This window comes from Cyprinodon tularosa, unplaced genomic scaffold (assembly GCF_016077235.1).
Source record: "Cyprinodon tularosa strain WSP-4 unplaced genomic scaffold, ASM1607723v1 ctg953, whole genome shotgun sequence".
Taxonomy (NCBI): Eukaryota; Metazoa; Chordata; class Actinopteri; order Cyprinodontiformes; family Cyprinodontidae; genus Cyprinodon; species Cyprinodon tularosa.
In genome coordinates, this window is record NW_024039733.1 from 186,180 (window position 1) to 302,135 (window position 115,956).

At 49.2% G+C, this 115,956-nt stretch overlaps 3 protein-coding genes across 4 annotated transcripts in view; all 3 read left to right on the forward strand.

Moving 5' to 3' along the window:
* The window catches only part of adnpb (activity-dependent neuroprotector homeobox b), a 14,910-nt gene extending 4,979 nt beyond the window's left edge, over positions 1-9,931 (forward strand). For both annotated transcript variants that reach the window (XM_038275329.1, XM_038275330.1), the window contains exons 2-4: positions 2,526-2,642; positions 6,383-6,475; positions 6,551-9,931. In XM_038275329.1, coding sequence (XP_038131257.1) covers positions 2,535-2,642; positions 6,383-6,475; positions 6,551-9,442 — 3,093 coding nt within the window. In that variant the 5' untranslated portion in view covers positions 2,526-2,534 and the 3' untranslated portion in view covers positions 9,443-9,931. The remainder of the gene's footprint in view (positions 1-2,525; positions 2,643-6,382; positions 6,476-6,550) is intronic.
* A 10,687-nt stretch (positions 9,932-20,618) lies between these two features.
* pard6b (par-6 partitioning defective 6 homolog beta (C. elegans)) lies at positions 20,619-40,492 on the forward strand. The gene is made up of 3 exons (XM_038275338.1): positions 20,619-20,732; positions 23,698-23,920; positions 39,234-40,492. The coding sequence occupies exons 1-3, from the start codon at positions 20,670-20,672 to the stop codon at positions 40,139-40,141; spliced, it is 1,194 nt and encodes a 397-aa protein (XP_038131266.1). The 5' UTR covers positions 20,619-20,669; the 3' UTR covers positions 40,142-40,492.
* A 14,232-nt stretch (positions 40,493-54,724) lies between these two features.
* Positions 54,725-111,087, forward strand: arfgef2 (ADP-ribosylation factor guanine nucleotide-exchange factor 2 (brefeldin A-inhibited)). The gene is made up of 39 exons (XM_038275328.1): positions 54,725-55,014; positions 61,375-61,405; positions 66,483-66,606; positions 67,169-67,315; positions 67,761-67,940; positions 71,005-71,266; positions 71,350-71,469; positions 71,548-71,675; positions 72,230-72,363; positions 79,494-79,728; positions 79,818-79,917; positions 80,918-81,057; positions 81,135-81,243; positions 81,320-81,506; positions 82,155-82,266; positions 82,344-82,549; positions 82,630-82,714; positions 87,689-87,860; positions 87,940-88,091; positions 88,185-88,313; positions 88,383-88,541; positions 88,615-88,762; positions 88,834-88,930; positions 89,003-89,043; positions 89,123-89,292; positions 90,631-90,782; positions 90,868-91,040; positions 91,636-91,796; positions 91,867-91,997; positions 95,860-95,989; positions 96,059-96,194; positions 96,680-96,818; positions 96,908-96,965; positions 97,046-97,154; positions 97,231-97,370; positions 102,453-102,630; positions 104,411-104,549; positions 108,293-108,410; positions 109,889-111,087. The coding sequence occupies exons 1-39, from the start codon at positions 54,876-54,878 to the stop codon at positions 110,084-110,086; spliced, it is 5,469 nt and encodes a 1,822-aa protein (XP_038131256.1). The 5' UTR covers positions 54,725-54,875; the 3' UTR covers positions 110,087-111,087.
* Positions 111,088-115,956: the final 4,869 nt, after the last annotated feature.

Below are 115,956 nucleotides of genomic sequence, written 5' to 3' on the forward strand. Positions count from 1 at the left end.
TCTCCAAAGTCTCCAGTAGCAGAAAAAAGTGTCTAGATTTGGCGCTAGGAGCTTTTTAGAAATCAAAGTGCTAGAGGGGTCTGAAAAGTGGCTAAATATAGCGACTAAAGCGCTAAGTTGGCAACACTGCTCTTTGCATGGTTTGTTTTCAAATGGTTTGCTGCTGTCTGTTTGGACCTTTCTGAACATGTGCAGCAAATGGACTGATCCAATATGGTGGACACTGAAGGGGGGGGGCTGAGACACCTAGTATTACTTAACGGTAAATACCCCCCCCCGGCCTTTTAGAATTAATGGCGTTCAGGTCGGATGAATGCGACTGGCTGCTCAGACGTGGGTCACATTAGAAAAGATCACATATGGTCTCTTCATGCTGCTTGGTGAACATAGTCTAACATAATCAAAACTTGCAGGATCAAGTTTTATTTAAATAAACGGTATAATATATAATCTTTAATTAAGGGCTTAACTGATCATTCAGTTGCTTGATGTGAAACCTGCTCTGAAGTTTCCCCACATGGTGTTAAAATCAGTTTTTACTGTTTCATAGGGCTGCAACAACGAATCGATAAAAATCGACTTTTAAAAGCGTTGGCAACGAATTTAATCATCGATTAGTTGTGTCGCGCGATTAATGCGTCATCCGCCGCCGCCGTCATCCGGGGGAAGAAAAAAAAATATGGCGGAGCGAGTCAGCGCCGCAGTTGCAGTGTTTCCAACTCAGCGACTTTTCAGACCCCTCCAGCGACTATTTTTCAAAAAAGCGACTAGCGACAAATCTGGCGACTTTTTACGGTGTCACTGGCGGCTTTTGCCTGCCGTGGGGCGCCTCCCCCATCCCAACGCCTTTCTCCCTCTCCCACAGGAATCCCTCTCAGCGCGGCAGTCAGAGCCGCAGGATTTTAATGAGGAGTTTCCCCTCAGCGTCCAGACTGCAAATGAAGCGCGCATGCGCCGGGATTGACGGCGCAAATTGATCACAATAATTTGGCTTTGTAAAGCGAAAAAAGTCGTAACATGCAACTTTTGTAAAAACAAATGAACATGGCGTGGAAGCACCACTGTTATGATGCAGCACCTGAAAAGAAAACACGTTGGAGCCTTCAGTGGCAGTGAAGAGAGCTGATCAGCAGGGTGAGCGGCCATGTTTGTTTGGTTTTAAAGTGGGGAAACGTAACGTTAGTTTCTCAGGTAGCTCATCTGATGCTTTCCTTACCGTGTTAGTAGGTTACAGACAGTGATAAGGTTGGCTACTTATTTTACTTTTAATTTCATTTGAATTAGCTTAAGCAGCGTTTATATTTACTTTATAAATAAATTAACTTGCAAATTATGAGGGCAAGGCTTTTAAAGTTTAAATCTTCTGGCAAAGATAAAGTAAAGAAGATCCTGCAATTTATGGAAGTAAAGCAGAATAAAATCCAGCAAGATCAGTAATATGTCAATTAATTATCTGCCACATTCCCATGTAAATATCTGTCTTTGGAGGATGTGTTTTTTAGCACCCCTAGTTCTCTCATTTTTATTCCAAATACAATTTATAATTTGAATCACAGGGCTATTTTTATCTCTATGGTTCAGTATTTTCTCAAGTAGCAACTTTAACTGCTATACTTTCCTGTCTTAAAAGGCAGAACTCTTCTAGTCTAAAAAAACCTCATTTGTTGAAATGGGGGGGCCTATTGTTTGAACCCCTTAGGGGCTTTAAAAACAAAAATGTCTTTTTTTGCACTTTATGAAACAAAGTAGCCTATATTTAGTGGATGTTCAGCTACATTTCTCATGTAAGTTTGCGTAGTTTTAACACAAACATTTATTTTTCATATTGCACCAGTACAGTTAATGAGCAACCTGTACTGGTGTGCTTGTTTGTTCTGTCTAAAATGTTTATTTTGGAATAAAGAGGTTAATATAAAAAAAATTTTTGTCCGATTCATCGATTAATCGAAAAAATAATCGGCCGATTCATCGATTTTTAAAATAATCGTTAGTTGCAGCCCTAGTGTTTCACAGGTTTGACTGAATGTTTTCAAGTAGAATCAGAACATTAAATGTTGTTTATGGTCTTAAACTGGCGCTGATGACAGACGGGTCCAAATGAGAGTCGGCTGCATCCTGACTGACTGACCACATCTGTCCACTGCTGGTTTTTAGCATCACTGAGGTTGGAAGGCCTTTTTCCATCACCTTAATCAGTAGAATCAGCCGTTCTCCTCTTGAATTTCTTCTTATTAGAGCTCAGCTTTATCGGACTTTTCCAGATGACCTATGACCTCTGCATCAGACCAGCTGGATTGGGTTTGAGGTTAGACTGGGAGCCATGGGCCCTAATCTGTGTCTGGGTTCAGTCTTTGTCTCTGGTTCTCTGTAATTATTCCAGATTCTCCTCGCTGTAAATGTGGAATCGTGCCGCTAAATGTTGCACATCAGTTTAACCAAAGCAAATGTGTTTTTTCCATCCGCCTGTGCAGACTGATCCGTCCACCTGGTAACGGCCTGATGTTTGGCTCTCTCTCTGTGTCCAGGTGGGCAGAATGTTCCAGCTCCCTGTCAACAACCTCACCAGCCTACGGAAAGCCAGGAAAAATGTCAAGAAGGTCCTGGGAGATATCGGCCTGGAGTTCTGCAAAGATCACCTACAGGTGGGCGCTCAGCACGCTGCCCTCCCATCAGGACTCTGTTCTCCTGATGCTTCACCAGCCCAGTGAAAAAGATGCTCTCTGCATTCAATGATTCTTCAGCCAAACTAAACCGGAAGGATTTTTATTTTCTTGAAAAAACGTCACATTGAAGCCAGAATGTGACTCTAAACCAGACAGCAGGTCAACTCAGCTGTTCTGCCCCTTTACTCAGACACCACTAAATAAAACCCCACAGCCGGGGTTAGGAGATGCATCACATCCATGTGTCATTCAAGCCTAGCTGCCCTGGAAAGTCCTGATCTGTTGACAGATCAGCTGCTTCAGTGGGAACGACGATGGTCCCACTGATCCTATCGGATCAGAACCGATGCAATCCCTCCCAATGGTGAAACATGGAGGCCGCAGCATCATGCTGTGGGAATTTAAAACCTCAGCGGGGCAGAGTTCATCCTCCAGATAAATGTCCAGAGCTGTGACAGAACGATTCAGTTCAGAGAGAGATTATGCTGCAGGACCTAAAACCCACCGTCTGCATCTGGACCTGGGCTCAGTCCTGGTCCTGGTTCTGGTTCTGGTTCTGAACGGGGAGCAGCTGTGAACTCTGTACAGGTGCTGGTCATAAAATTAGAATATCATGAAAAAGTAGATTGATTTCAGTAATTCCATTTAAAAAGTGAAACTTGTATATTATATTCATACATTACATACAAACTCATATATTTCAGATGTTTATTTTGTTTAATTTTGATGATTACAAATGACAACAAATGAAAATCTCAAATTCATCATATCAGAAAATTAGAATATTACTGAAGACCAATAAAAACAAAGGATTTATAGAAATGTTGGCCAACTGAAAAGTATGAACATGAAAAGTATGAGCATGTACAGCACTCAGTATTTAGTTGGGCCTCCTTTGGCCTGTATTACTGCAGCAATGCGGCGTGGCATGGAGTCGATCAGTCTGTGGCACTGCTCAGGTGTTATGATAGCCCAGGTTGCTCTAATAGTGGCTTTTAGCTCTTCTGAATTGTTGGGTCTGGTGTATTGCATCTTCTTCTTCACAATACCCCATAGATTTTCTATGGGGTTAAGGTCAGGAGAGTTTGCTGGCCAATTAAGAACAGGGATACCATGGTCCTTCAACCAGGTACTGGTAGCTTTGGCACTGTGTGCAGGTGCCAAGTCCTGTTGGAAAATGAAATCTGCATCTCCAAAAAGTTGGTCAGCTGCAGGAAGCATGAAGTGCTCTAAAACTTCCTGGTATGTGGCTGCGTTGACCCTGGACCTCAGAAAACACAATGGACCAACACCAGCAGATGACATGGCACCCCAAACCATCACTGACTGTGGAAACTTTACACTGGACTTCAAGCAACGTGGATGAAGTGCCTCTCTTCTTTTCCTCCAGACTCTGGGACCTTGATTTCCAAAGGAAATGCAAAATTTACTTTCATCAGAGAACATGACTTTGGACCACTCACCAGCAGTCCAGTCCTGTTTCTCTTTAGCCCAGGCAAGACGCTTCTGACGCTGTCTGTGGTTCAAGAGTGGCTTGACACAAGGAATGCGACAGCAGAAACCCATGTCTTTCATACGTCTGTGTGTGGTGGTTCTTGAAGCACTCACTCCAGCTGCAGTCCACTCTTTGTGAATCTCCCCCACATTTTTGAAGGGGTTTTGTTTCACAATCCTCTCCAGGGTGCGGTTATCTCTCTTGCTTGTACACTTTTTTCGACCACATCTTTTCCTTCCCTTCGCCTCTCTATTAATGTGCTTGGACACTGAGCTCTGTGAACAGCCAGCCTCTTTAGCGATGACCTTTTGTGTCTTGCCCTCCTTGTGCAAGGTGTCGATGGTCGTCTTTTGGACAACTGTCAAGTCAGCAGTCTTCCCCATGATTGTGTAGCCTATAGAACTAGACTGAAAGACCATTTAAAGGCTTTTGCAGGTGGTTTGAGTTAATTAGCTGATTAGAGTGTGGCACCAGGGGCCATCAATTTTGAACCTTTTCACAATATTCTAATTTTCTGATATGATGAATTTGAGATTTTCATTTGTTGTCATTTGTAATCATCAAAATTAAACAAAATAAACATCTGAAATATATGAGTTTGTATGTAATGTATGAATATAATATACAAGTTTCACTTTTTAAATGGAATTACTGAAATCAATCTACTTTTTCATGATATTCTAATTTTATGACCAGCACCTGTAAATGTCAGAGTCCTGCCTTACAAAAAATCTAAATAAGTAATTATTTCCTTCAAATAAGTGAATTTTTTCTTGAATTGAGGAGGAACTTTTCCAATGAAACAAGAAAATTTACATTTAAAATAAAACCATAATTGTCTTATTTCTTATATCATCTAGTATCTGATTTTAAATGTAAATATATTCAATCTGTTGGCAAATCATCTTATTAATCATATTCAGGGTTGATAAACAGACTTTTTTACTTATTTCGTCATGGTTTTTGCAGCGTGTCGGGTCTGATCCGTCAGCCCTCGGTCCGGTTCTCCTGACAGTCAGCGGTCAGGAGCTGAACCATCGTTCAGATCTGCTAAACGCTGCTTCCATCGAACCCGTTCTGATTCCTCTACTGTTAACGGCTGGTTATCGTCCCGCAGCAGTGCGTCCCGGTTAGCTTATCGCAGGTATGATGCAGATATTTTTGATTTCTGCCCAATATTGAAGCGGGTCTGAGCTGTATTATTCCACGCCAGAGGGCCAATCAGGAACTAGCTAGGATAGAGGGCGTCCATGTCGGTTTGATAAACTTGTTCGCCGTCTACAACCCCTCATCCAACGGCGGATGACACACAGTTCACGGTCAGCGTTCCCCAAAGACCAGTCGTGGCGCTGCGTGTTTTGGCTTCGGGTTCCAACCAACAGACCGTCGCTCAGAGCTACAAACTAGCGTCCTGCACTGCGTCTGGGATAGAGTCCGAGGTGAGCCAGGCGCTGTGGGCGGAGCTACAGCCAGAGCTTCTGCCATTAGGGACCAAACAGGAAATGCGCATAGAGTAGAGCGGATGGAGAACTGACCAATCAGAGGCCTCCTTTCTCCTCCCTGCAACGCTATCTGCAGCACTGTGTGTGATAACCTACCATTTTGGGAGTGTGGGGGCATGTCTGCGTTAACGCAGCAGACGAGCTGGTCTCTGAGCATAAACCAGGCTTTAGATCTGACCTTCAGCCGCTCCATCGCCTCTTAAGGCTGATTTATACTCAGAAACCAGGTTGTCTGCTTGTGTGTCACAGTCAATGCCCCGCCCACGAGGCCTCTGATTGGTCAGATCTACATCCGCTGTTCTCTATCCGTATTTCCTGTTTGGTTTCTTACCGGCTTGTTCTGTTTGTCTGACCTCCATTGTGGAAAACGACTGAAGATGGAGCAGCTAGCAGAGCGAGGTGCAAACGTTGGGACCCTTTTTCCACCTGGATCCCCGCTCTGTTTGGCCCTCATGTCCCTCCGTTGTCCCACAAACTTGCCCCCACTTCCTCACCGCCTCGGCCGTATCTAGACCCACAGCTAGTTCCTGATTGGCCCTCTGGCATTGTGGCGTGGAATAACATAGCGCAGACCACGCTTCAATACTGGACATAAATCAAACTTACCTGCGTCACGCTGCTGGGGGGGGGGTAACCAGGCCTTAAGAGGAGCATCATATCTGATCTGATTGACTGCTTAATGATTCAGTGTGTAATGGTACCCATGTCTCTCCTCTCATCAGGACTATAAAGACTTCAACCCTCCTGAGGTCTACATCAAGCACACCACCTGGGAGGATGTGTGCATGTGGGAGCCGTCCCACACCAAGGGCCAGGTAGGCATGGAGGCACGGAGGCATGAAGGCTCCTGCAGGTTCTGACCCACTAATGCTGTTTTCTTCTGTCTCCAGGACTACCGATCCAAACCTTTCTGCTGCTCTGGCTGCTTGTTCTCCTCCAAATATTTCTCTGCATATAAGAGCCACTTCCGTAACGTCCACAGCGAGGACTTTGAGAACAACATCCTGCTCAACTGCCCCTACTGCACCTTCAACGGCAACAAAAAGACTCTGGAAATGCACATCAAACTCTTCCACATGCCCAGCAACAGCGTGCGGCAGGGGAGCGGCGTGGCGGCGGCGGCCCCTGGGGTCACCACAAAGGACGGGCTGCTGAAGAGGACGGGGGACAACGTTGAACAGGCGGTGTACTACTGCAAGAAGTGCACCTACCGGGACCCTCTGTACAACGTGGTGCGGAAGCACATCTACAGGGAACACTTCCAGCAGGTGGCCCATCCGTACATCGTCAGGCCGGCGGAGAAAGCCAACAGCCACAACGGCGCCGCGGCCGACGGCGGCGGCGCACACGCCGCCAGCAGCGGCCAGATCCACTGCAAGAAGTGTTTGTTTGTTCCCCGGACCTACGAGGCGCTGGTGCAGCACGTCATTGAGGACCACGAGCGCATCGGCTACCAGGTCACCGCCATGATCGGCCACACCAGCGTCATCGTCCCTCGACCCAAACCCATCATCATGTTCCCCCCCAAAGCTCAGGGAGACAAAACCATCATCGGCATGGGCCCCAAAGGAGCCGTGATGGCCAACCCCAGGTCTCCTGCTTCTCAGCAGCTGAGCCGAGCCGCCGCCGCCGCTGCCGCCGCAGCCAAGGCCGGCTTTAACTCCCACCATTTCCTGAGCGGATTAAAGCCCGACCCGCTGGGTCTGAAGGCTGCGAGCGTCCAGCCCTTCTCTCTGGGTAACCATCAGGCCCGGCCCGCCTTGCCGGGGAACGCCCAGGTCTCTGTGCCGCAGCATTCGCACGCAGCCAAGCAGCTGGTCTCCACCGGCCTGCGCAGCCCGCTGGGGGTCGGAGGCTCGTCCTCGCTCAGATCCAACCCCCTGGGTTCCCGGGTGCAGGCGGCCGCCACCACCGTAGCGTCTGTGACGGCCAAGAAAGGCGGCTCCTCTGTTCTCGGCACATCCTACACCCAGAAGTGGAAGATCTGCACCATCTGCAACGAGCTGTTCCCCGAGAACGTCTACAGCTCTCACTTTGAGAAGGAGCACAAGGCGGAGAAGGTTCCTGCCGTGGCCAACTACATCATGAAGATCCACAACTTCACCAGCAAGTGTCTGTACTGCAACCGCTACCTTCCCAGCGACACGCTCCTCAACCACATGCTGATCCACGGCCTGTCCTGCCCCCACTGCAGGGCCACCTTCAACGACGTGGAGAAGATGGTCGCCCACATGCGCCTCTCGCACCCGGAAGAAAAGGTGGGCCCGCGCACAGACTCCCCCCTGACCTTTGACCTCACCCTGCAACAGGGAAACCCCAAAAACGTGCAGCTGATTGTCACTACGTACAACATGAGGGACGCGCCGGAAGAGTCGGTGGCGTTCCACGCCCAGAACAGCTCCTCGTCCGTCGCCGCCACGCTTTCTGCCTCTCTGTTGGCAGGAAAGAGGCAGACGCCTCAGCCGGCGCCCAGAGCGCCGTCAGGGTTCGCCGACGGCCCCCCCATCAAGAGCTCCTCTCCAGCCTCGGTGCCCTACAAGAGGGACGTGGGGAAGACGCTGTGTCCTCTCTGCTTCTCCATCCTCAAGGGCCCCATCTCAGACTCGCTGGCCCACCATCTGAGGGAGCGGCACCAGGTGATCCAGACCGTCCACCCCGTGGAGAAGAAGCTGACCTATAAGTGCATTCACTGCCTGGGGGTGTACACCAGCAACATGACGGCCTCCACCATCACGCTCCACCTGGTGCACTGCCGTGGCGTGGGCAAGTCTCAGAACGGCCAGGACAGCCGCGCCGCCCATCCGCCCAGACCCACCCCGCCTCAGAGCGCCGCCCTCAAACGGCCCGCCTTCGACAGCGCAGACACCAGTGCGCCGAAGCGACGGAGGCCCGGGCCGCCCGGAGAACGGGCCCACCCTCGCGACATGAACGGCCCCTCGGATGCAGATGAAGGTCCAGATGAAGCCGTGGTTCTGGCTCTGGATCCTAAAGGGCAGGAAACCAAGCCCCACGACTCCAGGAAGGCCTTCCTGACCCAGTATTTCAACCGGGTGCCGTACCCCAGCCAGCGGGAGCTGGACAAGCTGGCATCCAGTCTGTGGCTGTGGAAGTCGGACGTCTCCGCCCACTTCCTGTCCACCAGCAGGAGGTGTGAGGAGGAGTGTGAGAGCCAGCGTCCCAGCGTCCTCCTGGGCTTCAGCATGGACCAGCTCAGCCAGCTCAGCCACCAGCTGGACCTCGAGCAGGCGGGGGCCTGCCAGGGAGGGGGCGGCGAGCGCCGCACCTCCAGGACACGCAAGGGCAGATCGGAGGAGGCGCTACGGAGGCGCAGGGCGCTGCTGGGGGGTCTGCCGACGGACATGGAGGATCGCAGCGAGACAATCAGCAGCAGCTCGGCTCTGAAGACGCCTCCGGAGGCCATCGCCATCGACTCTGAGAGCGACGAAGAGGAGCGGCAGAAGGACGATGAAGGGCCGCTGGAGGGGGCCCGTATCTATGGCAACCAGCAGCTTCCTGTCACAGCGGAGCGACAGGAGTCCAGGACAGATGTCAGGATGGTTTCAGATCTGGATGACATGTCTGATGATGATGATGACGAGGACGACGATGATGATGATGACGACGATGATGATGATGATGATGAGAGGGCGCATGTAGAGAATGGCTTCAGCGCCAATGAGAGCTCAGGGAGGGACCGTCTACCCATCATCATCCCCAAGTTCGTCCCTTCGTCAGCGAGGAGCCAGAGAGACGGAGCCCAGCTGGGCCAGCAGCAGTCCTGACCCCGGGGGCCCCTCCCACTGCAGACCAGCTCAACCAAAAGCCATCCAGTGATGCTAGAGACAGAACCCCCCAGGAGAACCCCTCTGGGTTATGGACCTGCTGTGGCGGCGGCGTTGCCGCTGAGCTCATGTAAATCTGTACAGTCTTCTGAACAGGCAGCGTCCGGCGGAGCCCCCTGCTCCCCCCCTCTAGGTGTTGCTCTGTGGATCTCGGTTCTCATTGTTTGAAGCCTCTTAGTTTTTTGTCCAATTTATAGAAATAATCAGAAGGTTTTCTGTCTAAACTGGATCAAACCGGTTTGTTTCTCTTGGTATAAAGGCTCCTCTCCTCCATCTCTGCTTCTCTGACTGAACTGCTCGTTTTCTCTAACCCGGATGTTTGTGTTCACCGTGTTCTCTGGACTCTTTCTGTTTTTATTCCATTCTATTTTTCACCCAAGCATTTATTAAAAATAAAGTGCTGTCAATGTGATTTTCACAGAGCCAGAATGTTGCCTCGTCTCCTTCATTTCCTGAACATGGTGGTTTATTTACAGGAGAAGTTCAGTCAGCAGGAATAATCAATGGGTCATTGTTTATAACTAAAACTAATATGTTTAATGAATTTAATGATAATCAGTAAAAAAATTAAAATAGTTTTCATTGTGATCACTGAGTCTGGGAGTCTTTGCCCAAATATAGTAGCCCCTCCCTCCTGCCATCTTCCAGCAGTGACGTCACGGTGCGGTAAGCCTAGCGCCATTCTCCCCGCTTTCCAAGCTAAATCAATGGGAACTACTAGACACATCTGCAATCAACAACAATTATTGAAGATTTCCAGAGGACTTCACCATTGAAATTCACCAGAGCTATAGTGAAACTGACAATGCCCACGTGCATGGCAGCTGGATGCTGGAATACATCGGGTAAAAGTGAAACAAAGAGTTATTCCACCTTTCTGATTCCTGATCCTCCACGGACGGGTTGGTCGTTGGATCGCCAACTTGAAGAGGGAGGATTTGCCATCGAACTTCTGGCCAGAGAAAAAACCCGTAATATGTAGCCAACATTTGGAAGAAGAATGTTTTCAAGATGACTTGGATAATAGCGCGTTGTGACAAACACCAGATACAGCACTGGGACTTGATCAACAGCCGATACCGCACCGTGACAATGTCACTAACCAGTAGGTGGCAGTAGTGTTCTTTGACAAACATGGATGCCCCCAGTAAAGCACATTCACATGAAAATTACTCTGAATTAAAAACACTGATCATTTATTGAACAGGATGGAATCATTTCAGATTTAAAGAACTTTTAGAAGTTTGGATTCTGAATATGAGCGACTTTTCCTTTAAAATATTCCCAGACATCTAAGAAAAAAAAGAAAAGTTGAAGGTTTCCTCAGCAGCAGGTTGTAGGTAAAATAAAACCGATGTTTGCGTCTTGGTGACAGATTCTCTCAGGCGTCATCCTGAGGAAACTGGAATCCTATTTATGAAAAATAAACATCCTCTACTTCTGTGGGATGGAGAAGCTAAAATGGAGGGAGAGGATCTCGCTCCAAAGCCTGCCTGGCTGAGTGTTGCTATGGAGGGGGAGGCCTCTGCAGTGCTGTGTGTAACAGCCTTTCACAGGGAAGAGGGGAGGAAAGTGGGAGTCAGAACACAGGCGAGGCTCAGATGGGGGATGGGGGGTGAGACAGCGCCCCCTGGATGTGAAGATGAAGGAGGGATGAGGAAGCTTCATGTGGGGGGTTGGGACTAGAGAAAGATGGAGGATTAGTTCATTCAGGCTGACGGGTCTCTGTCAGCTCAGATCCAGACTTTGACTAGGCCCCTCCAGCCAAATGGCGGCAAAATCCCCTCCAACTTCCAGCCACTGGCCTTCTGGGCGTTCTTATTATTTAAAAGAATAGTACACCCAAAACATGATTAGCCTTCATTTTCTACTCACCCCCATGCTGAACAACACTCTGGAGTACTTTTTTGATATCTCAAATGCATCTGGAGATCTGGGAGGCTTCTTGCTGTCTGCTGACATTCAAATAATGGAGGTCTATGGCGCCCGAGACAGAAAGGTCCACAAAAGTCAATAAAAACGTGTCAATATTCCTCCATACTGCTCGTCCAATGTAATCCAAGTGTCCTGAGTGGGTAGCGCCCATAATTTACTCGAAACGAAGTCATTTAGAACGTTTTAGAGCCTAAACAGTAGTGTATAGGATTTCCTAATAGCGCCCCCATGCGCGCTCACGATTCTACGGAAGCCGGCAGACCAAACCAGCGCATTCAGCTCGGCAAAGAACTCATGCTCTTCCTCAACACTGAAGTCCTCAGACATTTTTCTTTCGTTGTTTCTTTCTTTGCACAGGTAAACAGCACATTTCTTCTTCTACGCTTGCATTATTGGAAGAGCAGACGCTGAATGCGCACTTCCTTCCGGTTTGGTCTGCCGGCTTCCGTAGAATCGTGAGCGCGCATGGGGGCGCTATTAGGAAATCCTATACACTACTGTTTAGGCTCTAAAACGTTCTAAATGACTTCGTTTTGAGTAAATTCTGGACGCTACCCACTCAGGACACTTGGAATACATTGGACGAGCAGTATGGAGGAATATTGACAGGTTTTTTGTGGACTTTTATGGACCTTTCTGTCTCGGGCGCCATAGACCTCCATTATTTGAATGTCAGCAGACAGCAAGAAGCCTCTCAGATCTCCAGATGCATTTGAGATATCAAAAAAGTACTCCAGAGTGTTTTTCAGCATGGGGGTGAGCAGAAAATGAAGGCTAATCATGTTTTGGGTGTACTATTCCTTTAACTCTGACTCCAGCCTCTCACTGAATTACAGGGTCTGACCAGCAGATGGCGCTTCTCTTTAGATCTTAATGTCCAAATCATGACAAAAAGAACATTTTAGTACAAAGATTGATGTTTCAAAAGGAATAGTAGGCGACCGGCCAAGGTCCCATCGAGGAAAGTGGGGAAATGTTGAATGGCTGCTACAGCATGTGACGTTCCTGACCAGGAGTCACTGTTAATAGATTGTCCCACCTGAGCTTTGGATCTCTACAGCTCCTACAGAGTCATTTTTATGCTAATGCTCACCTTGCAGATTTAGGCTGACGTCTGTAAGTTTATACTGGTTCCAGTTTTCAGGTAATGGGATGAACGGCGATCCGTGACCTTTCTGTGACCCTCGGTCCTAATCATCCTTTTTTCCATCATTGGGTTCCGAATGTTTCCAGAAAGCATCAGAATCAAGCAAACGAACAGAAACCCAAACATTTTAATCCTTTTCTTCCACAAACCGGTTAATTCCAGAACAGAGAGACTGATTGATGATCTGATTTATAAACATCTATGTTACCTGAAAACCATGAACTTCTTTAATAGATAACTCTACAGAAAAACACAGTTTCTATTATCGTCCTCATCATGTCTCTGTAGGGACGATGAAGACACACAGAGACATTAAATACATAGACGCCACAGCGGACGCTCTAGGTAGTGATGTCACTTAAAAGACCAAAACAAATTTTAAAATATAAATATATACGACACACATTAACTGATTAAAGAGAAAATGTAAACAATTATGTAACAATAGAGTAAATAATGATAAAAAAAACACAGCCTTTAGTTAAACGCAACATAAATTTACTATTAACTGGGATTTGACAAAAAAAAGTCTTGACAATAAAAAATGACAATAAATAAAAAATTAACATATAATTAATTAAAAAAACAAAATAAAAAACTCATGTAAATCACAGTACAACAAATGTTCTACAGATCATAATACTCATCAAAAAGCAATCCTTTCAAATATTAAATAATTATATACTATATAAATTTATAATATTTGTAAAACCCAATCTTATAAAATAATATAAAACTTTGTGTTTATCATATTAATATTTAATTGCAAAATATATAACTGCATAAATCTCATTCAGTTTGACTTCAGTTTAAATAATTTTTAATCTGAATAAATATGTGTGATCTAACTGAAAGTCATTTTAAAATTAGTTTTGATATTTTAAGGGGTTGTGACGTATCAGAGATTATTGTGATATATTCATGTGATTAAAATCAGATCTAAGGAGCCTCCTGTTCATTCTGACAGCAGCTGTCTGACCTGTGGTCTGATCCAAGATGGCCGCCCTCTAGGCACGGAATTAACGACGGAAAGCGTGAAGGATCAAACATTAGCAGATAGATAGATAGATAGATAGATAGATAGATAGATAGATAGATAGATAGATAGATAGATAGATAGATAGATAGATAGATAGATAGATAGATAGATAGATAGATAGATAGATAGATAGATAGATAGATAGATAGATAGATAGATAGATAGATAGATAGATAGATAGATAGATAGATAGATAGATAGATAGATTTTTCCACTTTGAAAAGGTTTGCATTTAAACTTACCAGCAACTAAGACAGAAGGTAAATATTTAACCAAATATAGTCTAATTATTTCTGTTATATATGGATTTATCCTGTGTTTTCTTTTTAAAGATATAGAATGGTGCAGAGGTAAACCCACTCTTATTTTTTTATCTAATCTGCTCTCTGTATCATGATAAATAATACATTAAAGGGACGGTAAATAAATGTATTTAAATGAGCACTGGAACTATAAGAGGAACTGACACTGAGCATTTAAAATATTAACTTCACTAAACAAGCTGGACATCTGGGCTGTAGTTACTCTGTGTCGCACATTTCATTATTTTATCTATGGATGAAACAATTAATCATATTAATCGATTATTTAAATAATTGTTAACTAATTTATTAATCGTTAACTGGAGTACAGGGCCACTAAAATGTGCCTTTAGCCGACAGAGCGACTCACTTAGAGCAGGAATTATACCAAGATTGGAAAAAATATGTAAACATTTTGCATTTAAGATTAAGAAAAGGTTTTGTCTTTCATTATTCTCCATCCAGATCAATATTTCTGTTTCACCTGGTTTCATTCCTGATCGCCATTATGATTAGAGCCCATATATATAAATAACAGAATATTGGGAAAGGCTACAGATTTTTATTTTCATTTTTCTGCAAATAAATTTGGAATATTACGAGAATAAAGTCTTAATATTATGGGAATAAAGGTGAAAAATACAGAGAATGAAGCCATTATACCGACCAGCATATGATTTTAGACAGACTTAGTTGTCATTTTGTTTACAGAAGTATAAAACAAAGAGACATTTCGTTAAGAACGGCTCTCTAGACAATTTATCTCTTTTTTAAAGCGCAACCTTGAAAATAGTGAAAAGAATACATAATATTTAAGGTTCTAACATTTCAGATTTTTTGTTTTTATTTTATAAAATATAATAAGTATAACAAAATACAATACAATAACCCATTCTACCAAACATTCATCAGTGTGATGGCGGTGGGGAAGAAGCTGCTGCAGAACCTGCTGGTCCTGCATTGATGCTGGGAAGCCTCTTCCCAGAGGGCAGCATGGTGGGGGGGTGAGGGGTCATTGATGATGTCACGGGACGCGCAGCGCTGGGATGAAATGTCTTTAATGGAGGGAAGAGGAGCCCCCATGATCCTCTCTGCTGTTCTCACCTTCTTCCAGTCTGAGGCGCTGCAGCCTCCACACCACACAGTGAGACAGCTGCTCAGAACGCTCTCTATGGTGCTTCTGGAGAAGGTGGGGAGGATGGGGGGGGGGGGGGGCAGGTGGGCTCTCCTCATCCTCCGCAGGAAGTCCAAGCGCTTCTGTTCCCTTTGGACCAGTGAGGTGGTGTTTCCAGTCCAGGTGACTGACAATGACTGATTGTTTGCAGCATAACACATTTTTACCCAACTGGGGGTTCGCGTAGCCCTGGGAGTCCGTCAGTGCATTGGAAGGGGTTCATGAAAAGATTTTATTTCTTAGGCTGTAAAATAAAATGGGGATCGGTTTTGATTTGTGAGGACTCCATAGAAAATGAATCAAGCTTTTATCAACCAAAAAGTAAACAGTATGTTTGAGGTAGAAAACCAGACTGGATGCAGAGAACAGCCTGGGATCAGCTGTTTTCACTCTGAGCTATCGCAGCTCATCTAAGCAGCTCAAAACAACTAAATAAGTCAGTCTGACTATGATTATTGCTCTGAATTTTGTTCCAAATTCATCAAGTTTAAATGTGATTATAGGAGAGTTAGTCAGAGGAGCTCCAGGTTTAGAAACACAGGTTTTTGATATGATTTTATTTTGTATTTTTTTCAATTGCTTCAGACTTATAGGCAACATATTTATGTTTTTTTCTTCAATTAAAGACTGAAACATTTTGGCTTCACATGAGAGAAAGCCACCTAGTAAGGAAGGCCTCAAGTTCTCAACTTTAAATCAGCAATGACCAATTTTCATCAATATCTGTGGTGAATAAAGCTGCTTCCTAACCTGCACCTTTCCTTTTTGACCAGCAGAGTGCAGCAGAGAGGCCTTTTAACTGATGAGCCTTATTTTAATCTTTAATTAGATGATATCTTCACCTTCATGTAAAGATCTGTCTTTTATGTTAATGACCTAATATATATATTTGGGAGAATGAGATAAAAAAGACTGAATTAGAAATCTACATTTGTTAAAAACAGAACTCTTGGTTTTCTTAATGTCATTTTGTTTTATACAAGTGTAAAACAAAAAGACATTTTGTTAAGAACAGCTCTTTAGACAATTTATCTCGTTTTTAATGCTCAACCTTGAAAATAGTGGAAAAAAATACATAAAAACAGTAATATTAACATATGACTATATATTTACAGTTCTAACATTTCAGGGGGGGGGGGGTTGGTTTTTAATGAAATATAATAAATACAATAAAAGAACCCATTTTACATAACATTAAGCAGTCTAATGGCAGTGGGGAAGAAACTAAGGGCGTAGGTTTGATGTGAACGTCGGTACGGACAATATTGGTCTTCAGTTTCATTGGTCCTTTGCAGAAATATTCCTGCTCTGTTTTCTGCTTAATCTGAGCATCAGGACATATTTAGTTTAAAGACAACAGCAGCATTTCTGCTACATTAATACTGATCTTATTAGCACTACACTCACTAGATGCTGTTTATCAACGTTTAAAGCATCACTGGCTCTGATCAATGTGGAATTAGGACTTTATTCCACTTTGAAAAGGTTTGCATTTAAACTTACCAGCAACTAAGACAGAAGATAAATATTTAACCCCTGGAGCCCCATGAAGGAGACCAGAGGATAAGTACATGATAAAAAAGGACCCAGAAATAAAAACCTCCCAAAAATACACCAAAACTAAAATGGATAACTTATGACATTAAATTTATGCCAACAATAAAATTGATAAAAGCTATTTATTTTGGATGCACCCAGAAATAACTGCTTGGTGCCTTCTAGAGAAGATGGAAGGATTGAGAATTTCTAAGCACTGCCTCACAATTACCAACTAAGTAACTGTGAGTTTATCCATTATCTTCAGATTAGAGACTACTACCACATAGAAATGAAGGTAGAGCCCTCTGGAGATGGACTAAAGCGGTTGATCTAAAAGTGCTAATGCTAGTATAGTCTCTTCATTCTACAAAGCCTTAGTATATTAGGATAAACAAATGACCCAACAGGTGAGAACATAATGAGAAAAAGAATTGGACATCATAATTAGTGACAGGGACTGGTTACAGTCATCAGTGTAAAACTACAAACTCCCGGACATGGTAGGAGTTCTAAGGTTGGAAAAACCTCATCCGTTTCTAAACACACCAAATATTCAAAACAAGCAGTTAAAGTTGCCACAAGCACGTTGGAGAGGATGAAGCCGACCATTCATAGATATTCTGGAAATGTCCTAAACTTCTACAATACTGGAATATTGTTCATTATGTCTTATGTCAAGTTTGGTTTATAGAATACCAATAAAACCTGAACTATAATAATCATGTAACCTCAGTGACGACACAATTCATAAAGAATTATGAATATCTGACTAAGATAAGTTTGCTAGCAGCTAAAAGGTGTTTCAGGAGGAATTGGATGAAGATCAAGTTGCCAACGAAGGATCAATGGAAACCTACCATGGAAGACAAAGCAGTAATGGAAAGGCTAATGTATAGAATAAGACTATAGAAAGCACTCATGGACCAAAAATAAAAAAACAAATACCTTACTTACAAGAAAGAAAATTGTGTCTCCCAGACACATCTTTTTTTTCCATTTTGTCTTTTATTTTCTCATTCTATATTCTATGTCATTCATATCCTTCAAAAGACTAATAAAATATCAGTGACAAAAAAACAACAATCCTAATAAAGAGTTTTTATTTATACCTGCTGTGATAGACTGACTGAGAATCCACAGCATCATTTACACACCGTTTATTTCCTAAACTTAAAACTATAAATAATCAGATTGGTTCTATATTAATATATCACTGTATCACTGAACAATACTGCAGAGGAAACCATCTAATTTATTCCCCTTCACAAATGAATGATTTTTAAAGAGTTTACTAGTTACCTGCATACTACCTAAAACGTAAACCCCTTGTAAAAGAAGAGCTTTAAAAATATATTTGTAAAGGTTCTCAGTTCTCCAGGTTATAGTCATTCCGAAAAAATTAAAAACAATCCACTGGACTTGGTTTCCAAGTTTGAAGAAGAAAGTTTGAAGAAACTCTTCAAACTTGGAAAACAAGTCCAGTGGATTGTTTTTAATTTTTTCAGAACTTTAAAAATAAAAAATGGCTCGCTGGTTTAATGCAGAGCTTTGCACTTTGAAGCAAAATGCCAGGAAACTGGAAAGAAAATGGCGTTCTACATGGCTACGGGAATCATACTTCGTCTGGAAAAATAGTTGATGGCTGTATGAAATTACAAGAATAAGAATAATAGATTTATTTTAAAAACATCTGCCAAACTTACCCAGAGCCATAGCTCTGTTGAACCATCCATACCACTTGCTCTTAGTAGTGATATCTTTAGGGGATTCTTTATAAATATGATTGTTTCCATTAAAATAATCTATCTCTGTTACAGGGATATGTACCAAGGCTTTTAAGGTTGCTGTAATTAAACCTCTGCTTAAGAAACCGTCTCTTGACCCAGATGACTTGGTCAATTATAGACCTATATCCAATCTTCCTTTCTTATCCAAAATTCTTGAGAAAGTAGTTGCCAAACAAGTTTGCGATCACTTCCACCATAATGAACTTTTTGAAGAGTTTCAGTCTGGCTTTAGAGCTCATCATAGCACTGAAACAGCTCTGGTGAAAGTCACTAATGATATTCTCATGGCCTCAGATAATGGACTTGTATCTGTGCTCGTCCTGTTGGATCTCAGTGCTGCATTTGATACAGTTGATCAGAATATTCTTTTAGAAAGACTTGAATATTTTGTTGGAATTAAAGGGACAGCACAAGACTGGTTTAAATCTGATCTATCTGATCTCATTTTGTTCACGTTAATTACAAATGTTCCTCATGCTATATATATGCTCTGTAACGTTAGAATTATTTACATTGATATACAGTATATATATATTTTCTCTATATATATATACTCTAAAAAAAAAACTGTTTTCTCACCCCTGGTGGGGTGGTATGTGTCATCCTCAAGCTGGGGTCCTCTACCAGAGGCCTGGGAGTTTGAGGGTTCTGCGCAGTATCTTAGCTGTTCCTAGGACTGCGCTCTTCTGGACAGAGACCTCTGATGTTTTACCTGGAATCTGCTGTAGCCACTCTCCCAGTTTGGGGGTCACAGCTCCCAGTGCTCCAATTACCACTGGCACCACTGCTGCTCTTACTTTCCACATCTTTTCTAGCTCCTCCTTCAGTCCTTGGTATTTCTCAAGCTTCTCATGTTCTTTCTTCTTGATGTTGCTGTCGCTTGGGATTGCCACATCTATCACTACTGCCTTCTTCTGCTGTTTGTCCATCAACACGATGTCTGGTTGGTTAGCCATCACCTGTTTGTCAGTCTGGATCTTAAAGTCCCATAGGATCTTAGCTCGATCATTCTCAACTACCTTAGGAGGTGTCTTCCATTTTGACCTTGGGACTTCCAGCCCATACTCATGGCAGATGTTCCTGTACACTATGACAGCTACCTGGTTGTGGCGTTCCATGTATGCACTTCCTGCCTGCATTTTACACCCCGCTGTTATGTGCTGTATTGTTTCAGAGGCATCTTTGCACAGTCTGCATCGGCAAACTTGGTACTGATGAAAAAAAAAGTATATATATATATATATTTAGATTAGATTAGATTAGATGAGCTTTATTGATCTCACAGTGGAGAAATTTACTCGTCACATATTGGCATAGAAGTTAAAAAAGGTTTGGGAAAAAGGGGGTGCTTAAAAATAAGCTATATATAAGTTTATCCGGTATATACGATATCAAAAATAAATAGGATTAAGGTGAAATTTTTGTAAAATTATATTTTATTTTAATATTTTATATTATATATATTATTATTTTTAAAATTTTATATATATTATATTTATATATTATTTATATATATTTAATAAAATATAGGTTTTTTGGAATTTCATTCTTGCATCAGTGGCCAAAATTGGGTTTTAAAAGGGTAGGTTTTAAAATTTTCCTTTTTGATAAAGTTTCTGTTAGAGGGGCCCTAGGTTACCCTGATCTATCTTATAATTTTCTGCTGTTTATAGGTTTTTAGACTGCTGGAGGACATCCCGGACCCTTTTTCATCTTTTTCTTAATATTACAAATTTTAAATTCTCGAAAAAAAAGAAAAAACATTCCCCCGGGCCCTCATACCCCTTCTTTCCTGCAGTGGGGGAAAAAAAAAAAAAAAAAAATGAAAAATTTATAAATATTTTTTACCTCAACCTTTTAAAATTTAAAAAAAAAATGTTTGGAATATGAATGGGATTTGTTTGGGCTTTTATTTTTAAAGGGCCCCCTCCCTCCAAACACTGGGGGGGGTGGGGGGGAAAGGGGGGGGAGGGGGGGGGGGGGGGGAAGGGGTCCAGGTTTCGGAAAGGTTAGCTCCGAAGAGGGAATCCAGGGGCTGTTGCTCGGAAAAACCGCTGAGAATGGGGCCTTGGGTCGGTTCCTCAGCTGAGCCCAAACGGTGGCCAAAAAGCAATCCGGTTTTGAACCAGAACCAAACAGAGCCCAGGTTGGCGGGAAAGGGTGCGGTTCCCGGGAGCCCCCCTTTGTTTTTTTGGGGCAGGAAACGGTGGGGGAGGGCGGACTGTGAGGCTTTGGCGGTGAAACATGAACAGGAGCCAGCGGGTAGCGAGCAGCCGAACTCTGAGCTCCGTGGAGGTGAAGAGCAAGGTGAGCGTCCCGCTGATAGCCGCCGCTAAGTAGCTCCAGCCTGGAGCTAACAGCCCGCAGACATTTTCAGGGAAGTGTTGAAGTTTTGTGCTGGGGGGGGGAGGGGGGGGTCAAATCCCCGTTCCAAAGTGCTTGCCTTGCTGCTCCCCCAAACCTGGGCCGCTGCTGCCCCGGGTGGAGGGGGGAAAAGGGGGTCTGCCGGCAGCAGCGGAGCCTTAAACGGGGAGGTGGGGGATGGATTCAGAAAGGATGGAGGATCCCGCCCCGAAAAAAAAGTTTTACCGATAAAGCTTTTCCCCCTTTGGGGGTAACAGTTTATTTAAAAGGGTGCAGGAAAAAAAGATTAATGGTTTTTAATCCACAGCTTTTTTTCTGCTTAAGGGAGGGGCGGGGTTAGGAAAAAATTGGGGGCCCCTAGGCCCCAAAACAGGCAGGGGGCCCCCTTTAAAGGGGAACATAAAAAAATTTTAAAACCCGGGGTCCCAGGAAAAAACCCCCGATCGCCCCGGGGCAAGTAGTTTTTATTTTTTGGGGGGTTTCAAATTTATCAATCCCAAATGCTTTTAAAATTTACGACATTTTAAAGAAAAGAACCCCCGAAACGTTGTGGGGCCCATTTTTGTTGTTTTGTTAAAAATTCCGTGTAATTTGAAAAAACCGGGTGATTTTTTTGCCAGATGGCGTGATTTTTGTTCGGGGAAATTTGGGGCGAATAGGGCACATTTTTTCGAAATTGGGAAAGGCCCAAACAAAAAAAACCCCCAAAAAAGGCAAAAAAGTAGGGGTAACACCCCCCACCCATTTTAAACCCCACCCCGATAACCCCCAGATTAAAAAAGAAACGGTCAGGGGAAATAGGAAAAAATTTGCATAAAACTTTTCGCCTGCGCTTTTAAATGTAAATATGGATATTATTCGGCGTCTTCTGTACAGTGTTTAGGTTCCAAAACATAAAAAAAAAGTTCATTATTTTTTTTCCTTTTAGGACTTTTTAGGGTGCATTTAAATGTTTAAAAGCTAAAACTTGTTTTGATTGGTGACCCGGGTTTTTTTATTTTTATTTTGTTTTTTTGAAATCGTTAAAAGTCAGGAAAATTTTGAAATGATGTCAGGAAGGGGAAACTGAATTAAAAAAAAATGATGATTCTTTAGAAAAATACATTATTTAATTTGTTTTTTTATTAAACATACCCGGGGCTCTAAAAAAAAAGTTATTCAAATTTGTGCCATTTACTTTTTGTCTGGTGATTTTTCTTAAGGTTTTTTAATGTCAAGTTTTGTTTTTGATTTTTAAAAATTTTTAATTTATATTTTTCCAAGGCAGAAACAGGTTTTAAAACAAAAAATTTAGTTTTTAAAAGCATTTTTAAAAACGGTTTAAAGTAGGTTGAGGGTTTATTTTTTTGGGCGCAAAGCAGATACACCCCAGGAACCTGGAAAACCTTTTAAAAAATACTTTAATTACAAAAAAACAGGGGTTTTTTTTTATAAAATTTCAAAAATGAAAAATTTTAGCAACTATATTTATCAAACATTATACTGGGCAAGTAAAAATAGTTTCTGGGCAAATGAAATGTGAAAGTCACTTGCCTGAAGGCAAGTGGTAAAAATCCTTAACATCACCCCCTCTGTCACCAATTAAAAATCAATCCAAATAAAGAAAATCATCAACCAGTAAAGGTCCGGAGACATTTTTAATTATAATCCGTTACATTAAAAAGAATTTAATACTGAAATAAAATGAGGTTTTTATGCATCCATCTTATACAGTCACTTTTTAAATAAAAAAAAGAAAAATAAATAAAAGTAGAAAATTTTTCAATCTTAAAATATAAATTTTTTTTAAGTAGAGAACAACAATAGTTCAGTTTGGTTTATAGATAGTTTCCTGATTCCCATATTTTCTCAAACAGCTGAACTGATCGTTTGTTATTTTCTTTCTTTTTTCTGTCTTAATGAGAGCTAGAGGTGGAACGGTTCACAAACTCCACGGTTCGGCTCGGTTCACGGTTTTCGGTTCGGTATATGATGATTGTTAGGAAGATCTATTATGTCTTGTATAGTACAAAATGTGTTGCACAATGCTTGCACACTGTTGCACTTTTATCCCCAGCTTTCTTTCCGCCGTCATCGTAGGTCACTCTAAATGCAAAGTGGTCCCATACAGCAGACCCATAAAGTGCTGCTGGCGCGTCTTCCAACTCCTGTTCTTTCCCACTCGCCATACCCACACAATTCTCCAACACTGCTCTTTGCATGGTTTGTTTTCAAATGGTTTGCTGCTGTCTGTTTGGACCTTTCTGAACATGTGCAGCAAATGGACTGATCCAATATGGTGGACACTGAAGGGGGGGGGCTGAGACACACTTAATATTATCAGCGTTCTGATGGCATTTTAGCCAAAGGATTTTTATCAAAAACATAATTAATGTGCAGAAATAAGGAATAGTTGGATGAACCATACATGGAAAAGGAATTTATGGGGCCCCCAGGAACTTGTGTCCCCAGGAACTTGGGGCCCTAGGCAGCTGCCAAGTTCTGGATGATATGTTGAACTGTAAAGTTCCTTGAATTGAATTGGATGTGGGGGCGGGGTAAAAACCAGTAGGTTTTACTGGGATCCCAGTTTGCTGCAGACTGAGTGGTAAAAACGGACCAGGATGACGTGCGACTACTTTTCCTTTTCTCCTCTGACCTGTCTCCCATGTGTGGCCAATTTGGCAGCCAGTTGCAGCTCATCTTTTGTGTTTCCTTGGCAACAGTAACCACAACAATGGGGCTGCTTGTCAACATCAGCAGGCTGTCTGTTCAGATCGGACCATGGACCCGGCCTCCTGAGGGACTGTTTTGCTTTCTGCACAGCAATAGCTGACCCTGGCATTAAATGATGAATAAATCAGAAAATGTCCCTCAGTCCTCTAACCTCAGCTGTCCCCCCTCCCCCACCCTGTTTTCCTCCCTCCAGTTTGGCGCAGAGTTCCGTCGGTTTTCTCTGGACCGGTCCAAGCCGGGCCGCTTCGATGAGTTCTACGGCCTCCTGCAGCACGTGCATCGCATCCCCAACGTGGAGCTGCTGGTGGCCTACGCCGACGTACACGGCGACCTGCTGCCCATCAACAACGATGACAACTACCTGAGGGCGGTGAAAAGCGCCAGCCCTCTGCTCAGGCTCTTCCTGCAGAGGAAAGGTGAGGACAGCTCCTTGGAGAAGCGCTGCTGGACCTTAGACCAGTTCACTCCAGTCTGGGGGGAGGAAGCAGCTCTGCACCCGCCCCCCCGTTACTGCAGTCATTCATTAATAAAAGGATTATTTAGAGATGCCTTGGAGGGCCTCTTGGCCATCACACTAATGTTCAGGCTGCCAGGCAGGCTGTGGCGTCTCTGAGAGCAGTGATGATTGGACGGTGAAATATTCTACTTACTGCACCTGAAGCTGATGGGGGGGGGGGGGGGGGGGGTGTTGGGCTGTCCCTATGGAGGGTAAGCCACTTGTTGGGGGGGTGGGGATTAGTGAGGTGACGGCGTAGCGCTGCCCCCCCGCTGGGTTCACTGCTGCTCACCAACGCGCTGCAACCTGCTAACGGCACGCAGCTGAAACAAAGGAAGGACCAGATGATTCCTGAGCTTTAGGAAGCCTTTAGGAAGCCTTTAGGAAGCCTTTAGGAAGCCTGTAGGAAGCCTTTAGGAAGCCTGTAGGAAGCCTTTAGGAAGCTTTTAGGAAGCCTGTAGGAAGCTTTTAGGAAGCCTGTAGGAAGCCTGTAGGAAGCCTTTAGGAAGCCTGTAGGAAGCCTGTAGGAAGCCTTTAGGAAGCCTGTAGGAAGCCTTTAGGAAGCCTTTAGGAAGCCTTTAGGAAGCCTGTAGGAAGCCTTTAGGAAGCCTGTAGGAAGCCTTTAGGAAGCTTTTAGGAAGCCTGTAGGAAGCCTGTAGGAAGCTTTTAGGAAGCCTGTAGGAAGCCTGTAGGAAGCTTTTAGGAAGCCTTTAGGAAGCCTTTAGGAAGCCTGTAGGAAGCCTTTAGGAAGCCTGTAGGAAGCCTTTAGGAAGCTTTTAGGAAGCCTGTAGGAAGCCTGTAGGAAGCCTGTAGGAAGCCTTTAGGAAGCCTGTAGGAAGCCTTTAGGAAGCCTGTAGGAAGCCTTTAGGAAGCCTGTAGGAAGCCTTTAGGAAGCCTGTAGGAAGCCTTTAGGAAGCCTGTAGGAAGCCTTTAGGAAGCCTGTAGGAAGCCTTTAGGAAGCTTTTAGGAAGCCTTTAGGAAGCCTGTAGGAAGCCTTTAGGAAGCCTGTAGGAAGCCTTTAGGAAGCCTGTAGGAAGCCTTTAGGAAGCTTTTAGGAAGCCTGTAGGAAGCCTGTAGGAAGCCTGTAGGAAGCCTTTAGGAAGCCTGTAGGAAGCCTTTAGGAAGCCTTTAGGAAGCCTGTAGGAAGCCTGTAGGAAGCCGGTAGGAAGCCTTTAGGAAGCCTGTAGGAAGCCTTTAGGAAGCTTTTAGGAAGCCTGTAGGAAGCCTTTAGGAAGCTTGTAGGAAGCCTGTAGGAAGCTTTTAGGAAGCCTGTAGGAAGCCTGTAGGAAGCTTTTAGGAAGCCTTTAGGAAGCCTGTAGGAAGCCTTTAGGAAGCCTGTAGGAAGCCTTTAGGAAGCCTTTAGGAAGCTTTTAGGAAGCCTGTAGGAAGCCTGTAGGAAGCCTTTAGGAAGCCTGTAGGAAGCCTTTAGGAAGCCTTTAGGAAGCCTGTAGGAAGCCTTTAGGAAGCCTTTAGGAAGCCTGTAGGAAGCCTTTAGGAAGCCTGTAGGAAGCCTTTAGGAAGCCTTTAGGAAGCCTTTAGGAAGCCTGTAGGAAGCCTTTAGGAAGCCTTTAGGAAGCCTGTAGGAAGCCTTTAGGAAGCCTGTAGGAAGCCTTTAGGAAGCCTGTAGGAAGCCTTTAGGAAGCCTGTAGGAAGCCTTTAGGAAGCTTTTAGGAAGCCTGTAGGAAGCCTGTAGGAAGCCTGTAGGAAGCCTGTAGGAAGCCTGTAGGAAGCCTTTAGGAAGCCTGTAGGAAGCCTTTAGGAAGCCTGTAGGAAGCCTGTAGGAAGCCTGTAGGAAGCCTGTAGGAAGCCTGTAGGAAGCCTTTAGGAAGCCTTTAGGAAGCCTGTAGGAAGGCTGTAGGAAGCCTGTAGGAAGCCTGTAGGAAGCCTGTAGGAAGCCTGTAGGAAGCCTTTAGGAAGCCTGTAGGAAGCCTTTAGGAAGCCTTTAGGAAGCCTGTAGGAAGCCTTTAGGAAGCCTGTAGGAAGCCTTTAGGAAGCTTTTAGGAAGCCTTTAGGAAACCTGTAGGAAGCCTTTAGGAAGCCTGTAGGAAGCCTTTAGGAAGCCTATAGGAAGCCTTTAGGAAGCTTTTAGGAAGCCTGTAGGAAGCCTTTAGGAAGCCTGTAGGAAGCCTGTAGGAAGCCTTTAGGAAGCCTGTAGGAAGCCTTTAGGAAGCTTTTAGGAAGCCTGTAGGAAGCCTTTAGGAAGCTTTTAGGAAGCCTGTAGGAAGCTTTTAGGAAGCCTGCAGGAAGCCTGTAGGAAGCTTTTAGGAAGCCTGTAGGAAGCCTTTAGGAAGCCTGTAGGAAGCCTTTAGGAAGCCTTTAGGAAGCTTTTAGGAAGCCTGTAGGAAGCCTTTAGGAAGCCTGTAGGAAGCCTGTAGGAAGCCTTTAGGAAGCCTTTAGGAAGCCTGTAGGAAGCCTTTAGGAAGCCTGTAGGAAGCCTTTAGGAAGCCTGTAGGAAGCCTTTAGGAAGCCTTTAGGAAGCCTGTAGGAAGCCTTTAGGAAGCCTGTAGGAAGCCTTTAGGAAGCCTTTAGGAAGCCTGTAGGAAGCCTTTAGGAAGCCTGTAGGAAGCCTTTAGGAAGCCTGTAGGAAGCCTTTAGGAAGCCTGTAGGAAGCCTTTAGGAAGCTTTTAGGAAGCCTGTAGGAAGCCTGTAGGAAGCCTGTAGGAAGCCTTTAGGAAGCCTGTAGGAAGCCTGTAGGAAGCCTGTAGGAAGCCTGTAGGAAGCCTTTAGGAAGCCTTTAGGAAGCCTGTAGGAAGGCTGTAGGAAGCCTGTAGGAAGCCTGTAGGAAGCCTGTAGGAAGCCTGTAGGAAGCCTTTAGGAAGCCTTTAGGAAGCCTGTAGGAAGCCTGTAGGAAGCCTTTAGGAAGCCTGTAGGAAGCCTGTAGGAAGCCTTTAGGAAGCCTGTAGTAAGCCTTTAGGAAGCCTTTAGGAAGCCTGTAGGAAGCCTGTAGGAAGCCTTTAGGAAGCCTGTAGGAAGCCTGTAGGAAGCCTTTAGGAAGCCTGTAGGAAGCCTGTAGGAAGCCTGTAGGAAGCCTTTAGGAAGCCTTTAGGAAGCCTGTAGGAAGCCTCACATGATGGTTCTGATTCTTTCTCTGCTTTATAACTGAACCTTCTGGCATCTTCAATCCTTTCTCACTGGAAGGCATTAATCTGAACCCAGGAAACATGAACAACTTCTGAAATATCTGCTCTCTACCATAAATCAAAGTTTAGATCAGGGGTTCTTTCCTTTGGTCCTCAGAGGCCACCGTCCTCCATGTTTGAAGAGTTTCCCTGCATCTTCAGCATCTGATGGCGGCAGTCAGGAGAAGAGACTCTGGAACAGGAAGGACTGAATTTCCTAACATCCTAGAATCAGCCGATCAATCAGGGAAGCTCCAAACCTGCAGGGAGGGGTGGAGATGATTATGATGAAGGGAGGAGGAGGAGGGAAGGAAGGAGGGGGGAGGAAGAAGGAGGAGGAGGGAAGGAAGGAGAGAAGGAAGGAAGGAGGAGGAGGAGGGAAGGAAGGAAGGAGGAGGCAGCCATCTAATGAGAAGGGGGGATGGCATGTGGGAGGAAGATTTTATACTGTTAAGACTGAGATTAGTGATGGGGGGGGGTTATTGAGAGAGGAATGTGTGGGGGGGTGCTAGATGAGTGAGTGTGTGTGTGTGTGTGTGTGGGGGGGGGGGGGGGGTATGGTGGTATCTATAGGACAGCAGGTCAAACTGGACCCTGAGCTTTAGAACACGACTCGTTCTGTTGACGGACAGATGGACAGGGAGCGGGACGCAGCAGCGTCCTCTGTCCTCTGTGGACAGGCTGGAGCTGAGGGAGGGGAGGGGCCAGGACAGATAGAGAGCATCCAGAACAACAGCTAATGGCTAGCTAGCATGCCTTCCCTCTTTGTGGCAGAGAATGTATTTTAAGCCCATTACTGCCCCCTAGAGGCGGCGTGGAGAAAGCAGGCTTCCCCCTCCTGTTAAATCTGTTAATGTTGGAAATCAGTGATTATTGATCCGCCCTGCTAATGACCTATAAAGTTCTGATCACATCAAACCAGAAGGGATCAGCTGACAGACGCCTTCGTTGATGAGTGACGCGTTTCAGTGACGCCATCCGCTGTCAGACCTCCAGCCACTCAGCTTTTATCTCCTCTGAGCTTCATTTCTTCGGCTGTTTGTCAGGTTGACAGATTTATGTGAGTTTTTATTAATCCCATATCTGGTGCCCTGTGGGCTTGGCGCGGCATTGATACTGATGGGCTAATGTAGGCATGGCCGTCTGTTCCAGCACGTTCCGTCTGACGGGCCGCTCTCTGGAGCCGGCAGGCTGCAACAGGCTGCAGCACAAACACTGCAAACCGTCCGGTTACCTAAAGGCATCAGATATGCAGATGAAGCGCTCTCTAAACCCCAGACTGGCCTGGCTCCTTGTTCCACATCACTGACGGATCTTTAACAGCCTCAAAACTAAAAGCTCAAGTCTATAAAAACATCAGCTGCAGCCTCATTCATTAGGTTTAACCAGGCTGGTCTGAGAGGAACCTTCTGTGTCTGAACCGCTTCCCCATCAGAGAACCGCTGCCGGGTAGATCCTCTAAAGGGGATACCATCAGGCTTTTACTTTGAAAGGAGCTTCCATAATAATCTATAACCATGCTGTGTTCTTATCAGGTGTTTTATGAAGGCAACAGTTTCTTCCATTAAAGGATCATTAACAGAAGAAAAGTTCAGAATCTCTCAGAATGTAAAGGAATGTTCGCGTTGATCCGAAAACAATATCTATAATATTTTAAAAACTTGATCAAAGTCTAAATAAATGGGGACGTTCCCAGAGGGGAGAGAGTCTGATCAGTTTAGAGTCGGGAACGCGGCCGGCCTTGACGTCGGGAACGCGGCCGGCCTTGGACGTCGGGAACGCGGCCCACCTTGAAGTCGGACGTCGGGACCGCGGCCGGCCTTGACGTCGGGACCGCGGCCGGCCTTGACGTCGGGAACGCGGCCGGCCTTGACGTCGGGAACGCGGCCGGCCTTGACGTCGGGAACGCAGCCGGCCTTGAAGTTTGACGTCGGGAACGCGGCCGCCCTTGACGTCGGGAACGCGGCCGGCCTTGACGTCGGGAACGCAGCCGGCCTTGAAGTTGGACGTCGGGAACGCGGCCGGCCTTGACGTCGGGAACGCAGCCGGCCTTGAAGTTGGACGTCGGGAACGCAGCCGGCCTTGAAGTTGGACGTCAGGAACGCGGCCGGCCTTGACGTCGGGAACGCGGCCGGCCTTGACGTCGGGAACGCAGCCGGCCTTGACGTCGGGAACGCAGCCGGCCTTGACGTCAGGAACGCGGCCGGCCTTGACGTCGGGAACGCGGCCGGCCTTGACGTCGGGAACGCAGCCGGCCTTGAAGTTGGACGTCGGGAACGCAGCCGGCCTTGAAGTTGGACGTCAGGAACGCGGCCGGCCTTGACGTCGGGAACGCGGCCGGCCTTGACGTCGGGAACGCGGCCGGCCTTGACGTCGGGAACGCGGCCGGCCTTGACGTCGGGAACGCGGCCGGCCTTGACGTCGGGAACGCGGCCGGCCTTGACGTCGGGAACGCGGCCGGCCTTGACGTCGGGAACGCGGCCGGCCTTGACGTCGGGAACGCAGCCGGCCTTGACGTCGGGAACGCAGCCGGCCTTGACGTCGGGAACGCAGCCGGCCTTGACGTCGGGAACGCAGCCGGCCTTGAAGTTGGACGTCGGGAACGCGGCCGGCCTTGAAGTTGGACGTCGGGAACGCGGCCGGCCTTGACGTCGGGAACGCGGCCGGCCTTGACGTCGGGAACGCGGCCGGCCTTGACGTCGGGAACGCAGCCGGCCTTGAAGTTGGACGTCAGGAACGCAGCCGGCCTTGAAGTTGGAAGTCAGGAACGCAGCCGGCCTTGAAGTTGGACGTCAGGAACGCAGCCGGCCTTGACGTCGGGAACGCAGCCGGCCTTGAAGTTGGACGTCGGGAACGCAGCCGGCCTTGAAGTTGGACGTCGGGAACGCGGCCGGCCTTGACGTCGGGAACGCGGCCGGCCTTGACGTCGGGAACGCGGCCGGCCTTGACGTCGGGAACGCGGCCGGCCTTGAAGTCGGACGTCGGGAACGCGGCCGGCCTTGACGTCGGGAACGCGGCCGGCCTTGAAGTTGGACGTCGGGAACGCGGCCGGCCTTGACGTCGGGAACGCGGCCGGCCTTGACGTCGGGAACGCGGCCGGCCTTGACGTCGGGAACGCAGCCGGCCTTGACGTCGGGAACGCAGCCGGCCTTGAAGTTGGACGTCGGGAACGCGGCCGGCCTTGACGTCGGGAACGCGGCCGGCCTTGACGTCGGGAACGCGGCCGGCCTTGACGTCGGGAACGCAGCCGGCCTTGAAGTTGGACGTCGGGAACGCGGCCGGCCTTGTCGTCGGGAACGCGGCCGGCCTTGACGTCGGGAACGCGGCCGGCCTTGACGTCGGGAACGCAGCCGGCCTTGAAGTTGGACGTCGGGAACGCGGCCGGCCTTGACGTCGGGAACGCGGCCGGCCTTGACGTCGGGAACGCGGCCGGCCTTGACGTCGGGAACGCAGCCGGCCTTGAAGTTGGACGTCGGGAACGCGGCCGGCCTTGACGTCGGGAACGCGGCCGGCCTTGACGTCGGGAACGCGGCCGGCCTTGACGTCGGGAACGCAGCCGGCCTTGAAGTTGGACGTCGGGAACGCGGCCGGCCTTGACGTCGGGAACGCAGCCGGCCTTGAAGTTGGACGTCGGGAACGCAGCCGGCCTTGAAGTTGGACGTCAGGAACGCGGCCGGCCTTGACGTCGGGAACGCGGCCGGCCTTGACGTCGGGAACGCAGCCGGCCTTGACGTCGGGAACGCAGCCGGCCTTGAAGTTGGACGTCGGGAACGCAGCCGGCCTTGAAGTTGGACGTCGGGAACGCGGCCGGCCTTGACGTCGGGAACGCAGCCGGCCTTGAAGTTGGACGTCAGGAACGCAGCCGGCCTTGACGTCGGGAACGCAGCCGGCCTTAAAGTTGGACGTCGGGAACGCAGCCGGCCTTGAAGTTGGACGTCGGGAACGCGGCCGGCCTTGACGTCGGGAACGCGGCCGGCCTTGACGTCGGGAACGCGGCCGGCCTTGACGTCGGGAACGCAGCCGGCCTTGAAGTTGGACGTCGGGAACGCAGCCGGCCTTGAAGTTGGACGTCGGGAACGCGGCCGGCCTTGACGTCGGGAACGCGGCCGGCCTTGACGTCGGGAACGCAGCCGGCCTTGACGTCGGGAACGCAGCCGGCCTTGAAGTTGGACGTCGGGAACGCAGCCGGCCTTGAAGTTGGACGTCGGGAACGCGGCCGGCCTTGACGTCGGGAACGCGGCCGGCCTTGACGTCGGGAACGCGGCCGGCCTTGACGTCGGGAACGCAGCCGGCCTTGAAGTTGGACGTCAGGAACGCAGCCGGCCTTGAAGTTGGACGTCAGGAACGCAGCCGGCCTTGAAGTTGGACGTCGGGAACGCAGCCGGCCTTGAAGTTGGACGTCGGGAACGCGGCCGGCCTTGACGTCGGGAACGCGGCCGGCCTTGACATCGGGAACGCGGCCGGCCTTGACGTCGGGAACGCAGCCGGCCTTGAAGTTGGACGTCGGGAACGCGGCCGGCCTTGACGTCGGGAACGCGGCCGGCCTTGACGTCGGGAACGCGGCCGGCCTTGACGTCGGGAACGCAGCCGGCCTTGAAGTTGGACGTCGGGAACGCGGCCGGCCTTGACGTCGGGAACGCGGCCGGCCTTGACGTCGGGAACGCGGCCGGCCTTGACGTCGGGAACGCAGCCGGCCTTGAAGTTGGACGTCGGGAACGCGGCCGGCCTTGACGTCGGGAACGCGGCCGGCCTTGACGTCGGGAACGCGGCCGGCCTTGACGTCGGGAACGCGGCCGGCCTTGAAGTTGGACGTCGGGAACGCGGCCGGCCTTGACGTCGGGAACGCAGCCGGCCTTGAAGTTGGACGTCGGGAACGCGGCCGGCCTTGACGTCGGGAACGCGGCCGGCCTTGACGTCGGGAACGCGGCCGGCCTTGACGTCGGGAACGCAGCCGGCCTTGAAGTTGGACGTCGGGAACGCAGCCGGCCTTGAAGTTGGACGTCGGGAACGCGGCCGGCCTTGACGTCGGGAACGCGGCCGGCCTTGACGTCGGGAACGCAGCCGGCCTTGACGTCGGGAACGCAGCCGGCCTTGAAGTTGGACGTCGGGAACGCAGCCGGCCTTGAAGTTGGACGTCGGGAACGCGGCCGGCCTTGACGTCGGGAACGCGGCCGGCCTTGACGTCGGGAACGCGGCCGGCCTTGACGTCGGGAACGCAGCCGGCCTTGAAGTTGGACGTCAGGAACGCAGCCGGCCTTGAAGTTGGACGTCAGGAACGCAGCCGGCCTTGAAGTTGGACGTCGGGAACGCAGCCGGCCTTGAAGTTGGACGTCGGGAACGCGGCCGGCCTTGACGTCGGGAACGCGGCCGGCCTTGACATCGGGAACGCGGCCGGCCTTGACGTCGGGAACGCAGCCGGCCTTGAAGTTGGACGTCGGGAACGCGGCCGGCCTTGACGTCGGGAACGCGGCCGGCCTTGACGTCGGGAACGCGGCCGGCCTTGACGTCGGGAACGCAGCCGGCCTTGAAGTTGGACGTCGGGAACGCGGCCGGCCTTGACGTCGGGAACGCGGCCGGCCTTGACGTCGGGAACGCGGCCGGCCTTGACGTCGGGAACGCAGCCGGCCTTGAAGTTGGACGTCGGGAACGCGGCCGGCCTTGACGTCGGGAACGCGGCCGGCCTTGACGTCGGGAACGCGGCCGGCCTTGACGTCGGGAACGCGGCCGGCCTTGAAGTTGGACGTCGGGAACGCGGCCGGCCTTGACGTCGGGAACGCAGCTGGCCTTGAAGTTGGACGTCGGGAACGCGGCCGGCCTTGACGTCGGGAACGCGGCCGGCCTTGACGTCGGGAACGCGGCCGGCCTTGAAGTTGGACGTCGGGAACGCGGCCGGCCTTGACGTTGGCTTTTCCTTCAGGTTTCCTTTTTCTCTTCTCTGCTACCTGCTGTTCCAGGGCTCTCTTCCTCATCCTCTTCCTCATCCTCCTCTCTCAGTTCTGGTTCTGAATGAATTTAAACATGAGGAAGGACGATGTTGATGATGATGATGAGGCTGGGCGTGTGGCGCCCAGAAGCAGGATAATCAGTCCTAATGACAGGAAGTGTTTAATAATTAATCTGGTCTCATTCTTCACATGAGCCCAGTTAGCCATCCATCCTGACTCGTCTGCAGAACCTTTTCTCTGCCTCAGGCAGTATAAGCCCCGCCCCTTCTCAGCCTGGTCTTATCAGTGGTGGGTGGAACCAGCCGCTGTACTTCTGGAATTTACCCTTTGAAAGGTTTTTTATTGAATCTGTGGAGCTCCAGCTCTGCTTCCTCCTCCTGTTTTTCTCCCCCCCCACCCCCCCCCCCCCCCCCCACCCCCACCCCCCCGTATCAGCTGGTGTCAGGAACACCTCGGCACCAGCTGTGTAGCAAACATCCCAGACTGTCATCAACAAACAGGACTGTTTCCAGAAGCCCTGGGTCTGAGCTGAGCCCTCTCAGGTTTCAGCCGTTCTCCTGATTTTTGTTCAGACTCTGATCTTCCTGTTGGAGCACGATCTCTCTGGCTTCCTGGGAAGTCCTGCTCCGTTCTCCTGGATGGTTCTCTTTAATCAGGTTGTTTTTCAGGGCCGGCTCTTCTGCCACGGTCACCCAGTGTTCCTATTGGTCTGGTTTGACTGGAGCAGGTTCCCCTACAGACCCTTAACCAGGAGGACCACCCACTGATTCCCTCTCTAAAGGCTCAGAACATGAATAATTATTCATCCTTCCATCTGAGCTCCTCCAGCGGCGTTGGTTGTTGCTCTAACTGGGTCCATTCGGACCTCGGTTGCAGACGGCGGCTGTGGAATGAAGTTTTTTGGGGATTTGTGGAGAAGTTGAGGGGGATGAACCGCGAGACGATTGATTGTCTGATGAAGTTCGACCGTAACGGGCGGCGTGCGACTTTAGAGGACATGCTGCAGCAGGCAGATGTATTTATAGCTAAAATATTAACAAAGACGCTACAGTTGTGATAAAGGCGCCTGGGATGTGGCTACTTCCTGGTGTTGATGAAAGGCGGCAGCAGTGTCAGGTTTCCAGCAGGGAGGGGGGGGAATAATGGATCCTTGGTGTTATTGCTGGAGATGATTATGCTGCAGAGAAAGCTCCTTATCTTTTAGGATGGTCATGGTTCTGATACTGAATCCCAGCAGGGAGGCGGAGCCTCCAGACGCGGCTGTAATGAGAGAACCCAGAGAGCGAACGCCTGAACGCATCGCCGCAGCAGGAAGTGCATTCAGACTCACTGTTCATGTTTTAAAGCTGTGAAGTTTATGATGTCAGGCTGCATGTTGCTGGTTTCTGCTTTGGGAACCGTTTACTTCCTGATTTAGAACCAGAAGTCTCTGTTACTGGAAGAACATTGTTCCAGAACCGGAATCAGATTTTCTGTCACAACAATCAGCTTCGCTTCATGATTAAAGTTACAAAAACTGGCTGAGTGTTCGGATGAAAAGGTGGAAGGAGTTAAAGTCAAACAGATCAATCTGCACCTGTATGGATGCAGGAGTTTGCCCTGCAACCCAAGAGTTGTCGGTTATATTCCCCATCCGGCTCAATCTCGTTGTCCTTCAGCAAGACGCCTCGCTCGTATTTCCTACCGATGGTTGTCGGAGGGCCCGGTGGCCCCCGTGTGCAACAGTTTGCTTCTGTCAGTGAGTTCGGTTTATTTCTATAGCTCCAATTCACATCATGTCAACTCAGGTCACTTTATAGAAATAAATCAACCAGATCATCCAGTCAGATTGATTCAAAGTTTTCTATCTAAGGAAAACCAGCTGATTGCATCGACTCATTGACTCTTCAGCAATCCCTCACACTAAGCATGCTTGTAGCGACAGTGGAGAGGAAAAACTCCCTTAGAACAGGAAGAAACCTCCAGCAGAATCAGGCTCAGTGTGAGCGGGACTTTACGATGCCTCACTCTCAATGCTTTTCTGCTAGCATAGCAGCAAGATGGCGCCCGTAACGGAGCGATGTTTTAATGACTGTTTCTGATGAGAGTCAGGTTGATGTTAACATCTTAAGGAATCACAGCTTTGGTGTCGATTCTTCCTAAATTGATGTATTTGCTCCACGCTTCACAGACTACAGGATTACAGAAACCTGAGCGCGGTGCTCAGGGTGTCTGCGATTGGTTGTCTGCGTCCCGTCAGGCTGGTCTGAGCAGTCTATCCTGTGACCATAAATACCTCCATCAAATTCAGGACCACCTCCCATGTCACTGATAGGAAGAGGCTGTGTTCTACTTCCTGTTGTGGTGCGGTGTAAAGCCTGGTTTATGCTCAGAAACCTGGTCGTCTGCGTGTGTCGCAGAGGAGGCCTCTGATTGGTCAGTTCTCCATCCGCTCTACTCTATGCGTATTTCCTGTTTGGTCCCTAATGGCAGAAGCTCTGGCTGTAGCTCCGCCCACAGCGCCTGGCTCACCTCGGACTCTATCCCAGACGCCGTGCAGGACGCTAGTTTGTAGCTCTGAGCGACGGTCTGTTGGTTGGAACCCGAAGCCAAAACCTGCAGCGCCGCGGCCGGTCTTTGGGGAACGGGGGAACTGTGTGTCGTCCGGCGTTGGATCAATCCTAGCTAGTTCCTGATTGTCCTTCCTGCGTTGTGCAGACCTCGCTTCAAGCACTCGCCCAGGCAGCAGCTTCGTCATCCAGGCATCAAGCTTAACCAGCAGCTCAGTGGTTCCCAGCAGAGATTTGTTGTTTCTGCCTTTTAGCGGAGAATCACACTGGGGAGGGAATAACAAACACTCCTTCTGGGGGAATTTCCTAATTAATCAACATTCATCCACTGAAACCCACTGGATCCAGTTCAGCTCCTTTTATTTCCACTCCATTGACTAATAATAAAATCTGTTCAGCAGCTTAACGTTCAAATCCGTCGGAGAAGTGAAAATGTCATAAAGGCACGTTAGGAATCCAAACACCTTTCAGAAACCCCCCCCTTCAGGATAAGATAAGCCTGCAGAGAGCCAGCATTCCTGCTCCATCACTAATCCAGCCTCTCCGCTCCGTTCATCTGTTCAAACATCTGAAGCTTCTCATGCAGGAACTACAGACGGATGCTGGAAGGAGAAGTTCTGGCGGGTTGTTGAAAGTTTGGACATTTCTGGAACCATAGAGGAAGAGGAACGGACCTGTTCCCCTCATAGTTCTGCTCTGACTGTGCAGATTAATGATTGGCCAGACGGAGCATAGCTGCACCCGCAGCGCCGCAGGCAACCTTTGGAGTGTTTACTGAGTGACTAAAGCAATCTGGCTGATGCCCCACCCTCAGAGCGGCCTGGGGGGACGGACGCTGAAGGTCGCCTGGTCTGTGGCGGACAGCAGCATCATCATCATCATCAGCATGATGCAGATTCCCTCCTTCTGCTTCCATCACGCTGAACATTTAATGATTATATGATCCATTGCTCCCCCCCCTCTGTGAGGTCTAGAAGAACAAGATCTACATCCATCCACTCTGTACATCTGATTTCTAACACCAGTTAGATGAGCCTTGAATGATTAATTACCTGCTGGAAGTTAAGTTAAAAAGTGAAGTTAATAAGTTAATAAACCTCGTTAACAGTTAGATTTAGGTTTATAAACTAAAACAGTCAGTGCTGGTATTAATGCCTCTAAGGTTAGGTCTTCTTTCACTCTCAGCCAGGGGCGCTTCCAGAATTGTGTCATGGGGGGGCCAGATGGGGCCACTAAACATCTTGGGGTGGCCCCTGAAACTGAAGCCATAATTTCAGGGTTTGTGTTGAACCTGCTGGTAGAAACCAGAGTTCAGTAAAAACCTCCTCAGATGTCGGTTTATTGGGATTCCATCGCTGGCTGAGCAGAACGGGAGGAAATGCTGAACTGATGCTGCTACTATTTACACTGGCAAGTGGGGGGGCTGTGGGGGGCCAGGGCATTAGGCAGGTTGGCCACCCCCCAGCATGTTTTTCATTAATTTTTTTCTTATATTTCTTAATATATTCGTTTCTTGTTATTATATTGACATTAAATTTTTGCCTTGAAAATCTCCATATTTTTAATGTTCCAAAGGTAATAATGTCTGATCCTGGATTCCAGTAACACTATTGGCTGGAAATGTACAAAGTTTTTCACTGGGGGGCCTCTAATGTTAGAGTAGAATCTCTGCTGTCGGCTCCTGCAGGTCTGACCTCTCATCCCTGGAGCTCGCTGCACAGCAAAACATCTCAATCTAATGAAGTGTTTTTTTTTTCTTAAAATACTGATTTTCTGCTTGAATCGAAGAGGAAAGTCAGACAGTTTTCATCTAAAATAATAATATAAACCACAGCAGTCTCTCATTTCGAGTGCATATTATCTAATTATATGAACTCGGCCTCCTTCCTGATGGAAGGTCCAGATCCCTCTGGCTCTGGGTGGGATGGATGGAATGACATGCAGCCATGGCGAGCTGGAGCGGCGGCTTCAATGATGAGGCATCTTTACATCCCGGCGTCAGAGGAGCCGCTGGTGGGTTCAGGCTCCGCACGGATATCAGAGACATGAAGGAACTGGAGCGCCGCCTCATGGGAACTGAAACGTGAGCCGGCCGCTGCTCCTCAGAACAATCCATCCTTTGTTTAGGTTTAGGGACGGAACGGCGAGAGGCTCGGCCCGATCCCGTCAGAACCTGAGCCCATACCTCCCACCCTGCAGGAGAGGGAGGCGGCCTAAAAACCAGCCTCAGGGAGGCTTTATTTAGAAGAAGGGTTTGCTATAAATGGAAAAGTCTTTGATAGAAAACAGTAAAAATAGGTGAAGCACAGCAGGAGGTCTGAGCCGTTAGCTGATGGTTGCCTAGCAACAGAACTCCCAGATTACTCTAAAAAGTCACTAAGAATGAACTCTGATAGTAACTGTAGTTTTAATTACAACCAAAGATTCAATTATGAAAAAATAAGGTTGCAATTAGGGCTGAAACAATTAATCAATTAGTTAACTATTAAAATAATCCTCAACTAATTCAGAAATCAGTTCATCTTAAAGTATAAAGATAGAAAAATGTGCCTTTAGCTGACAGAGCGACTCACTTAGCGCAGCAATTATACCAAAATTATTAAAAGATATGTCAACATTTTGCATTTTAGGTAAAAACAAACTTTTCTCCAGTCAGTCTGCTCTATAATCCACAACAAAGATTTAGTTTCACCTGGTTTATTTTCATAAAAAGGAACCTTTTTCTATCCGATTATTAATCAATTAATTGCATAAATAATTGATAGATTAAATAATCGCTGGTTGCAGCACTAGTTAGGATCTAATTCTGTAGATGTGATCATGCTTCCTGTTCATAATGAAGAAAAATAAGATTTTTGTTAACAAAGAAGTCCAATTTCTAATAAATAGAATATGTCAGTAGTTTCTGTTATTAGTGTGGAAACGTGTTCATACCTTAGCAACAGGACGACTTCATTAAAGATGGTTTTTTACCGCGTCAAACGGCGGCGACTCGGCCGTAGAAAGAGGCAGCAGATCCTCCATGAAATCGTCCTCCTGCATCATCACCTTGCCAGTAGCAGGTGGTTCATCCTGCAGGTGTTCCAGTAGACGTTCCCTCGGCCTCCATCACATACGCTGCATCTTCTGTTCAGATGTTTGATTCTTCTTGTTTCTAAAGATGAATTTAGTGCTTGGTTCATGAACCAACATGGCTTCCTCTCCCTACACCTGTCCTTCCTCCGCCTGCATCCATTAACCCTTCCCTGACTCCTCAGCAAGGCTTGGTCTGCATCAGTAGATCCTGGGAGGTGTCTTCACTGAGCAGTTAAACGGTGGGTTGTTTGAGTTTCCGATCAGGCTGATGGTCCTGCGTTAGGCTCGAACCTGCGGACCTTTGTTTGCTGATGACTTTAATCAGAGTTGGAACAGGAAGTTCATGATCCGTCAGTGAATAATGGAGCAGATCAACCTGAAGGCCTCATGAGGCGGTAGAACTTTAGGTAAACATGGCTGGTTGGTGGCTTAGTGAGACCTGAAGCTCCATCCAGGAACCCCTTCCACCTGGATCTGTCGCCGCCATTTGTCCTGCTCCTCTCGTCTTCTTCTCTTTCTAACTTCCTGTCTCTTGTGTTTTGCAGAGGAAGCCGATTACTCCACGTTTGGGACAGACTCTCTGACCAGGAAGAAGAACACGGTACTTTCAGCGGTCCTTCTGCGGCCCGACCCAAACAAAAAGAAGCCTCCGGTCATCATCAGCCTCCCAAAAGACTTCCGGCCCGTATCGTCCATCATCGACGTGGACATCCTGCCGGAGACGCACAGGCGCGTCCGCCTGTATAAGCATGGCCAGGAGAAGCCACTGGGCTTCTACATCCGGGACGGGTCCAGCGTGCGGGTCACCCCTCAGGGTCTGGAGAAGGTCCCGGGGATTTTCATCTCCCGCCTGGTGCCGGGCGGGCTGGCAGAGAGCACCGGCCTGCTGGCCGTTAACGACGAGGTTCTGGAGGTCAACGGCATCGAGGTGGCGGGCAAGTCTCTGGACCAGGTGACGGACATGATGATCGCCAACAGCCACAACCTCATCATCACCGTGAAGCCCGCCAATCAGCGCAACAACATCGTCCGAGGAGGCGTCGCCTCGGGGAGTTCGGGCCGCTCCTCGGACAGCGGCGCCAGCTACCACGGCTACTCTGCCCACGCCGCCGCCGCCTCCGGACCGACGCACATCATCCAGAACTTCCCCGTCGGGGAGCTGGAGAGCGACGAGGATGACGAGGACCTGGTGATCGAGGTGGGGGGGGAGGCAGAGGGCGTCGGACGCTCCGCCTCTGACCACAGCGTGCCCTCTCTGCCGCGCTACGAACCTCACCTCAACCTGCGCTCCGCCGGCAGCTCCGGCTCCGCCTTCTCCGCTAACGCCAACGGCTCGCTGCGCGGCAGCAGTGGCTCGCTAAATAACGCCAACACCAGCTCCGCCACTCCGTCCCCCGACAGGGCGAAGGAGAGGCGGAGCCTGGAGGAGGAAGGGACTGTCATCACACTGTAGGCCGCGCGTCCCTCACTGACCACTGGAGGGCGGCAGAGCAGCCGGTAAACAGCAGGCTGCTGCGGCGCCATAGTGGTGAATTGAACTTTAATCACTGCGTCCTGATTGGATCTAGTTCAGGGAACTGCTTCCTGTGAGCGGCCGGGATTCCCTGAATCTCAGATTATTTCCTGAAACATTTAGCTGCACCTCTGGAAAAGATGAAGCTGAGTCCTTTTTCCTGCTAACATGTCAGAACGTTGACCTGTCTCCATGTTCTGGCCCCGTACTGCCGGGAGATTTAGCTTCAAATCTAATCACATTTTGTTTTTCTACCCTTAAAGTTCAGAATGAAAATGAAAATGATGTGGGGGGGGGGCGTTAAAAAAGAAATGTTCCTGACCCAGCTCCCATGTCAGAGGATGAAGAGAGCACATCCAGTTAGTCACAGTCAGAGAAACAGGACTACACTGGAAAACAGGCCAAGCTCCAACATCTAGAAACAAAGGTCCTGTCCTTTTCATGACTCAGATCAAACATCTGTAAATCAGAAACCATCAATTAGTTCACTGCTGTCATTTTCCACTTAATCTATAGAAATATAAATAACCTTACATGCTAAATTCCAGCTGGGTCAAATAACTGGAAATGGGTCAGAGGCATAAGTTATTGAACGCCCCTCCTATTTCACTTTAAAAAAGCTTTAACTTCAACCCCCCCTCTGGGAGGTGAGCTTTCAAAATGCTGTTAAATAGTGGTGTCTCACAGAAAGAGGATTTATTGGTGCAGATCTAAAAACAAACATGAAGAACCGACGTCCCTCTGAGCTACGGAGTTCAGGGGAAGAAAATCTGGATTTTACACAAATCTTCAGAATGTTGATCAAATCACTGAACGGCCCAGCCCTGGCTTCCAGCATGGTGGAGGATCTGTGGTGCTGTGGGCCTGACATGGCATTCGATTAGAAAGGAGAAAGTTTGATCCAAACAGAAACGGATCAGAAAGCTGCATTTATCTCAGCTTTGTGCTCCTTTCCTGCTCTTTCCCAGAGGTGCCAGTTTTTACACCTGAAGTCTTTCCTTCCTTCGACTTGATTCAGTTCTAGCAGCTCTGCTGTCAGCGTAGGTAAATACAGGTGAGCGGGATGACGTGAGCGTCCGTGTCCCACCTGAGGCTGAGTCACGTCCAAACAGCAGCTGAGCTAAACTGATTCTCTTCCCTGTTTGTTAAAGGCGAGGCCTTTCTGTGGCGCTCAGGCTGCTTCTGCTTAAAGGAAAAGTCCAGCAAGGAAAAATCAATGATCAATATTTATACCTGAGACTAATACGTTCACAGTGATTTAATGAATTTAGCTTTAATCAGTAAAAAAATATAAATAATTTCCATTGCAATCACTGAGTCTGGGAGCGGCCATTTTTGCCCAAATATAGTAGCCCCTCCCTCCTGCCATCTTCCAGCAGTGACGTCACGGTGCGGTAAGCCTAGCGCCATTCTCCCCGCTTTCCAAGCTAAATCAATGGGAACTACTAGACACATCTGCAATCAACAACAATTATTGAAGATTTCCAGAGGACTTCACCATTGAAATTCACCAGAGCTATAGTGAAACTGACAATGCCCACGTGCATGGCAGCTGGATGCTGGAATACATCGGGGAAAAGTGGAAAAAAGAGTTATTCCACCTTTCTGATTCCTGATCCTCCACGGACGGGTTGGTCGTTGGATCGCCAACTTGAAGAGGGAGGATTTGCCATCGAACTTCTGGCCAGAGAAAAAACCCGTAATATGTAGCCAACATTTGGAAGAAGAATGTTTTCAAGATGACTTGGATAATAGCGCGTTGTGACAAACACCAGATACAGCACTGGGACTTGATCAACAGCCGATACCGCACCGTGACAATGTCACTAACCAGTAGGTGGCAGTAGTGTTCTTTGACAAACATGGATGCCTCCAGTAAAGCACATTCACATGAAAATTACTCTGAATTAAAAACATTTATTGAACAGGATGGAATCATTTCAGATTTAAAGAACTTTCAGAAGTTTGGATTCTGAATATGAGCGACTTTTCCTTTAAAGCTGGAAGGAAATAACCCAAGAATTGGGTCCAACCACCAGGGGGCGCCTTTTAGACCCCGCCTGTGTTTTTACGCTTTATCTCATAAACTTCCAGCTTTTTATCGCTTGCGACTTTTAAAAGTCAGTAATCTGGACGTGAATTCTCTTTTAGGCTGAAGCGTCTGTGATCAGCTGGAACGTTAGCTTAGAGCTAAAAGAAATGAGATCCAAACCGGTTTAGACTGATTATGCAGTCCATCAGTGAAGGAGCAGCAGATTTAATCTTTTCCTGTTGCAAAACTAAACAGATTCATGTGGCTGATGAGCCTCAGACTGTAAAAATAAAAATGTTTTCAAGCCAAAGAATGAAAGTGAGACAGTTTAGCTTCAGAGAGCTAAAGATGTGGATCAGTTAAATCCACTGAAGAGGCCTTAAGGAACCTGCTGGAACATCTGGACGTCTGCTGGGGCTCCATGGAGCTCATCGTCACATGTTGTCATTGTAACTGGAAGCTTCTCCAGAACCGTCTGCATGGAGAGGATCTGTGGCTGAGCACTGCTAAAGATGAAGAGCAGCCGCCATGATGTGTGTAGAGCGTCATGGTCAGCATCTGCGTGGCGAGGATCCGCCTCCAACGGCGTTCCTGAGAATCCTAACCTGACGTTTCAGAAGAAACTCCTGGTTTCTGTTCGGTTCTGTTAGTGTTTGGCCAAGGTCACCTGTTTGGTTTCCCTCCTTCTCTTTGAGAAGAAATGGCGCCCTCTGCTGGATCCAGGCGGTTTGATTATTTTAAACGTCACTGTATTTAGAATAAAATCATTTTAATTCCGGTGGAATCAATCAGAATCATCTTTTAGGGAACAAATCATGTGAAGGGAACCTCCAGATTATGGGATTAGTGCATTAATCTGATCTCCAGACTGACTCTAAGGTTGTTAGAGGAGGAGCCAAACGGCCCCTTACAGCAAATCCATTGATGACTGCAATATTTCTCTGCATTGTAAAAAACCCGACCTATGACTGATTAAAGCCGATGTTCCTGCAGCACAGGGACGAAAGCAGATGTTCACAGGGTACTCTGGAGGTTTGGACCCTGAGGGTCCAGGTGAGGCTGGTTTTGGTTTTCATGGAAATCTTTAGTAATTATTGCTAATTTTGTAGCCTTATATCTGAACTTCAGCACAGGACACTGGGATTGTAACCACACCAACTGTTTTATTTATTCTGTAATCTTTCAACTTTGTTTTTTTTTTTTCTTTGTACCCATTTTAAAATATATATATATATATATATATATATATATATTTGGTCGTAAATCTCAAGGTACGTTAGAGTTTTCTCTACAGCAAATTTCAGTGGATTTCGCTTCTCTGGTTGAAGAATGGGTGGAAATCTGCATCGAATTAACACTACTTCTGATTTCTCATACTGTGAATTATTATTTTTGGGTGACGGTTGTATTAGCAGCCACATCAAAGGCAGATGTTTCGCTTTCAGTCTGTTTTTAAATGATTTTCTTTTTTTTTAGCCAGATATAGATTTATAATGAAGAATGTCAGTATTTTCATATCGATGCTTAATGATGTACATTTTTATCATCTGAAGGAAAATGTTTAAACTGGAGATTTAAGAAAAGGTAGATGTTGACCTGTAACTGCTGACCGGCCGAAGCTGGACTGGACACCATAAACTAATATGTAGCAATATTCACTGGTTTGGTCTTTTTTTTAATCATGTGAAGGTTGTTCTGGATTGTTCTACCCACTGATCTCTATTTATTCACTGGATTGCTGATTGGCTGAAAAAGTGAAGCCATATTGGTACTCCCCTCTCCCACAGAGACGCGCAGTGAAAATGCCTCCCTGATCAGCATTTGGCTGCAGAAACCAGCAGTTTTCTGTCTGCAGGGAGACGTTCCACAGGTCATTTCCCAGTCAGTGGATGAACTAAGCAATAAATCCATCTACAGGTCCTTCTCAAAGTATTAGCATATTGTGAGAAAGTTGATTATTTTCCATAATGTAATGATAAAACTTGAACATTCATATATTTTAGATTCATTGCACACTAACTGAAATATTTCAGGTCTTTTATTGTCTTCATAGGGATGATTTTAGCAGACAGCTCATGAAAACCCAACATTCCTATCTTACCAAATTAACATATAATGATAAAGGTCTCTAAACGAGCTGCTATGCACCTAATCATCTGAATCAACAAATTAAGTCTAAACATCTGAAAAAGATTCCTGAGGCCTTTAAAACTCCCAGCCTGGTTCATCACTCAGACCCCAATCATGGGTCAGACTGCCGACCTGCCTGCTGTCCAGAACGCCATCATTGACACCCTCAGCCAGAGGCTCAGACACAGAAAGACATTTCTGAACCAATAGGCTGTTCCCAGAGTGCTGCTGCATCAAGGCGCCTCAGTGGGAAGGAAAAAGTGGCAGAAAACGCTGCACAACCAGAAGAGGTGACCGGACCCTGAGGAAGATTGTGGAGAAGGGCCGATTCCAGACCTTGGGGGACCTGTGGAAGCAGTGGAGTCTGGAGTAGAAACATCCAGAGCCACTTTGCACAGGCGTGTGCAGGAAATCCAATCCAATCCACTTTATTTATATAGCACAGTTTAAATAAACACAAGGTTTCCAAAGTGCTGCACAAAAAGATAAAATAACTAAAATGGACTGAAATGGGCTACAGGTGCCGCATTCCCCAGGTCAAGCCACCTTTGAACCAGAAACAGCGGCAGAGACGCCTGACCCGGGCTACAGAGAAGCAGCACTGGACTGTTGCTCAGTTTTGCACGTCATTTGGAAATCAAGGTGCCAGAGTCTGGAGGACCCAACACTTTGGATGAGCTAAATGCCGCTATGGAAGCATCCTGGGCCTCCATAACACCTCAGCAGAGCCACAGGCTGATGGCCTCCATGCCACGCCACATTGAAGCAGTCATTTCTGCTAAAGGATTCCCCACCACGTGGGTGTTGACCACGTGGGAAACATGGTCAACACCCACGTAGGAAACGACAGTGACACCTGGAGGGGCGTGATCGGGAGTGGTGTCTCATTATTGGACTTCTGTGCAATATTCTGGGCATAAGGATGTCCATCAGTGCACTTGGCACCAGGACACCCTAGGCCGAAGGTCGATGATCGACTTTGTAGTCGTATCTTCTGATCTTCGGCCGCATGTCTTGGACACTCGGGTGAAGAGAGGGGCGCAGCTGTCCACCGACCACCACCTGGTGGTGAGGCCCAAACGAGTAGTGAGGGTCTGCTGGGAACGTCTGGTGGAACCCTCGATCAGGGACGTGTTCAACTCCCACCTCCGGGAGAGCTTCTCTCAGGTCCCGAGGGAGGTTGGAGACATGGAGTCCGAATGGGCTGTGTTCTCTGCCTCTATTGTCGATGCGGCTGCCCGTAGCTGTGGCCGTAAGGTTTGCGGTGCCTGTCGTGATGGCAATCCCCGAACCCGGTGGTGGACACCGATAGTAAAGGATGCTGTCAAGTTGAAGAAGGAGTCCTATCGAGCTTGGCTGGCTTGTGGGACTCCTGAAGCAGCAAGCAGGTACCGTGAGGCCAAGCGTGTCGCGGCCCGGGCGGTTGCAGAGGCAAAATCTCGGGCCTGGGAGGAGTTCGGAGAGGCCATGGAAAAAGACTATCAGTCAGCCTCAAAGCGATTCTGGCAAACCGTCCGGCGCCTCCGGAGGGGAAACTTCGCTAACACTGTTTTCAGTGGGAGTGGGGAGCTGCTGACCTTGAAGCAGGCTATTGTCGGGCGGTGGAAGGAATACTTTGAGGATCTTCTCAACCCCACAGACACGCCTTCCACGGGGGAAGAAGAGACGGGGTGCTTGGGGCTGGATTCGTTCATCACCTAGGCTGAAGACACCGAGGTGGTCAAAAAACTCCATGGTGGCAAGGCTTCGGGGTTGGACCAATGGACCAGCTCTACACCCTCTGCAGGGTGCTTGAGGGTTCATGGGAGTTTACCCAACCAGTCCACATGTGTTTTGTGGACTTGGAGAAGGCATTCGACCGTGTCCCTTGTGCCGCCCTGTGGGGGGTGCTCCAGGAGTATGGAGTCGGGGGCCCTTTATTAGGGGCCATCAGTTCTCTGTACAAGCGGAGCAGGAGTCTGGTTGGCATTGCCGGCATTAAGTCGGACCTGTTCCCAGTGCATGTTGGACTCTGACAGGGCTGCCCTCTGTCACTGGTCCTGTTCATAACTTTTATGGACAGGATTTCTAGGTGCAGCCAAGGACCAGAGGGGGTCTGGTTCGGGGACCAGCGGATCTCGTCCCTGCTTTATGTGGATGACGTAGTTCTGCTGGCTCCCTCCTGCAGCGTGCGCTGGGGCGGTTTGCAGCTGAGTGTGAAGCGGCCGAGATGAGAATCAGCTCCTCTAAGTCCGAGGCCATGGTTCTCGGCCGGAAAAAGGTGGCTTGTCCCCTTCAGGTTGGAGGAGAGTCCCTGCCTCAAGTGGAGGAGTTCAAGTATCTTGGGGTCCTGTTCACGAGTGAAGGAAGAATGGAGCGGGAGATCGATAGACGGATCGGTGCGGCTGCTGCAATAATGCGGACGCTGCACCGGTCTGTCGTGGTGAAGAGAGAGCTGAGCGAAAATGCAAAGTTCTCAATTTACCGGTCGGTCTACGTTCCTACTAGGGCTGGGCGATAATTCAATAACGATATATATCGATCGATAGACGTGTGGCGCAATAGAAAAAAAGAGGGTCGATAAAAGTTCGATAAAAAAGAAACGCAGTTTTCCTTCCTTCTCATTGTAGCCTAGCATGTAGGTTTATGCTAGTCACTGCTTCCTCCCAACCAATCACAATCGCGGACCCAGGCACGCCGTCACCAAGCGCCGCCCTCTCAAACCACAACACAGAGCGCATGAAGATGTCGCAGCAAGGAGAGGCGGAGGAAATTGTTTCAAAGAAGGGTTTTGTAGTTTGGCAGTCTGGCAGTATTTCGGTCATGGCAAGTCGGACAAAAAACAAACCACAGTCATCTGGAAAATGTGTCGGGAACCAGTGAAAACCAGTCTGATAACACAACCAACTTTTTTTTATCATCTCCGCCGCTCACAGCCGCAGGAGTACGAGCTGTGGAGGCCCCGGCGCGGCTCTCCTCCGAGGAATCTACGGGAAAATATATAATTTATTTATTTGTTATATTTATTTTGGTCCCTTTTTGGTCACTTTAGTTTATTCTTTGTCAGTATTTAATAACATAACTCAGGTCTCTTAAGTTATTTTTCTTTAAAACAATTCTGTTATGGTTAAAAAGTTGGTTAAATAAAGATTTAATTCGAAGTCTGTGTTTGTGTTTTTTTATTAAAAATAAATAATTTAGCAATATCATAAAAAGTCCAGGCAGAGCTGCACATAAAATATGGTTTCAAATCTTTTCAATAATTATCGATATCGATCAATAAGCATTTTTTTTTATTGATAAGCTTTTTTTTCTAGATCCCCCGGCCCTAGTTCCTACCCTCACCTATGGTCATGAAATCTGGATCATGACAGAAAGAACGAGATCCCGCATACAAGCTGCTGAAATGAGCTTCCTCCACAGGGTGGCTGGGCTCCCCCTTAGAGATAGGGTGAGGAGCTCGGTCATTCGGGAGAGGCTCAGTGTAGAGCCGGTTCTCCTCCACATCGAGAGGAGTCAGTTGAAGTGGCTCGGACATCTTCTTCGGATGCCCCCTGGACGCCTCCCTCGGGAGGTGTTCCAGGCACGTCCCACCGGGACGAGGCCCAGGGGACGACCCAGGACACGCTGGAGAGACTATGTCTCTCGGCTGGCCTGGGAGCACCTAGGGCTTCCCCCAACGGAGCTGGAGGAGGTGTCAGTGGAGAGGGAAGTCTGGGAGTCTCTGCTTAGTCTGCTGCCCCCGTGACCCAGTTCCGGATAAATCAGGAGACGACGAGTACGAGTACGATTCCCCACCAAGTATTGAGTGCTTAACTGTCCTGACCTGAAATATTTCAGTTAGTGTGCAATGAATCTAAAATCTATGAATGTTCAAGTTTTATCATCACATTATGGAAAATAATGAACTTCATCACAATATGCTAATATTTTGAGAAGGACCTGTATGTAGCGTAACATCAGTCTGACTCTCTCTGACCGACTCCAAGACATCGACTGGGTTAGCCATCGACATTGTGTCTAAGGAAGAAAATAGAAAGTGAATCAGTGTGAAATGTCAATGTAGGAATTCTTTAAGAGGATGATTCTTTCATTTTTTGTAGAGTTTGTTGTATTTCTCATTGAAAAAAAAAAATATATATATATATACAGTGGTTTGCAAAATTTGGGAAACCTTGTTAATTTCCATGATTTTCCTTCATAAATTGTTGGTTCTTAGGATAAAAACAATCAGTTAAATATATCTTATAGGAGACAAACACAGTGATATTTGAGAGGTGAAACGAAGTTTATACCATTTACAGGAAGGGTGCAATAACTGTTTAAACAAAATTAGGCATGTGCATAAATTTGGGCACTGTTGTCATTTCACTGATTTAAAAATCTCTAGAACCAATTTCTGGAAATCAAAATTAGTTTGGGAAGCTCGGTGACCCTTGACCTACATACACAGGTGAACCCAATTATGAGAGAGTATTTAAGGGGGGGCAATTGTAAGTTTCCCTCCTCTGTGAATCTTCTCTGAAGAGTAGCGACATGGGAGTCTCAAAACAACTGTCACATGATTGTTCATCATCATGAATTAGGGGAAGGATACCGAAAGCTGTCTAAGAGAAATCAGTTGTCTGTTTCGACAGTTAGGAACATAGTCAGGAAATGGAAGACCACGGGCGCAGTTCAAGTTAAGGCTCGAAGTGGCAGACCAAGGAAAATCACGGATAAACAGAAGCGAAGAATGGTTAGAACAGTCAAAGTCAACCCAAAGGCCAGCACCAAAGACATACAACATGATCTTGCTGCAGATGGAGTCATTGTGAATCGTACAACTATTGCGCGCACTTTCCACAAGGAGATGCTGCACGCAAGAGTGATGCGGAGGAAGCCTTTTCTCCGCCCACATCACAAACAAAGCCGCTTGAGGTATGCTAAAGCACATTTGGACAAGCCGGCTTCCTTTTGGAATAAGGTGCTGTGGACTGATGAAACTAAAATTGAGTTATTCGGACATAACAAGGGGCGTCATGCATGGAGGAAAAACAACACAGCATTCCTAGAAAAACACCTGCTGCCTACAGTAACATTTGGTGGTGGTTCCATCCTGCTGTGGGCCTGTGGCCAGTGCAGGGACTGGGAATCTTGTTAAAGTTGAGGGACGCATGGATTCCACCAAATGTCAACAGATTCTGGAGACGAATGTCCAGGAATCAGTGCCAAGGCTGAAGCTGCGCCGGGGCTGGATCTTTCAACAGGACAATGACCCTAAACACTGCTCAAAATCTACTAAGGCATTCATGCAGAGGAACAAGTATGACGTTCTGGAATGGCCATCTCAGTCCCCAGACCAGAATATTATTGAAAATCTGTGGTGGGACTTAAAGAGAGCTGTCCATGCTCGGAAACCATCAAACCTGAATGAATTAGAGGTGTTTTGTAAAGAGGAATGGTCCAAAATACCTCCAACCAGAAACCAGAATCCAGACTCTCATAGGAAGCGTTTAGAAGCTGTTATTTCTGCAAAATGGGGATCTACTAAATATTGAGTTATTTTTTTTTATTGTGGTGCCCAAATTTATGCACATGCCTAATTTTGTTTAAACAATTATTGCACACTTCCTGTAAATGGTATAAACTTCGTTTCACTTCTCAAATATCACTGTGTTTGTCTGATATAAGATATATATATATATATTTTTTATCCTAAGAACCAACGATTTATGAAGGAAAATCATGGAAATTAACAAGGTTGCCCAAACTTTTGCAGACCACTGTGTATATATATATATATATATATATATATATATATATATATATATATATATATATATATATATATATATATATATAAAATACAATATATATATATATATATTGCATGCATTACCAGACATGTAAGATATAGTTACCTTAACAACTTTTGGCTCATCTGTATTATTCTGCTCCATTAACACGTTAATGTTATTGTGATGGATTGTATAATATGTTATATTACCTGCTTTCTAGGCTTCATAGACGTCATAATGACTCTGCAATGTGATTGGCCGATTTATTTTATTCTAAGTTAAAGTTAATCTAATGATGCTGTGAAACAGCCAGTCTGTGTCAGAGTTTAATTTATCTTTATTTTAAAAGTCTTTAGCTGAAAATGAGAACATCATCGTTGTCCGATGCTGTAGCATACGGATTGTTTACATTGAGACCGGTCTAACTAGGGAGTACCAATATGGCGGCCGGTGGCTTCACTTCAACCCTGTACTGCCAAAGAGCAATCAGCAATCCGGGGAATAAATAGGGATCATGGTTTTAGCGCTGTGACCTCTGACCCCACCCCTAGGATGGGGGCGGGGTCAAGCATACATCTTCATACTTCCAATCTACAGCATCTGTTCTGTTTTAGTAGGATTGTTTGTGACGGACGAACATCAGGAGGAAAAAAACATTTCTAATAACTAAAATAACTAAAGTTTTTTTGGGCCTCTGATATTTCTGCCAAACCAATGAAGCTCAGACTGGATGGAGAGCATCTGTCAACTTTCAAGAAGTTGAATGAATCTGTTTGAGTGTTTCTATAACAACACATCATCTCAGGTCACATTATAGATCCAGTTTAATCAGATCATCCCGTCAGATTAAAGGTTAAAAGTTTCTAAGAAAAACCAGCTGCTGTTAAATCTAAAGCAAACCAACACACCTCCAGCAGAACCAGGCTGTGTCCAGCAGCCTTCTGCTGAGGCCGACTGGGTTCAAAAAGACTACAAAAAATCACACAGAAGACCTGATCTTTTTCATCGTTTATTCCTTTAGAGACAGCATGAAAAGTCAGCTGAGTACAAAACATAGAGAGGAAAACAAGAAGAAAAGGGACAAGAAGAGAGGGACACAACCTAGAACAGATAATGGATGTCTATTCTATTAACATTTCTCTAGCTGGAGAATGGGGCTGCTTTATTTGTTCTCAGTTCAGAGGGGCCCCTGCCTGTCTTTGCCTAGGGCCCCACATTTCTTAAATCCGCCCCTGCTGCTGCCTCAGCTCCAGCATTTATTTTCCATGAAAAGCTGTAAAACTCCTGATTAGGAAGAGGAGGGTACCCTCATGAAGTTTCTGCTCTAAGAACTAGAACTCTACTTCAACACAGAGGAGAACCTCAAACTTTTCTCACAATGAGGAATCTGTTCTGCGTTTGTCGCCATCTGGTGGTCAACCTATAGAACGGCTCTGATCCATTCATCTGCTGATAAACGCTTCAGAGCAGTGAGGTCACTCAGCAACTTTTTGAATTAAAATCCTGAACAGAAGCCATTTCTCTTCTTTTAGTTGTTTTGAGGCTGAAGCTCTGCGGGTGTTTTGTCACATTTTGACCTCCAGGGGGCGCTCACAAACATGAAGCTTTCTGAAGGGATTTAAATACTTTTGACTTTTAACAAGTCAGTTAAAAATCCCTATTTATGTAAAAACAAGTGTCAGCTGAAAATCATTAAATGAGGAGCTTTAAATTGTAGTTCTCCTTCATCAGATGAATAAATCCTCCATGTTCTGTGTCTCAGTGGAAGTTAAACTCCAGCCTTATTCAGGCTTTAATCTTCCACTGAGCCACAGCATCAAGGTGATCTCTCCCTCCTGCAGTCTGACTCTGAGGGACAATAAACGGCCATCTTTGCTTCGCTGATTAAAACACTTAAAAGTCTTTGGCTTGATTCTTATATCACAGCTCCTATAAAAAGAGCGTTTGTAAAAAACATCCCAAAAAGACTGAAAATTGTCTTCAGTCAGTAAGGAGTTAAATAATAATCCACCCAACCCTGGTTCACCGAACATAATGACAACCAGAGCAGAAGAACTGGATCTTGGTTCTAACAGTTTCTGGAGATCCGTTCATCATCAGCTGTTCTTCACCTTCATTACCCAGAGTTCCCTTCCTTCTTAGCTTCTGTTGTCCACATCCTCCCTGGAGAGCCCACCTGCCCCCCCCCAACAACTCTAAATAAATCATATACCAGTCCTATGTTTACTTTTTATCACTGCTGCTCTTTAAAAATGAAAATGTCTTGAGGGCTGTACTGAACAGAATTTCTTTTTATTTACACTCTGTGTATAAAATGAGGTTAAACTCTGTCTAAGTCTATGGTTAACCCAATGAATGATGAGTGGTTGGACCGAGCTCTCCTGGAGCTCTGGGTCACTGATCACTTCAACAAGATGGACGCAGGAAGCTGGCCTGCATCTGCTCTCTATGTCTCTGTCTGACCTGCTGGGATAGCACGTTGGACCAAGGAGGAGATTCAGGCCACTGATGTTAGAAACACGGACCCTACTCTCCATACATGCTGGACATCCCACATCCAGGATCCACAGACTGCACTGTGAGTGAAGGAACAGGAACATCCTTGTATGGGATATATCACCGACAGATAGCTGAAGCAGTTGATACCCGGCAGCACTGGAGCAGGCCTGGAGCACCAGACCAGTATAGACCCAGATCTACCAGCAGGCAGGATCTGAGGTGCAGACGATGCAAAGAGAAACAATCCAGCTTCTCACAGCAGGGTGGAAGATACTGGGAGGGATGGAATCAGAGGTGTAGAAGTATTCATGTTTATTACTCATGCAGAAGTATAAATCCTGCTGTTTATAAACACCTCTGTAGAAGTTAGAGGATCAACTTCAGCTTTTTACTCCACTAAAAGTGTAAAAGTACCATTTTTAAAACTACTTCAAATGTAAAAGTAATGCAGGAAAAAATGTTATGGCCGGACGTTTTACTGCTCTAACCTATTAAAGGAACAAATTCTATGGAGGACCAACTCTGCCATATTTAAAAATAAATACAGAAATAAATAAATGCTAAATAAATAAATAGGCATACAATTAATTGCCACCAAAATACAATAAACAAATAAATTTAAGTATAAATTTAATTATACAGTGAGACATGAATGTATATAACTCTTTAATTAGCTTCTTTATTTATTTTCCTTTGTAATATTTACCTTATTTCTTTTTTTGTCCTTTATAATCTTCAATTTTATTTTTTAATTACTTATATTTTTAAGTATTTATTTATGTGCATGTTAAAATATTTTTGTCTGTTTTATTCTTCCTTTGTATTTTTCCGCCGCTATTCATTTTTGTCTTCCCTTTTTACATTTCTGTATTTCTGTGGCAATTAATTGTATGCTTATTTATTTGTTGAGCATTTATTTATTTCTGTATTTATTTTTAAATATGGCAGAGTTGGTCCTCCATAGTATCAGGGGCAGATTTACAAAATGTGGGGCCCTGGGCAAAGACAGGCAGGGGGCCTCTGAACTGAGAAGACAACACATCAAACAGCCCCATTCTCCAGATGTAGAAATGTTAATAGAATAGACATCCATTCTCTGTTCTAGGTTGTGTCCCTCTCTTCTTGTCCCTTTTCTTCTTGTTTTCCTCTCTATGTTTTGTACTCAGCTGACTTTTCATGCTGTCTCTAAAGGAATGAAAGATTTTTTCCAAGCACTAAGCTCACTTAGCTGATTGCTCCTTCCTGTGTTTCCAAAAAGGCCAAAGTAAATAACCCAGTCCTTCTTTTCACTGTAGACAAGCCATGATCTGCTTATCTGTTCTCCATTTTTCATTTGGATGAAATAATAGCTGCATGAATCATGACAGCAGACAAGATAGAGGAGAGCAGGAGGCGGGGTTACCAATCTACTCGCTCTGGAGAGCAGAGTTCGCTGCTTTTAGATGTTGTCTCCAAAGTCTCCAGTAGCAGAAAAAAGTCTCTAGATTTGGCGCTAGGAGCTTTTTAGAAATCAAAGTGCTAGAGGGGTCTGAAAAGTGGCTAAATATAGCGACTAAAGCGCTAAGTTGGCAACACTGCTCTTTGCATGGTTTGTTTTCAAATGGTTTGCTGCTGTCTGTTTGGACCTTTCTGAACATGTGCAGCAAATGGACTGATCCAATATGGTGGACACTGAAGGGGGGGGCTGAGACACACTTAATATTATCAGCGTTCTGATGGCATTTTAGCCAAAGGATTTTGATCAAAAACATAATTAATGTGCACAAATAAGGAATAACTGTATTAACATTACATGGAAACAGAGTTTTATGGGGCCCCCAGGAACCAGGAGTATTGCCTAATGTTAACCCCCCCCCCCATCAGCGCTACTTTAATCTAATCCCATTTCTTATGTTTATTGAATTTAGCATATGATGATGATGATGATGAAGATAGTTATAAATGTGACTTTTAATGTATTTTCCTTCCCAATGTTAAAAAGTTATAAAATTGTGACAGAAACAGAGGAAAGAAGTCAAATAAGGAGGAGTTTTTATTTTCCAGGGAAAACATGAAGCTAAAGTACCGGATCGGTTCGGGCGGCACACCTAGCTGACCATCCTCGTCACGTGACGTGACGTGTAGCTAGCATGGCGGCGCTACAGCTGAGCTAGCAGCCCTGCTGGACGGACAACCACAACCCGGCTCCTGCTCGCTTCCCCGGCGCCAGGCGGAGCATGGCGGCCTGAGGAGAGCGGAGGTTACCGAGCGAGAGATGCAGGAGCAGCGGCGGTCAGAGAACAGCAGAACCAAGAGCATGTTTCTGTCCAGGGCGCTGGAGAAAATCCTGTCCGACAAGGAGGTGAAGAGGAGCCAGCACAGCCAGCTGCGGACAGCCTGCCAGGTGGCGCTGGGTAGGTCCGGTTCTGGTTTAGTTTGGTCCCGGTTCTGGTTTAGTTTGGTCCCGGTTCTGGCTCAGCCTGGTCCGGGTTGTGGCTGTTGGGGAATCCAGGCTCCGCTCCCTGATCGGTTCCTCCTCCGATCCAGTTCAGCCCAGAAATGATAGAAAATAGAGCTGATCAAGATGGAGACTCTGGGATCAACGTGTCATTTAAAGCAAACTTTATATAAAGGGTGAATTTTAATTAAATGGTTTAAGGAGCATAAAAACAGCGGAATGCTCCTTTATCCCAGGGCAGGTCGGAAGCTAACTTCAGCTCCGTCCGGTTTGAACGGCCTGAAGAGCCGCGAGCTGCTGGGGGGGAACTGGGGGGGAAGAGGCGCGCGAGCTGTGGGTGTTTCTGCTCCCTGTCATCACTGCCAGCTGCCGTCATTGTTTCTATCTAATGATCCCCCTGTTAGCCTGTTGGGGCTAATTTAGCCCAACGGACCAATCAGAGCGTTGAACGTAGCTCTGTCACCCAGCCTGGTCCTGATCTCTCTCCCGGATGTTGGAACCTGTTTCCACCTGAGCGGATAATGTTCCCCACGCCACGCCAGACAGGCTGCTGAGCCCACGGTGTCTGCTGCTCATTCATTAGCTCCTCCTTCATTACAGAGCTAAAGTAATAATAATAATGTGCAAAAGAGAAAAAAGAATAAATAGATATCAATAATTGATTCGATTATAATAGAATGATTGACAATTATTGACATTTATTAACTATGTTTCTGTCCTTTGCATATCGATATGATTACATTATTTTAGATCTGTAAAAAAATAATATATATATAAATATTTATTGTGGAAAGCTGTATTGTATTTCTCAAATCCTGGAGAGAAATATCAGCTGTGCTGCTGCCATCAACACCTTTGTTTCTAGATGTTGGAGCTTGGCCTGTTTTCCAGTGTAGTCCTGTTTCTCTGACTGTGACTAACTGGATGTGCTCTCTTCATCCTCTGGCATGGGAGCTGGCTCGGAGCTCGTCTGCCTGGCTGTGTGTTTCCTGGACGGGGCCGCCTGTGGAGCTGGTTGACAGTTGCCTTTTGTATCTATGCTTCTTTTTCTATGTCTGCTTCTGTCTCCTTGAACCCCAGTGGGCCTCAGCAGATGGCCGCTCAAACTGAGCCTGGTTCTGCTGGAGGTTTCTTCCTGTTCAAAGGGAGTTTTTCCTCTCCACTGTCGCTACAAGCATGCTTAAGGCTGATTTATACTCAGAAACCAGGTGGTCTGCATGTGTCGCAGTTAACGCAGATATGCCCCGCCCCCTCCACAGACAGGAGGCCTCTGATTGGTCAGATCTACATCCTCTGTTCTCTATCCGTATTTCCTGTTTGGTTCCTTACCGGCTTGTTTTGTTTGTCTGACCGCCATTGTGGAAAACGACTGGTGAAGATGGAGCAGCTAGCAGAGCGAGGTGAGAACGCTAGGAGCCTTTTTCCACCTGGATCTCCGCTCTGTTTGGCCCTTATGTCCCTCCGTTGTTTTTCCTTGGCCGTATCTAGACCCACAGCTGGTTCCTGATTGGCCCTCTGGCGCTGTGGCGTGGAATAACACAGCGCAGACCATGCTTCAATATTGAGCAGAAATTAAAAATATCTGCGACAAACTGCTGTAGCCTTTACTGTGAGGGATTGCTGAAGAGTCAATGAGTCGATGCAATCAGCTGGTTTTCCTTAGATAGAAAACTTTGAATCAATCTGACTGGATGATCTGGTGAACTGGAAAGTGACCTGAGATGACATGATGTGAATTGGAGCTATAGAAATAAACTGAATAGAAATGAATTAGATGATGAATGTTTGTATACCTGGAGTGTGTAACAAAGATATTTCCCCCCTGGGATCATTAAAGTATTTCTGATGCTTATGCCTCATCCTGCCGTTTGTTTCCTGTCAGAGTTCATCCCAGGATCAGATCCTTTTCAGTCGCCTGACAAACTGAAATAATCATGAAAGTAGAAAGACTCATGACTCCTATTGCAGCTCTGCTCTCTGCCCAGTTTCAGCCCAAACAGGGAGGGATTTAGCATTAGGCAATACTAGGCAGTTGCCTAGGGCCCCACATTTGCTAGATCCGCCCCTGAGCCCAAACCCCCTTTATTGAAGCAGCTGGGCGGTGTGGGGAGGTTTTCAATCCTTCACAGGGCCTGTCTGAGTGTGAATGTCATGTGAACAGATGACTGGATGTCAGAAATCTCCCAGTGGTTCCATCAGGTTATTTTCTGGTTGATTTATGTTTGGATCTGTGAGAATCTCTGTCTGATTTCTCACTGCAGCAATAAGAAAGGTTTGAATGGATTAAGATTCAGTCACTGTTACCACTATGGGCGGACAGACTGTGGATGTGTTGGTGAGCTGGTTTCTGTCCATCAGGATTGTGGTGGAACCATGGCTGCATGTTAGATCAGCTCTGTTTCCCCTCCAACATCTTCAGCATGTTGGAGGGGAAACTTGCTACAGGGCTGCATGTTAGCTCTGTGTGGGATTATTTCTATATAGAAAATCTAAAGCAGCTTCTGTAGATCCAGCCAGGCGCTGCATTGATCCATCCGTACATCAGGAGCTGCCTGATGTGAAACCAGGAAGCTGGAATCAAACCCACGATGCTTCAGCTTCTAAAAGACTAGACTAGCCTCTGACAGCGGTGTCAAAACTTCACACATTTGATACTTAAAGGGGAACGCCGTTTTTTCGATTGGTCCCTTGATTTTCCGTTATTCCATCATGTTCTACTCACCCATATGAGTTTAGTGTCATTTGGAGCCGTTCTGAAGATATTCCGTTAGGTTATATCCAGTAACGTCTTCCTATGGGCAACGACTTGAAGGCACAAACTAAACTGTTCATCATTTATTCTTTATGGTACGCCAGCATTCAGAACATGGAGGCCAATCACTAGCCCCCAGACATCCGCCATTAGATTTTTATATTTATATCTTTTAAAAACGAAGCGGTGCGTGTATGACGTCATCCGCGCGGCGGACTGTAGTAGTGACAGGCAGCCCGGGCCACAGGCGGCTACGCTCTACCCCTTCTATTCATTCTAGCTCATCTGAATGGTTCATCTGAGCCAGATCATCTGTGGTAGCAGCACTAGACATCTTCCAGGCATGTGAGGAAAACTAGCAGCAGTTCAGCTACAGGATGGATGAACGGTAGCCGCGGATGAAAGAAATAGAAATAGAATATATATAATATATGAAATAGAATTGAAGGAAAGAAGCAGACGGGTGGATGTGGAGCTCTGACTAGAGCTGTGAGGTCCTCAGGTCCTCCACTGTCATTCTGGAGGAATTAGATGAAGAGCTTCATCTAACCGTCTGCATAGAGATGCTGTTTTTAAATCAGATGCTTTCCGTTACTATAGCGACCATGATAACACTCCCACTGTTCCTCAGACTGGAACTATGGAGGTCATCATCCTCGGTGCCTTTAGTGAAGCCAGTTCACTGCAGAAACCATCTAGAAATAAAGTTTTTTTTACCCTTAATTTGATTATGTGCATAAGATGATTTGCCAATGGAATGAGATTTTTTTATTCTTAGAATAAGATAATTAGATGATATGCACTTGAAATAAAACTTTCTTATTTAAAAATGTCTTGTTCCATTGGTAAAGTTATACTTAGACAGATTTATTTTCTCATTTTGTAAAAATGAGTTTAAACAAAAATAATTTTTTTAAAACAACTCTAGATAATTTCATTTTTTTTAAGTGCAGCCATGAAAAACAGTGATAAATACATAAAAAAGTAATATAAATGTATGACTGTTTATTTACAGTTCTAAAATATAATCTTTTATAAATACAATAATCCATTTTATCCATCAGTTGATCAGTGTGATGGCGGTGGGGAAGAAGCTGCTGCAGAACCTGCTGGTCCTGCATTGAATGCTGTGAAGCCTCTTCCCAGAGGGCAGCAGGGAGAACAGTCCATGGTGGGGGGGTGAGGGGTCATTGATGATGTCACGGGTGCGGGACACGCAGCGCTGGGATGAAATGTCTTTAATGGAGGGAAGAGGAGCCCCCATGATCCTCTCTGCTGTTCTCACCTTCTTCCAGTCTGAGGCGCTGCAGCCTCCACACCACACAGTGAGACAGCTGCTCAGAACGCTCTCTATGGGGGGGAGGATGGGGGGGCAGGAAGTCCAAGCGCTTCTGGGCCCTTTGGACCAGTGAGGTGGTGTTTCCAGTCCAGGTGAGGGTGTCTGTGATGAATGACCACCTCTACAGCTGAGCTGTTGATGAGCAGTGGAGCGTGGTTAGGACGCTTCTTCCTGAAGTCCACCATGATCTCCTTGGTCTTCTCCACCTTCAGGATCAGGCTGTTATCTCTGCTCCACCAGCTGCTCCACCTCCTCTCTGTAGTCCAGATCGTTGTCGTCTCTGATGAGGCCCACCGCCGTGGTGTCGTCTGCAAACCTCACCATGTGATCGGTGGTGAACCTGGGGACGCAGTCGTGTGTCATCAGGGTGAACGGCAGGGGGCTCAGGACGCAGCCCTGAGGGGAGGGGCTTAGACCGATGACATCAGAGGTCCGACCCGGACTGACAGGTCTGTTGGTGAGGAAGTCTAGCAGCCAATAGTTTCATCGGCTGAAGCCGCCATGTTCTTTAGACTGAACTGTCGCGCTTCTCGTTGCGTCACACCTCAACCCGCCTCAAAGCCAACGCTGATTGGACGTTCGTTTGGTGAACGGCTCCAAATTTTCTTCAACGGAGAGTCTCCAGACTGATTAGCGAGTGAAACCTTGAAAGCTCGCGAGATCAGGATGGTCTCACCAGGCTAGGGAGTCAGAGCGACAGGCCGCTAATCATTGAGGGAGGCGACCTGAGGCGTCTTTGGGACTGGAATAATGGAGGCAGACTGGAAGCATGCTGGCACTATGGATCGGTCCAGCCAGGTGTTAAAGATGTCTGTGAGGACACCAGCCAGCTGATCTGACCACTCCTTATACACCTGCCCAGGTATTTTGTGGGGGCCGTCCTTGGAGTGACTCTCCTCAGTTTTCCTCAAACAGAAAGTGTCTCACTTTCCTCCTCAGTTCAAGATAAAACTTATTTAGATAAACCATGTCTTGCAGTGTTCCTGTTGCTTTTCTTTCTCTCTGGTTTTTCAAAGCTTAGTCTTTATTTGCAGAGCAGTTACTGCATCTTTCATTTCCTCCATGACTTTGCAGTTTTTAAAGTCCTCGTCATCTTTCATGGTTCGCATCAGACGGGTTTGCATGAACAGATCATATCAAAGTTTTCTTCCAGTCTCAGACCAACCGCTCCAGTAAACTAAGTCCCATAGTTGGACTGTTTTAAATCTAAAGGTGGGGGCGACGCTAACAGGTTTTAATGGCATCACATTCTCCCCCCCCTGAACCCTGCTGTGCTGCCAGCGTGTCTCTCTGCTCGCGCTCAGGTTAGCGGTTCATTTCTCTCAGTGACATCCTAGAGCTCTGCACCCTCATCAGGTTGAGCGCCGTAAAACATTCATCACTTCATGCGGGGATCAGAGACTCTGAGAGCAGAACGCCATGACTCACACTTTCCTGGTTGCTGCTGAACGCTGTCCCACTGTGATTGGGACATTTCTGGTGTGTGTTGCACAAAATGATTTCCTCAGCTGGGGGGGGGGGGGGGACATCAGAAGGAAGTGTGCTCTGAATCCTCATCAGTTTGGCCTATTAGATACTGGGGATGCGGTGGGTTCATGGGGCTGGCTGGGTCCGATCTGCACTGAGGGCTGGCTGAGAACTGACAGGCCCAAAAACGTCTTATGGTCAATCCTAAACAAACCCACAGGAAAATGAACGCGCAGCATCCATATTGTCCAAATAAATCACTGAGCAGAGAGCAGCTTTGCAGCTAATAGAGCTTTGCACATCTTTACACATTAAGGTCTGAACACAGCGGTTCGTACCACTTTTAATCTGTGTCCCGGCGCCCTGCCATCATTACAGGAAGGAAAAGTCAGAAAATGTCTTCTGCTGAAAATTTTAGCAAGCAGTAAAATTAAGGTGAGCGGATTTTGTCCAGGAGCAACTTTGAGCGGCGGCTCCGTTTGCATGCTCTGATCGTGAAACTTTTCAAATCCAAAACCCATGCCAATGCTCACCCCTAGTTAAAATATCATTATAAGACAAAGGGGCCATGACCCCACCCCACCCCCCCAAGATTCCCTAACCCTGGATCCTTAATGAAGAGGAGCTGATGAGCTGAGATGATGGGAGGAGAGAAAAGCCGGGTATCCTGGGCTCCTACCGTGGCGTGCTGTCAGGCTGGAAATGACCCTCAGATGATTCTTCTCATTTGTTTATCTCTGTCTGTCTCTCTGTTACAGATGAAATCAAGGAGGAGTTGGAACGACAGAAGTAAGTATCCTGCTGACACGCTGCAGATGTTTGCTTCCTGCTGAGCAGCAGCCACAGAGCCGAGGAGACCTGAAGCCGCTCGGTAGCAGCTCAGCCATTGCTTTACTGCAGTATCTGCAGACGGCCTGCAGGTTACCGCCTGCAGCAGGTTACCGCCTGCAGCAGGTTACCGCCTGATGCAGGTTACCGCCTGATGCAGGTTACCGCCTGCCGCAGGTTACCGCCTGCCGCAGGTTACCGCCTGATGCAGGTTACCGCCTGCAGCAGGTTACCGCCTGCAGCAGGTTACCGCCTGATGCAGGTTACCGCCTGCCGCAGGTTACCGCCTGCCGCAGGTTACCGCCTGATGCAGGTTACCGCCTGATGCAGGTTACCGCCTGCAGCAGGTTACCGCCTGATGCAGGTTACCGCCTGCCGCAGGTTACCGCCTGCCGCAGGTTACCGCCTGATGCAGGTTACCGCCTGCCGCAGGTTACCGCCTGATGCAGGTTACCGCCTGCCGCAGGTTACCGCCTGCCGCAGGTTACCGCCTGATGCAGGTTACCGCCTGCAGCAGGTTACCGCCTGCCGCAGGTTACCGCCTGATGGAGGTTACCGCCTGATGCAGGTTACCGCCTGATGCAGGTTACCGCCTGATGGAGGTTACCGCCTGCCGCAGGTTACCGCCTGCCGCAGGTTACCGCCTGATGCAGGTTACCGCCTGCCGCAGGTTACCGCCTGCAGCAGGTTACCGCCTGCCGCAGGTTACCGCCTGATGCAGGTTACCGCCTGCCGCAGGTTACCGCCTGCCGCAGGTTACCGCCTGATGGAGGTTACCGCCTGATGCAGGTTACCGCCTGATGCAGGTTACCGCCTGATGCAGGTTACCGCCCTGATGGAGGTTACCGCCTTCAGCAGGTTACCGCCTGATGCAGGTTACCGCCTGCCAGCAGGTTACCGCCTGCAGCAGGTTACCGCCTGCCGCAGGTTACCGCCACAGCAGGTTACCGCCAGCCGCAGGTTACCTCCCTGCCGCAGGTTACCGCCCTGCCTGCAGGTTACCGCTGACCGCTGCCGCAGGTTACCCGCCTGCAAGCAGGTTACCGCCTGCCGCAGGTTACCGCCTGCATGCAGGTTACCGCCTGCCTGCAAGGTTACAGCCTGCCCTGCAGGTTACCGCCTGATGCAGGTTACCGCCCTGCCGCAGGTTACGCCTGCCGGTCCCCGCCTGCAGCAGGTTACCGCCTGCCGCAGGTTACCGCCTGCCGCAAGGTTAACGCCTGACCCATGCGCAGGTTACCGCCCCCTGACCGGCAGGTTACCGCCTGCCGCAGGTTACCGCCTTGCAGCAGGGTTACCCGCCTGCTGCAGGTTACCGCCTGATGCAGGTTACCGCCTGATGCAGGTTACCGCCTGCCGCAGGTTACCGCCTGCAGCAGGTTACCGGACCTCCTGATGCAGGTTACCGCCTGCCGCAGGTTACCGCCTGCAGCAGGTTACCGCCTGTCGCAGGTTACCGCCTGTCGCAGGTTACCGCCTGCCGCAGGTTACCGCCTGCCGCAGGTTACCGCCTGATGCAGGTTACCGCCTGCCGCAGGTTACCGCCTGATGCAGGTTACCGCCTGCCGCAGGTTACCGCCTGCCGCAGGTTACCGCCTGATGCAGGTTACCGCCTGCCGCAGGTTACCGCCTGATGCAGGTTACCGCCTGATGCAGGTTACCGCCTGCCGCAGGTTACCGCCTGATGCAGGTTACCGCCTGCCGCAGGTTACCGCCTGATGCAGGTTACCGCCTGCCGCAGGTTACCGCCTGCCGCAGGTTACCGCCTGCAGCAGGTTACCGCCTGCAGCAGGTTACCGCCTGCAGCAGGTTACCGCCTGCCGCAGGTTACCGCCTGTCGCAGGTTACCGCCTGCCGCAGGTTGCCGCCTGCCGCAGGTTGCCGCCTGCCGCAGGTTGCCGCCTGCCGCAGGTTACCGCCTGCCGCAGGTTACCGCCTGATGCAGGTTACCGCCTGATGCAGGTTACCGCCTGATGCAGGTTACCGCCTGATGCAGGTTACCGCCTGCCGCAGGTTACCGCCTGCCGCAGGTTACCGCCTGCCGCAGGTTACCGCCTGATGCAGGTTACCGCCTGCCGCAGGTTACCGCCTGCCGCAGGTTACCGCCTGTCGCAGGTTACCGCCTGTCGCAGGTTACCGCCTGCCGCAGGTTACCGCCTGCCGCAGGTTACCGCCTGCCGCAGGTTACCGCCTGCCGCAGGTTACCGCCTGATGCAGGTTACCGCCTGATGCAGGTTACCGCCTGATGCAGGTTACCGCCTGATGCAGGTTACCGCCTGCCGCAGGTTACCGCCTGCCGCAGGTTACCGCCTGCAGCAGGTTACCGCCTGCCGCAGGTTACCGCCTGTCGCAGGTTACCGCCTGATGCAGGTTACCGCCTGCCGCAGGTTGCCGCCTGCCGCAGGTTGCCGCCTGCCGCAGGTTGCCGCCTGCCGCAGGTTGCCGCCTGACGCAGGTTACCGCCTGACGCAGGTTACCGCCTGACGCAGGTTACCGCCTGCCGCTGGTTACCGCCTGCCGCTGGTTACCGCCTGCCGCTGGTTACCGCCTGCTGCTGGTTACCGCCTGACGCAGGTTACCGCCTGCCGCAGGTTACCGCCTGCCGCAGGTTACCGCCTGCCGCAGGTTACCGCCTGCCGCAGGTTACCGCCTGATGCAGGTTACCGCCTGATGCAGGTTACCGCCTGCCTGCAGGTTACCGCCTGCCTGCAGGTTACCGCCTGATGCAGGTTACCGCCTGATGCAGGTTACCGCCTGCCGCAGGTTACCGCCTGCCGCAGGTTACCGCCTGCCGCTGGTTACCGCCTGCCGCTGGTTACCGCCTGATGCAGGTTACCGCCTGCTGCTGGTTACCGCCTGATGCAGGTTACCGCCTGCTGCTGAAGATAAACTAGTTAAACATTAAGTCTGATAAGCTTGGAAACATAAACCTCAATAATCTGAAAAGCAGCAGCGTAATATCAGGTTAATATCTTTTAAAGGTCCTCAGTCAAATACATTTCCAGCCAATAGGAGCAGACCTTATTACCTTTGAACATTAAAAAATCTGGATGTTTTGATGGAAAAACATTAATGTCAGTAATAAGAAGAAACGCCAACTTACCCGAACATATTTAGAAAAATAACAAAAGTGCTTCTAGAAGAAATTCAATAAAAACTCTCTGAGTGAAAGAAACACATTTAATTTTTTGGTCCAATATAACCTTAGAGGCATTAATGCTGATACTGGCACTGACAGTTTCTACTTTATACACCTACATGTAACTGTTAACTAGGCTGTAACTTTTCAACTAGCTTTCAACCTTTCTTTCCTTAATGTTTTAACACCAACCTCCTCTTTTTGAAGTGATCCTCGCCTGTTTTAGCGTACCCAAATGGAAAAGCAAATAACTGAGGAACTGTGAGCTCTAATTACAAATAGTTTGAGTAAAACAGCCTCAGCTGCAGCAGTTAAACTGTTTATTTTTTATTCTTCAACAATAATAGGTCTTTTTTGAACAGCAGTAATAAAGACATGCTTGAGAATAGAGAATAGTCATGTCTCATCCATTTGATCTCCATCATGTCCATGCAGAAGGTTTCAGACCTGTAACGGGTCCAGATCTGTAACGGGTCCAGATCTGTAACGGTTCCAGAGCTGTGACGGTTCCAGAGCTGTGACGGTTCCAGGGCTGTAACGGTTTCAGATCTGTAACGGTTTCAGACCTGTAACGGTTTCAGACCTGTAACGTTTCAGACCTGTAACGGGTCCAGATCTGTAACGGTTCCAGAGCTGTGACGGTTCCAGAGCTTTGACGGTTCCAGGGCTTTAACGGTTTCAGACCTGTAACGGTTTCAGACCTGTAACGGTTCCAGAGCTGTAACGGTTTCAGACCTGTAACGGTTTCAGACCTGTAACGGTTTCAGACCTGTAACGTTTCAGACCTGTAACGGGTCCAGATCTGTAACGGTTCCAGAGCTGTGACGGTTCCAGAGCTGTGACGGTTCCAGGGCTTTAACGGTTTCAGACCTGTAACGGTTTCAGACCTGTAACGGTTCCAGAGCTGTAACGGTTCTAGAGCTGTGACGGTTCCAGAGCTGTGACGGTTCCAGAGCTGTAACGGGTCCAGACCTGTAACGGTTCTAGAGCTGTGACGGTTCCAGAGCTGTGACGGTTCCAGAGCTGTAACGGGTCCAGATCTGTAACGGTTCCAGAGCTGTGACGGTTCCAGAGCTGTGACGGTTCCAGGGCTTTAACGGTTTCAGACCTGTAACGGTTTCAGACCTGTAACGGTTTCAGACCTGTAACGGTTCCAGAGGTGTAACGGTTCCAGAGCTGTAACGGTTTCAGACCTGTAACGGTTCCATAGCTGTAACGGTTCCAGAGCTGTAACGGTTCTAGAGCTGTGACGGTTCCAGAGCTGTGACGGTTCCAGAGCTGTAACGGGTCCAGACCTGTAACGGTTCCAGAGCTGTAACGGTTCCACACTGTGGGGCTTTAGTGTCACAGCGTCTCATAACCTCTACTGATGGACCATTTAAGTTCTTTTACTCGACTGTTTGACCCATAGAATAACACTGAAGCATTCTGATGGTCACAGAACATTTACGCAGCAAGTATTTCCCACTTTTATCAGAATCACTGTGTATATATCAAAGTGTAACATTTATAAATCTACAATAAAATAAAAATCTATAGAAAATATTGAAACTGCTGCTTTTCAAGCTAAAATAAGCTCCAGTGCCTTTTCTGAACTGCAACATCACCTTAGAGGCATTAATGCTGATAGTGGCACTGATATTTTTTAGTTTAACTTTACTTTTTACCTTTTTTCTTGACTTGTCAACCTTTTTTCTTCAGCTTAATTTCCAGTAGGTAATCTATCATTCAGGTCTCATCTAATTGGTCAAATGCTAAAATCAGATGTGCAGCCATGTAGCAGGATCTCTGCTCTATGGCTTCTAGACCTCACTGAGGGGGGTTGGTAATGCGTAATGCAGTTGTTAAAACACACTAAGTTGCCGTGTAAAGGCTTAAAGGCAGCTGTGTCTCTTCCAGGGACGGCACCGTCGTTCCCCCCAAAGCCAACTACGTGGAAGCTGATAAATATGTGCTGCCCTTCGAGCTGGCGTGTCAGTCCAAGTCGCCCCGGATCGTCAGCACCTCGTTGGACTGTCTGCAGGTGGGTTTCCTCTCTCTGGTGTTGCTCTATGTAGTGAGCGCCGTCTGTTTGCTCTCGTTGGTCTTACCCATGGCCCTCCGCTGTCAGCGGAGGAATAAGGAGGCGAATCTGTTTCAGTAGAACAGCCTGCATGCTGGCCAGACTGTAGTGCTGCTGCTTTGCAGCGTGAAGGTTGTGGGTTTGATTCCCAGACTGGTTTATTTCTGCTAGAGTTCTGCATGTTCTCCATGTGCAGCCATGGGTTCTCTCTGGATACTCTGGCTTCCTGAGACACGACCATTAGGTGGACTAGTTACTCTAAAATGACCTTAGGTGTGCGTCATGTTTCAGCTACAGCACCTCTCACACCTTGACGATTTAGACCAGCGGCGCAGAAAAATAAGCGTATAGCAGCGTTTAGGAGATTCTGGGACGGTGGGAATACGTCGGCTAAATGGCGAGCTGTGACAGCGGCCTAACCTGCGGTTTTAGAATGAAACATTGATCACGGCGTCAAACTGCAGATCTGGGATCATCAGCAACTCAGACCCTGAATCTTCCTCTGCTGCCCTCCCCTCTGTAGAAGCTGATAGCATACGGTCACATCACCGGCAACGCCCCCGACAGCAAAACGCCGGGTAAGAGGCTCATCGACCGGCTGGTGGAAACCATCTGCAACTGCTTCCAGGGTCCACAGACGGACGAGGGAGTCCAGCTCCAGATCATCAAGGTAGGAGCAGCTGCTTCTATGTCCGGGGAAGGTTCCCTGGGAGATGTTCTCTTTAACAGAACCTGGAAGCTTTTGGTCAGAGGAAGCTTTTGATGCTGCACGGATCAATCAGACATGGCTGCTGCTGTTTAGCTCTTTGTCTGAAAGCAGGCGTGTTTCTGATAAACTGGTGCAGCCTGAACCTCTCCATCATCTATCTGAGGATCTGTGGAGATCATTCAGGCCGTCCTTGGCTCTGCAACCAACCTGATTGTTAGAACTGGATGCTGATGTTCTGCAGTCTTCTCTGTTTATGTTAGATGCAGACCTGAGAGTAGATCCACCATATAGCGGTGAACTGATGCAGTAGTGAAGCTGAAGGGGAAGTGGAGCGGTGACTCAGCAGGGCAGCGTGCTCTGAACACATCCTGTCTGCTAACGTTTTCTTCCTGTGGCGTCTGTCCAGGCTCTGCTGACAGCAGTGACCTCCCCGCACATAGAGATCCACGAGGGCACGGTGCTGCTCACCGTCAGGACCTGTTACAACATCTACCTGGCCAGCCGCAACCTCATCAACCAGACCACAGCCAAGGCCACCCTCACTCAGATGCTCAATGTCATCTTCACGCGCATGGAGACCCAGGCTGTTAGTGCAACTCCTCACTGTAACGAAGATGATTGGCTCTGGACTCATTATTCATTCAGACGACCCTAAAATAACCTCAGATGGTCTCTCAGTATCTGGTACAGGAGTCATTACGCCTCCATTGGCTGCAGTGGGGTGATCAGTGGGTCAGTTACAGGTCGGATCCAGGAGGGTTACGGGTCAGATCCAGGAGGGTTACAGGTCAGATCCAGGAGGGTTACGGGTCAGATCCAGGAGGGTTACAGGTCGGATCCAGGAGGGTTACAGGTCAGATCCAGGAGGGTTAAGGTCAGATCCAGGAGGGTTACAGGTCGGATCCAGGAGGGTTACAGGTCAGATCCAGGAGGGTTACGGGTCAGATCCAGGAGGGTTACAGGTCGGATCCAGGAGGGTTACGGGTCAGATCCAGGAGGGTTACAGGTCAGATCCAGGAGGGTTACGGGTCAGATCCAGGAGGGTTACAGGTCGGATCCAGGAGGGTTACAGGTCAGATCCAGGAGGGTTACAGGTCGGATCCAGGAGGGTTACAGGTCAGATCCAGGAGGGTTAAGGTCAGATCCAGGAGGGTTACAGGTCGGATCCAGGAGGGTTACAGGTCAGATCCAGGAGGGTTAAGGTCGGATCCAGGAGGGTTACGGGTCAGATCCAGGAGGGTTACAGGTCAGATCCAGGAGGGTTACGGGTCAGATCCAGGAGGGTTACAGGTCGGATCCAGGAGGGTTACAGGTCAGATCCAGGAGGGTTAAGGTCGGATCCAGGAGGGTTACGGGTCAGATCCAGGAGGGTTAAGGTCGGATCCAGGAGGGTTAAGGTCGGATCCAGGAGGGTTATGGTCGGATCCAGGAGGGTTACGGGTCAGATCCAGGAGGGTTACGGGTCAGATCCAGGAGGGTTACAGGTCAGATCCTGGAGGGTTACAGGTCAGATCCAGGAGGGTTACAGGTCGGATCCAGGAGGGTTACAGGTCAGATCCAGGAGGGTTAAGGTCGGATCCAGGAGGGTTACGGGTCAGATCCAGGAGGGTTAAGGTCGGATCCAGGAGGGTTACAGGTCAGATCCAGGAGGGTTACAGGTCAGATCCAGGAGGGTTAAGGTCGGATCCAGGAGGGTTAAGGTCGGATCCAGGAGGGTTACAGGTCAGTTACAGGAGGGTTACAGGTCAGATCCAGGAGGGTTACGGGTCAGATCCAGGAGGGTTAAGGTCGGATCCAGGAGGGTTACAGGTCAGTTACAGGAGGGTTACAGGTCAGATCCAGGAGGGTTACAGGTCAGATCCAGGAGGGTTAAGGTCAGTTACAGGAGGGTTACGGGTCAGTTACAGGAGGGTTACAGGTCAGATCCAGGAGGGTTACGGGTCAGATCCAGGAGGGTTAAGGTCGGATCCAGGAGGGTTACAGGTCAGTTACAGGAGGGTTACAGGTCAGATCCAGGAGGGTTACAGGTCAGATCCAGGAGGGTTACCAGTCAGATCCAGGAGGGTTAAGGTCAGATCCAGGAGGGTTACGGGTCAGGTCCAGGAGGGTTACGGGTCAGATCCAGGAGGGTAACAGGTCAGGTCCAGGATGGTTACAGGTCAGATCCAGGAGGGTTTACAGGTCAGATCCTGGATGGTTACAGGTCAGTTACAGGAGGGTTACGGGTCAGATGCTGGATGGTTACAGGTCAGGTCCAGGAGGGTTACAGGTCAGGTCCAGGATGGTTACAGGTCAGATCCAGGAGGGTTACAGGTCAGATCCTGGATGGTTACAGGTCAGTTACAGGAGGGTTACAGGTCAGATCCTGGATGGTTACAGGTCAGTTACAGGAGGGTTACGGGTCAGATGCTGGATGGTTACAGGTCAGGTCCAGGAGGGTTACAGGTCAGATCCTGGATGGTTACAGGTCAGATCCAGGAGGGTTACAGGTCAGGTCCAGGATGGTTACAGGTCAGATCCAGGAGGGTTACAGGTCAGATCCTGGATGGTTACAGGTCAGTTACAGGAGGGTTACGGGTCAGATGCTGGATGGTTACAGGTCAGATCCTGGATGGTTACAGGTCAGATCCAGGAGGGTTACAGGTCAGGTCCAGGATGGTTACAGGTCAGATCCAGGAGGGTTAAGGTCGGATCCAGGAGGGTTGAGGTCGGATCCAGGAGGGTTACAGGTCAGTTACAGGAGGGTTACAGGTCAGATCCAGGAGGGTTACGGGTCAGATCCAGGAGGGTTAAGGTCGGATCCTGGAGGGTTACAGGTCAGATCCAGGAGGGTTACCAGTCGGATCCAGGAGGGTTACCAGTCGGATCCAGGAGGGTTACGGGTCAGATCCAGGAGGGTTACGGGTCAGTTACAGGAGGGTTAAGGTCGGATCCAGGAGCGTTAAGGTCGGATCCAGGAGGGTTACAGGTCGGATCCAGGAGGGTAACGGGTCAGTTACAGGAGGGCTAAGGTCGGATCAAGGAGGGTTACAGGTCAGATCCTGGATGGTTACAGGTCAGATCCTGGATGGTTACAGGTCAGTTACAGGAGGGTTACGGGTTAGATCCAGGAGGGTTACGGGTCAGATCGAGGAGGGTTACGGCTGAGATCCAGGAGGGTTACGGGTCATGTCCAGGAGGGTTACGGGTCATGTCCAGGAGGGTTAAGGTCGGATCCAGGAGCGTTAAGGTCGGATCCAGGAGGGTTACAGGTCGGATCCAGGAGGGTAACGGGTCAGTTACAGGAGGGCTAAGGTCGGATCAAGGAGGGTTACAGGTCAGATCCTGGATGGTTACAGGTCAGATCCTGGATGGTTACAGGTCAGTTACAGGAGGGTTACGGGTTAGATCCAGGAGGGTTACGGGTTAGATCCAGGAGGGTTACGGGTTAGATCCAGGAGGGTTACGGGTCAGATCGAGGAGGGTTACGGCTGAGATCCAGGAGGGTTACGGGTCATGTCCAGGAGGGTTACGGGTCATGTCCAGGAGGGTTACGGGTCAGATCCAGGAGGGTTACAGATCAGATCCTAGTTAGATCCAACCAGGTTCCATCCACGATCGGTTTGTGGTGATGCCACACTCCTCTTATAATCCTCCTCTGGTGTCCACAGGCCCTGGAGGCCCAGGAGCAGGAGAAGCAGCAGCTACGTCTGCCCCATCAGAACCCGTCCCCGAACCCAGGCGGAAGGAGGACTCCTACCCCAGAGCCTCAGAGCTCTCCATCCCCTAGAGTCAGAACTCCAGACCTCACCATCAGCAGCGACGCCGCTCGCTCTACAGCCCCACCGCCAGGCGCTGAGTTGGACCAGGACACGCACTCTGTTAATGGAGAACCTGAAGATGGAGGCTCTGAACAGGTCACACCGTCTAGAGGTTAGTCTGATAGGAGGTTTGAAATAAAAATGTGAGATTAGACATGTGGAGTGGGCACTTCTGATGAAACTAACTTTGATCAGATTCAGTGTTTGAGGATGAAGCTGTAGAGAAGCATCCCATAGCAGCGGAGGAAGGCACCGGCTCAAACCTGGAAGAGTTGGCGGAGGGCGAGGGAGAGCCGGAGACCCACGGTGGAGAAGGTTCGGCTTACCTTCAGTGTTTCTCCTCAAGTGTTTACTGTTAGTAGATGAGGGGATTAGAGGATGTCTCTGTTTCAGGTGTTGATCGCCCAGGTTCCTCTGCTTCTGATCAGACGGAGGTAGCTCCCCCTAGAGGCAGAACCGAGGCTCAGCAGATGAACGGCATCATTGAGGACCGCTCCTCCATTTCCTCTGCTGACATCCTGGTGGGAAAACTGCTTGGTTTTCATTCAGAAAATTAATTTAGTTTAGGCTGTTAGTTTTATTGTAAAATATTATTTCTAAAGAAGGAAAAGGAAATACTATGTAAGAAGCTCAGCTTAAACTGAGACTATTTTCAGTAGAGACAGATCTTTAGTTAAAGGGGAACGCTGTTCTTTACATTGGTCCCTTGATTTTCCGTTATTCCATCATGTTCTACTCTCCCATATGAGTTTAGTGTCATTTGGAGCCGTTCTGAAGATATTCCGTTAGGTTATATCCAGTAACGTCTTCCTATGGGCAACGACTTGAAGGCACAAACTAAACTGTTCATCATTTATTCTTTATGGTACGCCAGCATTCAGAACATGGAGGCCAATGGAATATCTTCAGAACGGCTCCAAATGACACTAAACTCATATGGGAACATGATGGAATAACGGAAAATCAAGGGACCAATGTAAAGAAACGGTGTTCCCCTTTAAATCTGTTAATGTAGGAGCTTTCCTAGTCCAGGTTTGTTCCCTAAAATCAGATGGATGCTGTTTCTTTGTCTCAGGATGCTGAGGCTCTGCAGGGACCCAACAATGCAGCTCGCTTCTCTCACATCCTGCAGAAAGATGCCTTTCTGGTGTTCCGCTCTCTGTGCAAACTCTCCATGAAGCCACTGGCCGATGGACCTCCTGACCACAAGTGTGTATTTGTCATTTCTCTTCCCATCACATCATTTTAGTTGGACGATGCTTTACCTGTTAGACATTAATCAATCTTTGTATCGTTTTACTGACACAAATCAATGGTTTAGGGTTAAATGTGATGAAGCAACTTGAAGAAGAGTTTAATGTTGAACTGGGATGAAAGAAAACATCCAAGATTTTTTTCATTAAATTTCTATCATTCTGACTTGAATTAGATATAAGTCAGCCTTGCAGTGACCCAGCTAGTGAAACCTGCATGTCTATAATCTCAGGATAATCCCAGCTGCTCTGTAATCCAGCTGGGATTAGATAGTTAGTTCAGCCTTTGGGGAAGGAAGCAGCTCCTTTCCTATCCCGTTTGCTTTAACCCATTAAGGGGGGGGTTTTCTGGCCAACCTGGAAAAAGGGGGCTGGGAACGGCGTGCTGTGGGGAACAAGGTGGTGGCAACGTCATGCTGTGGGGAACAAGGTGGTGGCAGCATCATGCTGTGGGGAACAGGGGGCTGGCAGCATCATGCTGTGGGGAACAGGTGTGGCAGCGTCATGCTGTGGGGAACAGGTGTGGCAGAATCATGCTGTGGGGAACAAGGTGGTGGCAGCATCATGCTGTGGGGAACAGGTGTGGCAGCATCATGCTGTGGGGAACAGGTGTGGCAGAATCATGCTGTGGGGAACAAGGTGGTGGCAGCATCATGCTGTGGGGAACAGGTGTGGCAGAATCATGCTGTGGGGAACAGGGGGGGTGGCAGCGTCATGCTGTGGGGAACAGGTGTGGCAGCGTCATGCTGTGGGGAACAGGTGTGGCAGCGTCATGCTGTGGGGAACAGGTGTGGCAGAATCATGCTGTGGGGAACAGGTGTGGCAGCATCATGCTGTGGGGAACAGGTGTGGCAGCGTCATGCTGTGGGGAACAGGTGTGGCAGAATCATGCTGTGGGGAACAAGGTGGTGGCAGCGTCATGCTGTGGGGAACAGGTGTGGCAGAATCATGCTGTGGGGAACAGGTGTGGCAGCGTCATGCTGTGGGGAACAGGGGGCTGGCAGCATCATGCTGTGGGGAACAGGTGTGGCAGCGTCATGCTGTGGGGAACAGGTGTGGCAGAATCATGCTGTGGGGAACAGGGGGGTGGCAGCGTCATGCTGTGGGGAACAGGGGGGTGGCAGCATCATGCTGTGGGGAACAGGGGGCTGGCAGCATCATGCTGTGGGGAACAGGTGTGGCAGCGTCATGCTGTGGGGAACAGGTGTGGCAGAATCATGCTGTGGGGAACAAGGTGGTGGCAGCATCATGCTGTGGGGAACAGGTGTGGCAGCATCATGCTGTGGGGAACAGGTGTGGCAGAATCATGCTGTGGGGAACAAGGTGGTGGCAGCATCATGCTGTGGGGAACAGGTGTGGCAGAATCATGCTGTGGGGAACAGGGGGGTGGCAGCGTCATGCTGTGGGGAACAGGTGTGGCAGCGTCATGCTGTGGGGAACAGGTGTGGCAGCGTCATGCTGTGGGGAACAGGTGTGGCAGCGTCATGCTGTGGGGAACAGGTGTGGCAGCATCATGCTGTGGGGAACAGGTGTGGCAGAATCATGCTGTGGGGAACAGGTGTGGCAGCATCATGCTGTGGGGAACAGGTGTGGCAGCGTCATGCTGTGGGGAACAGGTGTGGCAGCGTCATGCTGTGGGGAACAAGGTGCTGGCAGCATCATGCTGTGGGGAACAGGTGTGGCAGCGTCATGCTGTGGGGAACAGGTGTGGCAGCGTCATGCTGTGGGGAACAGGTGTGGCAGCGTCATGCTGTGGGGAACAGGTGTGGCAGCATCATGCTGTGGGGAACAGGTGTGGCAGAATCATGCTGTGGGGAACAAGGTGGTGGCAGCATCATGCTGTGGGGAACAGGTGTGGCAGCGTCATGCTGTGGGGAACAGGTGTGGCAGCGTCATGCTGTGGGGAACAAGGTGCTGGCAGCATCATGCTGTGGGGAACAGGTGTGGCAGAATCATGCTGTGGGGAACAGGGGGGTGGCAGAATCATGCTGTGGGGAACAGGTGTGGCAGAATCATGCTGTGGGGAACAGGTGTGGCAGCGTCATGCTGTGGGGAACAGGTGTGGCAGAATCATGCTGTGGGGAACAGGTGTGGCAGCGTCATGCTGTGGGGAACAAGGTGCTGGCAGAATCATGCTGTGGGGAACAGGTGTGGCAGAATCATGCTGTGGGGAACAGGTGTGGCAGCATCATGCTGTGGGGAACAGGTGTGGCAGAATCATGCTGTGGGGAACAAGGTGGTGGCAGCATCATGCTGTGGGGAACAGGTGTGGCAGCGTCATGCTGTGGGGAACAGGGGGGTGGCAGCGTCATGCTGTGGGGAACAGGTGTGGCAGAATCATGCTGTGGGGAACAGGTGTGGCAGCATCATGCTGTGGGGAACAGGTGTGGCAGAATCATGCTGTGGGGAACAAGGTGTGGCAGCGTCATGCTGTGGGGAACAGGTGTGGCAGAATCATGCTGTGGGGAACAGGGGGTGGCAGCGTCATGCTGTGGGGAACAGGTGGTGGCAGCTCATGCTGTGGGGAACAGGGGCTGGCAGCATCATGCTGTGGGGAACAGGTGTGGCAGCGTCATGCTGTGGGGAACAGGTGTGGCAGAATCATGCTGTGGGGAACAAGGTGGTGGCAGCATCATGCTGTGGGGAACAGGTGTGGCAGCATCATGCTGTGGGGAACAGGTGTGGCAGAATCATGCTGTGGGGAACAAGGTGGTGGCAGCATCATGCTGTGGGGAACAGGTGTGGCAGAATCATGCTGTGGGGAACAGGGGGTGGCAGCGTCATGCTGTGGGGAACAGGTGTGGCAGCGTCATGCTGTGGGGAACAGGTGTGGCAGCGTCATGCTGTGGGGAACAGGTGTGGCAGAATCATGCTGTGGGGAACAAGGTGGTGGCAGCATCATGCTGTGGGGAACAGGTGTGGCAGCATCATGCTGTGGGGAACAGGGGTGGCAGCATCATGCTGTGGGGAACAGGTGTGGCAGCGTCATGCTGTGGGGAACAAGGTGGTGGCAGCGTCATGCTGTGGGGAACAGGTGTGGCAGAATCATGCTGTGGGGAACAGGTGTGGCAGCATCATGCTGTGGGGAACAGGGTGTGGCAGCATCATGCTGTGGGGAACAGGTGTGGCAGAATCATGCTGTGGGGAACAGGTGTGGCAGCATCATGCTGTGGGGAACAGGTGTGGCAGAATCATGCTGTGGGGAACAGGGGGTGGCAGCGTCATGCTGTGGGGAACAGGTGTGGCAGCGTCATGCTGTGGGGAACAGGTGTGGCAGCGTCATGCTGTGGGAACAGGTGTGGCAGCGTCATGCTGTGGGGAACAGGTGTGGCAGAATCATGCTGTGGGGAACAGGGTGTGGCAGCATCATGCTGTGGGGAACAGGTGTGGCAGAATCATGCTGTGGGGAACAAGGTGGTGGCAGCATCATGCTGTGGGGAACAGGTGTGGCAGAATCATGCTGTGGGGAACAGGGGGGTGGCAGCGTCATGCTGTGGGGAACAGGTGTGGCAGCGTCATGCTGTGGGGAACAGGTGTGGCAGCGTCATGCTGTGGGGAACAGGTGTGGCAGCATCATGCTGTGGGGAACAGGTGTGGCAGAATCATGCTGTGGGGAACAGGTGTGGCAGCATCATGCTGTGGGGAACAGGTGTGGCAGAATCATGCTGTGGGGAACAAGGTGGTGGCAGCATCATGCTGTGGGGAACAGGTGTGGCAGAATCATGCTGTGGGGAACAGGGGGGTGGCAGCGTCATGCTGTGGGGAACAGGTGTGGCAGCGTCATGCTGTGGGGAACAGGGGGGTGGCAGCGTCATGCTGTGGGGAACAGGGGGGTGGCAGCATCATGCTGTGGGGAACAGGTGTGGCAGCGTCATGCTGTGGGGAACAGGTGGCTGGCAGCATCATGCTGTGGGGAACAGGGGGGTGGCAGCATCATGCTGTGGGGAACAGGTGTGGCAGCGTCATGCTGTGGGGAACAAGGTGGTGGCAGCATCATGCTGTGGGGAACAGGGGGGTGGCAGCATCATGCTGTGGGGAACAGGTGTGGCAGCGTCATGCTGTGGGGAACAGGTGTGGCAGAATCATGCTGTGGGGAACAAGGTGGTGGCAGCGTCATGCTGTGGGGAACAGGTGTGGCAGAATCATGCTGTGGGGAACAGGTGTGGCAGCGTCATGCTGTGGGGAACAGGGGGCTGGCAGCATCATGCTGTGGGGAACAGGGGGCTGGCAGCATCATGCTGTGGGGAACAGGTGTGGCAGCGTCATGCTGTGGGGAACAGGTGTGGCAGCGTCATGCTGTGGGGAACAAGGTGGTGGCAGCATCATGCTGTGGGGAACAGGTGTGGCAGAATCATGCTGTGGGGAACAGGGGGCTGGCAGCATCATGCTGTGGGGAACAGGTGGCTGGCAGCATCATGCTGTGGGGAACAGGGGGCTGGCAGCATCATGCTGTGGGGAACAGGTGTGGCAGCGTCATGCTGTGGGGAACAGGGGGGTGGCAGCGTCATGCTGTGGGGAACAGGTGTGGCAGAATCATGCTGTGGGGAACAAGGTGGTGGCAGCATCATGCTGTGGGGAACAGGGGGCTGGCAGCATCATGCTGTGGGGAACAGGTGTGGCAGCGTCATGCTGTGGGGAACAGGTGTGGCAGAATCATGCTGTGGGGAACAGGGGGGTGGCAGCATCATGCTGTGGGGAACAGGTGTGGCAGCGTCATGCTGTGGGGAACAGGTGTGACAGAATCATGCTGTGGGGAACAGGGGGGTGGCAGCGTCATGCTGTGGGGAACAGGGGGGTGGCAGCATCATGCTGTGGGGAACAGGTGTGGCAGCGTCATGCTGTGGGGAACAGGGGGGTGGCAGCGTCATGCTGTGGGGAACAGGTGTGGCAGAATCATGCTGTGGGGAACAAGGTGGTGGCAGCATCATGCTGTGGGGAACAGGTGTGGCAGCGTCATGCTGTGGGGAACAGGTGTGGCAGAATCATGCTGTGGGGAACAAGGTGGTGGCAGCGTCATGCTGTGGGGAACAGGTGTGGCAGAATCATGCTGTGGGGAACAGGTGTGGCAGCGTCATGCTGTGGGGAACAGGGGGCTGGCAGCATCATGCTGTGGGGAACAGGTGTGGCAGCGTCATGCTGTGGGGAACAGGTGTGGCAGAATCATGCTGTGGGGAACAGGGGGGTGGCAGCGTCATGCTGTGGGGAACAGGGGGGTGGCAGCGTCATGCTGTGGGGAACAGGGGGCTGGCAGCATCATGCTGTGGGGAACAGGTGTGGCAGAATCATGCTGTGGGGAACAGGTGTGGCAGAATCATGCTGTGGGGAACAGGGGGGTGGCAGCGTCATGCTGTGGGGAACAGGTGTGGCAGCGTCATGCTGTGGGGAACAGGGGGGTGGCAGCGTCATGCTGTGGGGAACAGGTGTGGCAGAATCATGCTGTGGGGAACAAGGTGGTGGCAGCATCATGCTGTGGGGAACAGGTGTGGCAGCGTCATGCTGTGGGGAACAGGTGTGGCAGAATCATGCTGTGGGGAACAGGGGGGTGGCAGCGTCATACTGTGGGGAACAGGTGTGGCAGCGTCATGCTGTGGGGAACAGGGGGGTGGCAGCGTCATACTGTGGGGAACAGGTGTGGCAGCGTCATACTGTGGGGAACAGGTGTGGCAGCGTCATGCTGTGGGGAACAGGTGTGGCAGAATCATGCTGTGGGGAACAGGGGGGTGGCAGCGTCATACTGTGGGGAACAGGTGTGGCAGCGTCATGCTGTGGGGAACAGGGGGGTGGCAGCGTCATACTGTGGGGAACAGGTGTGGCAGCGTCATGCTGTGGGGAACAGGTGTGGCAGAATCATGCTGTGGGGAACAGGGGGGTGGCAGCGTCATGCTTTGGGGAACAGGGGGGTGGCAGCGTCATGCTGTGGGGAACAGGTGTGGCAGAATCATGCTGTGGGGAACAGGGGGGTGGCAGCGTCATGCTGTGGGGAACAGGTGTGGCAGAATCATGCTGTGGGGAACAGGGGGGTGGCAGCGTCATGCTGTGGGGAACAGGGGGGTGGCAGCGTCATGCTGTGGGGAACAGGTGTGGCAGAATCATGCTGTGGGGAACAGGGGGGTGGCAGCGTCATGCTGTGGGGAACAGGTGTGGCAGAATCATGCTGTGGGGAACAGGGGGGTGGCAGCGTCATGCTGTGGGGAACAGGTGTGGCAGAATCATGCTGTGGGGAACAGGGGGGTGGCAGCGTCATGCTGTGGGGAACAGGGGGGTGGCAGCGTCATGCTGTGGGGAACAGGTGTGGCAGAATCATGCTGTGGGGAACAGGGGGGTGGCAGCGTCATGCTGTGGGGAACAGGTGTGGCAGAATCATGCTGTGGGGAACAGGGGGGTGGCAGCGTCATGCTGTGGGGAACAGGGGGGTGGCAGCATGATGTCTTGGGATCTTCAGCAGGGTCAGATTCGGTTGGTTGAGCTAAACACAGAATGACGCAGGAGGAGAACTGGATTGAGGATCCAGAATAGTTCAAACTGGGCTGAGGGTCATTTGGCCTAATCAAAGTCTAGAAGCCAGAACCTGACTCTGTTGTTCCCAGTCCACCTGTGTTCCCAGTCCACCTGTGTTCACAGTCCACCTGTGTTCCCAGTCCACCTGTGTTCCCAGTCCACCTGTGTTCACAGTCCACCTGTGTTCCCAGTCCACCTCAGCTTTTCTCTTTGTGCTTTAGGAGTGTGTTTGTTGGCCTTAGCAGTAGTGTGGTTCTGGGGACTGACCCAGATGAAACGGGCTAGAGCCGTCCAGGATCGGACTGGTCCCTCATGTGGATAACCGTGATCGGTCGTCCTTTCACGCACTCCTGAGTCTGTTTGCTATCAGGTTCTTTTTTCCACCGTGGAGTCACTTCACCTCGGCTCTGAGCCTCTTTGTTCTTGCTGCCGTCTCCCTTCCAGACGTGGTTCTGGTTACCGTAACCTCAGACCTCACAGCAGCCTGTAGAACAACTACCCCCCCCAATATGTCACAGATTTCCTGATCCGTACCGTCAGCCTGCTGTGTGGTTCTTTAGCTGAAGCAAAATGTGTTTTTGTCTGCAGATCCCATGAGCTGCGCTCTAAAATCGTCTCCCTGCAGCTGCTGCTCTCCGTGCTGCAGGGGGCTGGCCCGGTCTTTCGTACCCATGAGATGTTTGTAAACGCCATCAAGCAGTACCTGTGTGTGGCTTTGTCTAAAAACGGCGTCTCCTCCGTGCCTGAGGTGTTCGAGCTCTCGCTAGCTATCTTCCTAACTCTGCTATCCCACTTCAAGGTCCACCTGAAGATGCAGATTGAGGTACAAAGACCTTCTCATCTCTCCTCGTTTGGCAGCCATGCTGCTCGGTCCTGGTGGTCCATGCTGACTCTTTACTTTTTCCATTTTAGGTTTTTTTTCGGGAGATCTTTCTCACCATCTTGGAGACATCAACCAGCTCCTTCGAGCACAAGTGGATGGTTATTCAGACCCTGACCCGCATCTGTGCAGGTAAAAACTTGACCAAACACCTCCTGATTAGGATGAACACATCAGCTCCTCTGCTTCAGTTTGGTAAGAGGGAAGCAGAATTTCCTTGAGACCGAAGTTAGCTATTAACACCACTAACGACCCTGCTAACATTAGCAGTGAGGTTAGTAGCGTCTGTAGCAACATTAGCAGCATTTATAGCAACGTTAAAAGCATTGATGGCGACGTTGGCAGCGTCTTTGGTGGCGTTAACAACGTCGTTGGTAATGGCAGCAGCATTGTTAGAGCCGTTAGCAGAATCCATAGTAATTTTAGCTTTGTCAATAGCGACCTTAGCAATGCTGTTAGTAATGTTGGCGTTGTGACGTAAGCGGCATCGTTGGTGACGTAAGCGGCATCGTTGGTGACGTAAGCGGCATCGTTGGTGACGTAAGCGGCATCGTTGGTGACGTAAGCGGCGTCGTTGGTGACGTTAGCGTCGTCGGGGATGTTAGCAGCATCGTCGGGGACGTTAGCAGCGTCGTTGGTGACGGTAGCAGCGTCGTCGGTGATGTTAGCAGCGTCGTCTTTGACGTTAGCAGCGTCGTCTTTGACGTTAGCAGCGTCGTCGGTGACGTTAGCAGCGTCGTCGGTGACGTTAGCAGCGTCGTCTTTGACGTTAGCAGCGTCGTCTTTGACGTTAGCAGCGTCGTCTTTGACGTTAGCAGCGTCATTTGTGATGTTAGCAGCGTCGTCGGTGATGTTAGCAGCGTCGTCGGTGATGTTAGCAGCGTCGTCTTTGACGTTAGCAGCGTCGTCGGTGACGTTAGCAGCGTCGTCGGTGACGTTAGCAGCGTCGTCGCTGATGTTAGCAGTGTCGTCGGTGATGTTAGCAGCGTCGATAGGTTAGGTTCTGGTCCGTTGGGGTGGGTGTGGTGGTTTTGGGGAGATGGGGGTCAGTAGATCTGTCTCCAGAAGGAGCTGGAGGTTTGCTGCCCTGGTTCCATTGGGTCACCATGTCCTCCTCTGCGTTGCTCCTCAGATGCCCAGTGTGTGGTGGACATATATGTGAACTATGACTGCGACCTGAACGCCGCCAACATCTTTGAGCGTCTGGTCAACGACCTGTCTAAGATCGCTCAGGGCCGCAGCGGCCAGGAGCTGGGGATGACTCCTCTGCAGGTACTTGTCCTCTTTCCCTGGGACCGGATGTCCTCATCCAGAGGCGGGAGTGACCCGGATCTCTGGTTTTCCTGCAGGAGCTGAGCCTACGTAAGAAGGGGCTGGAGTGTCTGGTGTCCATTCTCAAATGTATGGTGGAGTGGAGCAAAGACATGTACGTGAATCCGAACCTTCAGGCCAACCTGGGTGAGTCCTCCTTAAATCCCAGGACAGCATACTGGGGGCGAGGAACGCGCCAGTTATGTCGGGTGTTTGTCTTCAGGTCAGGAGCATCAACCAGACTCTGAGGGAGGAGAGCTGAAGCTCCCAGAGCAGACGACGGGACGGCGAGACAGCATCAGCTCGCTGGACTCCAACTACTCCAGCATGGCGGCGTCTCAGGCCGACCACCCAGAGCAGTATGAGGTGATCAAGCAGCAGAAGGACATCATCGAGCACGGCATCGAACTGTGAGCACACTCCCTCTGCTACTGAGCAACACTCTGACCAGTTCAACCAGTTCCTGTATCATTCCATAGTTTAATACGTTTCATCAAACATTTGATTTTTCAAAGCAGAGCTTCTCTGAGTTTATCTGCCATTGCCCCATTTCCATTACCCTCTGAAAAATCCGTCCCGAGCTCAGTTCCTTACCACCGTTTACACGCCATGCTAGCACGGTTCCTCGCCTCCTAGTGGCGATCTACATAGTGGCGCCCATAGCATTCAGGAAGTTTGCAGAGAGTCAGACGAAGGAAGCAGCCTTTGGTGAATTTACTTGACTTTTGGGAAAAGGGTACGACAAGCGATCGTCCAATCAGGGCTTCCAGACGCAGGAAACAACGACAGACGCTGAGGTTCATCACACTGCTCAGCAGAATCATTACTGGAACCAGTGTTCCATTTACAAAATGTGATCTTTGCAACAGTAATGGAACAACAGTTAAACCCTCAAGTTAACCTTTACAGCTGAGTGTATCAACTAGTTCTGACTAATTGATCAACGTCTCCCTGCTGCTCTGTCACATTGTTGTTTGTGGTTGAAACTCAGAAAAATGCAGAACAGTTTTGTAGACGTGATGCATCTGGACAGGAGGATCCAATCATTTTCTCTGCAGGTTCAACAAGAAGCCCAAGCGTGGGATCCAGTACCTGCAGGACCAGGGCATGCTGGGATCCTCGGCGGAGGACATCGCCCAGTTCCTGCACCAGGAGGACCGACTGGACACAGTGAGTGCTCCGTCAACCTGAACCGTGCCCTGAAGGGTGTCTGTCGGTCTGCTGACGGCTCGCTGTGCTCCTGACAGACGCAGGTGGGCGAGTTCCTGGGGGAGAACACCAAGTTCAACAAAGAGGTGATGTACTGCTACGTGGACCAGCTGGACTTCTGTGGGCGGGACTTTGTTTCCGCTCTGAGGATTTTCCTGGAAGGCTTCAGGCTGCCGGGGGAGGCCCAGAAGATCGACAGGCTCATGGAGAAGTTTGCTGCACGCTACCTGGAATGTAACCAAGGGTAGGAGAACTGGTGAAGTCTGGGGGGAGGGGACGGTGGGACTTGATGCTCCAACCATGAACCATGTTTGTTCTTTCCAGGCAAACCCTGTTTGCCAGCGCAGACACTGCTTATGTTCTGGCATATTCCATCATCATGCTGACCACTGACCTGCACAGTCCTCAGGTAGGACCTGCTCCTCTTCCTGAAGTCCAGGAGGGTCTTAATGGGGATGAATCCGTCGTGTTATTTTGTGCCAGTATAGCTGTGGTTCTGATGTTTCCCCCAGCAGTTCGCCCACTAATTAACCTCCTTAGAAGATTCCTTCCTGAAGAACCAGATCCTCGTGTTTTCAGGCCCGGTACCTAACGATGATACCGACCCGGTCATTACTGCGGTTGAACCCGGTACCTAACGATGGTACCGACCCGGTCATCACTGCGGTTGAACCCGGTGCCTAACGGTGGTACCGACCCGGTCATTACTGCGGTTGAACCCGGTACCTAACGATGGTACCGACCCGGTCATTACTGTCAAAGTCAAAGTCAAAAGTCAAAAAGCCTTTATTGTCATTATATTCTGTGACAAATACAATGAGATTTGGGACTTCCATAACAGCTACCGTGAAATAAAAATAAAATAAAAATATATAAAAAATATATAGATATATTAAAAGGAAAGGAAATGTAAACAGTTACAAAAAATATATATAAATATATTAAAAGGAAATGTAAACAGTGAAAAGGAAATGTAAACAGTGAAAAGGAAATGTAAAACAGTACTGGCACAGATTGTGGGGGGGGGGGGTAGTGCAAAACAGGTGTAAAGTGACCGACAGTGCAGGTCGGAGTTGAGGGGGGGCAATGGCTTGGGGAATAATGCAAACCAGGTGAAAAGTGTCCGTCAGTGCAGGTCGGAGTTGAGGGCGGCAATGGCTCGGGGGAAGAAACTGTTCTTGAGTCTGTTTGTCCTGATCCTCATTTGCCTGTAGCGCCTTCCAGAGGGCAACAGGTCAAACAGGGTGGAGCCAGGGTGGGAGCTGTCCTTGGAGATGGCCCTGGGTCTGCTGAGTCCCCGGGTGGAGTAAATGTCTGCCAGGGAGGGGAGAGGGCGACCGATAATCCTCTGCGCCGCCTTTATCACCCTCTGCAGCCTCTCCCTGTCGGCAGCGGTGGAGCTGCCGAACCATACTATGATGCAGTAGGTCAGCAAGCTCTCGATGGAGGAGCGGTAGAAGGCCAGCAGCAGATCGGAGTTGAGGTTATACCTTCTGAGGATTCTCAGGAAGTGTAACCTTTGCCGGGCCTTCTTGATGATGGTGGTGATGTTCTCTGACCAGGTGATGCGGTCAGAGATGTGGACGCCGAGGTATTTGACGCTGTGAACCCTCTCCACCTGCTCGCCGTTGATGAAGAGGGGAGCTGGCTCAGGGCTGTGCCTCCTGAAGTCTATGATGAGCTCGTTGGTTTTCTTGGTGTTCAGAGTCAGATTGTTCTCTGAGCACCAATCAGCCAGCTTCAGGACCTCCTCTCTGTAGGCGGCCTCGTCGCCCCTGGAGATGAGACCGACCACAGCGGTATCGTCGGCGTACTTGATGATCTGGTTGTGGTTGTGGATCGGTCTGCAATCGTGGGTGTAGAGGCAGAAGAGGAGGGGGCTCAGCACACAGCCCTGTGGGGAGCCGATGCTCAGCGTGCGGGTGGAGGAGAGGTGGGGGCCAACTCTCACAGCCTGGGGTCGGTCGGTCAGGAAGTTGTTAATCCAGGCACACGTGAGAGGGGGGAGTCCAAGGGAGCCCAGTTTGATGATGAGTCTGTCCGGGAGGATGGTGTTAAAGGCCGAGCTGTAATCCACAAAGAGCATCCGGACGTAGCTCTGCTGCTGCTCCAGGTGGTTCACAGCAGAGTGGAGAGCCACGGCAACGGCGTCCTCTGTGGATCGGTTGGCCCGGTATGCAAACTGTTGGGGATCCAGGTGTGGGGGGAGACAGTCCTTGATGTGCTGAAGAACCAGCTTCTCAAAGCACTTCATGATTACCGGAGTGAGGGCCACTGGGCGGTAATCATTCAGGCTGGTGATGGCAGACTTCTTCGGCACTGGGATGATGGTGGAGGTTTTCAGGCGGGACGGAACGGTGGCTTGGGCCAAGGACAGGTTGAAGAGCCTGGTGAAGGTGGGGGCGAGCTCGCCCGCGCATGCCTTTAGCACCTTGCCAGGGACTCCGTCTGGGCCTGCGGCCTTCCTGGGGTTCACTGCCAGTAGCACCTTCCTGACGTTGTGCTCCTGGACAGTGAGTGGGGGGGTGTCAGCGCTGGGTGGGGGAGGGGACAGGGCAGGGACAGGGGAGGGCCGCTGGGATTCTCCAAACCGAGCAAAGAAGCTGTTTAGCTCCTCTGACAGCTGTGCGCCCTGTTGTTCAGTTTGAACGACGCTGCCCCTGAAGTTGGTGATCTCCTGGATGCCCTGCCACACCTTACGGGTATTGTTACTGGACAGTTGGGACTCCAGCCGTTGTCTGTGGTCTGCTTTAGCCTCTTTGACCCCTCTCTTCAGCTCAGCTCTGGCAGCACTATACAGAGCTCTGTCTCCTGACCTGAAGGCGGCGTCACGGGCTCTAAGAAGGGAGCGGACCTGACTGGTCATCCAGGGCTTCTGGTTGGGGAAGACCCGGATAGTTTTGGTCACAGTCACATTACTGGTGCAGAAGTGGATGTAGTCCAGTACTGTGTCTGTGTGTGCTCCCAGCTCCTGGTGTTCGAACAGGTCCCAGTTTGTCCGTTGAAAACAGTCTTTGAGTTTGTGAAGTGCATCTTCAGGCCAGGTGGTGATGGTCCTTACGGTGGGCCTGATTCTGCGTCTGAGGGGGGTGTAGGCCGGAAAGAGCAGTAGGGACAGATGGTCCGATTTTCCCAGATGGGGGAGGGGGACGGCTCTGTAAGCATGCCTGATGCTGGTGTAGACGTGGTCCAAGGTGTTCTCGCCTCGCGTGGCACATTTCACGTGCTGATGGAAATTTGGTAGTACAGACTTTAGGTTGGCCTTATTGAAATCCCCCGCTATGATGTGAAAGCCGTCGGGGTGAGCTCGTTGTTGTTCGCTCACCGCGTTCAGCAGGAGAGAGAGTGCCGCGCTTACATCGGCGTCGGGTGGGATGTAAACAGCCGTGACGATAACTACGGTCAGCTCTCTCGGGAGGAAAAAAGGCCGGCACCTAACAATCATGTACTCGAGGTCCGGACAACAGTGGCTGTCTATGATGGTTCCGTTGTTGCACCAGTTGTCATGCACATACATACAAAGCCCCCCTCCTCTGCTCTTACCGGAGTCCATTGTTCTGTCCGCGCGTAGCAGAGTGCGGCTGGCTAGCTGCATGCTAGCATCGGGAATGTCCGGGTTAAGCCAAGTTTCGGTAATGATAAACACACAGCAGTCCCGGACGTAGCGATTTCCAGTGAGGTGTAAATCCAGGTCGTCCATTTTATGCAGCAGGGATCTGGCGTTGGAGAGAAACAGGCTCGGGAGAGGCGGCTTGTGTGGTTGTTTACGTAGCCTTAGCAATAGGCCAGACCGGCAGCCCCGCTTCTGCTTCCTCTCTCTCCTCCGCCTGCGTCTTCTCCAGGACCCGACAACAATCCACGGAGACCCGGGTGGTCTCGCTATCTCGTCCGGAATGTTGTGCTTACGAAGAAAGTCACTCGAAATAGATATCTGTGATTGATATCCAATGTCCAAGAGCGACTGAAAAGTGTACTTTCGGTAGCACTGGAATGGAGAGCCGTAAGCCGCTGCGTCCATGCGCGCCGCCATCTTTTAACTATCTGTATCTATACTGCGGTTGAACCCGGTACCTAACGATGGTACCGACCCGATCATTACTGCGGTTGAACCTGATACCTAACGATGATACCGACCCGGTCATTACTGCGGTTGAACTTGGTACCCAACGATGATACCGACCCGGTCATTACTGCGGTTGAACTTGGTACCCAACGATGATACCGACCCGGTCATTACTGCGGTTGAACTTGGTACCTAACGATGATACCGACCCGGTCATTACTGCGGTTGAACTTGGTACCTAACAATGGTACCGACCCGATCATTACTGCGGTTGAACCTGATACCTAACGATGATACCGACCCGGTCATTACTGCGGTTGAACTTGGTACCTAAAGGTTGTACCGACCCGGTCATTACTGCGGTTGAACTTGGTACCCAACGATGATACCGACCCGGTCATTACTGCGGTTGAACTTGGTACCTAACGATGATACCGACCCGGTCATTACTGCGGTTGAACTTGGTACCTAAAGGTTGTACCGACCCGGTCATTACTGCGGTTGAACTTGGTACCCAACGATGATACCGACCCGGTCATTACTGCGGTTGAACTTGGTACCTAACGATGATACCGACCCGGTCATTACTGCGGTTGAACCTGATACCTAACGATGATACCGACCCGGTCATTACTGCGGTTGAACTTGGTACCTAAAGGTTGTACCGACCCGGTCATTACTGTGGTTGAACTTGGTACCTAACGGTTGTACTGACCCGGTCATTACTGCGGTTGAACTTGGTACCTAACGGTTGTACTGACCCGGTCATTACTGCGGTTGAACTTGGTACCTAACGGTTGTACTGACCCGGTCATTACTGCGGTTGAACCCGGTACCTAACGATGATACCGACCCGGTCATTACTGCGGTTGAACCCGGTACCTAACGATGATACTGACCCGGTCATTACTGCGGTTGAACCCGGTACCTAACGATGATACCGACCCGGTCATTACTGCGGTTGAACTTGGTACCTAACGGTTGTACTGACCCGGTCATTACTGCGGTTGAACTTGGTACCTAAAGGTTGTACCGACCCGGTCATTACTGCGGTTGAACTTGGTACCTAAAGGTTGTACCGACCCGGTCATTACTGCGGTTGAACCTGGTACCTAACGGTTGTACTGACCCGGTCATTACTGCGGTTGAACCCGGTACCTAACGATGGTGTAACGATGGTACTGACCCGGTCATTATTGCGGTTGAACCTGATACCTAACGATGGTACTGACCCGGTCATTACTGCGGTTGAACCCGGTACCTAACGATGATACCGACCCGGTCTGAAGGCGTGGCGTTCAGCGCTGTGGTTCTCTCCAGGTGAAGAACAAAATGACCAAGGATCAGTACATCAAGATGAACCGAGGCATCAACGACAGCAAGGACCTCCCAGAGGAGTACCTGTCCTCCATCTACGACGAGATCGCCGGCAAGAAGATCGCCATGAAGGAGAGCAGAGAGTTTTCCATCGCTCCAAAGTCCACCAAGCAGAGTGAGTTCTGGGCCGACCGGGTTCGATGGTTCTCTCTCAGCCTCAGAAACACCAGAAACTGTTGTTGCTCTTCCTCCAGGCGTGGCCAGCGAGAAGCAGCGCCGCCTGCTCTACAACATGGAGATGGAGCAAATGGCCAAGACCGCCAAGGCTCTGATGGAGGCCGTCAGCCACGCACAGGCTCCCTTCTTCAGCGCCAAACACCTGGAGCACGTCAGGCCCATGTTTAAGGTAACGGCTTCCCGGCCCTGCATGGGCGGCTGACGATGATGCTGATGATGGGGGACGAGGAAACGATCATCTGCTGTCCTCTGTGTCCCGCAGCTGGCATGGACCCCGCTGCTGGCAGCCTTTAGCGTGGGCCTGCAGGACTGCGACGACCCTGAGGTGGCGTCCCTGTGCCTGGAGGGCATCCGATGTGCCATCAGGATCGCCTCCATCTTCAGCATGCAGGTGCGCTCTCTCTCTAATGCCGCAGCAGTGAATTAGAACCAGGAAGTGACCTGATGTTGTCGCCCTTAGCTGGAAAGAGATGCGTACATTCAGGCCCTGGCCAGATTCACGCTGCTGACGGCCAGTTCCAGCATCACCGAGATGAAGCAGAAGAACATCGACACCATAAAAACGCTGATCACCGTGGCTCACACCGATGGGAACTACCTGGGCAACTCCTGGCACGAGGTACGCCGTCCGCCCAGCGATGGGGACGTTCTGTTTGAAGGTTCTGTCCCGCTCAGAGCTGTGTCTGCTGTAGATCCTGAGGTGCATCAGTCAGCTGGAGCTGGCCCAGCTGATCGGCACGGGGGTGAAGACGCGCTACATCTCAGGCGTGGTTCGAGAGCGAGAGGGGAGCATCAGGGGCCTGCCTGCAGGAACCGAGGAGTTCATGCCCCTGGGCTTGGGTGGGTCTCCCACCAAATATGTCTTCACTGCTTTACAGCTAGAAGCAGCTTTCATTCTGTTTCTGACGCAGGAAACCTGGTGGGGAGTCAGGATAAGAGACAGATGGCCCACATCCAGGAGTCCGTAGGAGAGACCAGCTCCCAGAGCGTGGTGGTGGCCGTGGACAGGTGGGGCGACCTCTGAACTCTAGCCTTCTGCTGTCCTTTGGCTCTCTTCTAAAGCTGCTTCTCTGCCTGCAGGATTTTCACCGGCTCCACCCGTCTGGATGGAAATGCCATCGGTGAGTGGATTTTCTCCTGGGGGGGGGTTCATGTCTGAACGTTAATAATGACTCCAAACGCCGTGTGTTGCCTGTGCAGTGGACTTTGTCCGCTGGCTGTGTGCCGTGTCCATGGACGAGCTGGCGTCCGCCCATCAGCCCCGGATGTTCAGCCTGCAGAAGATTGTGGAGATCTCCTACTACAACATGAACCGCATCAGGCTGCAGTGGTCTCGGATTTGGCAGGTTATAGGAGATCACTTCAACAAGGTTAGTGGGGCCGTCGGTCCTCCGGGGCTTCAGCTCACCTATCATCACAGGCGGCCTGCCTCTGACCCCAGCATGTCTGACCAGAGGCTCCCTGAGCTGGTCTCAGACTCCTGATCCAGATGCTGTCCCCTCAGCTGCACCGAGATCCAGACCATCAGCTCTTCACTCTTACTGGTTTCTGTTCCTCTGAGCTGCTGTGGATTAAAAGGCTTCATGATTTCATACGTTGAATTTAGTTCTGCTGCTCGTTTCCACACAGAATGAAAGGCTGCTGATAAATGTTGAATTCAGTTTGTGGTGATTTCAGGTTTTTTTAAAGATCTGTTTAACTCGACCAGAGCTTCATGGCAGCACTGGAGACAAGGGGCCCCGGGGCCCCGAGGCCAGGCTATGAAACAGCTTTTATCCCAAATAACCAAACTACTCTGCAAAATGAGCTGAAATAGAATAGAATAGAAAATCCCTTTATTGGGTATCGTGGAGTTAAAACAGCAAAAGTAGTCACACAAATGTGGACCTTGAAAAAGCTTATTAAAAATAGAATGAAGTAGCAAATAAAATTCTGTACTGTACAGTGTTTTACAAACATAAATACTGTTCACCTGAAGAATAAATAACCAATATATAGCTGTGGACATTTTGGAGAGCACCCCCCACCCCCCCATGACCCCTGCAGGGATAAGGGATAGAAATAATGCATTTATGGTAAGATGTTACTACAAATCAGACAATCATGTTCGATGTGGCTTTGATGTAGGGCAGGGGTTTTCAAAGTATGAAAGGGTGAGCCCCCCCCCCCCTCCAGGGAGCACTATGCCTGCTACCACCCCCCCCCCCCCCCCCCCCATCTCATCTTTTAAAATCATCTGAATGCAGTTTAACACATGAACATTTTAAAACATTTCCTCCTATTTTAATTATTTTATCGGGGCCTTTGTATGGCAAATACGCCCTTTTTTCATTTTTCTAATGATAAGAACAACGCCAAACTCACTTTTCAACTGTTTTCTCAAACTATTTTTCCTACTTACGCCAGAGCTCGTCTCCCCTGCCTTTTTCTTTACTAAAAATTATTTTCCGGTTTATTTTTTCCCTGGCACCGCGCCTCCCCTAAAGTGCTCCGACGCCCCCTAGGGGAGGTGCGCCTCACACTTTGAAAACCGCCGATGTAGGGTGAAGGAAAGGAGACGACCTATTTTCAATGAAAAATAAGAAATTATTCATTTTGATGAGGAATTAAGTAGAATAGAATAACAAATCCCTTCACTGTCCCACAGTGGGATGTTAAAGTGAACCAGGACGGTCTGAAAGCTAACGGCTCCTGTGTTTATGTTCCAGGTGGGCTGTAACCCCAACGAGGACGTCGCCATCTTTGCCGTGGATTCACTGAGGCAGCTCTCCATGAAGTTCTTGGAGAAAGGAGAGCTGGCTAACTTCCGCTTCCAGAAGGACTTCCTCAGGCCCTTTGAGCACATCATGAAAAAGAACAGGTGGAGCTCCCTGATAGAACCCATCCCCAGACCAGAACCGACCAGGACAGACATCCTGATCATATCCGGCTTCTCCGTCTGGCAGGTCTCCCACTATCAAAGACATGGTGATCCGCTGTGTGGCCCAGATGGTGAACTCCCAGGCTGCCAACATCCGCTCCGGTTGGAAGAACATCTTCTCTGTGTTCCACCAGGCCGCCTCCGATCGGGACGAGACCATCGTGGAGCTGGCTTTCCAGACTACGGGGCACATCGTCAGTAAGTACGGCTGATGGAGGAGGAGGAGGGAACCCGACAGCAGGGGGCGTTAGACCCCTTAAGCCCAGAGGGTCTTAGGAGGAAATTCCACTTGAAATTACATCTGTGAATTAAAGCAAGTTCAGCTTCCAAACTATAAATTGATAATACGATTGTTTGTGTTTGTATGATGGAAAGGCATTAAGGAATATGTTTCAGGTGGAGCCACTATTTTAAATGTCAGCATGTCTGATTTATAGATGATTAAACACAGAAAAAAATATTTATCCTCGCCAAATAAAACACTGCAAACGCCATGAAAGCCCATTAGAAGCTCTGGATGAACCTCAGACTTTATTGATCCACATCTAGACTAGAAGTCCAGCTGATCTGGACTGAATCAGTTGAAGCATGTTTGTTCCATGAAGGTTTTAGTGGGCAGAGTGCTGGGAGGGAAGGGGATTTAAAACAAGGCATTTTGTCCACTAATGAAAGAGAATCTGATCAGACAAATATTCTGATTTCCATTTCATTGGCCATTTCTATGAATAGATAAACATCAGCATGTGTCAGCTGTTATCAGTGATCAGATGTAAGCTGTTCTCTCTCTCCCCAGTGAACACGTTCCAGGAGCATTTTGCGGCTGCCATAGATTCCTTCCAGGATGCCGTTAAGTGTCTGTCAGAGTTCGTGTGCAACGCCGCCTTTCCTGACACCAGCATGGAGGCCATCCGCCTCATCCGGCACTGCGCCAGATACGTGTCTGAGCGACCGCAGGTAGCCTCATTCAGCCTCGCCGCTCTGCCTCTCTGGCATATTTAGGCTGACAGAGTAACCCTCCTTTCAGGCGCTGAGGGAGTACACCAGCGACGACATGAACGTAGCACCAGGGGACCGGGTCTGGGTTCGGGGCTGGTTCCCTATCCTGTTTGAGCTGTCTTGTATCATCAACCGCTGTAAGCTGGACGTCCGCACCAGGTAGTGAAACTGAAAACACCCGGCTCTCTTTCTATCCTCTTTTCCCCAAACGGTTTTAACTGGTTTCTGCTACAGAATTCATGTGAATGCAGGTTTTAGTTCTCCTCTGATCATGGAGGAGTCTGCAATAATCTTTGGGGAGCGGTGGCCCAGTGATTAGGGCATAGAGCTTGGATCCCAGAGGTGCCCCACCCCCACAGACTGCCACCCAAGGGGATGGGGTAAATGCAGAGAGGGCATTTCGTTGCTTTGTAGTTGTGACGACGTCAGAATCAGACATACTTTAATAATCCCAGAGGGAAATTATGAAGCTGTACAAATTCAGGGTCTCTGCCTCAGATTCCATCCTCCTACTTTTCATCACCAATCCAGCGTCTCCCTTTAAGCTGCATTCACACCGAGCGCCTTCTGGGCATCGGTGCAAAGACCTCCCCTCAAATGCCCAATAAAGGAATAGTTTTATCATCCAAGGTTTCCATCCCAAAGCAAACACTTCCTGATCTACTATGAATTATGAATTACACTCAGATCAATAAAATCTGCATTACTCTAAAAAAGCAAAGAGAAAAAACATTCCTCTTTCTATTTTTGGAAATTATTTGGTTTTATTTCTTCAATTCACCCCTTTGTTACTGCTGCGCTGGGGCCAAAGTAGATTTAAAGCTACAGTGTGTAATAATTACAGGGATACAGTGGGGTAAAAAAGTATTTAGTCAGCCACCAATAGTGCAAGTTCTCCCACTCAAAAAGATGAGAGAGGCCGGTAATTTTCATCATAGATATACCTCAACTATGAGACAAAATGAGAAAAAAAAAATCCAGAAAATCACATTGTCTGATTTTTAAAGAATTTATTTGCAAAATATGGTGGAAAATAAGTATTTGGTCAGTTACAAACAAGCAAGATTTCTGGCTCTCACAGACCTGTAACTTCTTCTGTAAGAGGCTCCTCTGTCCTCCACTCGTTACCTTCATTAATGGCACCTGTTTGAACCCGTTATCAGTATAAAAGACACCTGTCCACAACCTCAAACAGTCACACTCTAAACTCCACCATGGCCAAAACTAGAGAGCTGTCAAAGGACACCCGAAACAAAATGATAGACCTGCACCAGGCTGGGAAGTCTGAATCTGCAATAGGTAAACAGCTTGGTGTGAAGAAATCAACTGTGGGATCAATTATTAGAAAAATGGAAAACATACAAGACCACTGATAATCTTCCTCGATCTGGGGCTCCACGCAAGATCTCACCCTGTGGGGTCAAAATGATCACAAGAACGGTGAGTAAAAATCCCAGAACCACACGGGGGGACCTAGTGAATGACCTGCAGAGAGCTGGGACCAAAGTAACAAAGGCTACCATCAGTAACACACTACGCCGCCAGGGACTCAAATCCTGCAGTGCCAGACGTGTCCCCCTGCTTAAGCCAGGACATGTCAAGGCCCGTCTCAAGTTTGCTAGAGAGCATTTGGATGATCCAGACGATGACTGGGAGAATATCATATGGTCAGATGAACCCAAAATAGAACTTTTTGGTAAAAACTCTACTCGTCGTGTTTGGAGGAAAGAGAATGCTGAGTTGCATCCAAAGAACACCATACCTACAGTGAAGCATGGGGGTGGAAACATCATGCTTTGGGGCTGTTTTTCTGCTAAGGGACCAGGACGACTGATCCGTGTGAAGGAAAGAATGAATGGGGCCATGTATCGTCACATTTTGAGTGAAAACCTCCTTCCATCAGCAAGGGCATTGAAGATGAAACGTGGCTGGGTCTTTCAGCATGACAATGATCCCAAACACATCGCCCGGGTAACGAAGGAGTGGCTTCGTAAGAAGCATTTCAAGGTCCTGGAGTGGCCTAGCCAGTCTCCAGATCTCAACCCCATAGAAAATCTTTGGAGGGAGTTGAAAGTCCGTGTTGCCCAGCGACAGCCCCAGAACATCACTGCTCTAGAGGAGATCTGCATGGAGGAATGGGCCAAAATACCAGCAACAGTGTGTGAAAACCTTGTGAAGACTTACAGAAAACGTTTGATCTCTGTCATTGCCAACAAAGGGTATATAACAAAGTATTGAGATGAGCTTTTGTAACTGACCAAATACTTATTTTCCACCATATTTTGCAAATAAATTCTTTAAAAATCAGACAATGTGATTTTCTTGATGTTTTTTTCTCATTTTGTCTCTCATAGTTGAGGTATATCTATGATGAAAATTACCGGCCTCTCTCATCTTTTTAAGTGGGAGAACTTGCACTATTGGTGGCTGACTAAATACTTTTTTGCCCCACTGTATACAGTCAGAAATGTAATATATTATACATAACTATGTTATTTATCATCACCTACGAGCTCAGCCTCTTAACCTTAATATTTGCGTTGCCTTAGAATTCGTTATTTATAATTACATAGGAGCGGGTCTCGCAGCCATGGAGGCAGACATCTTTGCGCTATGGCAGCGCAGAGGCAACAAACTAGCGATTGCGAGATCGCCCATTACGCTCGAAAGTAACTACGGCAAGTTGAGAGAGATAAACTGAGACGGTACTGAACAATAGATGGCAGTATTAAAATGATCTATGTAAACAAACCTCATCACTTGAGAAGCGGACGTCGTGGAAGACATTTCGTCCCGTAACGCTCGCCGTACTGTTGGGGGGGAGAAGCGGTGGGGGGGAGATGTTCATGTTGCTGCAGTCTGCAGTCTGGACGTTAGATGTCACTGAAAATTACACACTGTAGCTTTAATTTCACAGGGTTTTGATATAAAATAAATATACAGAGAGAACCTGCATAATTGCTTTGTGATGCCATGGCAACCCAGACCTAAACTGAATGAATATGCTGCTAAAACAGAGAAAATGTTTTAATGACAATACAAGGAAACATTTACATCACATTTAAATAGATAGAAACAAGAAGAATGAGAGAGAAATATTTAAAGATCTATGAACCTTTTCATCTGGATCTATATCCAGAAATAAACAGAATGCAATGAAATATTTTCTTTGGATATAGTTTAGGGATTCCTGTTGGTAGAAATGAAAGAAGTTTAGCATCACCTCTTGTGAGCTGGAAGAAATAAAATCTTGATAGTTAGACTAAGGGATTCTTTATGCTAGGCAGAGGATGATCAGCCATATCTAGTTTATTAAGTAGCGAGAGCAGGAAGATCCGTACTGCTGAGAGTGAAGCATCAGAGTGAAGCGTAAAGCGCAGACTCCGAGCTAAGCTATGCAATGACGCATTTCTGCACAAGCACAGCTGGAAGAGCAGAGTTAGTCAGAGTTCAGAGCCCAGAACCGGATCGTTTCGGCTTATTTCCATCCCCTGCTGCTGATCCATGTGTGGTCATGCAGGATGTGCACCGCTGCACGACAGGTGGGCGGCGTGAAGAAACAGGACGTAGCAGCACGGCAGATACTGCTTAGCAGATTATAACATAATGAAGCAGTCTAAAAATCTGACCGACCACCCGCTAATTTTTATTTAGTCTCGTTGACGCAAACTAAAACCTTTACTAGTCATGTTTTAGTAATCAAAGATCCATGTTTAGCTACTCAGTTCTCGTCATCGTCATGAAAAAAAAAAGGAGCGACAACGAAATCATTTCGTTATCGTTGACGAAAACAACACTGTTCACCCACTGAGCTCATAACAGAAACACGATCCCAGTTAATCTATGGAAGCAAAGAGTTCAAAGGTGAGGAAAAAGCAGAGTTGATAAACGGATCCATTTAATCCATCAGCCCAAATTTAAGCTAACGCCCAGCTTGATGGAGGAACGTCTGAGGCCAGATTTAGGTTTAACTTCTGTGTTTTAACGTCTGGATCTTCTTGTCTGCTGCTGCTCGGCGCAGAGGTCTGACGGTGATGTTCGAGATCATGAAGAGCTACGGCCACACCTTCGAGAAGCACTGGTGGCACGACCTCTTCAGGATCGTCTTCCGCATCTTTGACAACATGAAGCTGCCGGAACAGCAGACCGAGGTCAGAGTTCAAGGAAAGGATCATTTCCTGATGGGCGCCAAAGTCCTCACCGACGTGTTTCTCTTCCAGAAAATCGAGTGGATGACCACGACGTGTAACCATGCACTGTACGCCGTCTGCGACGTCTTCACCCAGTTCTACCAGCCCCTCAGTGAGATTTTACTGGAGGACATTTTCACGCAGCTGCAGTGGTGTGTGAGGCAAGGTAGGAAGCTTGAGGAGATGGCGGTGGATAACTTTACCAACGTTTGTTGGTAAATGAAGCCCATCTGACCCATAAAGTCCCGCTGAAGATCCAGCAAAGGAGTTTAGAATTGCTGGTGAAGATTCACGGTCATCCAGGTCATAGTTATTCCAAAAAAGTTAAAAACGATCCAATTCAAAATGCCAGAAATAGAGTTGAGTTCCAGGTTTTATAGCGTGAACCAAAGCAAAGCCTGGTTTTGGTTTAGAAAACATGCAGATTAAACCCGATGAACGGGTCCGCCCCTTTGGAACGGGGGTTGTTTTGTTTTGTTTCTTTGTTAGCCTCAAATACCCATTTATATACCATCAACGCTATTTCTGACATTTTGAACTGAAAAAGTTTCCTGGATGGAAGAGAAACGTCTTCAAACTTGGAAGCAAAGTCCAGCGGATTGACTTTAACTTTTAGGAACGAGTGTTGAGTTGGTTTCCTTTCTCCTGTAGATAACGAGCAGCTGGCCCGATCAGGGACCAACTGTCTGGAGAACCTGGTGATCCTGAATGGGGAGAAGTTCAGCCCAGAGGTCTGGAACGTCACCTGCTCCTGCATGCTGGAGATCTTCCAGAACACCAGCCCTCATGCGTGAGTGACAGATTCATTCTGCGGCAGGATGCGGGTCTTTTCCACGCCCACCATTTAATCCTGCCACGTTTGCTTTGTGCTCTGATCAGCTTGTTGACATGGCGACCGACGGGACAGGATGATGAGGCGGCCGAGGGGAAGCACTTTGTAAGGAGCCACAGGCCTTCATCCTTCGGTTCCTGACAGGAGAGACTCGGACCTCTGACTCTTTGCTGTCTGTTCTGCAGGAGGCTGACTTTGACGCTCAGTCCCAGAGCAGCTATGACAGAGCTTTGTCTGAGAGGGGACACAGCCAGATGTCCAGCGACGACACCTGGAAGGGCAGGTCCAACGCCCGTGAGTAAACCCAGCAGACCTCTGAGCCGCAGAAGGAACCTTCGGGTTAGAAGCTCCTCTCATTTCTCTCCTGCAGGAGTCTCAGACCAGAGGCTGTTTGCTGGCCTGCTGATTAAATGTGTCGTACAGCTGGAACTGATCCAGACCGTAGACAACATCGTCTTCTACCCGGCAACCAGCAAGAAGGAGGATGCTGACAACATGGCTGCCGCACAGGTACGCTAAGGAAAATGGATCCATTCTACATCAGAACATCAGAGCTTAACGCTCTGAACAGGAGAAGCTTTTCATTTCATCAGCGTCTTACTGAAAACAGGGTAAAAGAAGAACACCTCTCAGATTAAGGTTTGACCCAAACACTGCATTTGGGTCAAACCTTAATCTGATGGGATGATTGATCCATCATGTTTTGGAAGGCGCCTCTGAAACCAGAGAAAAGGAACTACAGCTCTATTTCATCCCCACTGACCACCAGAGGGCGCCGCTGAAAGCACTGAATGACTGATACCAACCATGTAATCAGGAATCCTGAACACAACCTCAATGAGAGATTCCAGTTTGACCTCGTAAAAGAGCTCGGCCCAGGGGAGGAGGAGCAGCCATGTTGGGCTCGGCCCAGGCGGTGAGGAGCAGCCATGTTGGGCTCGGCCCAGAGGAGGAGGAGCGGCCATGTTGGGCTCGGCCCAGAGGAGGAGGAGCGGCCATGTTGGGCTCGGCCCAGAGGAGGAGGAGCGGCCATGTTGGGCTCGGCCCAGGCGGTGAGGAGCGGCCATGTTGGGCCTGGCCCAGAGGAGGAGGAGCGGCCATGTTGGGCTCGGCCCAGAGGAGGAGGAGCGGCCATGTTGGGCTCGGCCCAGAGGAGGAGGAGCGGCCATGTTGGGCTCGGCCCAGAGGAGGAGGAGCGGCCATGTTGGGCTCGGCCCAGAGGAGGAGGAGCGGCCATGTTGGGCTCGGCCCAGAGGAGGAGGAGCGGCCATGTTGGGCTCGGCCCAGGCGGTGAGGAGCGGCCATGTTGGGCTCGGCCCAGGCGGTGAGGAGCGGCCATGTTGGGCTCGGCCCAGGCGGTGAGGAGCGGCCATGTTGGGCTCGGCCCAGGCGGTGAGGAGCGGCCATGTTGGGCTCGGCCCAGGGGAGGAGGAGCGGCCATGTTGGGCTCGGCCCAGGCGGTGAGGAGCGGCCATGTTGGGCTCGGCCCAGGCCGGAGGAGCGGCCATGTTGGGCTCGGCCCAGAGGAGGAGGAGAAGCCATGTTGGGCTCGGCCCAGGCGGTGAGGAGCGGCCATGTTGGGCTCGGCCCAGGCCGGAGGAGCGGCCATGTTGGGCTCGGCCCAGAGGAGGAGGAGAAGCCATGTTGGGCTCGGCCCAGAGGAGGAGGAGCGGCCATGTTGGGCTCGGCCCAGGCGGTGAGGAGCGGCCATGTTGGGCTCGGCCCAGGCGGTGAGGAGCGGCCATGTTGGGCTCGGCCCAGGCGGTGAGGAGCGGCCATGTTGGGCTCGGCCCAGGCGGTGAGGAGCGGCCATGTTGGGCTCGGCCCAGAGGAGGAGGAGCGGCCATGTTGGGCTCGGCCCAGAGGAGGAGGAGCGGCCATGTTGGGCTCGGCCCAGAGGAGGAGGAGCGGCCATGTTGGGCTCGGCCCAGAGGAGGAGGAGCGGCCATGTTGGGCTCGGCCCAGAGGAGGAGGAGCGGCCATGTTGGGCTCGGCCCAGGCGGTGAGGAGCGGCCATGTTGGGCTCGGCCCAGGGGAGGAGGAGCGGCCATGTTGGGCTCGGCCCAGAGGAGGAGGAGCGGCCATGTTGGGCTCGGCCCAGGCGGTGAGGAGCGGCCATGTTGGGCTCGGCCCAGGCGGTGAGGAGCAGCCATGTTGGGCTCGGCCCAGGCGGTGAGGAGCGGCCATGTTGGGCTCGGCCCAGAGGAGGAGGAGCAGCCATGTTGGGCTCGGCCCAGAGGAGGAGGAGCGGCCATGTTGGGCTCGGCCCAGGCCGGAGGAGCAGCCATGTTGGGCTCGGCCCAGGCGGTGAGGAGCGGCCATGTTGGGCTCGGCCCAGAGGAGGAGGAGCGGCCATGTTGGGCTCGGCCCAGAGGAGGAGGAGCGGCCATGTTGGGCTCGGCCCAGAGGAGGAGGAGCGGCCATGTTGGGCTCGGCCCAGAGGAGGAGGAGCGGCCATGTTGGGCTCGGCCCAGGCCGGAGGAGCAGCCATGTTGGGCTCGGCCCAGGCGGTGAGGAGCGGCCATGTTGGGCTTGGCCCAGGCGGTGAGGAGCGGCCATGTTGGGCTTGGCCCAGAGGAGGAGGAGCGGCCATGTTGAGCTTGGCCCAGAGGAGGAGGAGCGGCCATGTTGGGCTCGGCCCAGAGGAGGAGGAGCGGCCATGTTGGGCTCGGCCCAGAGGAGGAGGAGCGGCCATGTTGGGCTCGGCCCAGGGGAGGAGGAGCGGCCATGTTGGGCTCGGCCCAGGCGGTGAGGAGCGGCTATGTTGGGCTCGGCCCAGAGGAGGAGGAGCAGCCATGTTGGGCTCGGCCCAGGCGGTGAGGAGCGGCCATGTTGTGCTCGGCCCAGGGGAGGAGGAGCGGCCATGTTGGGCTCGGCCCAGGCGGTGAGGAGCGCCCATGTTGGGCTCGGCCCAGGCGGTGAGGAGCAGCCATGTTGGGCTCGGCCCAGAGGAGGAGGAGCGGCCATGTTGGGCTCGGCCCAGAGGAGGAGGAGCGGCCATGTTGGGCTCGGCCCAGGGGAGGAGGAGCGGCCATGTTGGGCTCGGCCCAGGCGGTGAGGAGCGGCTATGTTGGGCTCGGCCCAGGGGAGGAGGAGCAGCCATGTTGGGCTCGGCCCAGGCGGTGAGGAGCGGCCATGTTGTGCTCGGCCCAGGGGAGGAGGAGCGGCCATGTTGGGCTCGGCCCAGGCGGTGAGGAGCGCCCATGTTGGGCTCGGCCAGGCGGTGAGGAGCGGCCATGTTGGGCTCGGCCCAGGCCGGAGGAGCGGCCATGTTGGGCTCGGCCCAGAGGAGGAGGAGCAGCCATGTTGGGCTCGGCCCAGGCGGTGAGGAGCGGCCATGTTGGGCTCGGCCCAGGCGGTGAGGAGCGGCCATGTTGGGCTCGGCCCAGAGGAGGAGGAGCGGCCATGTTGGGCTCGGCCCAGGGGAGGAGGAGCGGCCATGTTGGGCTCAGCCCAGGCGGTGAGGAGCGGCTATGTTGGGCTCGGCCCAGAGGAGGAGGAGCAGCCATGTTGGGCTCGGCCCAGGCGGTGAGGAGCGGCCATGTTGTGCTCGGCCCAGGGGAGGAGGAGCGGCCATGTTGGGCTCGGCCCAGGCGGTGAGGAGCGCCCATGTTGGGCTCGGCCCAGGCGGTGAGGAGCGGCCATGTTGGGCTCGGCCCAGGCCGGAGGAGCGGCCATGTTGGGCTCGGCCCAGGCGGTGAGGAGCGGCCATGTTGGGCTCGGCCCAGGCGGTGAGGAGCGGCCATGTTGGGCTCGGCCCAGGGGAGGAGGAGCGGCCATGTTGGGCTCGGCCCAGGCGGTGAGGAGCGGCCATGTTGGGCTCGGCCCAGGCCGGAGGAGCGGCCATGTTGGGCTCGGCCCAGAGGAGGAGGAGAAGCCATGTTGGGCTCGGCCCAGGCGGTGAGGAGCGGCCATGTTGGGCTCGGCCCAGGCGGTGAGGAGCGGCCATGTTGGGCTCGGCCCAGAGGAGGAGGAGCGGCCATGTTGGGCTCGGCCCAGAGGAGGAGGAGCGGCCATGTTGGGCTCGGCCCAGAGGAGGAGGAGCGGCCATGTTGGGCTCGGCCCAGAGGAGGAGGAGCGGCCATGTTGGGCTCGGCCCAGAGGAGGAGGAGCGGCCATGTTGGGCTCGGCCCAGAGTAGGAGGAGCGGCCATGTTGGGCTCGGCCCAGGCGGTGAGGAGCGGCCATGTTGGGCTCGGCCCAGGGGAGGAGGAGCGGCCATGTTGGGCTCGGCCCAGAGGAGGAGGAGCGGCCATGTTGGGCTCGGCCCAGGCGGTGAGGAGCGGCCATGTTGGGCTCGGCCCAGGCCGGAGGAGCGGCCATGTTGGGCTCGGCCCAGGCGGTGAGGAGCAGCCATGTTGGGCTCGGCCCAGAGGAGGAGGAGCAGCCATGTTGGGCTCGGCCCAGAGGAGGAGGAGCGGCCATGTTGGGCTCGGCCCAGGCCGGAGGAGCAGCCATGTTGGGCTCGGCCCAGAGGAGGAGGAGCGGCCATGTTGGGCTCGGCCCAGAGGAGGAGGAGCGGCCATGTTGGGCTCGGCCCAGAGGAGGAGGAGCGGCCATGTTGGGCTCGGCCCAGAGGAGGAGGAGCGGCCATGTTGGGCTCGGCCCAGAGGAGGAGGAGCGGCCATGTTGGGCTCGGCCCAGAGGAGGAGGAGCGGCCATGTTGGGCTCGGCCCAGGGGAGGAGGAGCGGCCATGTTGGGCTCGGCCCAGGCCGGAGGAGCAGCCATGTTGGGCTCGGCCCAGGCGGTGAGGAGCGGCCATGTTGGGCTCGGCCCAGGCGGTGAGGAGCGGCCATGTTGGGCTTGGCCCAGAGGAGGAGGAGCGGCCATGTTGGGCTTGGCCCAGAGGAGGAGGAGCGGCCATGTTGGGCTCGGCCCAGGCCGGAGGAGCGGCCATGTTGGGCTCGGCCCAGAGGAGGAGGAGCGGCCATGTTGGGCTCGGCCCAGAGGAGGAGGAGCGGCCATGTTGGGCTCGGCCCAGAGGAGGAGGAGCAGCCATGTTGGTGTAGTAGACGCTGTTGAACGTGCTTGGAGAAGCCACAGATGCTGGACGTGATGCTGATTCCAAGCCTAACTCAGGAGGTCATCAGGGACTCAGGAGGCAACAGCAGGATCATCTGCTGGCGTATCGTCCAGGCCAGCCTTAGCGGGTAGCTTCTGGGTGGTCATCCAGGGGTTCAAAGGTGCATTCAATGAGCTCAGCAATGCCCTCTGGTGGTCAGTAGGGATGAAATAAAACTCAGGATTCAGGGAAATTGATCAGATCCATCATCAAAAGTCTGACATGACATCTTCATCCTCCTTCCTGGTCCTAAAGCTGATGCTTTCAGAAACCGATTGGACCCCTGCTTAGTGGCCCGTCAGCCCGCTCTCTGTCCGATGCTTTCTCCATCCTCTCGCTCACAAGTCAGCGGCTCTCTGCACATTTTTAAATGAGTCTAAGATTACTGGTGTTTATGGAGCCGTTGGGCCGGTTCTGTGTTTCTTCCTTCTTATTGGACCGCTGACTAACAGGAAGGACCATGGGAACTGAGCTGCTTTAAGCTGAGTCAGATCGGTCACACCACTAAAGCCATCTAACTGTGTCCTCAGCGAGATGTTCTGGAGCAGTCAGAGGCTGAAGGAGAAGAGGCGCCTCCAGATCAGGGCATGTACCGCCACATGACGTCGGCGCACCTCTTCAAGCTGCTGGACTGCCTGCTGGAGTCGCACAACTTCGCCAAGGAGTTCAACTCCAACAACGAGCAGAGGACGGCTCTGTGGAGGGCGGGTAGGTGGACGCTTCTGGGAAGGTCTCCCTTAGAGAGGTCCGCATCCGCAATGGGACCAATCCGGACAGAATGAATGTCTTAACAATAACGCTAAATGATCTTTATGCTGCGTCACACAAAGCTGCACATCTGAGGAATGTGAACTTTAGCCGCTGAACGCCGGAACGTCAACCCATCAGAAAAGCTGATCCAGGAGTTTTTCTGGGGGAGACGATCGTTACAGGCTGTTATCGTTTCTGCACAAATGTCTGAACAATAGATGAATATCGAGGGGTTAAACTCCAAAGATAAAAAACACGGCGGAGGAATGGATTATGTTGAAGGAACAAAGAGCGAGCTGTCATCATCATTGCTCTCTAAAAAAATTGTTTTATTAACTTTGATCAAACGGTTAATAAATACCCAAATTAAAGCTATAGAGGAGGATCTTTTATTTCCAGGTGGATCATCTCAGTCAGTGGTCGTCCTAACTGTCAATCATTCTGCTGATATGTTTACGTAGGGCCGTCCTACGTTCTCGTCCCGTTAGCTTTCTTTTCTGCGTACTTCCAGGCGTTTATCTGTGGTGAGCTACGGTTTCAGTCACTGAAGATCACCTTTCTCACTGCGGTTCTTTGAAAATGGCCGAGGGTCAGAAGAGAAAAAGTGTCTACGAAGTATGAGAAGAAAAGAAATGCCTCAGATGAGGCAGATGTATCCCATGATGCTTCGCACAGAGAGCTCTCTGTACAAAGCATCATGGGTTTTGCTGTCAAAGCGGCCCCCAGTCGCCATAGGCTGTCGCTATCGGACAGCAGCGCCTAATAACAAAGATGAGGCACCGCGCGGTCGGCCAATGGGGAAGTGGTCATTGTCACGACCCGTTCCGTCCCGGAAGCGCGATCCGTCCTGCGTATGCATTTTTAGTAACGTTATTACGTAGTCTTTCGGTGATCCGGGTCTTATTATTATGTTTGCGCATGTGCAGGGCGGATCGTGCTTCCGGGACGGATGGGGTCGTATCAACCATCTGTCCAAACAGTCCTGAGTTCACTATATAGTCCCGCTCTATGTAGTGATGTTGGGCTTCAGGGGTTCGAGCGGACGTTTAGTAAAGCTTGTATGAGCGATGAGAACAGCAGCTGTTAAACAGAGCTCTCTCACGCACATTTATTTTTATGTGGAGGGGGCGGGTCTTTTTAAAAAAAATGAGAAAATCCTCCACAATACCTTTAACTAAAAATTTTAAAACCTGCCAACAAAAAATATTGGATTATTTATTCTGGTTCTTGCAGTTTTTACCACAAACCTTAAAAACTCTTTCTATTCGCTTCCAGCCTACGAGCGGCAGCAGGAAATCCCCCACAGGCTGGCCGCAGCAGAGAGCTTCCAGCGGGGATTTCCAGCGCCGCCTCCCGGCGATATGCTGGAGGTCTGGAGCAACAACTTCATAATTTAGTGGGATCCTGATGAACAGAGGATGTTTGGAGGTTTATTTTCTAGCTTAAAAACCTGTTCAAACTATTCTCCAGCTCCTAAAGTAAATAAAGCCGAGCTGCTCTCTAGCTGGAAGCTACAGAACAGAGCAGATAAACATCCAGAGCGCAGAGCAGCGAAGCAGCTGGACCAGCGTCTAGATTTCTATGTTCAGGTGTTTCTGAAGCTCATAATGTGTTCGTTCAGTGTGAACGCAGCATAAGATCGATTCTGTGGGATCTGTGTTTTTAGAGCTGACCATAGGAGGAAGGTTCTAGCTGAGAACATCAGACTTACCTGCTTTCTCTCTGGTTCTGCTTCTAGGCTTTAAGGGAAAGTCCAAACCCAACCTGCTGAAGCAGGAAACCAGCAGTCTAGCCTGCAGCCTGAGGATCTTGTTCAGGATGTACTCCGACCCCAAGCTGCAGGACTCCTGGCCGGACATTCAGACGCGCCTGCTGCTGTGAGTCCAACACATGAGCTCCACAGGCTCCTGATCCATCAGCGCTGGATGATCCATGGAGATCAGGATCGCCTCGCAGCGCGTGACATCATCAAAGTGTTTGCTCTTTACCTGAGGGAAGTTGGCCCCCCCACCTTCTTCAAATCAGACTAAATTACTGTCAACATTTGTGCAGCAAAAAGCGGCACAAATAAAAGTTTTGCTGCACAAACGTTGACAGTAATTTAGTCTGATTTGAAGAAGGGAGGGGGGCAACTTCACTCTTTGATTAAACCTGGGAGGAAAATAAACGTCTCTATTTAGTATTAGAGCAGCCGGGTCAGAGCGGATCTACAGGAAGCGGTCCGGTCTGCAGAGGACTGGTTCTTGTTTGGCGGTCGTCAGTAGCTTTAGCTTTAATGCTAATTAAGGGATTTATTCTCTAACTTTCATCGATCACAAACTGATTTAAAGCATCAAGGCCTTTTTAGTCATAATTAGTCATGAGGTGAGACCAGGGCCGTGCAGAGACCACTAAAGGGGCAGGTGCTCAAAAAAAAAAAAGGGCACATCTTATCGCATTTTAGGACAGAATATTAACAAAGTCACATAGCTTTCAGAGTTTAATGAACAATGATAAATTACAAAATTGTGAGACATACAATCAAAGCTAAGGGAAATAGTGGAGATGGAGACGGTCCATTCAGAAAAGCAGAGCTGCTGCAAAAAAGAACAAAACAAACATTTTATTAATGCATGTCACCATGAGAAAAGCCTACTCTGTTTGTGTCTTAGTGTATTTTGTAAGTACCTATATACATTTTCTTCAATCTTTCCTCTTTGTTTTTCCTTGCCAGTTTCTCTTTTCTTTTTTTCCTCATTGTCTCATCTTTTCTGTGTTGAGTGAAGGTCAATGTCTTATTTATTTCAGTCTCTTGCCTTTCTTTTTCCCCAAAACGAAATCCAAGATTATGATCCAAAAACTAATTTTCCATCATGGTTATTTAACTGTTTAAAAACAAATTTCCAACTTTTAAGCATTTTTGCTATTTTTGTTCTCTTTTGTTCACAGCAGCAGTTTTCTGTTAGCCATGTCTTCAAAAATGTTAATAACCTCACTGTGAATGATTGGCACATCCTTCTCGATTGCCAACAAAAGAAGGTCTGACAACCGATCCTCCTTGCATAAGCTGCGCAGTTTTGTTTTCACCAGCTTCATACATTATATCTATCATATATCTATCATGGTAGTTCTGGATGAGGTCTCCTTCAAGATACATTTACCTAACGCTAGAATAAATGAAATGTACATCATGCAGCAAAGGAAATTAGAAAATCAGACATATATCCATTATGGAGATGATAGGTTTTTGACGGGCGATGTGCCCCTATTGCATAAGTAATACTGAAGAATGTCCTACTGTCATTAACGACACAGGGAAGCTTTTTAGTTATCTTGCTTTGCTAGCAAAGTCATTAGCTAGCAGCTAGCTCATAGCACAAGAACAACAGCCTAATGTCTGTATGATAAAAATACTGAATCGATAGATAAGAACAGCTTTTCCTCACCTGGCTGTCTCCTCCCGCTCAGTAGTTCTTCAGAGAAAGGCGCGCCGCGTCCTATACTTTCCTCCGTTTAAACCGCTACTCTTTGCTAAAGTAGAGAAATTATACAATGTTCAAAGTTTTCCGTTGTCTGACAAGTAGGAAGCCTACTCCAGTATTTTCACCAAAAATTATGTTTTTTAATTCACAAAAAAACTGTTCTGTAATCATTACAGAACAGTTTTTTGTGAATTAAAAAACATAATTTTCAATGTAAAAGACTAAAAGCACAGAGCAAACAGTGTTTTAGATCAAACAATACTGCATCATCCATGGGGCTCATTTGGTTTCACTTACATCTCTATTCAGGTTGACATTGGAGAGGCGGTGCAGACTGAAGACATAGCCATCCGTCAGATCATGGTTGATCTTGCTTAGGGCCAAATGAGCAGCGGCCACAGTGTAATGTGGAATGTTCGCTACCTTTAGCTCCGCAGTTAGCCGCCTTATCTGACTGTGCGAGAGGCAAGTGCGTCGTCACCGGCAAAAGGTCAAAGGTAACAATGTGACCGGAGGGCTTATTGTATTGTTTTTCTTGCCAAAAAAAAGATAATAATAATAATTTCAGTACATGTGTCAAATAAAAAAAAAAAATATATAAAAAAAAAAAAAAAAAAAGGGACCAAAAGGGCACATTAGGATCATGGAGCAAAAGGGGCAGGTGCTCAAGCCTCCTTAGCCCCCCCCTCTGCACGTGCCTGGGTGAGACTGCATTTACTGCAGATGTTAGAGCAACCGTCCGGTCTGGAGCTTCCTTCGTTTCAAAAAGATTTATTAGAGATTATAATGATATTATTCTCATTGAATTATTATATTATTCATCATAATGTTATATTTAATTTCCCTTTGGGAAGAATTTAGTTTGTTTTATTGTAACTGAACTGAAAAACGTGAGAATATTTCCTGCTGTGGATCATTAAAGCATCGATGATTCACTCTGGATTTTACGTGATGATTGTATCATGACTCAGCATTTTATCAGATAAAATCCCAGATTTTTACTTTGAACGGTGAGATTAAAATATCAATTTCAGCCTTTAGAGATTATTTTATATGAGAATAAATTCATAATATTATGAGAATAATATCGTAATATTACAAGAATAGTCATTTATTTATGACAATAAATTCATAACTTTTGGAGAATAAACTGTAATCTTAAAAGAATAAAATCATCGCATTACTAGGATAAAGTAAATTTACGAGAGTAAGGTCTTAAATTTGTGAGAAGCAAGTTGTATTTTATGGCAAATCTTCCCAGAAGCCCTTTCTTCCCTAAAATGAGGAATGTTGAGTTATACTTTAGCATCGGTTTGACATATAAGGAGAAAATATCAAATAATTTTCAGGATCATAACTTTGAAACAATTGTTCAAACGTCTCTATCAAAGAAATCATGCTGGAAGCTTTCTTTCTGAAACCGACTTCATTTTTGTAATTTTTAAACGTAATTCTTGTAATATTATGGCCTTAATTCTCCGTCGTAGATCGAGCACCATCAGCTCTACTAAGGAATTTAAAAAGAATTTAATATCAGATATTCCGCTGCGTAGAAAATATTCTAGAATGGAAGGACGCCGCTAACAATGCCGGCATCTCAGACTGGTCTGTGACAACAAGGCGGGAACACTAGTTATTAAGTCTTTTTTTCTAAAATGAAAATGTTTCTGAAGATATAATCCAATTTATTGATATAAACATGTTTATTGTTCTAACGTTAATCCATTTTCAGACATAGATTAAATACTAAAGATCAGACGTCTAGATGTGACCTTTGCTTGGGAAAAAGTCATCAGAATAAATGTTTTAATGGTAGAAAAGCGGCTAGTTAACGGTGGGACAGACTTCTGCTGTGGATCAGTCACGCCTTGGCGGGATGCCGCCGCCCTCAGACTGGTCTGACCCTGAGGAAACGTTCCTGCTGGTCTCTGGCGCTAACCCAGGAGCAGCCGGGGCCTCCAGCTCCTGGGGACAGTGATCCCATTTAAAGGGGCCTGATGGGCGGAGTTAGGCTCCAGTTGGGCTGAGAAGCGGGCGTTTTCACAGCAGAAGCTGTTTGTTCCTGAAAGCTGTTCTGTGGTGAGGAATGTGTGCTGCTGTGACGGTAAAGCTCTGCTGTCAGGAGCGTCTCTGACCGCGCTGTGCTTCCTGCCTCTCAGGGTCTGCTCTGAAGCTCTGAGCTACTTCATCCGCCTGACCTCAGAGAGCCACAGGGAGGCCTGGAACAGCCTGCTGATGCTGCTGCTCACCAGGACGCTACGGCTGCCCGACGACAAGGCAGGGACACCACACCCCCCCCACCCACACCTCACTGAACGCTGTCTGCTGCATGAGTCACGGCTCCTCTGAGTCAGCCGTGACTCGCCGGAGCCGTGACTCAGGTTCCTGACAGGTTGAGAGCTGAGCGGTTAGCGGCTGTTTAGACGTTTCTGATGGGATTGGATGCGACTGAGCAGCTCAGGGTAACCCCTGCTGCTTCTGCCACAACATTCTACTCTGAAAAAACTATCTAGGAAGAAGTAAAACATGTATTTACCTTTAATTTGAGCAGGTAAATACCATGATCTGTCAATGGAATCAGTATTTTTACTCTTAAAAGAAGATAATTAGATAATATATGTTTGAAATAAGACAATGCAATTGTTTTTTGTTATTTTAAATGTAAAATGTTTGTTTCCATTAGCAAAGTGTCTCACTTACCTCCTCAGCTGGAGAGAAAATGCTCTTATTTAAAAAAAAAAAGGACTTATTGAGGTTTTTTACAGTGTAGAAAGTTCTGGAACCTCCTTTCTCTGCGTTTGCAGCCAGAAATCTTCCAGGGTTCTTCCACTGATCTCTATTCACTGGATGCTGATTGCTCTTTGGCAGTACGGGAGGGGGGGGGAGTGAAGCCACCGGCCGCCATATTGGTACTCCCTAGTTAGACCGGTCTCGATGTAAACAATCTGTGAGCTACAGCACCAAACAACATGATGTTCTCATTTTCAGCTAAAGACTTTTTTAAATAAAGATAAATTCCTCACTTTGACACAGACTGGCTGTTTCACAGCATCAGTAGATTAACTTTAACTTAGAATAAAACAATCGGCCAATCACATTGCAGAGTCATTATGACGTCCATTAATCAGGTAATATAACATATTATACAATCCATCACAATAACATTAATGTGGAGCAGAATGATACAGATGAGCCAGAAGTGATAAACTGATGATGTTCATGGATTGATTACATTGTTTTCAGCGACTCAGCAATCCAATAAATAAATAGAGATCAGTGGTCTCTGCTCCTCCTGCTTTGACATCTCAGCTGCAGATTTTAGCTCCCAGATTCTCTGAATGTGATGCTTGGATCTAAGAAGGAAACAATTCATCAGATTAATCGATTAATCGCTTTGGAAAGAATCAGACTGTCATCAGATCCAGGTCACTTCAGGCTGCTGTGGGAACGTAGCCTAGTGGTTAGTTACAGCCCTACTTGGATGCAGGTCGTCCTTCTTACCGCCTGTTCTGGACGGTCAGCTTCCTCCATGTTGTTTTCTGACGGACCATAAACTGACCGTCTGCAGCTGAACTATCTGAGGACGTCCTGAAGCCAAAGTCCATCAGCAGGAATAATCAATAATTTAGACCTAAAACTAACTCAGCTTTCAGCTTTCAAAAACCTCCAATGCAGCAGTTGATGTGATCGCCCCCCCCCAGCATGATGTGAACCCCCCCCCCCCCCCCCCTCTCTAACCTGTGTCTCCTCTGCAGTTTAAGCCCCACGCGTCCTCTTACTACCCCCACCTGTGTGAGATGATGCAGTTCGATCTGATCCCGGAGCTGCGGGCCGTCCTCAGGCGCTTCTTCCTTCGCATCGGATCCGTCTTCCACATCTCCGCCCCCGATGGGGCGCCCGCCCGGACCCCCACCTCCACAGAGAAGACGGCGGAGGCCGACGGGAGGATCTGAGATGAACTTGATCATCTGTCCTCTCTCAGACTGGATGAGGTTTGGTTCCTTGGTTCAGGTTCTTCATCACATCGCTGAGCTTTTTCCCTCCTTCCTGCCCTCTGGGATGAACAGCACTGTGACCGGCGCCCTCTGCTGGCTGTCGTCTCTCATCGCCCCAAACAATAAAACTAAAGATAATTTATTGTTGCAGATCCTCCATTAATTTCTGGGATTTTTCTCTTTTTTGTTTCTTTTTAATGCTTATTAAAGAGAATGGAAATGAAGCATAAATATGAACCGAGTGAATCTGAAGTTTCCCTTTGGGAGAAAAAGGCTTTCTGCCAACGGTGCCTGTTTGGAAAAGTCTGATCTGTTTCTCTGTGCTTGAAACCTCCTCCATCCATGGACTGAATCTGCACCGTCAGCTTCAGACGGGATGCTCCTCGTTTGTCGGTGAAATTGTATTTATTTTGATTATTTGCTTTCATTCCTTTTATCAAAAAGAACTGCAGGTTTCCTCTAAAAGCTGAAGGAAGAAAAACTGTTTCTGTACATTTTTATGTTTATTTCCTGCTTCTGCTGAATCCATAAGCTTCAAACTGGGATTAACTGGTAGACGTCCAGTAATCGCTGCAGTGAACCGCTCGCATGTCCATCTGTTCGTTCCATCCGTGTTTGTTTGCTTTCAGTCCCGTTTAAAGTGCTGAGAAGACCTGAGTCAGACTGTTGGGCTTTTTTCCAGAAGGATCTATGGCATAAAGTGCATTTAGAGATTTTCTTTGACAGCATTCCTCCCCTCGCAGCTCTGGATGTCTACCTTTCTTCCCTGATTCCAGGGAGTATATAAATAAATAGATATATATGTATGTATATTATACAGTAAAGGACAAAATGCAGACTGTAAAGTTTTCCATGTAAGATACTTAGAAATGAAAACGCTGATATGGTTCTATACGGGATATTGTGATGTAATCTTCCAAACATTTGGTGAAGTAATCAATAAATCGGATTTCTGGTGAGTTCCGGTTCCTTCCATCAATCCTCAGTGGCCTGCACACCCCCCCCCCCCCCCCCTTTTATGGCTGGAATGGTGAACAAGTGTTAATAAAGGGGTTCACTATGATGGATGAACCATGCTAACCAGCTCGGTACGACACTTTCTCTCTGTTTTTAATTAGAGGCTAAACTCTGCAGAATTTATTCCTCTGGAGGTTTTCTGGAAACCAGTTACCATATCCTTTTCTTTACTGGTCTAAACTGGTCTTTCTTATTTCCCTGACAAGCTAACAAAACATGCATCAGTTAAAGTCGCTTCATTCCAGCCGGTCACTCTGACGTCTCATCAGGGGCGGATTTAGGAAATGTGGGGCCCTGGGCAAAGACAGGCGGGGGGCCCTCTGAATGGAGAACACCTCAAACAGCCCCATTCTCCAGATGTAGAAATGTTAATAGAATAGACATCCATGATCTGTTCTAGGTTGTGTCCCTCTCTTCTTGTCCCTTTTCTTCTTGTTTTCCTCTCTATGTTTTGTACTCAGCTGACTTTTCATGCTGTCTCTAAAGGAATGAAAGATTTTTTCCAAGCACTAAGCTCACTTAGCTGATTGCTCCTTCCTGTGTTTCCAAAAAGGCCAAAGTAAATAACCCAGTCCTTCTTTTCGCTGTAGACAAGCCATGATCTGCTTATCTGTTCTCCATTTTTCATTTGGATGAAATAATAGCTGCATGAATCATGACAGCAGACAAGATAGAGGAGAGCAGGAGGCGGGGTTACCAATCTACTCGCTCTGGAGAGCAGAGTTCGCTGCTTTTAGATGTTGTCTCCAAAGTCTCCAGTAGCAGAAAAAAGTCTCTAGATTTGGCGCTAGGAGCTTTTTAGAAATCAAAGTGCTAGAGGGGTCTGAAAAGTGGCTAAATATAGCGACTAAAGCGCTAAGTTGGCAACACTGCTCTTTGCATGGTTTGTTTTCAAATGGTTTGCTTCTCTGAAAATTTGCAGCAGCTTTAAAGGGAAAGTTTTCTGAATGCTTCGTAAATCTTAAAAGGATGAAAGGAAGTGGAGAAAATCGCTCATTAAGACAAATTCTGAAAGCCTGAGTCAGCAAACAAGTTTTAATCGATAAGCTAAACAAATTTCATTAAAAAGTATATTTCCTGTTAGATCAAACCCACATTTCCCTCAAACTTGGTAGAATTTTAGGCTGGGATTATATCACTACTCAGCATTTCTAGGGTCAGATTAAATCCCAGATTTTTAGTTTGCACAGTGAAATTAAAATATCAGCACCAACAGCTCTACTAAGGAATTTAAAAAGTAAAAGAATTTGATATCAGATATTCCGCTGCATAGAAAATATTCTAGAATGGAAGGACGCCGCTAACATCTCAGACTGGTCTGTGGCAACAAGAAATATTTCTACAAAAGGAGGGAAAACTAGTTATTCTGTTTCCTGACATGAAAATGTTTCTGAAGATATAATCCAATTTATTGATTTAAACATGTTTATTGTTCTAAAGTTAATCCAATCCATTTTCAGACATAGATTAAATACTAAAGATCAGACGTCTAGATGTGACCTTTGCTTGGGAAAAAGTCAAACATTTAACAGCATATTTTAATCAGTAATGTTTTAACTCGTCTAGCCAGGATCAGGCAGCCTGTTTCAGCAGCTCCTGTTTTCATTAACTGTTTGGAGAACGCAGCCAATCAGGAAGCTTCATCACTTCATTAACCAACCATCGATCAACCCTGAGATCAAGGCACTTCTGAAATCATCTTGTTTTCAACCAAACAGGTGAGGAATGAGCTGTATAGATCAATGTGTGAAAGGTTGCAGCTCCAGACGGCATCAGCTTCTGAGATGTTTCTCAGATGAACTGTTTGGCATCTTGAGCTTCATGTTCAACTGAAGCCAGAGGCTGGGAGAAGAACCTCTGTGGAAGGCCTGTTGTGGTTCCAGGCTGGTAGCGCTGACCTCACACCTGATGAAGAGCCTTGAACAGTTGGTCTTCCACCATCTACGCCCCCTGGTGAGGACGTCATTGGATCCACTGCAGTTTTTCTACCGTCCTGGGATCAGAGCAGATGATGTCATCATCTTCCTCCTGCACCAACCTCTGACTCACCCAGAGAATCCTGGAAGCTCTGTGAGGATCATGGTCTTTGGTTTCTCCAAGTCTTTCAGCACCATCCAACCAGGACTCCCAAGGGCCAAGCTGGAGCTGTCAGGAGGACCAGCACATGTCCCAGTGGATCCTGGACTACCTGACTGGCCGTCCACAGTGTGTGAGGACACAGGGCTGTGTCTCTGATAGGTTGGTCTGCAGTACGGGGGTCCCACAGGGAACAGTACTGCCACCGTTCCTCTTCACCCTCTACTCTGCAGACTCCATCAGCTCCCCACGCCGCCTCCTGCAGACCTTCTCTGACCTTTCTGCCATAGCTGGCCTCATCACAGGTGGAGACGACTCAGAGGACAGACAGTGGACCCAGAACTTTGTGGCCTGGTTCCAGCAGAACCGCCTTCTGATGAATGCAGGGAAAACCAAGGAGCTAATGGTGGACTTTCACAGGAGCAGATCCACCCACTGACACTGGTGAACCTCCAGGGACGGACACTGAGGTAGGGGACTCTTCTAAGTACCTCGGTGTTCACCTGAAGAACAAACTGGACTGGACTCCCAGCACTGAGGCTCTGGATCAGAAAGGTCAGAGACTCATCCTGCTGAGGAGACTGAGGGGGGGGGGCTCCTAAAGACCTTCTCTGACTCTGCTGTGGCATCAGCCATCTTCTATGGAGCTGTCTGTTGGAGCAGCAGCTCATCTGTAGCTGAGAGGAAGCGGCTGGATCAGCTGATTGGATGCCCTCTGGACTCAGTGCAGGAGGTGGGAAACAGACCCCCCCCCCCAATGCTGGTTCAGCTGGTGCTGAACTGGACAGCTCCTTCAGTGACAGACTGCTGCACCCTAAATGCACCAGGGAGCGTTATCACAGATCCTTCCTCCCAGCAGCTGGAAGACTCTAGAACCACCACTGTTCCCATCAACCTCAACCAGTTCTTCCATTCATGCTGATTCTGCTCAGTTTCTACCTTAGTCAGTTAAATAACCTGCTGCTGTCATTCTGCACATCTCTGATGTTGCTGCTAGTTTCAAATATCCATTACTGGGAAAATGTCCATAGCTGCATATTGGTTATTTATTCTCCAGCTGATCAGTTTTATGTCGTTAAAACACTTTAAAGTTCAGTAATTTATTTTTTAACTCTTCACTATTATGTTCTTAGATATTTTTCCAAGGTCCACATTTGTGTGACCATTTTTTCTAGCATCTCGTTGCTGCTTTAAACAGCAGAATCTCCCCACTGAGGGGAAATAAAAGGGATTTTCTAACCGTGTGGGTCAGACTTCTGCTGTTCCCAGTGTGACCAGATGGCGTCGCTGTTCTCCACGTGTTTTGGGGACTCGCTGGCTTTTCGGGGGTAACAAAGGTTACCATGGAGACCTCCAGTATCTTTGTTGTCACCTCAGGTTGAAAGGTGTCCAGCAGCTGCTGCATGGAGCCCTAATGTTACTGAGCTGTTAGTAAATGACTCTGCTGTTAATTAAACCTTTTTATTCCAACATGTAACTTTGTTTATTTTAATCATCACATTTACTTCCAGCCACAGTTAACGCACTGATTAACTTTATTTAACCATTATACATTACAATCAGGTACCATCACCTGGATAAAAACATTTATAAAAAGTGCATAAAACAATAATAAAGAAAAAGAAGCAGAAATAATATTAATAGAGGATTATCATTATTTTAGAACAAGAAGATTGAATTTACTCAAAGAAGAAAGAAATTTACCAGCATTTTAATTCTAAACACTGCATTAAACTGATGAACTTATTTCGTCTTTGTTTTGGAGTGACTGACCGCAGCACGGTCACCCAGGGGCGAAGCTAGATGGGGGGCCAGGGGTGGCCATGGCCACCCTTAGCCAATCATTGTCCCCCCCTACTGTTTATTTCCCTGCAATAGAGCAGCAGCAATACTCTACAGCAGAGGTCTTCAACAGGGGGTCCGCGTCCCCTAGGGGGTCCACGGAGGTACTGCATGGAGGTCACTAAAGTTTTAGTTGATTAGACTTTTTTTATATTCCCTCCTGCAATTTTTTGCACTAATTAAAATGTCTTTAAATCCACATTAACATGAATTGAACAGACTGCAGTAAACAGATAAATGGAGGCAGAAGATGTCTTTCAGTCATCAATGCTCACATTCAGAGACACACAGGAGCTCTTTCAAGCTGGACACCGTTTCATTCACAACACCTGTCCCATCAACCAGGAAGCAGAAATACTTTAATAATCCCAGGGAGGGATTACTTTAGTTACATTACTCCATCTTTAATAGAGTGACTATAGGACCACTTTGGTCTCTACAGTTGTATATTCAAAACATTTACATTTTTCATATATTAACAAATTGACAACAAAAACACTGTGGCTAATAGGGCTGGGTAAAAAAATCTAATCGATTTTGAATCGATTCCTTTACATTTTTGCAAAATCGATGTCTAGGGAATGAGATCGATTAATTAGTGACCCACGAGATGTTCACATTCAACTAAGCAGGAAAGATGCACTAAAGATGAGTTCAGACAGCTGCAAATAAAGCCAATAGGTTGACTGCAGACATTAAGGAATGGAGGCTGAGCAGCAAACACCCTGTAGTTACAGACAGCGCTGCACATACGGGTTGTTCAGTGGAGATAATGCAGCTCCTGCATGTCTGCTGTGTCACGTCTGCTTGCTCGAGTGAGGCTTCACTTTTTCACTTTTCACAAACAAATTTGCACTTTTGAGGCAGTTTTAACATCTTATGTTTAAACTGTC

Bases quoted from the DNA above. Each gene is read 5' to 3' on its own strand.
- pard6b (XM_038275338.1), top strand. From the start codon at position 20,670: ATGAACAGGAGCCAGCGGGTAGCGAGCAGCCGAACTCTGAGCTCCGTG. The intron at 20,733-23,697 runs GTGAGCGTCCCG...TCCTCCCTCCAG, and splicing joins CCGTGGAGGTGAAGAGCAAG to TTTGGCGCAGAGTTCCGTCG. The intron at 23,921-39,233 runs GTGAGGACAGCT...TGTGTTTTGCAG, and splicing joins GCTCTTCCTGCAGAGGAAAG to AGGAAGCCGATTACTCCACG.
- arfgef2 (XM_038275328.1), top strand. From the start codon at position 54,876: ATGCAGGAGCAGCGGCGGTCAGAGAACAGCAGAACCAAGAGCATGTTT. The intron at 91,797-91,866 runs GTAGCCTCATTC...CCCTCCTTTCAG, and splicing joins ACGTGTCTGAGCGACCGCAG to GCGCTGAGGGAGTACACCAG. The intron at 97,155-97,230 runs GTGAGTAAACCC...TCTCTCCTGCAG, and splicing joins GAAGGGCAGGTCCAACGCCC to GAGTCTCAGACCAGAGGCTG.